This window comes from Dreissena polymorpha, chromosome 11 (assembly GCF_020536995.1).
Source record: "Dreissena polymorpha isolate Duluth1 chromosome 11, UMN_Dpol_1.0, whole genome shotgun sequence".
NCBI lineage: Eukaryota > Metazoa > Mollusca > Bivalvia > Myida > Dreissenidae > Dreissena > Dreissena polymorpha.
This window is the reverse complement of record NC_068365.1, coordinates 38,557,319-38,701,497: the sequence shown is the minus strand read 5'-3', so window position 1 is coordinate 38,701,497 and position 144,179 is coordinate 38,557,319. Positions and strand designations below refer to the sequence as shown.

Genomic DNA, 144,179 nt, shown 5'->3' with positions numbered 1-144,179 from the left:
ATTACGTGTTTCAAAGCACTAAGTAATGCATATCTTTAAAATTTAAAGATAATACAGTAATAGTATCATATAGTAAGTTCAGTACTAACGTTAAAACACAATGATGAAAAACCGGTGCTTGTAAAGCAATGATTTATTTAAAAAGCACGCACTTCCAAGCTATTACGGTATTATTCAATGACGTTAAAACTTTGGTTTAAAAAATGATTTATAAATCTTACTATAGGAGGACAATGCAATCGGTCAATAACAGTGTAATTTCCCAACCTCCAAGAACTGGTTTTCGTCGATGACATCTGGGGCCCATGCACAAATGGCCTTCTCGTATCTAGGGTACACATCTGGAACACCCAGTATTTGCTGCGCACTATAACAGAAAAACGAATAACACTAGATGAGCTGCGTTCTTGGAAAAAAACTACGCGTGACATTTTCGTCCAAGATTAGCCTATACATTCCTCACTTGCTAATCAGGGACTTTTCGCAAAGAACTCACTTCGTTTAGACAAAATACTTAATTTTATTGCAAATTCCATTCAATCGGACAGTGTCGCACACTTTTAACCATTGCGGACTTCAAAGGCTAATCCAAGAAGACGCACAGCAATAAAGCCCCTTTTCCCAAATCGAGGCCCATATAATAAAAATGGATCAGGGAGGGGTGATAATGAAAACCGATGAAGGGTTCCGCTCTATCGAGGATGATCAGCAATTCATTTGCAATGTACATTGTACGTCCTGCAAACTACTTTGTTTCGTATTTCGTAAATGTTACAACGGAAAGTCGGACATGGCACCTCAAAATTATGCAGCGAATATTGTGCTTAAATATTGTTTCAGCATAAATGGCATGAATCAACAAATCACAAACACAACGATATGATATTTCAAATAGCATGCGTTTAAATATTCATAATTGCGTGAACTGCTATATTCGAGACGAGTAATATTATTTTTTAAAAAATATATTAACGAACATATTCTTATTGTATGTGTTAACAATATGTTCAGATGCAGGGCACGATTGGTTCCAATGATAGTTTCATTTAAATACAAATAACTTCAACGGCTTGCACACAATTGCTCAAGTTTATGAATATTCAAACTGCCGATACTTACTTGTCGCTCCCATTCTGCGACGAATACCCAATCACTCCAGAGACCCACTGCTCCTCCTCTGTAATAAAAGTAAAACTGCTACATAAAATAAAGCAGCATATCAATTGTGTTAAATATACAATTTCTAAAGAAAAACACATACGATGGCGTTCTTTGCATATGTCTGGTAGATTTGAGTTAAGTATGTTTATTTATGTCGTGTTAAGTCTTTTTAAACACTTTGTGTTTAAAAAAAATCTGCGAAACTTCACGCGCGAACAAAAACATTGTGACGTCACGTCAAAATCCGCGCTAGCTAGCCGCCATCTTGTTGCGCAACAAAGAAACCCAGTTACGCGTTATTGATTCCATATGCAAAGCAATATAATCAATACAAATGTCTCCCTGTTGTGCAGTGTATGGTTGTTCTAATAGACATGACATAATATCATGAAAGTGTAATCGCGTACTTAAATTTGTCCGACAAGTTGAATAAAAGTTTACATGGCGAAGCTTGCGGTGGGCAACTTATGATTAGCATCATAAAAGTGAGTAACAAATCAACAAACTAATCGAGAATAATTATTTTTAAACGAAGTACATAATTGGGTTAATTAAAATATCGATCACAACTGAAACCGATTTTTTGAATAAGTTGATGACACGTTTTCAGCTTTAACAACAATTATTAAAACAATCTTAATTTAGTATAAACGACACGCTTACCTCAATGACAACTTTAATTAATTTTTTAAAACAAAAAAAGTGAAAACGATATTCACTTCCTTTGTCTATTCTTCTATCCCTTTAACAAAACATATTTTTTTTCACACCATTTTATTGTAATCCTATCGAAGTTTACAATTATGTATGATAAACACTCTAAACGAATAAATAACTTACACGTCCTACATGTCCTTAACATCCAGAGAATTTAACTAAATCGGGTATGTTTCGTCGGAGAAATTACGTCAAAAGAAATACGTCATAAATTGAGCAAGCCGATGCATGAAAAATAAAAGTACGGAAAGCCGGTTTTTAAGAAAATGTTCAGTGGAGGAGCAAAATAGTATTATATGTGATATAATCGATAACAAACGGCAGAGCTGGTCGTTTAAAAATAGCATTAATTGAAATAGTGACAAATATATTTTGAATAATCGTGCATGTCGGCGATGTATTGCTTTTTGTAATGATACCGTTGTTTCTTGCAGGGGTAATAGCTGTGCGATGTGTCAGAGGTGAATTTTGAATTTTTAAATGAACCGATTGGCATAGTATCAGTGCAGAACATAAAACAAACAATTCACTCGCACGATGCTTTTTATCTGAAAGTACATAGCAATCATATATGTCATTAAAATACAGCATTACATCAAGCGCGTACTAAAGCAGAAACATTTCAGTTATTTGTTAACATGACAATTCTCGAACTCACCCTTGGTGCCGTACAGCTTCACAGCGTCTATCTCCACCCAGGTGTCTGCCACGGTGCAGTCGATATCCAGCCGAATGTGGTTCGAGAAACAAGGACGTGTAGACTGAAGATAGAACAACGTTCAATTATGTTTATTGGTGGAGAAGGAATTTTTTGCTAATTCACTTCAAAGCGTTTTAAAAAAGCACCTCAACAATTATTTTGAGAACATCAGATAAACTACACGAATATTTGTATGAGTCGACTTGACTTCATAAAATAGTGCGGTGATACTTCTTTCACGTCAGAGCTGCGTGTTCTTACTACATCCGCCACGTCCACAAAAGACGCGGCGATGACTTACGAAAACGTTTTGCGACCCGACAGATATGTAGAACGGTTATGTTGAAAGGTTTCACAGCGTGCGGAACGCACTGATGTAATCGATGACATTGAAAGAGCGAAGTGAGATAGATATTCTTGCGAATGGCGACTGAATTCGTCGCTCTTACTGTATAGTCGCCTTATGCGTACAGGAACCATTACACTTAATATTTGCCCCATATAATTCAATGTAAAAGCAACACATTTAAGCGAAAAAAAACATGCAACAATTTGTACATAGAGATCCCAATAACCATATCTTTATTTAAAGGGCATTCTAAGCTGAATCGATTGATTAAATAAAAAAAACATAAACATATCATGTACACAAAGAACACAAAAGAAAAAAAAACTTGACACAAATCACATTCAACTGTTTGTGCACCCTTTCTACGGCCGTTTTGTATTGGAGAGTAACTTTTTCAGTCGTACTTTAGTCTCTTACTTTATAATATTTCAGGGATTAATAAGTGAAGACCCATCAATATCTCTATAAGATATAAACAGGAACAACAGTCTGAGTGTAAAACATGCCTTCAAGTTTAATATGATGATTTGTTTAGAAAATATAACCTTGATGACTCGATTATGTAGTAAAATGAAACCAGCGTCCGTTACACGCGAATGTCTTCCACGTGGCGTTCTCACAAGGACGTCACGTACTATTCAGGCCTATTCAATACCCAGGGTGTTCATTAGGAGGCGGCCGGCGGCCAATTTGACCGCCTCAAATGTTATTCAGGCCGGCTCAAATTTGGAAAGAAAATTTAAAAAAACAACATCGGCAAATTTTCACGACAATGACGAGTATTCGTTAATATACTAACTGTCTGAAACGGAAGTAACATCCTTAACCGATATATGTTAACTGCTTTCTCATTGGTCGTATCGATATAATTGTCCAATCGCGGAGCGGGTAACGAGACTGTACGACTTTGATTCAAGGTCACAAACTGTGACAAAGTCAACAATTGGATATGTCAAAAAAAAGAAAAATAAACGACTTTTTCGTTTGTGTTTCGAGTAAGAACGATAGTTCGCTGTTGAAGTTATCTTGTTCCAGTTTTGTTAACGTTTATCATTTACCGGCAACTCCGAATAAATGCACTTTCCTGCTACACTTACATTTCGTTTTTTATTCGATTTTCGAAAGATTTCGTTAATGTTTGGTTTCTCCGCGGAGTTTTGATCCTCCGAGTGGTAAGTGGATTTATTTGTTACCACATTTTACAGGAGGGTGAGTCTTTCATTACGATATATGAAACTCTCGAGCCCCAAACTCTCCTGATTTTTTCATGATTAAGGTCGGACTTGGTTGCCTTAAATGCTAAATATATTGAATGGGCACTGCAATGTTAAGCTATGTCCAAATTTGTATTTGAAAAAAATGGCTCAAAGAAGCTTCTTCAGCAAAATATTTAATTCCTAAGATTACATCAGCTGGGGCAACTATGCGCGATTTTTTTTTCCAAAAAAATGCCTAAGTTAATCAAATAAAAACAATTATTTTCATGTCAACAGGCACACAATCTTTATAAACTGAATAATCAATTATTTCAGAAAAAGACAGTCATTGTGTACTCTTAACACAGTATTACTTATAAATGTTCAGGTATTTGCTCATAAAATGCTTCAGTATTATTGTTTTAATTATTGTGATGTTTATCAGACTTTATTTTTCTTAAGGTAACTTACTCCTTTGGTAATATTATTTGAATTGCTAGTCACATACTCTTGGTAAAATGGGATCGTATTAAGTAGAGGTTAATTATATTGAATGTTATTGTTTGACAGGTGATAAAGATGTTTACAGTTTGTACTGTTTCTTCTTATTTGCAATAACTACTTGTTGACTAGTCATTTAAATTGGTTTAGTTATATATTTTGAAATGTCATTGTCATTATTGGAAGTTACAACTTATTAAAATGTTAAAATTTCCAGTGTTTGTTTAATTCAGATTTTCATTAATACTGTAAAGAATACATGTTATGTATAATGTACTGCACAGAAATTAAGCTAGGGCCCGGGCCCTTCGCCCCCGACAGGGACATTTCACCTCAGACCCATGCATCTAAATGAAAATTTAAAGGAATATATTGTGATATTTGCTAGCCAAAGTATTTTTTTCTGTTTTGAATCTCTTAAAAATACAGGTGTCTTAAAGCTCAGGAGAAGCGATTTTTTTGTTTCAAATAAGCTAAATTGCAGGTGCTTCCGGGGGCCTCTGGCTCCCTGGACCCCTGTCCAGGGTGTGCCCTGAACCCGCCGTGGGCCCTATCGACCCCAGATTTTATTTTCAGGATTTCAAATTTGGGACAATTGACACCCCTGAGAGTTGATGTAACCTGAGGACTTAACAATTCACATTAATATCCTCTATTTTAACTGAGGAAAATCATGTAACATATGTGCCCAAAATCGCTCAGAAGCAACGATTTGGCACCTTTATTTAAAAAAAATTTCAGGGGGCATGCCCCCGGACCCCCCTAGCAGGTTCGCCTCCTCAAATAACTCAAAAGCCTGCTACAAAGAATCCTAATGAAAACCCTGATTATTGGATGAACCAATTTGTTAACACTCCACCTATATTGAATGAAATTATTCACGTTTCTTAATTGGTTCTATTTATAGTTGTCGGTATTGATCGTACGTGTTCGTTTGACGATTTTATTTAGCAGGAAATTAGCTCGTGCATTGCAAGGTTTAGTGGCGTTATAAAGGTGTATAGAGGCATTTAATGTCACTCGAGGTTTTATTGGCAGCAAAGAAAGGTCGTTGTTCATGCCCCCCGCCCTTTACTTGGCTAAATTTGCTATATCATATGTATGATATATGTGCATATTTTGCTTTAGTTTTATTAATTTTTATTTTTTAAATTTACGTCTATGACGGTTTTAAGAGAAGTTTGTATGTACTATTGTTGTTAATATAGTAAATGGAGTTTGTTTCAGATTTTATTATTAGATGCACCCAACGGTATTATTGTTATTGATATTTCAGTATTACTTACTTGTTGACTCCTTTGCTATAACATAATTAAGTATATTTTCAGTTACAAAGATGGCCTTTACATTTTGGGTTTCCGCTTACTTCAAAGAGTTAATCATCAGTATTTCGCGAACACGCCCTGGGTCATTACAGTTGGATGAAGTCCGCTTAATCAAGATTCTACTGAAGTTGTGTTTTGCTGCCAATAACATGCCTTATACCTATATGCTGTGTTGTTGTTCGTTTTTGTTTTTTTAAGCAATTTACCCGGTAGATAAGGGAATAAGTGATTTACTCACAATTAAATAGTGAGTAAGCTGATTTGCAATGGGCAATAATTGGTTCCAAAGAATAAGTCTTGTAAAAATATCCTAAATTCTTTGCTTTTTTTCATTAATACTACTAACAATAGGACTAATGCCTCAGTCACAAATAATCCGGTCGCCGGCCGATGTGCCCGATCTCCAGGCATCGGGAAGACTGGCCACGTCGGAACCGTCCGCCGTCCGATGAGTGACAAAGTTTAAAACCTCAGTCACAAATAGAAACCGATCACCGTCCGATGAGCGGCCGAAGTTTTTTTCCGCTCATCGGGCTGGCGCCGGCCGATGATAGCACGCACATCGGGTCATTTTGTAGCAGCAGGCGGCGTCCGGATTGATTGTTTTATTTCACAGTTTGTTTTACGCGACATCAGGCCCGGAAAAGAAATCGAGTTGAAATCAAAAACAGATCGGACGATCAACGAACGGTTATCGCCCGGCATGCGCCCGACGTCGGATAAATTGTACGTGTTTCATAACGAGCATCGTTCGGCGTCCGTCGGTCATCGTGCGGAGGCCCTCCGGCAATCAGACGGTCGCCGGCCAAAGTATATGCCTCTGGGAAATACCTTTTCTTTTGCCGAAACACGTTGAATGGATCCGATGTCGGGCGATCACCGGGCGATACCCATGCGTAGATCGTCCGATCTTGTTTTGATCTCAACCCGATTCCTTCCCGGGCCCGACGTCGGGTCAAATTTTAAGTGAGACTTAAACTTAATCCGGACGCCGCCCGAGGCTACAAGTTGGCCCGGTTCCCGTGCGATCATCGGCCGGTCGCCAGCCCGTTGAACGGAAAAATACGTCGGCCGCTGGTCGGGCGGTAATCGGTGTCTATTTGTGACTGAAGTATTAGAGATGTACTGAATAACAGTACCTTAACTAATTTCCTTCCAGGTTAAACCAATCTAGTTGGACAGGGACATTAAATTTCAACTCTTTTGTCGTCCAGCTGGACCATAGGGTTGTTTTAGAAGCTTACAAAAAATATATAAAATAATTGCCCACAAAATTGAAAAATATGAGTGTTTGATATTTTTTGCTTTATAGAATTTGTATGAATACTTAAAAAAACAAATTTGAAACACATGATATATGTTAGTTTTACATTTCAGAAAATGTTACCATTTAACATGTTTAAATACCCCTTGACTAAGGCTCTTAATTCATCTAGCATGAACATTTGTACTATATCTTTTTAACACTTATAATATTTAATGTACACATTTAAAATAAACATTGAATGTACAAATTTAATCTACCAATGTGTACAAATACTACTTAGCATATATTTGACTTTTATGAATGTAGGAACTAGCTAAAATATTCAGTAGAATAAAATTCAGGGGGTGAAATATTCTTTGCCCGGAGCTCTGACCCTTGAGCTATGTTTTTATATCTTTAAGCACACTGATTAAAGAAGTAAACCAATACATTGATATAACAAAGGGACAATCATCCCCTCTAAACAACATGATACATAATTATGTATAATAATTTTGGATCTAGATCTGGATCAGGATAGGTACACATCAGGACCTTTCGGTATGCGCGCTGCTGGAGAGAGATGGGAGTAACTTACATTTTGGATTTAATTTAAATCACTGAAATTCATCATTTAAGTTGCAGTATGATCTCATTTGATATAGACGTACACGATTGTATCAAGCAACATATATTAAATAATTATCAGTATAAATTACTGTTATGATTGGCGTATTATTTAAATGATTTCATTCAAGTTTATCATTCATATACATTAATTTTGAAAATATAATCAATATAAGTATACCACTTGGCAAACATATTTAAAATAATACAGTTTGATATACTGTATATAATGTAAGCAAGCAGTCCATCAAACCATTGCAACCGAGCCACCTGGTGTACCAACGCACCAGCAGAAAAAGTCAAATGCCTTCTACATCTACATTAGATACAGATACATGTTTACATTTGTATGTGTTTGAAAAATTTATTTTCTTTAATAACATTATCTGACCATGCATGTCCTAGATTTCAAAATCAATGACCTGGTCGGACTATGCTGTCTAGGGTAAAAATGACAACAGCTAGTATAACAATTAGCCATATCTTTATTAATGTTGATATTCCAATGGCAATGCGGTAAAAGCCTGAAAATATACATAAGTATTGTTTAATCTACTGATGGAATAGTTTTACATAAATAAAGGCATAAAAACAAGTTCAATTTACCTTTAATCTATAATAATTGTTTAGGACGAAAATATTTGGTACGAATACATTGATGGGGGCGAAAAGGTTCGAGAGTAATTTCAGATGCAAAAAGACTACCAATAAATGTTGTACAGCAATAGTTGCATGGCTTATATAAAATACATGAAATACACAACCTGTAACTTACAATATGTGGGGGATAAAGGGTTGAAAATATTGAAAATATCGATGAAAATTAACATGACGCCCATCGCGCGAGGTAAAATCCGTCTTACTACACCAACGACACCAAAGTAACAAAAAAGACACCTAAAAACCACAATGAAGATAAAGCAAGGAGGACGCCGCTCGCCCCTTGGTGAAACAGCATACTCCCCGTCTGATATCTATGCAAGATATCACTCTATCAACTTATAAAAGATATCACTCTATCAACTCTATTAAAGGGCAACAACTTAAAGGCAAACTTATTTATAAGTAATGTAAGTGTTTACAGGATTTGAAAACTATTTCAATAAAAAATCTTGCAAAAATTAATCATATATAAAAAACAAAAACTCACAGTATCTAGAGTTTTGCACCACAAAATTATCTGGGGCACTTCAAACAAAATCCTAATGCAGATCAAAAGATAGAGTTTAACTACCTATAGGCACTAAATTATTTGTTAAAAAACTCTCTTAGTGTTAAACCTTATTACATAAACATTGTGTTTTACCTATAACAAAAACACATAGAAATGCACAATTAAACTCAATAAAGTTCTACAATGACAGTCAATCAAGTTCAAGTGTTTATAACACATTCCATAGTACTTATTACTTTTTCACAAGGAGCACAAGTTCTACCACCGGTCTGGTGTAATAAGTAATTTTATCGTCTTGTGTAATACGTAATTTTATTATCCTTCACAATTTTCACTTCCACTTTGCGTATTTAATTATCCTCACTAGGAAATGTTCTAGACACAATACCAAGTGGCCAACAGTTTCTATGAACTTTTCTGTCTTTTAACAACCCAACATCATCAATCTCTAGAGGAACTTGCTCATAGTTCCATTTTTTGCGTATTCACTCTGCCATTTAGATTAAAATTGTTCAGTCAAGTACTGAACACGACGCCACTGAGCTTTATATAGGTCTTTAGAATCTAAGTTGCCATGGTAACAAATTTCTCATGGGGTTTTAGAGGTAAGTCACACGGAATGGCTTAGTATTTCAGGGTTATCAGGGTCGCTTGATACAGAAACAATGCGTCTTGAATTGACAATGGCTGTAACTTCGGTCATTAGGGTAACCAAAACATCGTGAGTTAGATTCGAGACCAACCGTAACATGGACTCTAGTATCCTGCGAGCAACTCCAATCATTCTCTCCCAAGAACCTCCCATATGGGAGCTTTGTGGAACATTGAAAACCAATTGACATTTATGAGATTGAAAGAAAGACCGAGACATGTTAACCTCAACATTTATCGCCTGGACATTGAGATGATCAGTGGCGCCAACAAAATTGGTGCCACGATCTGAATGAAACTGCTTAAATGAACCCCGAATGGAAATAAACCGTTTCACTGCATTTACAAATGCAGAAGATGACATCTCATCAATTACTTAAATATGAATGGCCCTTACAGTCAAACATGTAAATACGGCTGCCCAACGTTTTGACGAAGCTTGACCACCTCTAGTGCGTCTTGAAACAACAGACCCTGGCCCGAACACATCCACTCCTACATAGGTAAATGGAGCAGCTTGAGTAACTCTATCCTGCGGAAGATCAGACATTTTCTGCACCTGAAATTTCCCACGCAACCTCTTACATGTAACACAATTGAATATAATAGAGGTGATTAACCGCTTGCCACCCGTTAGCCAATAACCTGAATCACGGATGGCGCCCTCAGTAAACTGGCGGCCTTGATGTTGGACAAGACCATGGAAGTGTCTTACAAGGAGTTTGGCTACATGATGTTTACCCGGGACAATAATTGGGTGTTTCTGATTATGATAAAGATCACTCCTACTCAAACGACCACCTACACGCAAAAGACATTCATCTAGAAAGGGATCAAGGGGTAAAATGGACGAATATCTTGAAACCTCACGTTGACCTTTTAAGCAACTGACCTCTTTCTTGTAAAATTTACATTGAACAGCCTTAAAGATCATAATTTCTGATTGCAACTGAAAATCAGGGTTTTTAGTAAGGGAGCAACTATTGTTACCTTGACAATCAGACCGCTGGTTGTCAGTATAAAAGATTATCCTATGCCTAAGGAGTGAGATAGCTGACACTATACTAGACCAAGATAAAAACTTCTCGAACCTTTGGCTACCAAGGGTTTTCTCAGTTTGAACACTGGAGGCAACAACAGTCACAAGAGGACGTATCTCATTGTCCTGTTCGGGACTAACCACAGGCAAGAATTCTGGGATGGGCACAAAAGGATTGCTAAAAATGTCTGGACCAGTGAGCCACGTACTTTTTTGTAACTGCTTAGGGTTAACATCTCTACTACCTACATCTGCAGGGTTCAGACCAGAGAGTACATAATTCCATTGGTTAAACTGACTGAAACATCTTATCTTTTGGACACGATTTGCTACATAGGTGTAAAAACGCCTCGATTGATTATGGATGTAACCTAACACAACCTTACTATCAGTATAAAACTTAATCTCATGAGGGTTCACCTTTAACGGCTCTACAGCAGTTTGAGCAATTTCAACACCAAGTAACGCTCCACAGAGCTCAAGCCTAGGGATGGTGTGACCTTTTTTATGGGCTACCTTGTACTTTTCTATCACAAACCCTGTGTGTATATCACCACTACTAGTTATACCTGCCAAATATGCATTAGCTGAGATTGTTGCTTCAGAAGTGTCGCAAAACACACGAATGGTTAAATGAGTAACTTCTCCAAGAGATACCTTAAAGAAACTCCTAGGCACTTTAAAATAACCTTAATCCCCAAGCGAATTCTCCCATGTCTGCCACTTCATCTCAATTTGGGGGGAAACAGGGTCGTCCCAATCACACTGTTCTAAGACTTTGTCTCTGAGAAGCAATTTGCCTATTATGGTAAAGGGTGCAAGGAAGCCTAGGGGGTCGAACATAGAGTTAACTGTTGAGAGAATACCTCTCCTTGAAGGGAGTTTGCAAGATACATCGACTTTAAACACGAAACTATCCGAGTATAAATCCCATCCTAGACCAAGACTACGCTGTAAAGGTAGCCTTTCACCTAATTCTACGCCTTTCAAATCTTTGCCAAGATCATCTACAGGAAAAGACCTCATAAGCTTAGCAACCCCAGCAGATCTTATCTTATCAGTGGATGATCTAAGAAAATCAGCTAATCTGCATAGTGGTCCCATAATAAGTCATTTTTCTCAAATATCTTTTTAAAAATCAAATAAATATAAATGCAGATTTTAAGAAAAATAAATTTTCTTTTTTATGATGTAAATTTTAATAATCTTTATTTTATATAAGCTGCTTAACAATCGATATAGTATTCAAGTGAACCATCTGTGTCACATTTCCTTTGTGTACTGCTTTTTCGAGTACCTGCGCTGATCCCCGGTTGTTTATAACACATGTGCGACCTACCAAGGTTATTTAAATATTAATGATGTTGATATATTTATGTTGACCAATGTGAAACGGTTCAGGTGATATTTGTGAAATAGCGCTATTTTTATTCTACATGAAGAGAAGTAGTCCGAAATTATATGCAAGTTTTTTCGAAAACGCATGTTATTTCTTTAATTTCTAATCGTAAATCACAAAATATAAGCTCTGATCTTTCTTTTGGTATCCTAATTATAAATCGGAAATGATATTTACTACGTCGCATTTTAAAGCAAAAACCACACTTCGGTGAATTTCCAACGATGCCAGAGGTCGAATTGAGGCGCCATATTGGGAATTGCGAGCTAGCGTATAACTGTATCGATACACGTTGTTTCTTCAACATTTACGGCATATAATCAAAGAAAAACGATAGCAATCAACTGGTAAGATACTTTTGATTGTAAATATATATTTTTTAATGTTGATTTCCCTTTATACATTACAAAACAATTGATTAAAGTTGATTCAAATTGGTCGTGTGAAAATTTGTACCGAGTTTGAACAGTCGGCTGTCAAAGTGCCTCTATTTATTCCATTTGCGTTGCAAAATACGTTAAACTAAATGCAAATTAACACAACCGAAGTATTTTTATGTGTTTCTGAATATATTTCTTACGATTAATGACCAATATTAGTGATGAATGCGTGTCAAATACTTAATTATACTTTGTTTATATCGGACTCAGAAGGTTTCGTACCATTGTATTTATTTTTATTTATTTTGCGTATAGTTTGAATTTTTTACTCGAACGTTTTATTAATTTATTTCTTGCACTCTTGTATCTTATATTAAAAAGAAACAACAACGTAGATTGTTATTTTAAATAATAAAAAATGTCTTCGTACAGCTGAATTTTATCTGAAATATCATGTGTTTGTTTTTAATCCATTTAAATTAACAAACATCACATGTGTTAACTTGAACATACACCAAACAAATAACAAAAAACACATACAAGAATCACTCGTCTCAGTATAGTAATTATTTGTTGTTTGTAATTCAGATGGTAATCTAAAATAGCTGATGCCATGGCATATCCAGATCCTATTCTGCGAAGCCATAGGCATAACCACTGATATGCTGAATGGGAGCAGAGACAAGTTTGAAGCAACGCTTACCAACGAAGCTGTTCTAGAATTGTACGAATATTGCAAAGTCAATAATATCAACAACTCGCAACTTGTGCAGATTTTGTCTGACTTTGATACAAAATTTGTAAACAATAAAACCCAGTCAATAATCATCAAGATTCAGAGACTTATCGAAACAAAGAACAAATTGAAACACAAAAAGAAAGTCCAAGGGGTAAAACATGTTGACACATTATTACAAAAACATTTTGCTTGTGTGAAGAACGCGCCTACATTTATCACCAATGTGAATGATGTGAATGACAATTCGGAGTGCAGTGAAAAAGTAGAGTCGTCAAGTTCAACATGCCATTTCTTCAAGATGTGTTAACAGAAGTAAAACAACATGTATCAGTGCAGACAAACTTTGAAAATGTTGATTTTGAATCTCTAAGCAAATGCACTAATTTGCTGGAGTATGAAAATACAAGATAGATGACTGATAGTGCTACTGCTACTGCTGCTGCTGATTCTGCTGCTGTTGCTACTGCTACTGATACTGCTACTGCTAATGCTACTGCTACTTCTACTGCTACTTCTACTGTTACTGCTGCTGCTACTGCTACTGCTTCTGCTACTGCTACTGTTGCTGCTGCTTCTGCTGCTGCTGCTACTGCTACTGCTACAAATTATAATAATTCTCCTCCTACTTCTATTTCTACTATTGCTAGCGATGCTTCATAATTTATTTTTAAATGTATCATTTTGTTAAAACAGGAAAGAACTGTTATATATATTTTCTTAAAGGTGTAAAGAATCTAAACTTTTCTGCGATTACTGTTTTATTTAACTGGATTAGTATAGGCCACATAACAGACGCTATTGTACTGATTTGTACTAAACAACATTTTGTCATATTCAACAGTTTTAACATGCCGCAGTTTCCTTGGAAGTTAACCTTTGATTGGACTTATGTATAAAACATTAACAATGTAATTGTTGACCGTTTGTCCTGTCACAATATTATATATTAGTTGAGCCAAACGTGTGATAAAGATCCCTTTTGTGGTGGCGATAAATACTATTTATATTGTTCAACAGTGGGTGACTGAGAAAACATATGTTACAATTAATTTGTCTACTTTGCCTGCTTCTTTTTTATATATTTTTCTTGCTAATCGTTTAAGTTTAGTTTTAGTTAAGTAGATATATCAATTAACATTTTTTGATAGATATTTATTTGGATAGTAATATTATGTTTTATTTGACTTGACATCATTGAACCGGTTTATTCATTGATAAGATCGGGATCTCCAAAGGTGTTTAATCTCGATTGTTAGGTGGGGCGAAGGGTCCGAATGATAATGTTGTCGTCGGCTTACGAATCACATTTCACAAGTTTTAGACAAATATGCATACGTTATAACCCTAATTTAAGTTTTACATAGATAATAATTTATCTTTATTTTGATGAACTACGTTTAAGGTATAAAACTATAATTATCTATTTGTTGTGTGCCGCATACATACACACTTGCCTTTTTTAGCTCCACTGACCAAAGGCCAGCGGGGCTTATGTCATGGTCCTGTGTCCGTCGTGTGTGCGTGCGTGCGTCCATGCGTCCGTGCGTTAACATTTTCTTTAAACATCTTCTTCTCCTAAACTACTGGTCCAATTCTGATGAAATTTCTCAGGAAAGTTCCCTTGGTGAATTCAAATTATGCCCCTGGGGTCAAATTTGACTTTGCCCCTGGGGGGTTAAAAAATTGAAAATTTACCATTATAAGGTCTATTTTGTGCAAACTTTATAAATCTTCTTGTCAAGAACCATTGGGCCTAGGGCTACCAAACTTGGTATGTAGTGACATCTTATAGTCCTCTACTAAGTTTGTTCAAATTATGCCCCTGGGGTCAAATTTTACCCTGCCCCGGGGGGTCAAAATATTGAAAATTTGCTTATATAAGGCCTATTTTGTGCAAACTTTAAAAATCTTCTTGTCCATAACCGTATGGCGTAGGGCTACCAAATTTGGTATGTAGTGACATCTTATAGTCCTCTTCCAAGTTTGTTCAAATTATGCCCCTGGGGTCAAATTTGACCCTGTCCTGGGGGGGGTAAAAAATTGAAAATTTGCTATATAAGGCCTTTTTTGTGCAAACTTTAAAAATCTTCTTGTCCATAACCTTTGGGCCTAGGGCTACCAAATTTGCTATGTAGTGACATCTTATAGTGTTCTACCAAGTTTGTTCAAACTATGCCTCTGGGGTCAAATTTGAACCTGCCCCGCGGGGTTAAAAAATTGAAAATTTGCTTTTATAAGGCCTATTTTGTGCAAACTTTGAAAATCTTCTTGTCCATAACCATTGGGCTTAGGGCTACCAAATTTTCTATGTAGTGACATCTTATAGTCCAAGTTTGTTCAAATTATGCCCCTGTGGTCAATTTTGACCCTGCCCCGGGGGGGGGGTTAAAAAATACAAAATTTGCTAATATAAGGCCTACTTTGTGCAAACTTTAAAAATCTTTTTAACCATAACCATTGGGTCTTGGGCTACCAAATTTGCTATAAAGTGACATCTTATAGTCTTCTACCAAGTTTGTTCAAATTATGCCACTGGGGTCACATTTGACCCTTCCCCGGGGGGTCAAACAATTTAACATTTGCTTATATAAGGCCTATTTTTTGAAAACTTTAAAAATCTTCTTGCCAAGAACCATTGGGCCAAGGACTACCAAATTTGGTATGTAGTGATATCTTATTGTCCTCTACCAAGTTTATTCAAATTAAGCCCCTGGGATCAAATTTGACCCTGCCCCGGTGGGTCAAAAAAATGAAAATTTGCTTATATAAGGCCTATTTTGTGAAAACTTTAAAAATCTTCTTGTCCATAACCATTGGGCCTAGGGCTACCAAATTTGGTATGTAGTGACATCTAATAGTCCTCTACCAAGTTTGTTCAAATTATGCCTCTGGGGTCAAATTTGACCCCACCCTGGGGGTCAAAAAATCGAAAATTTGCTTATATAAATCCTATTTTGTGCAAACTTTTAAAATCTTCTAGTCCATAACCGTATGGCATAGGGCTACCAAATTTGGTATGTAATGACATCTTATAGTCCTCTACCAAGTTTGTTCAAATTAAGCCCCTGGGATCAAATTTGACCGGTCCCCAGGGGTCACAAAGTTGAACATATGCTTATATTGGGCCCATTTTGTGCAAACTATAAAAATCTTCTTGTCCATAACCATTGGGCGAATTTCTATCAAATTTGATAATGACATCTTATTGTTCTCTACTTAGTTTTTTTCAAAATATGCCCCTGGGAACAAATTTGACCTTGCCCCAGGGGTCACAAAAATGAACATATGCTTAAATAAGGCCTATTTTGGGCAAACTTCAAAAATCTTCTTGTTCTTAATTATAGAGCCTAGGGCTACTAAATTTGGTATGTTGTGATATCTAATGGTTCTCTACCAAATTTGTTCAAATTATTCCCCACGGCTCAAATTTGACCCTGTCCCGGGAGGTCACAAAATAGATTGGTTACCTCCCCTTATCTTTCGCTACTCTCTATATAGGGATCGGTAAAAGCTTATTTTACCGGTCCAAAATTGGACCGGTTATTTTTAGAAGCATATCAGGGGAAATAATCCGTGTACCATTTCCGGTTTATTTTCCCGACTTTTTGACAGCTGACAGGTAAGAATGAAAGCTCGTTCTAGTCAAATAAGATTCATAATACATATGCAACTAAATGATACAAAATATCCTCGCGTTACTTAAAAGTGGAATTCTTGATTTGTGAGCATGTGAATTTTTGTATTTGATCTAGTTATCAACGGAATGATAGAGATATTAAAAAAATAATCCGGGGAATTCCGAGCGCGAACCATAACATTGTAACGTCACGTCACGAACGGCGCTACCGATTGGTCTTCGCGTTATCCAATTAAAATCGCCGATATATTAGCCTGTACCTGTTGTATATTATAGTCAACGAAGTCAACGGTTATATTCAACGGGAGACCAGTTAAGTCACAAAACTGAACATTTGACGTTTACCAGGGGAGATTACTGCGGCCGTGTGGCTGTGACCAACAACGACAACAACATCTTGTAAACATGAAATAAAACCCTGTCATTTAGTGCCATTATAGATCAGATGGTGACTGCTTACAAAGGAATTGAAGAAAGAAAATGTGTTCTGAATGTTTTTTCTTACAAACTGAAAAAAGTCGGGATTTATGTAAATATGTCGAAAGTGACCATATATTCGGATAAAAGAAAATCGGATGACATGTTTATTTAATGTCTTTTTTGTAGTGTTTAAACCAGTTTAATAATATCTTATTGATTTTAAAACACAACTTCCATGAACATTATTGTTTCCAGAAAAATCAATATATGATACTGCATTGTAAACTCATACAATTGCATTGTCAATTGCTCAACGATCCATATACATTTCTGATCATTTTATAATTTTTTTAATATAAGTTATGAATTGATCTTAGAAGTCAAATGTATTACTTAATTAAATACATTTATAAATATAAGGAATAATCTTTAGATAATCATAATATTCTCAGGCCTGTTGGTCTAAGGGATGTGTGGCTTGTTAATTATATTTATGCCCCTCTTCGAAGAAGAGGGTGTTTATTGTTTTGCACATGTCGGTCCGTCCGTCGTCCGTATGTAACTCAAGCGTGCTTAGACATAGGATCATGACACTTTAAAGGTATATTAATCATGACTCGCAGATGACCCCTGTTGATTTTGAGGTCACTAGGTCAAAGGTCAAGGTCACGGTGACCCGAAATAGTAAAATGTTTTCCGGATGATAACTCAAGAACGCTTATGCCTATGATCATGAAACTTCATAGGTACATTGATCATGACTCGCAGATGACCCCTATTGATTTTCAGGTTACTAGGTCAAAGGTCAAGGTCACGGTGACCGGAAATAGTAAAATGGTTTCCGGATGATAACTCAAGAACGTTTTATGCCTAGGATCATGAAACTTCATAGGTGCATTGATCATGATTCGCAGATGACCCCTATTGATTCTCAGGTGAAAGGTCAAGGTCACTGTGACCCGAAATAGTAAAATGTTTTCTGGATGATAACTCAAGAACGCTTATTCCTAGCCTAGGATCAAACTTCATAGGTACATAAATCATGACTCGCAGAATACCCCTATTGATTTTCAGGTCACTAGGTCAAAGGTCACGGTGACTCAACTTAGAAAAATGGTTTCCGGATTATAACTCAAGAACGCTTACGCCTAGGATCATGAAACTTCATAGGTGCATTTATCATGAGTCGCAGATGACCCCTTTCGACATTCAGGTCACTAGGTCAAATGTCAAGGTCACGGTGACTTCACACAGTTAAATGGTTTTCGGATGATAACTAAAGAAAGCTTACGCCTAGGATCATGAAACTTCATTGGTTCATTAATCATGACTCAAAGATGGACCCCTATTGATTTTCAGGTCACTAGGTCAAAGGTCAAGGTCACAGTGCCAAAAAACGTATTCACTCAATGGCTGCCACTACAACTGACAGCCCATATGGGGGGGGGGCATGCATGTTTTACAAACAGCCCTTGTTTGAGATGATTCTTTACAAAGAAAGATGCTACTATTGTATTTGTTATAAATGTGTGAAAGGCTCTAAGAAGGAACCAGAGATTATTAACCCATTTACCAAACACCAACAGGATTTTACGGGTTTATAGCTGACGACTTTATAAATAATTATGATAAAATAAAAAATTGCTCAAGATGAGCAATTTCTCCTTTTATCACAATTATTTCTACCCTACCTGATTATTTCCTTAATATTCCATTACCATTTAAATGTCATCTGCAACCTTTTTCAAATTGGGAAAGTCCAAAATGTATCGTTTGGTAAAGGCTTAAGGCATTTTGATTCCTACGGGTCTTGTGAATCTGTTTCAAATCAAATGCGTATATTTGATCTTCAGCATCTAAAAATATGTGAAATTGAAAGAACGACAATATCTTTTGGAGAGATAAATGTACCTACGTTATAAGCAATGGGACTGTGCTTCAATGGAACAATTCCCGGGCTTTTTAGTCTGTTCCGTTAACACGGTAGTAACTTTTTCCATATATAAAATGCTCACCCTTCCAACTTTAGGCGCCCAGTGGGACGAGGGATAGACAGAGAAAGTCACATGCTTGAGTACATTTCAACCCATGCGCATTGCGCGTTTTTTTCGAATAAAAAAAAACAGTGGAGCGATACAGGGCCATCATGGCCCTCTTGTTTAATTTGATCACAACGGTCCAAAGTCATAAACATTCATTATGCATGGTTCCTAAAGCACAATGTATACTAACTAACCGATGTTTTTTTGTTGTTTGCTAGGGTTATTATTATTATTTTTATTTTATTTTTTATTGGGGGAGGGCTTTTATAAAAGATTTCAACTAGTCCTTCATTTAACGAAAACAAATTGTATTGGTGTAGGAAATATAAAAGAGTAAAAAACAGCTTTCCTTCATGCCGTTCTATTATGGTGTTTTAACGCATATAATTATGTATGGTTGATAAAGCACATTGTATGCTACCGATGTTTATTGTTGTTTGATGATGATGTTAAGTTGGTGTTGCTGTTGTTGTTGATGAGGAGGAGGAGGAGGAGGAGGAAGAAGAAGAAGAAGAAGAAGAAGAAGAAGAAGAAGAAGAAGAAGATGATGATGATGATGAGGATGATGGTGGTGGTGGTAGTGGTAGTGACGACGACGACGACGATGATGATTTTGATTATGATAATATGATTTGAATTAAATTAATGCGCAAAGATTTTTATTTTTAGCGGCCACGTGCAGATATCTGCGCTCGGCCGCTGTAAGGGTTATGTAATATTTGCAATCTACATAGGAGTCAATAGCAGATACCAAGCACCATATGTTTATGAGAAACAAAAGAAAAATATTGGCAATCGCTGAAATCTCGAATTTGACTTAATCATTTTATAAAATGAAAACCGGTAACTATTTTAAACTGTTATTATATTGCAACAATATAGCGTTGTTTATCCAAAAGACCATTGTTATAATTACAGGCCAAACTATTCAGGAAATATTATTTGAGTCGTCAATGATAGCTTTTGAGATCAATGTACGTCCGATAAGATTTTAAGGGAGTTGGGGGCGTAGGGACAGATTCGTTCGAGTGCGCGATCATTTGAGAACAAATAATGTTGAAGCTTAATCGGAATTCCGGAAATTTGCGATCGGTACCGATTTTTCCTGGTTCTTTTTTTATTTATTCTGATAAGTTAGCGACCGGCACGGACATGAATATTAACTGACGAAAACCTCTTCGCTACTTTCCGAAAATCTTCGACATGCTGCACATATCCGTAATATTCCGCATTGTACTCACCAGAAATTGCAACTAGAAAGACTACACTAAATCAATTAGCTACGGCTCGGGCGGGGATTTACCTTTTATCCCTGTAAGGGACCTAATGCCCCAGACTACCGGTTAATTTTTCCGGAATTCTAACTTGATACACTTGATATCCCTGAATTAAATATTAATATCCGCAATTTTGATCTCTATAGTGCTGACTGTTAGTATTGTATTTGACTGGAATGACTGTCGATTATGTGTTTTTAAGATTAAAATAAGCTTACGAAGAACTTTGTGTTTGCTTTTTTGTACGCTTTCTTTTTAAAAATGTATTGTCCGCCACGGACGCAACAATTGACCAAATGTACCAGATTGTGGTCTCTTTAAAGTGCTATGTTTCTACTGCCGTGATATCTTTAACGAACTACACATTATTGATCGTGGACGTTTTATACTCTTATTGAATCTGATTCCCCAAAATATGCTCTTCGATTAGTAGATGTTTAGGTGACGATGTTCTAATTATAGATCTAACACGGCCAAGAAACACTAGATAGGTCTTTGCAAAGAGAGCTGTTGGATATCGTGAATGCGTTCAATGTGGCCTGTTTATTTCAGAAAGCTATGTGCAATGTTTTATGGGGATTTCTATCAAATTGCCAATTGCAAAATTTGATTTAATTCATTCGGACCTTCTAGCGGGAAACTTCTTCATTAAAAATTCAATGGGCTTTAAAGAAGTTCGCTGAAAGGCCAAATTTGACGTTAAACAGCAACGCCGAAAAAATTGCTACTCAGTCTTATATATCACTTTTTTGTAAGATTTACCAGTAGGCGTTCTTCAGTCAAATTAAGCAAACACACAGTGCCGACATGTATGGAAGGGTATTTAGGTAAAAATTACATCCTTCTTTGTGACTGTGTCATGATTCTTGATGGTACTTTCAATTTGTATGTAGACACCTTTTCATGCTTGATGACACTTACATCTTGCCTGATGTCCAATGTCTATTTACATTCTGCTTAATGGTATCATGCATGTGTACAGATGCAACATGCTTGTTCGTTAATTGCATGCTGCATATGTGTGTGTTGGTTTGTGCAGAGAGACTTGTGCAATAGGCGCAGTGCATAATGGAATCAAATATTGATGCGTTGAATAAATTAACGCGATGGCAAGATGTGAGTTTAACCCAAGCACAAAGCAACATACTATCATGCATGATACAATGATGTCAATTGACAGTCATTCCGAAATGCTACGGAGGACTACGGAAATTTACGGTGTATAACGGAAATTTAATGTTATAGGAGAAATTGCGCCCCTTAGTAAGATATTTGCTACTGAACCGAAATTAACCGCGTGTTTGTAGACGTAACTTTATTTTGGTTAATGACTAACCATAATTTTTGTACAGTAATTTACCTTCAATAACCAAAGAAATTCTATGGATATATTTCAATATATGCTACTAATGCATGTATACAGAGCTCCAGATAAGACGCTTAAAGTCGTAAAAAAATGAATTAAATTAAGTACACAATTAGACTTAAATTCTGTGCGTACGGTTACACATTGGAAAAATAAAATAAGAATTCTAAATGTGTGATCATGCCTAAAACTCAATATCAATGCATATAATGTAAACATTTTATCAATGAGTTCCCACTCGTCTAGGCCCTCATTACAATTATGAAATCAACAGCACTTTAACGTTATTATGAATAACAGACCATCTTTGAAACAGTCGAAAAGCCGAACGTTTTCCATTATCTGGTCCTTTTATCGCAAAAAGTCTGCTGTAACCCGGCAATTGTCATGAGCTCTTCTTAGACTATAAACCTAAATGCGGATGTGCCAAAAGTTATACTTACCTGAAAAAAAAAGAAATTAATAATAGACTTTAAGGCTGGATTTTTTATAGAGTGTAAACCAAGATTTTGCTGAAAAAGTTATCTGGAACTCTGCATGTATGTTGAGAAGAAATCCATTACATAATTTCAAATTTACTAGAGTACTTTTATATTGCACCACATAAAATGCTATAAAACTATAATATTGAAGTGCACATATAAACTTTATTATAGATGGGTAGGTATTTCGTGTCAATCTCTTTCACATATGAAAGAGCTGTTTGTCATGCTGCTTTAAGTACATATAGATGCATGACACAATTTAGATTAAGCAACATAAAACACTAGGTATTTGCCAAGAGTCAAATATATACGAGCAGTAAGAGCGTAATCGTGCGCAGCGAGACTTACTCATGTAGAATTGAAACTCTTATTGCTTTCTTTCGAAATAATTTCATGCGTCCGATCTAACATGCAATATGCCCGGTGTTTTTTTGTTCCGTTTTAGATCCATAATTAACGAATGCCTCAATATTTTCAAAAGTTAACACCGGATTTATGTTCACCGACATTTTTTCATACAGATTGGATATCAATATTATAGAGCTTAACAAAAAAATACATTAAGCCCTGTTCTCCAGGCAAACGCGCTGGACACACAGGTGGTTAGCGTGTGGCTTTGATAATAATTAGTGAAAACATCTTTTTGAATGAAAAATAATCATATTATAACGAAAAATCAACTTTTCTATAAAACAAAATTCACTATCGTTTTATTTATAACAAGGTATCCAACTCGAAATCATCCGAAAACGGGATGCATCGTTTTGAGCAGCCATTACTAAATTAATTTTGCAGCGATTTTCATGCACCCGGTCTTATTCAACGCAGAAATGAATTTCCTTTTAGGAAATGAATATATCTTCTTATATTTCTACACATGCTAGGTCAAATTTTAAGAAATAACGATATACACAATTCGCTTGACCCAGTTGTGATCGATCAGACCGTATTTATGAATGAAATCTCCAGTTGGAAAGACTCACCTCCGCATTGGTGCAATGAAATCACTCGTATGTTTAAAATGTCAGTTAGTTGAAATGTATGTAAACAAAGGTTTCAAAATGCGCTGGACAGTTAGTGTTGATGTATAATGCAACGGTAAGCACTGTAAGAATGTTTTGTCATACGTTTTATTGAATTATGGTATCGAGGCTCGTGAACTTTGCAGGGAAAATGCCCTTTACTCCGTGAAGATTTCAGTCATGAATACTATCTGATCGATCACAACCGGGTCACGCGAGTTGTGTATCGTGTTATTTCTTAAAAGTTGACCCAGTATTTGTAAAAATATTGCAAGACATATACATTTCCAGAAAGGAAATTTATTTCTGCGTTGAATAAGACCAAGATCGTGAAAATCGCTGCAAAATTGATGAAGTAATGGCTGTTTAAAACGATGCATCCCGTTTTCGGATTATTTCGAGTTGGATACCTTGTTATATATATATTTGATAGTGAATTATTTTTTTTTAAGAAAAGTTTATTTTTCGTTATAATATGATTACTTATCATTCCAAAAGATGTTTTCACTAATTATTATCATAGCCCCACGCTAACCACCTATGGCTGGACATACAGTTTAAAAAAACGCTATACAAATTCAAGTACTTATGCACTTAATTGAGCGTAAACAATGACGGTTGAAATCCGTGCGTGGGAATTTTTCTGGTAACCAAGAGCGACGTCAACGTTTTTGAAAAACCTGTTTATATGACATTTACTTATTTTTTTTCCAACTTGATTGAAAATTATGTTTTATGATATTTTAATACATGTAGTAGAAGTAGTTGTTTTCTCAACGAGGAGTACAATAGTTGTACAGTACTAGACACGAGGTCTTGTAACTTTAAGGTTTCTCTTTATACCACAGACATTATATAGTCATAAAATGATAAATATGTGTTTATAGAAATTGTAATTATAGCATGGTAAACAGACTAGAGAAATCTGAAAGTTTCACGCACAGGTCTGTGGCAATGGGGGTTTGGGCTACTTTATAACTATGAGGTCGATATGTAATGCACATCGGTAGATTACGTCTACTGTAATTATTTGGACTAGGGAAGGGCCACACTTCCAACACATCAGCCCGTTATGTCCTGAATTTTAACTCAACTCAACTCAACTGAGTTTATTAAGAAAATAAAGGCCGTTGGCCCAAGATACACAGTATTTGATATAAAATATAACACATGTTTGTAGTTGCAAACACATCATTTTAATACTAAAATATTTCAACATATTACATTGTGTTAATGTTACATTAAATATATATCAGCTTATTCAATTTTGTTCAAAAGATTATACACATCATCTTAATACTAAAATATGTCAACATATTACATTGTGTTTATGTTACTTTAAAAATATATCAGCTATTCAATTTTGTTCAAAAGATGATACACATACAAACACAATTTCAATAGTGTGTCATTATCTGTTTTGCTCATCAGATTATAAAAGTCATGTACAGAATTTCCACCCATATACCAGTTATATAGAAATTCTCTCCGGACAACGTCATATTTACTACATTGAAAAAACGCATGGTATTCACAATCAATAATAGATAAATGTTTCTCGATAAAACAAAACTTACAAATTCTCAAATCATATTCAAGATGCAACTGCCTACCAATTTCAATAGTTAATTTGTGATTGGAGCATCTAAACTTGGCAAAGGCTTTCTGATATTTTAGCGGAATTTCCAACTGCAAATATCTTTCGGTGTTAAGTAGAGATTTATAGTTCTTATAATGGTTTCCTCTAGATGCATTGTTTATGTCACTGTGCCAATTTTGTATGACGCAATCAATTATACGCTGACGAAAATTACGTACTAGTAAGTCTACGTTGCCAATATCTTGAGAGATCCAGACGAATCCGAATTCATATCTAAATATTATAGATTTTACATGTGTTGCCCAGCAAGTACGCCCGGCGTTATCTATTGATATTAACATATTATAGAATTGTTTAGGAAATCTGTTTTATGCATCATTAACAGTTTACACCAATATTTAATGCAATTAACAAAATATGTAACAGATAAGGGTAGTCGGCCACATTTACCAAGGGCGATACATGTATTAGTATTTTTCCTTACATGCAAAATGCGTTTACAATATTTAGTTTGGACAGTTTCAATGGCATTTACATATTCATATCCCCATATCTGTGAACCATAACACAATATTGGCTTTACCATGCTATAAAAAAGTAAAAAGATTCTTTAATAGGGAAGTTTCCAAAAGCCCTCTTATAACTATAAATTGAGAATATTGCTTTTTGAGCTTGTGAACTTAGTTTTTCTTGCGCCGCGTTCCACGATAATTTGGGTGTAAACAATAATCCCATGTATTTATAAGCGGAAGTGGTATTTAATTTCGTACCCCGATATGTCCAGCGCTCGTAATTTCTTAAAGGTCCGCCATTTCTAAAAACAATAACTTCAATTTTATCTAAATTAATCTCCATTCCCGTATTAATGCAAAATTGATCAGCAACGTTTAACTGTTGTTGAAGTTTAAAGGCCGTTTCCGCACAGCTAGCAATATCGTCTGCAAACATGAGACATAAAATGTCAGGTTTTTCATTTGAAATAAAAATTCCTGACCCACATGTTTCACGTAGCATAACTGATAATTCATCTATAAATAGAGCAAATATGGTAGAACTGGTCTTGTCACCCTGACGGGTACCAATATTACATTGAAAAAACTTTGATATAGTAATTGGACAATTGGTTCTATACTTCGCCGCAGAATTAGTGTCGGTTGTATTATGTACTTTAACGCAGGAAAAGAGAGAGCTATACATATTTTTAATACGTCAATGAATTTACCTTTAATTCCCTTTTCGGTAAGTGCTTGAAACATTACATTGTGGTTTATTTTATCGAATGCCTTTCTAAAGTCTATATATAAGCAATAGAATCTACCCCCCTTTTTTGACAAATATTTTTGAGCCATCGCTTGAAGGCAAAAACAATTATCTTTAGCCATCATTGGACGGTGTCGCGCGAAAGAATTACGTCGATATCTCCAAGATCAAGGTCACACTTTGAGTTCAATGATCAATATGGCCATAAATGAGCTTGTCCCGGGCCATAACTATGTCGTTCATTGTGAGATTTTAAAATCATTTGTCACATTTGTTCACCATCATTGGACGGTGTGTCGCGCGAAAGAATTACGTTGATATCTCCACAGTCAAGGTCACACTTAAAGTTCAAGTGTCAAAAATGACCATAAATGAGCTTGTCTTGGCCATAACTATGTCGTTCATTGTGAGATTTTAAAATGATTTGGCACATTTGTTCACTATCATTGGCCGGTGTGTTTCGCGAAAGAATTACGTTGATATCTCCAAGGTCAAGGTCACACGGTGAGTTCAAAGGTCAAAAATGGCAATAAATGACCTTGTCCGGGTCATAACTATGTCATTCATTATGAGATTTTAAAATTACTTAGTACATTTGTTAACAATCATTGGACAATGTGTCATGTGAAAGAATAACGTCGATATGTCCAAGGTCAATATCACACTTGGAGGTCAAAAGTAAAAAATGGCCATAAATGAGCTTGTCCGAGCCATAACTGTCATTCATTGTGAGATTTTAAAATTAAAATTTAAATTAAACTTTGTTCACAGTCATTGGACGGCGTGTCATGCGAAAGAATTCAAGAGTTCAAAAGTCAAAATGGCCATAAATAATAATCGCATAATAATTCTTAAAAATCGCCATAATTTAGATGTTCTTGTTTTGTGAGGACAGCATGCAAAATAGTCTGTGTCAATGCGGCATGTGGGGGTATACATCACGTCTGTGACAAAGCTCTAGTTTAAATTGACATGTATGACAATCGATCGTTTTACACTTCTGGCAAATTCTGTTTTTTCTTAGCCGATGTATTCAAGAACGAAAATATTAAATTTAATATGGACGTTTAAATTGTACGTGTTTATCAAATCTTAGTTTAACAGTATATTGCTAGTTTGATTTTATTCGTTAGAGGATAAGAACTTATTTGATGAATAATCAATAACTGCAACCTTGGCTGAATAATCATTTATTGATACAATTGAACATCTTTTGTTGTACTGACACTTTAACAAAATTCCAGTCAACATTTGCAATACTGAAATTCCCCATTTGTTTAATGCCCCGAAGGAGGGCATTTAGTGATCGAACTGTCCGTCTGTCTGTCTGTCTTTCCGTCACTCTTTCGCGTTTAGGTTTCCAAAAATGCTCATAACTTCTATGTCGCTTCAGATGTAACCTTCATATTTGGTATGCATGTGTATATGGACAAGGCCTTTCCATACGCACAAAAATGTTGACCCCTTTGACCTTGACCTTGAACTTAGGGTCCGTGTTAACGTTCGAAATCAGCGTTTAGGTTTCGAAAAAAGTGTTTTTCGGGGGCATATGTCTTCCGATGGAGACAGCTCTTGTTTCCAGATGTTCTTGCTCCTAAAAGAGAACAAATCAGACATCCCTTACGTGCAGTTCATTTCGAAAAATCGGTTTAAGACCAAATACAATAAACCAGGAACCGTCGGAGACGGGTGATGCTCCCCAAAGGTTTTTTGCCACAATATTGCACTATATATTCAGATAAAAGGAAACGTCTTGAGGGCACAGTAGTTGGGGGAACAATATTTTTTTATAGAAAATTTCAAAGGGACATTACTCTGTGAAAAATTATCCGACCAGAACCCGCTGATAATATGCACATCTCCTCTTAATAGTGAAGCTTCCCATAAAGTTTTATTGAATTCCGGTCATTAGTTGCTGAGAAATAGCCCGGACAAGAATTGCACTATATGTTTAGTTAATGGAAAATTTCAAAAATTTCAAAAGGCCATAACTCTGTGAAAAATCATTCGAACAGAACCCGCTGATAATATGCACATGTCCTCTTGGTAGTGAAGCTTTCCATAAAGTTTCATTGAATTCCGGTCATTAGTTGCTGAGAAATAGCCCGAACAAAAATTGTGCACGGACGGACAGACAGACGCACACACGGACAGACGAAGCGGCGACTATGGGATTTCCAAAATATTGTTTCTATCTAAGATATTAACACAATAATTGCGTATAGCACGTAAAGCTTTCAAACACACACATAATTTATTTCGGATAGTATTAACAACAGAAGAATAGTGTATTCCTGTGTTACAAAAAGTCCCTACATTGAACAGAGATCCGTTTATATTTAAAATAGCTTACAACAAATGTTTGTTTTCATGTTAACTTATTTTAAAAGCGTTTTTTATTTCTTTCATTTGTTAAAGACCTACGACGAAAGAAATTATGTGATCGGCATAATTAATGCTGTTTTAATTTGGAAAAATAAGAAAGAAGAAGTTGTCCATGATATTTTGCTCTATTTTATACAGCGAATCGCACAATTTAAAGCGCTGATGATTGCCTTTCAATTTTTTTTTAGATACAAACTCCGAAGGGAGACATTCTTGATATAACACATACATTCATGTTTGATTGTGTACGGGATATTTCACCTTTCAAAATACGAATTTCTGTTCTTGTTTAAAAAATATTTAAGTTGATAATTAAATATTTTCGACATATAGCCTCAGGGTACCAATTCTCGAAAGATGTTTTGCCGATTTTATTTAATTTGTCAAACTGTTTCATGTTTTTAAAATCAGAGACGTAGATAACAGTTATCTACGTCTCTGTTAAAATTAATTTAAGCAGATATTTCAGGTAAACGACTACTCTTTCTGAAACTATAAAATGTAAAGAATACAAGCGTTAATAACTCGACCTTACCGTGGGTCAAATGAAGTTGGTTCTGTAAACATTTTGCAACCCGTTTGGAACCAATTATCGAACGTTCACTAAAGCAAGCCATCAGACATTTGCAACACACACATAAACTGGTTAAATAAATGTATTTACATAGCAACTGACGTGGATAATCATTACTTATACATTTTGTTCATTTAATCGAAAGATACTTAATGATACTTTGGACAAACATTTTCCTTTTGGCAGTGGCTACAGATACGGATCCGTATCTCTAGAATCTGGTTCTAGAGGTACGGATCCGTACCTCTAGAATCTGGATCTAGAGGTACGGATCCGTACCTCTAGCCAAACCACTGGGGGTTTCCTACAGGTACGGACCTCCCGTTTTCACATATTGTGTGAACTTTTTCATAGTTTAATTGTTCCACACTTATGTTAGATCAATAACAACAAAGTATGTACCTTAATTTTAAATCAAATGCAATTTATCCGCTCGGCGGGACTCGTTTGTTTACATCGTTCAGGTCAGCGATAATCACCGAGGAACACTGGTTTTGGTATATAGTATATTCTAACACTACACGCGACTTGTTTTCTATAGACAAAGAAGGAAATCAAGTGTGGGTTATTCTGCCATAATTATGGGCGGATCTTAATGTTTCGAAAATAGTTTCGAGTAAATAAAGAAAATATTGCAGTAAAATACACGTGTGCTTAAACCCGCTCTAAAAGAAATGAAATAAATGTTGCATGTATATAAATGAAATGAAACAACAACTTGTAAATTTGCTGATAAGTGGCATAACAACGCCTACAAAGAATGTTATTTGTTAGGAAACATAATTAATAAAACATTTATAGCATGTTAGCTTTTCAGTAGCATCGTGACGTCATTTAGTTTCTACGATTTTTTTATTAATCCCAATTAACACAGTTTTTATTTATTTTAATTAACACAATTTTGAGAAGTTATTTTATAATTTTAGAAAAGCTAAATTTTATGTAAGGAATTTTGCAGTTTATTTTTTGATAATATATCAAATGCGTTAAGCCCCGGTTTCCCAAAGCACTACTCATTTTGTAAGCACATTTTCCATTTTGAAGTTCACATCATGCATTTAATTTATGAAGTTATGGGAATATTCAATACATAAAAAGATACTCAATATTTATGTTGTTTTGATATGTTTTACAGAATTGTTCTGATATTTTTTTTACTTTTCTAACTGCTGCTTGTAGAGCACAGACTGAGTATTTATTTGATTTTTTCTTCGTGTCATTTGTCGAAAAGAAATAAAAAGAAAATCCAAATAGATGTATTATATTAATGAATAAAATGATTCTTAATAAATGTGGTTGAATGTTACCAAGTTACGAATTGTAACTTCAGTACGAATTGACAATAAAACAACTTAGTTGTTTGCAACCTAATCCATTAAAATAAAAATAGAAAACAGGGCAAGGTCAAGGATGTAATCGCTTATTTTGACAGTTGTAAACAAAGTGAAAGGTAGTAAAAAGCCTTAAAGGGAAATGAAAACATCGCTCATATTGTTAGAATCTTATAAAACAAAACATGTTGATGTCTTATAATGATCTAACTGAATTAACCACTCATTTGTCTGGTCAAATATTAAAATTTTACTTGTTTCAATGAATCTTCGTCGGCAGTTGCGTTTACGAAGAAGAGGCTGTCAAGTGGGAAGTTTGCCAATAGAATGTATTCATATTGGACATACTTAGAATGGGACCCGATTTCGATTTGAACGATTCCACCAAGAGTAAATTTTATAATTTATAAAAATCGTTCCGTTCAAGAATTGGTAACCTAAGGCTGTGCAAACTCTATAAACATAGAACTATCACAGTAACGTGAACACTACTCAAGGTAATTTGCAATTAATTTCAGCCTGATATTCTAAACCTTTTTAAGAAATATTTTGGCTAGATTGAACTTTACCGGTACGCAGTTGTTTACCACCATCGACAAAGCGGGGGTTTGGGGGCGGTAGCCCTCAATACTAAAGAAATATATAAAATAAAAGGATTATAAGGTGTTGCGTTAGTTGTTATGTGTTAGGTGTTCAGGGTTAGGGTTAGGGTACGCTGTTTGATGTTAAGTGTTGCGTACCGGTAAAGTTCAATCGTCCCAATATTTTATCTAAGAAGTAAGAAATTGTCTTTCTTTTATACCTAATGATAAAATATGACATTTCTGCAATGAAATAACAGCAGTGAAAATAAATTGCTATTTTCACCGATGAAAAGGACATATTTCGGAACTCCTTTTCTATTTTTAGATTATCATAAATAATTATATAGAGATTGTCTATGATCAAGAGTGAATTAAAATCGACATACCACCGAATCCAACACATTTTTTTTTATTTTATCCTTAAATTCACCGTTTATTTACATTGTAAAAGAGATTTAACTGGAAATTCCGCTGGTATAATGACGTCATTTCGTCATACTAATGACGTCATTTTGTGCTTTGAAATGTATTGAGACACGCCACGAGAGAAACTCCGAGAAAGGGTAACTTTTCAGCGAAAGGGAAACAGCTGTTAATTATTTTCTTAAAAAAGGGGCATAAAAGAAACAGAAAATTTCTATGAACAATCGGGAAATAACAATCGATCTTACACTAACATGAACAAATATACTCTATTAAATTTATGGATGAATATCTAAATAGGTAAGAAATTCATAAGTTTAGTGTGAAAAAATGTTTAAATCAAATATTTTGTTGCACTAAAAAAGCTTTAAAAAGACATAGTCTCCTAAGATAAAGAAACTGACATTTCTATAAGTTTTCTCACTGTAACTTAGTTAATTTTTTAATATAGATAGTTTTGATTCGTAAAGAACGAGATTTATTTTACGATAAGGAACAATTGTGATTCGTAAGTCACATGAAAAAGCATATTCAGGATATTTGTGTACATTTTAAACAAAGAAAGACACAAATAATTATAAATCATCATTAATTTTCTACCAAAATTAAAACTTTCAAGACAGCGAAAAAACTGTAAAATATTAAAAGAAAAACAAGATGTTTCTGAAACACTATGTCCCCATACGAGTAAACGCGTGACGTCACACGCACCTGCAAAGTTTAGACTCCGCCCACTGGTTGGCAAAATGAGGTGCAATTCATATAAGCGCATGTAGAGAAGGTTGACAAAATCATCGTTTTTAATAATAGTCATGCACAATATCAAATATAATTTTACTAATTATGTCTGAATAAAACATTAGCATGCAAGAAAATGCATCTTTGGAACGATTATATTGTTGTTATTATTATTTGTTTTTACTAACAACGAACTCGGAGTTCAACACAATCTAAGAGCTCGGTATGTGGTTACACTAAAATCTCTACTTGGCACTTCTTCGCGACCATTTTAGTTAAAAAAAATCTCAGACATTCAAATTCTTTCAGAATAAATTAACGAACGAAAACAAAAAAGGATGAAAACAAACAACCAATAGGTCGATTTTATGTACGCGACATACGGTAACTAATTTGAACCTTTATAAGACTGAAAAAACTTACCTTCTTACATTCTTAAATTCTCTTGTTTAATGTAATTGTTTTATTTAAGTGTTCACACTAATTTTGACACTCTTTGTTGCAGCATTTATATCCCGGTGTTTAACTGCACCTCGTTATCACAAACCGATGACCTCGTTATGATCGGATACTGTCCACACAATTACAAAGAAAACATAGTTGCTTCCTTCAATATTGCAAAAGTGTACATTAAATGAGCGAGTTTGACCCATATAGTTGACCTTGAAGGATGACCTTGACCTTTCACCACTCAAAATGTGCAGCTTCATGAGATACACATGCATGCCAAATATGAAGTTGCTATCTTTAAAATTGCAAAAGTTATGACAAATTTTAAAGTTGGCGCAAACAAACAAAGCAACAAACCAACAGACAGGGCAAAAACAATATGTCCCCACTATATAGTGGTTGGGGACATAAAAAACAATGCCATTTATCTTAAATTATTTCCAAGATATGTTTAAAATTTAAAACGCATTGAAAACTATTTGAGGAAAATATTAAATGCGTAGAGGATGATGCTATTATCATACGAAATCTATGACATTGCACAACGAAATATACTACATATAGAAGACAATGAAACTGCAAAAAATCTATCCAGAGAGATAGAGTGTTGTTGGTTTCTAGTACTCGTATAAAATAACACAAACTATAAATATAGCATGATTAAATCAGGACTAACCGCTTTGGAACGGTCAATGCAAATCGGAGGTTTAAATATGTTGAAAAGCTAGCCGAACCTCACTTACCCCAGAAGAAAGCACAAAGCGAACGCGCGTCTTAAGCGACCTAAATCATGAAAATATGCAGATTCGACACGAAACCATGACTGCCAACATCGCGAAGCTTGATTCATCTACTAAACACAGTTTAAGTGAATAAGTGCCGTAAGAATCGAAAAGCTATTTAAACGATTAGAGTATCGGTTTAAAAATTATCAGGATACATAGTCCATCTGTGATTGGTCGACACTAACGGATCACTTACGGTACATCGAAGAAAACAATGCACAATGTTCAAAATATATTAATATATTGTTATTCACAAAATAATTGTGTGTTTTTTTTTCAAATACAAATATTATTTACAATTATAGTTACAAAATTTCTTTGCAAAATAAAGTTTCAGCATTTTGTACATCGGCCAGGATTTCCCCATTAGCGGACTATTTTCTTCAGTATATAATCACGTGACATTGGAGTGTGGGGCAAAACACCCGAACATGACAGAAATCAGCTGATATATTTGCAATAGACCAGTTTCACAATGCGAACACTGTTGCTATTATTAGATATCACGTGACGAGTCGAATCTCAGAACGAGGCGGAACGTGACAACTTTCTTTTCCTATGTTATGCGAATGGTTGAGAATATCGATCATTATTGAGCAGTTGACTGTAATGTTTTACATTCGGGACGGTTATAACATTATTACAGTATGTGTTAAGTCAATAAATTTATAAATACTTCTTAAATAAACATTATAACAACCATAATAATAATTCAACGACATACTATCTAGTACAAATAGTGAATATTAAAAAAAAAACATCTTTATACAAATACGAATAACCCATTAACACATCAGAGTAAATGTGGTCTGAAGACCTAACATCGATACTTGCGCAAAACAAAGATATATAAAAGCCGCAAAATAAAATAAATAGTATTATATGATTATAATTCTCAAAGGTATGGGTGTGTTGGTGTGCGCTATTTTTCATGAACTGTCGAACGTGTAAGCGGTGTTGAATCAACCATAAGACAAAGCACTATAAACGCGAAGTACATGACACTATTTAAATTGTATGTTAATTTTCTTTTACATTAAATAAAATGTATTTTAGAGTGAATGACAATATTGAAGAATTATTATAACCAAGTGAAACAAACGGACGTGGTGGAAATTGAACTGTCTAAACATATATAATGAAATTTCTTTATAAGAGATTATGAGTGAAAATGTATAGCATTTTATATCAAAATGTTTAACCCCGTTGTGGTTAAACGAAAATGCTTGTTTTAATTATGTTGTTCCGTACGGTATACGGACATTCGTTCACACGGACAATCGTTCCTACGCTAATTTTGACAAGGCGTACATTCGCTCGAATATTGTATTTAACAAACCGGACAATATTATTTTGACAGCCCGGACATTCGTTCCTATGTTTTTGCGTAACTTTCTGTTTTGTGGCAAAAAAAGCATTGTATTGTGCTTATATGCTATAAAGGTTGTTGTTGTAGTTTGTGTTATTTGACAGTCCAGACATTGGTTCCTACAAGTAAATGCAAAACTAAACAAAAAAGCAATATTCCGAGCAAAGCTTATCTTCTTTGATAAGCCTATTCAATTAACCAATCTTTTTTACAGTAAGCCGATTCAGAATAAGCCAGCCAATATGATTTTAATTGATTAGTTGACTTATTAATTAACTGACTGACATTTTGTCGACAATGCATTTAACGCAACTTGTTAGCTCTAAGCCGATTAAAAACAGTTTGTCGATTATATTACTTTAATAAAGCAAACTGTGAAAACAATATGTATGTTGAATAATGGCCCATTCCTTAAAATCCACTTCCAACATATAACTTCTAACGAACAATCGCGGTCGATCTGTGGGTCATTCGTACTCAAAGAAACACATGGGTGTGATACTCGATTTTCTAAACAATTTCTTTATTGCGCAATAGTGCTCCTATTTGAACTCAATATTTTAAATCAATTATTTTAACGATGTTTAAAAAAATAATTAGCAACAGGCTTATCATGTCATATAGAACTGATTTGTACAGAATTGGAACTCTGGTGATTGAATACATGTATATATATATATATATATATATATATATAATTGAATGCTTGTATTGTTGTATTGTATGTAATTGAGACTATTATAAAGAATAAATATATATATATATATATATATATATGGGTTTACATGATTCGAAATGCAAAAGTCTCTGATATTTCTAATTAAGAAAGTTTACCTACAATTGTCTATGTATATATATATATATATATATATATATATATATATATATATATATATATATATATATATATATATATATATATATATATAATTGAATGCTTGTATTGTTGTATTGTATGTAATTGAGACTATTATAAAGAATAAATCTTCATGTCTTACTCTACACTACGATGGTTATTCACCAAAAGCCTCTTCGATGCCTTTCTTAGGCAAACCATCATAATTTTAAGTTTAATAAAGAACAACATATCAACTTCTTATGCGGTTCTTATTGTTTTATTCCGTTCAGTTTTGTTTCACTTATTCTAGTAAATGTAAATAAGGAACGAATGAAATTGCTTACAATAATGAATGAATCATTGTTAGGGCTGTCAATTTAATGCATGAACTAATGTCCGGGCTGTCAAAATAACGTTGGAACGAATGTCCGGATTGGGAAAAAAATGTGGAAACGATTGTCCGGGATGAAAAAAAAAATTTGGAACGAATATCCTTATTGTCAAAATTAGCGTAGGAACGATTGATTGTGGGAACGAATGTCCGGGAATCGTTTCGTACACTACCGTACACTCTTCATAGGACTACGTAATGACGGAGTTTAATTTTACCGGTAACCGTTGAATACGTTAAATGTTAAGCATTAATTTGATAAAATATTAAAAATGTATGGGTATTAAGCACTTCATAATAATGATTTAACTGCTAATACAGTATTTAGTTTCTGACAATCTGTTTGGCAAAAATAACTTTCAATTTTTACAAAATCTTACATATCTAATTAAAGCAACAGTTGAGTATTTGTCTTTCAACAACTCTGAGAAATTACTATGCAATACCACTACCACGAGAAGACACGGGGGTATCATAAATTATGTGGAAATGACCAGACATCCGCAACGTGTGGTTTATGACACCTTGCTGTTATTTAATATATATCGGCACATTATCTGATCATAACGAGATAATGGGTTTGTGCTGAACAAAGGGACGATTAAACAACAGATATAGCAATAAACAAGATTATTGATAGATCTTTGATTAAACACCGCGATAAAAAGGCTCAAACTAACAGTGTCGAAATTTGTGCAAACATGTGAATAAAAACAAGTACTTTAATCAAGAAAATGTATTGACACTTAAAATGGGAAGTATATATTTACTGACGATGTCATCTTGTGTTGACAATATCGTAACGTCAAAAGCGTGATGTGTTGAAATTAGATGCGGCATTGCGTGGTATTATAAACGGCATCACGTTTCGCCTCGTTCTGGATTTCTGCGAGTCACGTGACTTCGCGCTCTTATCGATTTTGGCTTATTGTGAAAAGGGTATATTGCATGGAAATAGACGAAAATAAACATTTAACCTGCGGAAAACACGTTTTTCAAATGGAATATTAAAATCATACCATAAACCTTAATCACAGCATTAGTAATACGAGTTTTCCTTCAATGAACATTAAATTAAGCATTTAAACATAGTGACTAGCTGTTGTTTTTCAGCAATAGGCAATCTGTTGTTTTACAGCAATATGTGTAATACACAAAAACTTAATAAAAGCATAGAATTTAGTTATCCAATAAAAAATAAATATTATTACAAACTTTAAACAAAGCTACACACTGTTGTTGAGCACAGACATTAAATCTACATAGATAAATAAAATGTTACAATAGAGTAAAGAAATGATTCATGTTCCTTCTCAATGTTCATACATGTGCCATTCATGGTATCAAGAAAGACATATCAATATCTGTGAAAACACAATCACATGGCAAAACAAAAATCCACCACCTTCCTGATCTTTAGCTGATGTGCCATAACAGCACGTACATAAATCAACTCGATTGTTAGTTCTTTGCTCTTTATTCAATTGTTAACATAGTTTCCAAGTCCATATAAATCTTTAAATTAGTTGTTAATGCAATATTTCCAAGTCCATGTAATTCTCCAAGTACCTAACAACGTTTCCAAGACATGAAAAAATCCGTCCAAATCCATCCTGATACGACCCCACCCCTAAGGGGTCCCTGAAGATAATCCTCTAGCGTTCCTCCTATGTGTTAAATCCTTATTGTTCCTTTTTTAGTGTCCAAAAACGCATTGCTAATATACAGGTATCGTTACATAAACATGTCAACTTGATGAGTCAAACCAATTTGTTGAAGTGCATACACGGGCGTATTTATTATCTGGTAATTGCACCGACACGAAAACAAATATCATTTAAAGGGACTGAACCCATTTACAAGCGTGCTTCTACTGTCAACAAACTAATTTGTTCCGGCTATACTGACGTAAACCAGGACATGCATTATTGCGAACAACATATATACATCGTTATTGCGACATACCTCATTTGAGGTATGTCGCATAATTGATGTATATATCTTGTTCAGTGTTGCTTCACTTTTTGTCCTTCAAAGATTCTCAGGCGCTGATTTTTCTTCTCGCAATAAAAAACCACGTGTTTCGATTTGAGAGCAAAACACAATGATGTTCCTTTTGCATTTTATGATGATGAAGTACTGTCTTCAATTCGTTGTGGAAGTCGTTGTTTCGCGATGTCGATCTTCAAAAGCGTGATCTTGAAATCTCGATCTTTCATTTGCGTTGTGGTGATACAAGCATTAGTTGTTCAAAATCATGGCAAACATTTATAAATATCCCCTTAGTTATTGTTATACATCGTCATGACAACTTACTGTGACACCTTATTCAAAAGATACATTCTTTACAACGAAAAATATCAGTCAATTCCTCAAAATATACTTCGAATAAGCACATGACAGTTTGACATCTGACAAGTCATTTACTTGATATGACCTGTGTATTTGTGTCATTTTTTTATGTTTCATGTCATAAACGCCAAATAGCACCATTTTGAATGAAATGACATCAAGTACTTCAATAAGTATCAAATGACGTCTTAATTCAATAAGTATCAGTACATGTTATGTTGATCAGTTCGTGTTGATAACAACTCCAATATTCGCATATTTCGATGTACATAATAGATTACAAAATACAGAATTAATTTTAGTATTATAAATCATAAATACTCGTGGTTGCCAAGGAAACAAACATGTTCTTTATTGTATTTATTACCATTTTAAAGAATTTAAGACAACATCATAACAGCAAAATAAAATAATGCCATAGACAGATATGGAACATCATAAATATGTTAATTATTAAAAAAAATGTTTGCACATTTTCTTGAAATAGGCGTGTATTCAGAAATTGAACAGTTTGTATAGCTACAAATTTGAAACTAAAATGAATAACTGCTCATGATACAATTTGTGTTTTGCATCTATACTGCCAGACATGTTTTTATTTCGCAATTCTATTTTATTAAACAATTGATAAAATTAATTAGACAAATTTAATTAAGTTACTTTACAGTTGCTATGGAAACAGTGCATTTTCAATTGCATATACATGCTATGTTTAATCAACAATATATGTATAGTTAATATATTATTCAACTAAGCATAAGTGTAGATAGAAAACAAAATTTACTTATTTCATATGTAGAGGTTCAAAAACATGATTTTTAACTTAAACAAAATTATAGCAATCAGCAAGACATTTAATGGCACACATCATCATAGATTGAACGTTACACTCCACAATGTTTGTTTACCGGTAAAAATGATATACATGTATAGATAACATGATTACATGTGTTTACATCACATATCTTGATGTCAGTATGAACTACAACAGTATTTGTGATTTTATTTTTAGAACCCATACCAGGCATACAATACAATATATTTATCATACTGTACAGAATATTTTATAGTTAGATCACTATGAGTGAGTTTTTCATTATTAATCATAAAACAGATTTTCAAGTATCTGAATTAGTTTGCAGAAACAACAAAACTGTATACATTACTAAAGTCATTACATTCCCTAAACATACTTAACATGCTTAATATGCTCACTTATGGATGACAGACAGTTAAAAACAACATAAGATACACATTGCTGATATTGCGTACTACAAATTCATGCATATCAATCAAATTGTATTTTTGTTATTCCTTGATAAAAAAAATGATGTGTTAAGTCTGGAATAAAACACTGTATCTGTTAAAAAAAGTCAATCACAACACAATATATTGTCCATATTATCATCTACACAATGTCCAAACTGTCAGTAAGATGTAAACTTGGTAAGCTAAGGTTGCACCAGGATTGGCAACATGCATTTTCGAAGATCTGCAATGATAAAAAATACATAAATAACTGATTACATATAAGCAACCTTCTACGAACACATCAATAATACATCACAGAATGGAGACCACAAACTTGTCCACAATTTATTGAAATTATATTCAATATAAAATGCAATATTTGTCAGTCTTCATCGTTATTTTTCTTTTTAAAACTAATCTTTGCAAAAATAGCATAACAAATTATAAATAAATGTATATCATCAAGATGAAAACATTATTGTTTGGTACATAACTCTCTCTGAAATATGTCTTAAATACATCATTAAAATTCAATTGTGTATGCTTAAATGTGACTGTGTAAATACTTTTCCCAAACTGAAAAAACACATTTATTTCTTCAAATCCGGCTGTTCACACTATTTTTACCTTTTCATAAATCAACCACATGTTAACATTCCCTTTTTGAATTTACTATGCAATGTCCCTCCAGGATAAAACACTTAAAATTGAGGCATGTGAAAATAACAACTGGCCTGTAAATTATTTCTCCTCATAGGCCAGTCTGTGAATTGTGACGGTTTTTCGCCATGTTTGCCAGACAAGCACAGAGAACAGAAAATAGTCAATGTTCTAAATTAAAAAAAGAATACAAAGTATAATATTTATTAATTACTTTATCATACATGTATTAATTGTTGTCACCATAGTGTTGAATACAAGGATGAACTTTACTGGTTACATGCTAATCTCTTCCTTGTCATGACTGCTTTATCAAAAGCTGCTTTATCAAAAGCGTAAACTGTTGTCCATCCTGTAACAAATTCATTTTTCTTTAAACACATAATTCTCTGTTTTAAACAAAACATCCTATGCATAAGATAATCTTTTTTTTATTACACAGGAAAAAACTGTTTAAAGCTTAACACATATAAGTTAAAAAATGCAGTTTGTAAGTCTTCTTTTACTTCCAATCCATCACTCCTCCTGAATAGAAGATGTGCTGGCGCTTATAGGTTATGGGTTGAAAAATGTACAAAGGTGCTCAGTTTGATGTTAATTTACATGGTCATATCATACCTGATAATAATGAGCACATCTTTTGGTGTTCGCACTTTGTCTTTTCGCTCAATCTGTATTTTTAGCTGAAATAAATGAATGAAGAGTTGAGGTTTAAGACAATAATTTATATATTTTCGAATTGATCACGAACACAGCCATATATATGGACATAAGCAACTAGAACATATAACAAGAAAAGAAACATAAAAAATATACTAACAATTATCATCAAATAGAATTAATAATATTGCTGACACATTGATTGTGTAGTCACTTCGAATAAATTTGTTATTGCTTACATGCTATTTTGTGATTGCACAAAGCTTTGCAAAGGAAATTTGAATGTTGATTATACAACCCTATTCAGGTCACAATTTGTCTGTTGTCAACTGATCAACTGTTAAATAATTATCTTAAAGTTTATAAAGTGATAGAAAAATACGGAAAGGGTAATATATGGACAAGACTTTTAAACGAAATGTCATTGCTTTCATTATAGAAAAGTTCAACAACAAATGTTAAATTGAGAAGTGTTTTAGATTTTGACAACTTTCAGGGAAAAACACACACACTTGACATAGCAATATCGTCTAAAATCTTCTGTAGTGAAATAAGGTCACTTCCAACAGCCTTGCTGTTGGGCTAGCTATTTAGCGACGTGGTTACAGTGTCGGACTACCACTCTGGAGGTCGTGTGTTCAATCCCCGGCTTGAGCTCAGTATTTTCACATTAATGGCGACGAGGCAAAAAAGAACTGTGAATGCGGAATGGGTCTGAGCTGTTTAATGGTTTCTGGGAGGGCCATGCGGATGCAAGACATGCTGTAGCGGGCGTGTCTGGGCCTTGAAACATTAAAAGGCAGAGGAGTGTAGTGAAATAAGGTCACTTTCAACAGCCTTGCTGTTGGGCTAGCTCTTTAGCGACGTGGTTAAAGTGTCGGACTACCACTCTGGAGGTCGTGGGTTCAATCCCCGGCATGAGCTCAGTATTTTCACATTACTTAATTGTGACACCCACAAGGCCACAACGGCTCATACACACACCATGATTGATGGAAGAGATTCAGTTTACAAACAAAGTTGCAATTTGTTGAAGAAAAACAACTCAAAAAGTAAGAAAAACTCACCTTGAAAAAAGCAGGAAGTTTATCAGAAAATGAACAATGTCGAACTGTGCCCTACTGTATTGATTAAATGTTAAATAAGCTGAGGTTAATTTAAACCATATAAAATCCAAAACAAAATACGGAAAAGTATTGTTCCCTTAACTTAATAATCTTGGTTTAGGTTTTTCTTCAAACTAAAACTTTTGTTTTATCACAAGAAGTTGGATGACAAAGTACGCGAAACGGTTATCACAAGTTTAAGTCATTTTTCTCGGAAACGACGTCAGCGCCAAAAGGGTCAAAATCTCATGCCCTAGCTCTTTCGACTTTTCGTCTTCATCAGGGCCTTGTCAACACAGCTATGGTTGTACGTGCAATATTGGACATGACAGCGAAATGTTCTAAAAAAAAGATAATTCATAATTGATTGATCGTAACTCACCGATAAAAACGTGCACTCGCCTAGAGCCGTGTCCGTATTGTGTTAGGCTAATTGAATGTTCGTAGTGGTTTACAATAGACTGGCTCCAGACTCATTTTAGCAATGAATCACGCAGAAAACATTTGACATCTGCCAAATATTTTTTCTCAACCATATATATATATATATATATATATATATAATAAAAATAAGGTGCCTTAGGCGGTACACAGGTCATATCAAGTAAATGACTTGTCAGATATTAGAACCGTTATATATGTAATAGGGTATTTACTCTGACACTAATCCTTTTAACAATACTTACCCAATCAAGACTGAGAGAAGTTCAGTGTGAGAGATACTTTGTGATGTATGAGTGAGTTTAATTACCAATAGTGCATGCTTTTATTATGAGATGATTTCATAGTCATATATATAATTTTAAATCATAACTCAACATTGGGTCACTTGTTTGTAAAACCTTGTAAGAGGTAGTAGGCTTTTCCAATTGCCACTTTCTACAATAAGTCTTGAGGTCACTGGTGAGTGCATTATTCTATGTTTATATAATTGTATTTTCTTGAATTACATTGTATTGCATATTATTTTATATAATTGTAATTTCTTGAATTGTAATTGTATTGTATTGCATATTATTATGTATTACAATGATTATTTAAATTGTTATTATAATTGTCATTTGTTAATTATAACATGATTTTTATTCATGTTTCAGGCCATCATTTACATCATTTATACTTTATAGTATTAAAAGCTTCTTCTTCTTCCAAGTAATGGCCACCTTCAACTGATTGAAGATTATTGCCATGGTGCGCGTTAAGGATAAAGAAAAGAGAAAGTGAGAGTAAAAAAAGTGAAGTATATACAGTGTGAGATAAAAGCGGAGGGGAAGTTAGATAAAGTGTTTGGCTAGTTGAGATCTGAAGACCTCAACTGAGCCAGCTGACAGTATATCTGGTGGAAGGTTGTTCCATTCCCTGATGGTTCTCTGGAAGAATGATTGTTGGCGATAGAGCGTTCTGCAGAATGGGATGTGGAAGTAGAATAAGTTGTTTGTTGGTTCGGACTTGTTCAGATTTGGTTTGAGACGATTTTCGGATGGTATGTGTACGAGATTGTTTACAATTTTATAAAACATTATGAGTCGTGCTTCTTTGCGTCGGTCTTCTAGTGATTTCCACTGGAGGTCTTTCAGCATGTATGTAACGCTTGAGCGATTATGGTATCTGTTTTTGACGTATCTGATGTTCAGGTTTCTTCGGATGAAGCTTAGGTTTCTGCTGGCTTTACTACTGATGTTGTTAATGTGTTCGCCCCAGTCTAGCTTTTCATTTAATGTACATCCAAGGTATTTGGTTGATTTGACATGTTCTAAAATGTAGTTATGGAGTTAATATTGATGGATGATGGTTTTGCGCTTGCGGGTTATTGAGATGACTCGGCATTTTTCTGGGTGAAATTCCATTTTCCATTTATTTTCCCACGATGCTAGTTTGTTTAGGTCTTCTTGTAATTTTATGCAGTCTGTGTCTCCTGATATGGTGAGGTATGCAATAGTGTCATCAGCAAATAGTCGGACAGTAGATTTAAGGCCGTCTGGGATGTCATTTATGTAGAAGAGGAAGAGGGATAGGCCGAGGACAGATCCTTGAGGGACGCCAGAGTCGACTTGTTCGATGTTGTTATATTTTCAGCCTTCAGAGGCTGGTTGCGGTATTGTGTTTTTATTATTTTTTAAGCAACCTTGTTTAAGACCTTTCTTATACTTAGATTCTTATACATTCTCTGTACTTATAAAGTAAACGTGTATGTTCATCAATTGAGAGTTCTGCAGGTTATACTGAATTTTACAGACCATTATCTGACAAGCTGCCTCTTACTCTTTTATGTATGTTGACTTGGCAATGTGTATTAATGTGATTATAAGATTGGTGGTTTCGCCAAATAAATAACTTATGGACAGATTGATTACAAAAAACCCGAAAGTTGTTCTCTCACCATTGAGAATTCCGATTACACGTAGTATTCATTTGCCGTTAAATTATAGACAATTACTTTTTTCTAAACCTACAGTTAAATTAAGTTTACTTCGAACATCTTTCATTGGAGGTACAATGCGGCTGGGTTCTAGTTCGCAGCGTAATTTAGCTCCGTGTAATCGGTATCCTACAATAAATAAGTGCAACTCCAGGAAGTGTTTATGTTGCAAGTATTTAAATATGTCCTCTTTTATTCTTTCATCGGTTAATAACCGCAAATTTTCAGTTAATATTAAATCCGATGTCTCATGAAATTCTATGCATGTGGTTTATGTTATTACTTGAAATGTACCCTGTTGTGGTGCGCAATACGTTGGGCAGACGGGTAGATCACTTAAAACACGTTTTAGGGAACTTTTTTTTTTAATGAAAAATAACAATAAATTTTATAACTTCATTTACCAGCACTTTAATAAAACAGGTCATAGCGTAACAAATATTTCAATTCAACCTGTGGAGCAACTTATTTTTAATAATAGTACTTCAAGTCAGTGCCAATTAAAAGCAAGGTGCATGTAAGAATTTGAATGGATTAAACGTTTGCAATCAGCTACCCACTTGGATTAAATGAAAATATTCTAAATGTTGGAACAATTTCTAAAAATAAATCGATTAATTCATTTTCTCTGTTAAGTAAACTTCTAAGAAATAAACGTTCACATGGCATTAGGAAAAATGGTAACTTACGGCGTAAAATTAAACGTCTGCTTTCTTTAAATGATTGCTATACAGTATTACAAAATGGGGGTAAACATAAATTACTAAGTGCACTTTGCTCTCTTTCTGTTTCTTCGTTGGCGCATATTGATAAGGAATGTAAACTGATTTTACTTCAATCTGACCCTCTATATGAATGTGCTTGTATTATCGAATCTTTCACTGACTACTATCTTAAACCTTTTATTGAAAATGTACTTAACAAAACTAGAAATCGTATCAAAATTGAGTTTTGTAACAAAGGTCTTGATTTTATTGACCTTCCTAAAATATTCAATGATAAAAATGTACGTCGGTTGATTCCCCCTTATTTCCGCAATACTGAATCACCACTTATTTGCTACAAATATAGTAAACCTGTAAGAAGTATCGTTTTTAATTATAATTCTATTTCCACATATATAAATGTAATAAGAAATTGTCCTACAATATGTGACTGTGCTAGTTCTAAATATATATATGGTCTAGTTGGACATGTTATTACTGGGGACCTTAATTTCATTCAAAATAAAAACCTTAGAAATTTGCTACGCAGAGGCCCTAAGTACAGACTGCCTATTCCTGTTGATTTTGATGACTGCATTAAGAATATCGTAACATCCTTACATGATTATTGCACTAAATGGTGCAGGAAGGAAAATGCTGAAATTACTGGACTCAATGATTGGAAAACAAAAATATTTAGTATGGCCATGAATAAAATATGTTTTTATGATACACATCCTTTGGCCCTACCACATTCACCTACATTTAATAAAAAAAATCTCTGTAATTTGCTTGAAGACTTAAAATCTAAATTCGTCTTAGTTCCTGCTGATAAGGCTGCTAATAATGTAATCTTAATATGACGAGTGTTTTATGTTCAAACTATTTCACAAGAACTTTCACAAACTACATCATATTGTGAGTACAACAAACAACCTAATGCAATTATTACCGACCATGTTGCCCAATGCGTAAAGTTAAATGTAATAGTCAATATTACTGACAGGAAATGGCCATCACTTTACTGGATACCTAAATTACATAAGACGCCATATAAAAGTCGTTTTATCGCTAATTCAGTGTCTTGTACCACCAAACAATTATCAGTGTATCTTACATCTGCATTGAGTGCTATTAGATATCATATAGCTAAATTTTGGAATAAAGTTTATGAAAATAGTAATATTAACCTATTTTGGTCAATAAAAAACACCTTAGAAGTTATTGATAAAATTGAAAATAAAAAATATAAGGTGTCACAGGTAAGTACTTATGATTTTTCTACACTATATACAACGCTTCCTCACGCTTTAATAAAATCCAAACTTGTTTCTTTGATTGAAAAAACTTTTGCTAGAGAGAAGTGTTTGTATCTAGCTTTAAACACTAAAGCAGCTTTTTTTACTAATCAGATATTAGATAATTACATCATTTGGACTGGTCTTGACTTTTGTGCAGCACTTACTTTTCTTTTGGATAACTTGTTTGTTGAATTTAATGGTAAAATATTTAAACAAATTATTGGCGTTCCTATGGGTACTAATTGTGCGCCACTTATAGCTGACCTTTTTTATATTGTTATGAAAGCGAATTTATGTTAGAATTATTTAAAACTAAGCAAGTAGATTTGATTAATTGTTTTACCTTACTAGTAGGTACATTGATGACATACTTAATTTAGATAATCCATTATTTGAACAATATATTCACAAAATCTACCCAAAAGAACTAGTCTTAAATAGATCGTGTATATCCAATACAGACGCTGCGTATTTAGACTTACATTTAACTATTAATAATAATTTGATCAAAACTAGTTTATACGACAAACGGGACGATTTTAACTTTGAAATTGTGAATTTTCCGTTTCTAGATGGCAACATCCCTAAAGGACGTTCATATAGTATTTACATTTCGCAGTTGGTACGTTATGTAAGATCATGTTCGTGTATTAAAGATTTTAATGATCGTAATCTAATATTAACTAAAAAATTGCTAAAACAAGGCTTTTCGTATCATAACCTAAGAAATAAATTTGCTAGATTTTACTCTAAGTATGATGATTTAATTTCAAAATATAATGTTTCTTTGAAATGGCATTTAAATAATGGAATCTCCCATCCATCATTTTACGGAGATGTTTTGAAGCGTGTCCGCAAATTAAAATATGTTAAACCAAATGTTCATATTAAACTTTTCAATTTTATTAATTTGTTTTTATCAAAAGGATACGATGCTTATGTACTTAAAAACACGTGTTTGATGGTTTTCGATTCACTATATCTTTCTTCCCTTAAAATTTGGAATCATTAGTGATATTATAGGCATTTTTCACTGTTGAATAAATTTGTGTCATTGTGTGTATCAACAAATCTGCATGAATACTACATTATAGGCATTTTTCACTGTTGAATAAAATTATGTCATTGTGTCGTATGAACAAATCTGCATGTAAACTACATTTGGACTCAAATCGTACATCAAATCATTTCTGTCTTCAGTTGTCAAAACACCTATATACTGTTTAATCCAATAATGTCGCTTTAATGGAATTACCATTTTTATTCATTTGCTTCTTAATATTAAATCACCTAAACTAGTTTTATTAGTAGCACAGCCCCATTAATATTTTTATTTAGTAATGCCCCTGGAATTTGTTCACGTCATTATGTCATTATGGATTTTTGTGACGTCATACGACCGACTTTCCCAGTTGTAATCTACATGCATAGGTCATTGGGTTTAAACGTTCCATTTTATTTATATTTTCTCTCTAATAGGCGTTTCTTGTTTGATTTAATTATTATTTTTTAGTATTATTATTTTTTTAGCAGTCACATAAACAACGAAGCTATGTAATATGGAATTTTTACACCCATTATTGCTGCTTCTTCCTGTATTCGCGCGATGATTATCTGAGATATAAACTCCATGATTCTATATTCTCAAATCTTTTCTATAAAGAAGGAATGTAGTTGACAATTGTTAATAGTTTTATTTGATCGTTCGTCAAAAAGTTTTAATTCTGTTACTCTTGTATCTTCAATGCAATTGAGTAATTAAATAGTAATTAAATTGAATGCGTTTTAATTCCCTTTTATTATTGTTTAATTTGAGTTACAATGCTATGACGTTAAAATTTATTTACACTTAAATGTATTATGAATATTGCTGCGCCAAGTGTGAGGTTGAGCGCTCTATAATCAGGTCTAAACCCCTAATGCTTTGCATTGACCGTTCCAAGGCGGTGACCCCAGCTTAATTCATATTTTGTGTTTATGTTGGTTTGTATTGTGCTGTATTGTGCTGTTTTGTACTGTTTGGGCAATCGGTCACTTGCCTTAAATAAAGGACCAACTAATTGTTTTTAATGAAAATTCAATACTGCTCCAGCAGCTGAAGTTTCACTTCTTTATATTGTACTGTGTCTGAGGATTCGCCTTCTAGCACGACCTTCTGCGTTCTGTTTGTAATGAATGCTTGGATCCAAGCTAGGGTCTTTCCTTGTATGCCACAGTGTTCGAGCTTGTGATGGAGGAGGTTGTGGTGTACCTTGTCGAACGCTTTCGAGAAGTCCATTACAAGGACATCAGTTTGGTGGCCATTCTCCATGTTTTGGGTCACGTCATCGGTGAACTCCAGGAGCTGGGTTTCGCAAGATCTGCCCTTTCGAAATCCGTGTTGTAGTGGGTAGAGTAATTTGTTTGTTTCTGCATGTTTCGTGATGTTGCTGGTAACAATGTGTTCTAGGAGTTTGCAGCAGGTGCAAGTTAGAGATATTGGCCTGTAGTTAGCTGGGTCATTTTTGTTTCCTTTTTTGAAGACTGGAGTTACGTTCGCCTTTCGCCAGTCGTCTGGGATGGTGCTGGTGTCTATAGAGTTGGAATATGCTTGTAAGGATAGGTGATATTTCTTTTGAAAGTTGTTTTAGGACTCGCGGGTTGATGTTATCTGGACCTGCAGCTTTGAAGGGGTTGAGTGAGTTGAGAAGTTTTTCTATTCCGACGGTAGATATAGTGATTTCAGGAGCAGGTTGAGATTTCATGCTGGTCATGTATTTGTTGGTCTTGAATTCTTCAGCGGATATATTGGGACTTTTGGTGAATACTGATTGGAACTGCTTGTTGAGAATGTTGGCTTTTGGTTTTGCTTCGGAGTAGAGTTGGCCCTTTTCACGAAGTCCTGTGATAGAGGAGTTGTCTTTTTTCTAATGTTTTATAAATGTCCAGAGTCGTTTGCTGGAAGAGCGGTCTCCGGTGTCTAATTCTTCTGGAGTTACTATGTTGTCTATGTAGGCCCAGTAGGACTGTCTTAGTTTCTTCTGCAGGTGTTGTTTATGTTTCTTGTAATTGGCGATATGTGTTGGATCTTTCGATTTTTTCATCTTTTTATAGTGCTTGTCTCTCCTTCGCATTAGTTTCTTAATTTCAGTGGTTATCCATGGCATTGAGTCTCTTGGTCTAGCGGTTTTATGTGGAATATGGGTAGCAATACTGGATTGAATAGTTGAGCTGAATTTGTCCCAGATGGTATTGTTGTTACATTTGCTGCTTAAAATAGATGTTATGGTGGAATGTAGATCTATCATGTCAGATTTCAGTGCTTCCCATCTTGCTTTTCTGTATAGAGGTATTTGTCGGGGCTTCTGCTTCAGTTTGACTTGCTCTATGGAGAATTCAGCAAATACGGCATGGTGGTCTGAGATGACTGGGATTGAATTTACCCGCTGAACTTTGTTTGGAAGATTGGTGATGATAAGGTCCAGGGTGCTGGTATTTCTTGTTGGCTCCTCGACTATCTGTGTGAGTCCATTGTCGTCTAGGCAGTCTGAGAGGATATAGTGCATTCGTGCATGCTGAGTGTTTGGTGTTAGACATTTTTTCTTCCAGTCCCATCCAGGCAGGTTGAAGTCGCCTCCAATGATGATTATTGGTTCACCAGAGGAGCTTGCTCGATTAACAGAGTCCCTGAATTGACAAAGGCTTGGTTTATGTGAAGTTTTCGGATTATAGTATGAGCAGAGTAATAATGTCTTGGATCCCGCTAGTTGGATTTTAGCCCAAACTATCTCGCAGTCAGTTTGAAGTTCTGGGATGTCTGTGCTAAGGTATGTGTCCTTGATAGCAATAAGGACACCACCACCTGGTCCTGATTTCCGGTCATTACGCCATAGTTTGTAGTTTGATGGAAATATTTCATTGTCATTGATGGATGGGTCTAGCCAGGTTTCTGTGGCAAGGATTACATCGGACTTTATGCTTTCTATCACGTGTTCAATGCGTTCTTGCTTTTTCTTAATAGATTGACAGTTGATGTTCAATATTCTTAATGGAGGCTTCTTAGTGGATTGCCGAGCATGTTTTCTGTCAGGTGTTGATGCATGTATGGGTTTCAATGTTTTTGAAGGCTCTGGACTTTGTAGACTGGTGGAGCTGATTGATAGGGCACTATAATAGTTTTCTGTTGACAGTGAGTTGAGGCTAAAGCAAAGTGAGCTGTAGTTTGGGTTGTTACATACCATACAGTCCCACCTTATGGCGCTGTCCTCATTAAGTATGCTGTAGGTGCCAGTGTGTACTTTTTGGCAGTCGATGTGGTACCATTGGTCACAGGTGTCGCAGACAATCGCACGATGGTCCCAGGTTACAAGGGCTTCGCAGGTTCCACAGAGATACTCTGTACTGTCGCTTGATCTGGGGCCAGGATTCAGTTGGACGTCTCCTGCATTTGCGATAAGTAGAAGGGATATGTATATCAAGCAAGAATAGTGGTCTGATGCCTTCTCGAGTAAGGCATTTTTTTCAGGAGGTTGTATAGGAAGTAGGTTTGCTGATAGTTTTCAATGTTATGATTATGAGCATCGGTTTTTATGCTTTGTAGGGCAGGTGCGAGTTCGGACACTCTGAGAGCTTTCCCTTTCAGGCAGATTAGGATGAACACAGTGAGCAAAAATGACCACAGTACATGGAACTTCATGGTTAAGTGTTTACTAATAATCAGCTTGCAATTACATGATTTTGTATGCAGATTCCAAGCGAAGGTGGAAAGACACAACAGTTAGGTATGGATCGATGTTACACTGATACAGGCTTTCAGAAGGCTGTAGTTTGATAGTATTCTTTCAATTGAAGATATTGAAGATATTTGCAAAATTTTACCGGATGTTTACGTCTTTACCGGAAGTTGGCAACCAAGTTGATACTTCAGTTGAAAAAGTGTCAAATCGTCGAAATCTGGTCAAATTTCGGGTCTTCCTCGCATGGGACTGTGGAATTGGTTTGGTTTACGATGGAGAATGTCAGCAAGATTAGAAATCAAAGCGAGAGAATAGTGAAAAAACGGACCGGGAGAAAATAGTAAGCCGATAGATCGCGCATGCGCACACTCTTTCCTTTGAACGTAAAACCCAGGTTGCGTTATAAACTCAAACCCCGGCTACAAATGGCGCCCAACGTGTTTTCCAAGTGATGTCCAACGTGATTTCCAACGTGAATTCCAACGTGATTTCCAACCTGAATTCCAACGTTATTTCCAACGTGAATTCCAACGTGAATCCCACCTTGATTTCCGACGTGAAATTCGGAGGGTCAGGACCTAAGAAGCTAAGGCAAGTGTTCGTCTTAGCGAGGACATTTTCCCATTGTCCAATAGAAGGTGGAAACGGCAGATTCCTTGCTATATTGTAACGGCAGATTCCTTTCTGCTCTACCATGATCTAAACCTAGATCCAGGTTTCCAGGAAACTCGGGAGTTTCCACAAGAAAACCAGGAGTTCCTGTAGGGTGGTAGACGTCCTCCTGAGTGTCAGATTATACAGTTTGACTCCCAATACTCCAATACATTACGTGTTTGTATACATGAAAGTATGGACTTACTTTAACGTATAGAACTTTTTACGTTCGCACCAGGACGAGTAGTTACTTCCAGTGACATTAAGCGCGACGATACAGGATCGAGAACCGCTTAAGACGAATTCCCGCGTACATGTTACACTACAGTGACCCTGACGTGAACTGTGCAGATCATTTTAGTTTGTGATATTTCATAATGTTTTAAATGTGTTTAAAAGGGTATATGGAACAGCAATTCATGTACCAAATTGTATCAAATTTTTGAGTAATTACATTTATCGTCTAGTCATATTGCTGATTTTCATCGATTTTTGAAACTCGCAACACTTTGAACAGATTAGAGATTAATTCTAAGTAATCGCTATTTGGATACATAATATTAATCTTTTTATTAATATTAATAGTCATTTCAGAAATATTGTATTATAATTGAACAATATTGCATTTGACAGAATTCAAATTCTGTGTTTGTAAGTATTTTTTTAGATTTTGTATTAAATGAAATTGTGAGACAAACACATTTCCTATTTGTTTACGATACGTCGATAGCTAACTGGAGATAGTGTGCTTGATTTTGAACTTTTATTATAAAGCAGATTTTCTATGCTTTATTGATTTAAATCGATTTAGGACTTTAATCGTAATACTATTTAATTAAATCTCAATTGTGGAGTAGATCTATTCCGATACAGTTTGTAGGTTGGAATTTAAATAGTGTATTGACCTTTGACGTCACTAGTTTTTGTGTAGTACACATTGTAAACATTAGTAAAATTTGAAGGTAAAGATTTTATCAGTTTATAGGAAATAATATATCTTCACAATTTAAAAGAGTATGCTTGTTTAATGTTGCTTGAATATTGTATGCATAACTGTGATAATTCTTTTTCAAATAATAGTGTAATACTGTTAATTGTCATAACAGAATATTAACATATCTGTATTGAGCTTGCTAACCAGTTGACATTACTTTAATTATAATTTCAATTCTTTTGAAATTTACTTGTGATGATTTTACATCAATAGACATTTTTCTGTAATATTCTTGTGTCAAACATGTAGTACTTCATTGTGTCACACCGGTCCCCCCCACAATAAATTTATAATGGTTTGGTTGAAGTATAATCTTGATTTATTATCAAAATGATAATTTTGCTTATGTAATCTTATGTAATTAACTTTGTATATGAAGCAGCTTGTTTGTTGTTTTCTTTGGATTAATCATTCATTATTTTTGTTAAACTGTTTAAGGAGTGCATGTAAATCATTAGTAAGACGTGCATGTTGGTGTACTAGAGGAATACTAGAGGAATACATGGGATATTCTCAAAATCATACACATGTTGTTTTTAATATAATTAAATAGGATCAATTGATGAATTAATTCAGTTTGAGTCAGATTGGGCTGGGTTGTGGAACTATAGTTAGTTGTTGTTTTTAATCCAATTAAATAGGGTACTAAGTAACTGTCAAAGAAAATATGCATTCATACGCATATAATCCAAGTATTGGATGTCACCGATATTTTCAATTTTACTAGTAGCTAATTAAGACTAATTAAAACAGAATTTGACTTTCCTTGCAAAGTATTTCATTATTAATAATATAATAATATTATAAGCTAATGTAATCAAAACATATTGATATTTTAATAATTTAACTCAAAGATATTAATAATATTTAAATTTGCCCCAAAAAACTAGGGCAGGTGGATAGGAAGGATTTTTTTTTTGGAAAACCAGCAGTGTTGTCAGTGTAAAATATTTGTAAAGCTTCTTCAATTTCAGTTTAACATTTTATTTCCTGCAACATATTCTATGCTACTTTATTTTACTATGGTAAGTCATTAAAGTGTTATTTATTTTTCAACTATATAATGTGCTAATCTCATATAATGAATTACTACCCCATTTAAAGATAACACCTAATCTAAATTAATTAATACAATAGTTATTATTGTTTTATTGTAACATACTATTCCACTAAAAATGACCATCATAGAACATCAATGCTGTGCTTTATCTAAATTTTTCATTGATCTCAATTATTTAAAGAAAAAAATCTATCAGGCACTTATAAAAAAATATATAATTAGGGTGTCAAAATTTAACAAACTGAACAAGTCAATTTTAACTTCTCTTGCAATACAAATGGAGCCACTTGAAATATCAACTTGTTCCCATACTAGTCGGCAATATAGCTATGACATTGTGTCTATTCAAAACATGCATCAGACACACCTTCTGAAACTTTTTAAGCGGTTTTGAAAACGCTATTTCATTGCAAACTTTCGTCAATAAAGGATACATGGTGTTATACAACCGAAAGTGAAAGTACAGTTAAAAAAATGAATAAAAAGCGAAATTGTTGAAAACTAACGAAAATTTTAATTGATACTAACATAAGACCGTAAGACTGAACAAAATAATACTTAACTTTTAAATCATAACATGAATGTTTACTTATAAAGCAAAGTCTTCATTCATCCGCGGACTTCTTTGTGTAGTAGTCATAAATTCCTCCAAATGGAGGTGCGTAATGCGTCTAAGTATAGAGGTGACAATAACGTAGTGACGTCACCATCTATGTATAGAATGTGTAGTACTTAACTTATATAGGTTAAATTATACTAACAACTGCTAACTATTTAAGCACTATCAAGGTGAGAGAGTATTTTGCACATACCCATTACCCTGTTATTTTTATTTTTGTAAAGTCTGTATATTGATTGATTTTATTGATTAAAGTCTGAAAAATGTCAGACACTGAAGAGGTAGAAGGTGCTAAAAGTGCCAATTTCATTGCTGTTGAAATGTCTGAACAAGATATGATTAATAAATTGATTGCTTCAGGTTATAAGGTACTTATGCCGGAAACAAATCCAGACATTGCTAAGGGTACTCATGTTTCTTCAACTCCCTTTGATAAGGTTGCGTTATAAACTCAAATCCCGGCTACATATATATATATATATATATATATATATATATATATATATATATATATATATATATATATATATATATATATATATGCATTCATAATATTAGAACCGTTATCGGCAAATCTCAAAAGTGGGTCTTGTTCTCTAAACAAACTATTCTCCTAAATCTTATGCAACAGCATCTTCCATCATGCGTACAAGCAATTGGCGGGATCTTATAAACTTTTATGTACCCTATATAGTTTATTATATAACAGCAATTTAATGCGCACATATCGTTAGATTTTTAAACGGCGCTACATGCGACAGAAACACATTAAATTCTGACTTCATATTACTCAATACCTTCAATATTGCCGATACACTACATACATTTGCCATTAACGCAACAAAGTATATACATATTTACATTATTTTTGTGTGTGTGTGTGTCTGCCCTATTCATATTCGGAATTAACATTACATTTATTATTTATGTGCTTACATTCCGAATGTCTTTATTCTATTAATGCACGAAACCATATGAAATTAGTCAAGTATACTGATTTTGTGTATGTCTCTAAATTCTCAATTATGTGCAGGTTCCTAGTTCATAGCATACATAAAATGACGAAAAATTCGGTTACTTTCTAATTCATATGCCAACCTTCCAATTTCCTATATTATTATATATATATAAACTATTAAGAATTCTTTAAAAAATCCTTAATTATTCCTCTAATATCTGTATTCTTATAATGTCACAATTTATTCTTGAATATTTTTATTTCCTCGAACATGCTAATTTAATAAAAATTTACAAAAATACCATTTATTAAAAATGTATTTATTTTATGCAGAAAAATGCGTCCGTATATAATTCTGTACATATTCTTACAATACAATATATAATTATATATATAATTATTTAAATACTCTCTATTATTTGTTCGCCTCTAATTTCATTATTTCCATAACTCATAAATAATGTAAAACTCAAATGCTTGCTTATTTAGTTATTTTATTCTCAGTTCACCGGAATTTTAGAAAAATTTACCGATCAATGCAAAATTTTATTTTTTTTAATACTTGCACAATTCCTCCGTACATAATTTATTATTATTTTTTTAATACCTAACAACGTTAAATTCCTTAAAACATTTCTTAAAATTTCGTTGTCATGACGCCTTTTACTTTTTTATTTATAACTTTATACATTTTGAAATAACCTCCCCGTTTGCCACAAATTTTTAAACAACTAACAGGAATTCATGTCGCGTTGTGGTTGTTCTGTTGGTCCGTGATATTCGTACAGTGATTATTTTTACTTCTCGATTCGAATCCTGATTATCACGTGCACCAAAACCAACATGTGTGCCGTAGCAACAACACATACATAAATAAACTCGATGAATATTTTTTTGCTCTTTTTTTTCAGTTGTGAACATCAAGTTTCCAAGTCCATATAATTCTTTAAATTAGTTGTTAATGCAATATTAATAAGTTCGTGTAATTCTCCGAGTAACTAATAACGTTTCCAAGACATGGCAAAATCCGTGTAAATCCACTCAGACAGGACCCCGCCCCACCCCAGGTTGGGCCCTGAAGATAAACCTCTAGCGTCTCTCCTTTGGGTTAAATCCTTTCTTTTTTGTGTCCAAAAAAAGGATTGCTTATATACATGTCGTTACATAAACATGTCAACTTGATGTGTCCAACCATTTTGTTGAACTACATATACGGGCGAATTTATTATCTGGTAATTGCACCGACACGAAAACAAACATCATTTAAACGGACTGAACCCATTTACAAGCGTGCTTCTACTGTCAACAAACTAATGAGTCCCGGCCATACTGACGTAAACACAGGGTATGCATTATTGCGAACAAGATATATACATCAATTATGCGACAATGGCCACGGTAAAAAACTGGCCACTGGAGTTTCGTGTTATTTTGGAAAATATCTTGCCACCATTAACCATTATGTAACAAAAAAGTCATTGGTACATTTGTGTGACATTGCCAACAGGTAATCCTGCAACACTACTTAACATTAGTTATCTTGTTATGCCTTTAGAGAAGATGTGATATATTGTTTTGCTGGATTTCAGTAGGTCTGTCTGTCTTCTGTCTGTCTGTCTGTCTGTCTTTCTGTCTGTCTGTTTGTCTGTCTGTCTGCCTGCCTGCCTGCCTGCCTGCCTGCCTGTCTGTCTGTCTGTCTGTCTGTCTGTCTGTCTGTCTGTCTGTCTGTCTGTCTGTCTGTCTGTCTGTCTGTCTGTCTGTCTGTCTGTCTGTCTGTTTTTCTGCCTGTCTGTCTGTGTGTCTGTCTGTCTGTCTGTCTGTCTGTCTGTCTGTCTGTCTGTCTGTCTGTCTGTCTGTCTGTCTGTCTGTCTGTCTGTCTGTCTGTCTGTCTGTCTGTCTGTCTGTCTGTCTGTCTGTAGACCTGTTTGTTTAACTCGTCAACGAATTGACTCATTGGCTTGATACTTCACATTTGACAGTATATGACCTCTATTGAAAATGGGGTCACTAGGTCAAAGGTCACTGTCAGATTAAGTGTGAAAATAGTTTCCGATCAATAACTCGTCAACGAGTTGACCGATTGGCTTGAAACATCATATGTGCTTTGACCTTGGGCAGTAAATGAACCCTATCGAAGATGGGGTCAACAGGTTAATAGTTAAGATCACTGTCACAATAAGTGTGAAAATCGTTTCCAATTAATAACTCGTCAACGATTGACCGATTAGCCTGATACTTCCCGTGTGCTTTGGCCTTGGACAGAAGATGACCCCTATGAAATTGGAGTTACTAGGTCAATTGTCAAGGTAACTGTAACGCTTAGTGTGAAATCAGATTCTAATGGTGCGATCCACACAAGACAAGCTAGGTCATCATGTGTATTTGTGTACTCCCAAATTAATTGTTGAACTGCGTAAGAGGGAATGTTTGGATGAGACGCACAGTTTTTCAGCAGAAGTTCAGATGCAGGAGTTGTCTTCTCAGAAGAAAAACTACTGGTCTTAGCCTCATCTTGGATGACTGTAAGCCAAAAAGTATTACAATACCTAGTTCTTTATTAAAGCATATAACATTACATTGTAAAATAATTTCCATTATTATTTTTATTTTATTTTCATTATTGTTTATCATTTAAGTTTATATTTGTGTAATTTAGTTTTAAATATGTTTTATTTTATTATGTAAATGAATTGAATAATGATTGACGAATAAATAACTTGCACAATTGTACCAGTTTTGTTAACGTATTTTAACGTATTTCCTGAAAATTAAAAATGATGAGATGTAAATTGAGTTGAATGAATTTATAAAATAATTATTAGTTAATATGCTCAGTAAATCAAGATAACTTAATAAATTAATAATTTGCCAAATTTTCTAAACCTTTATTTAAAATTTGATAAGAACTGGGCAATGTGTAGCATTCAAAATTGAAACCGTAAAAACATATCGTAAAAACACAAATTTGACATCTTAAACGAAGTTTGAGATGACCCCCTCATTAATCAACTTTTCCCGCCATATTGCCGAACGTGATTCGTTACTGGCGACTTCACTTGGGTTTCTAAAAGTGAATGTTAAAACCGTTAAACAGCAGCTTTTGTGATACATTTTATGTTAATGTATTCTTTCATAACTTACCATTCTAATGACATTAGGATTTTGATGGAAAAGTTCAAATGAAATTAATATTAAGCGTTTCTTCAAATGTTCATTTCCCAGAACGAGGCTCGCTTTGTAATCACGGTGCGTACATGTTGATATACAATCCACGATATAAAAATAACTAGGTCATCACTGAGAAAAGAAAGTATACATTTCAAGAGAAAAATATTATTCTCGTTGCAAATACAGTTTGATCAGTATTTTTATAGGAGTTAGAGCAATAGAATGATCGTTTCCGAAAAATGATCCGCTACTGGGGAAGATCCGTTACTGGCGACCAAACTGCGTTAAGGGTCATACATTTTATATCTTTCAAAAACATAAAATATCAATGTGCTGCAGATCTCGTACGGAAACGCCGCAAAATCTGTATTTTCGAAAATAAAGCGCACTAAACCATGCATGAGTCATTTAAGGATTGTATATCATTATATATATATATATATATATATATATATATATATATATATATATATATATATATATATATATATATGTGTGTGTGTGTGTGTGTTGTGATGTTATTTTTATATACAAATTTAATAAAGAACTTAAAAATATTAATTTAGAATATACACTTTATCGCTCCTAATTAAAGGTATATACATTTTTAAAGCGTGTATTCGTAGAAATATTTAGAATGCAACCCCTTTCTGAATTAACTCGCTTATTATTGCACACAAACATATGACGCATGGTTTAGTGCGCTGTATTTAAAGCCTTTGAATATAATGCGCAATCTCCACGCAGAGTTGTCGTTCCTTGCACTCACAGCTATGCGTCATATCTCTGCGCGGAGGTTGGATAATGCGGCGTTTCTGCACGCAATCTGGAGCACGAAGCATACTAGATGCCACAGATTTCTATTAACCAGGTCAAACGGTTGAATTGCAATCTAGAATTGCTATCCAGATCATGAATTCGGTTAGAATCCGCTTAACATTGAAACCGAGTTCTGCTGCCAACGTCGTAGCAAGGTTGAGGTACGACTAAACTTATTACCGTTCTATACATGTAAATCATGTTCTTTAAGTCTGGTACACCAAATCGTGCGTTTTATTCTTTTCGATAGAGATGCTGCAAGAAATGTCGTATAAATGTAAACAATTGTCTCTTCAATTAATGCCATTTTTGCATCCTGTGCGTTTTACCACGATTTACAGCTGATTGCAACTGACAAAGAACGGTCTTTACGCACAGCGTGAGCTTACGAGAAAGAAGAAAAGACATACGCCGTACACCGAACTAAGGCAATTAATATTGAATCTACCCATGATGTTAATCGGCCGTAAGCGATAAGCTTTTGAAAATAAATGCGTTCACGAAGTAAAAACGACATATGAATTATATGAAAAATTTCTGATAAGTAACACAACACTAAGGCTTGAGTGTCTCTTTGGCGTTTCTTTACGTCTCTAACGCGTTGTCTGTTTATAAGGCGTACTGTACAGAAAGCATTGCGTCTGTATTTACTTCAAGTGGTTCTCAAAAAGTCATTTTCTGTTCTTGTGTAGTCTTTCTGCATTTACACGATGACCCAATGGTTTGCGTAAAGGTAATTATACCGCGTCAAAAGTCGAAATCAGTAGTTTAACAAAATATTTCCGCGGTGGCATAGACGCAAATTAGCAAGACTAAGGTGTGCTTATTGCTACACCCCTGGTTGTCTAGAAACTGTATCCGGCTACAAATTTTCATATTTTTATTTAATGATAACTATTGCTTGATGTTTCACTGATTTTTTAAACGAATGACACATTGAATGTAACAACGTATATATATGGCGATCAAATAAAGTGACGCTGAAGTCGGATAATACAACAGGGGTGTACATTACTGCAATAATTTGATACTTATCTGGAACAATGTGGAACAGTATTTTTATAAGTTTAATCGTTTCAATATTTTTCTTCCATGAAGCATATGCCGGTAGAAAAATATGCTGGAGCGCTTGTGATTGGAATTCGTGGGGATCTTGGTCATCGTGTTCTACGAAATGTGGAAGAGGTGACCAGAGCAGAGCAAGGTCACTGTGCTGCTGGGCTGCTCAAACATATAACGAATGCATGCGGAGTTGTAAGAAAAGCGAGAGTTCAACATATGAGTCACGGAAATGTAACACGCAATGCTATAATAACGGAAACGTCAATTCTTATAGCTATGAGTGCAACTGTCAGAATGGCTATTATGGCTCCTGTTGCGAGAAATGTAAGTTATATAATTTAAATATTACATATTGGCAAATATCCAAACATTATAGGAAGCGTAATTATTATGTAAATTAAAATATTCATTATGCGAAATAGTCTAATAACTATGCTAGAGTGATACCATTCGTACTATTACAGTAACTTAACACTTTGTGTCTCTTGTTAAGAAATTGCAAAAAGAATGTTCAAAGCAACATTCATTTCCAAAAGTGCTAATAATACTATTACATATTTTAATAAATATTTATTATATTAATAGAACACATTAACCGAAATAATAACTTAATACCGGTATAACTTAGAAAATGGCACTGCAATTAAGTATAAAAAGTACTTTTAATAGTATAAATTATTAATCTTAAAAACACAATCACTGAAATGATGCCGTAGACTTTAAAAAAAAAATAATATTGAGCATTTATATCGATTAAAAGAAATGATAAAATACAACTATTTTGAGCAGATGTTACAGTAATTGGATATCGCAGTCCGTTTGGTTCATGTTCAACCCGATTAAATGTTTATTTCACTTGGCATGTAGGTTAGATATTCGGGAATTGAGGCACAGTTGTGAAATGCGGTTAGATATAAATCGTTTCTGTTATCGCAACTAAGCATGTTAAACTATTTTTTTAACCATGTGTTTCATTTTCACTTCTGTTATTATCTGTTCGTATTCTATCTCTCGATTAAGTCATTGATAGACGTTCGCATTTTGTTACACTGCAAACATTGATAATCACAGAAACGGGTAGACTTAATGTAATCAATGATATACCAATTATTCACGATATAAAGAAGCTATTAAACTATTTACATACATCTGATAATTAAATTCCCAGTTCGCGGAATAGATCGTTGTTTTGCATATAAATCGTATAGCGAAAAATAAACTTTACATAAATTAATTGAAATATATTTTTATCGAGGTTGACATAGAAAACCTGGTCAAAATCGGTTTTGAATCGATAAAATAATATATAAATGATCATAAATACATGCAATAGGCGCAAATCATTGCAGCGTCGCGAGTTATGCAAATTATATCTATATTTAGCTTTCGCTAAACGTAATCAGCATATGGACGATAAATACATTGCTTTCACAAAAATTTAGCGTTGCAACTCAGTTTCCGCCTGTAACAGATGTATTTGCATTTGTTCTTAACTTTCTCACCAGTAAATTCGCCCGTATCCGCAATTTTGTTTGTTTAGGTTTGAATTAACGTTTCGAATCATGAATATTAATTATGTCGTTTTCGTACTCTCCAATACTCGACCCCAAAATAAAAATCGCTATATTGTACGTTTTCAACCGATTTCAACCGGATTTTCAGTGATATCATCAATAAAAACACGTTTTCTTACGATTCTGCCCACATTTATAGCTCTGAACGGTGACTTTAATGACTTTGGGATTAAATTTTCCAATGCAAAATAATTATTTCATTTTCCTGAAGTTATTCATATCATCCTTATTAACCATTTAATGCCAAAATAAAAGACTTACACCATTGTTTGGAAACTCGTCATTACTCAAAACAGCTTATTGAACACGAAACATTTGAAAAGCTGTAACAATAAATGCCGAATTAATAAACAACAAAACTTTATTTAGTTGAGTCAGTTAGTTTGTTCTTATGCTTTTCAACTTCCTGATGGATAAAAAATCGTTAATTTAATTAATTAAACATAATAATTTAAATCACTATTTAAACATATTTCCTGGAAATAATATCTTCAACAGAACAAAACATTGAGTATCGGCAATGCATTGATTCAAAATAGCCGGAAATCATCTTAATAGTTATATTTTGCTTATCATGTTGAAAACAGGTGTTCATTTAAAATTTCAATTTAATATGGCATAAATAAGTCTGGCATTTTCAAATTGTGTTTTTATTAAAGTGCTTTTTTACAATTTTTAGCTTCTGCCATCTTTTGTCTATTTTAAGGAACCATTCGTGTATATATTTGACATAAAGTGTGAGTCATACTAAAGCATACATAGTTCATTTCAAAGACACACACACACAAAGGAAAACATAAATACACGTGCTTAAGAATAACACTCAAAGGAAATGTAAAAAATAAACACATGCAATTAGATTTTATTTATTTTATTTAAACAAACATATTACCTTTCGGCGCTCCAGGATTGTTTGCGAAGCGAGCTCGGTTTTAACAAATATTAGTGAATGTTTATTAAGGGTGTCACGATACGCTCACCTTACGATACGATACGTATCGCGGTACAGTGTGAACGATACAATGCGTATCGCGATACGTATTGTCAGATGGAAACAACATACACACCATTTTAAACCATTTTTCAATTTTATTTAAAGACCTCTACATACATCATTTCTTTAATTTGTAAAAAATGTAATTTTATTTTAAATTCATGATTACAAAATTTGTCATTTAAAAATGTGATATGAGATTATATTGAGGAATTTCCGTTAACATTGATCCAATTACTGCGCCATATATTTTATTGATTGCGCCAATGGAATCTTTCTTGCCGCGTATTGTTACAACATCCAAACATTGAGACCGTACGGACTCGGAGGCGTATCGTGCGCCGTACCGAGGGGAGGCTATTACGATATACCGTCCCAAAGAGTACCGTGACACCCTTAATGTTTAGTATCCGCAATCAATTGACAAGATGGTATGCAGTAAGATATAGAGAATAATAGGTTGGTGACGTGGATGGAGAATGGTTATCTGGCAAGTCGGAGGAATTTATCGAGACGAAGGCGAACCCGATACGAGCCTCCGACTTGCCAGATATCCATTCTCCATCCACGTCACCAACCTATTATTCTATTCATAATGTCATTCCACCAAATCCAACAAATATTCTTTTTATTTAAAGCCACACACCTTGAAATGAAATACATGTTGATCAATACATATAGATGCAATTTGAAAGTGTGCAAAATTGTAATTAAATCTATAGCCTAGTTAGTATTTTTTTATTATTATTTTAAAACCGAAAGTAGGATTTCTATACGTATACGTCCATTTCGACAAACGCGATTATTTTTAAGTTTTAAAGCGCAAAAAGACGGATTTCTACCTTGTAACCACCATATATATTCTAATTGGCATAAATAAAATTAAATATATAGAATAGTTAGCAAGTTATTTATTATTTTTCAAACGGTACCGCTTTAAAACCGAAAGTAGGATTTCTGTTCGTATACGTCCATTTCGACAAACGCGATTATTTTTAAGATTTAAAGCGCAAAAAAGACGGATTTCTAAATTGTAACCACCAGATATATTCTAATTTCATAGATAAAATATGTTTCTTATTTATGCTTAAATTTACTATGCCAAATAAGGTGTGTGGCTTTAATGCCTATGTTCACGCTTATATGACGTTCAATCAATTATTGAAGGACCAATACCGAACTGCGCGTCACTTAAAATTGCATGAATAGTAGCCCACTTTTGTAAGCATTCGGTTAGGATACTTCGGAGAACAACTCACACGGGCTGTGGTCAATTATGTTGGGGTATTGGCGGATCGCCTTTTTTATAAACGAGAATAATCAGGCCTGTCGAAGAATACACTTAAGTAACAGTTCTTATCACATGCAAACATTATTTAAAATTATTCGCAAACAATATTGTCCGAAAAGCGCGCCTTATTATTAAATATTCGTTTCGTTTAAAAATTGAATTCAGTGCGTCTGTATCGGAGTAACTTCCCATCCTTAAGACTTAATAGATGGTTCGCAATATCGCTCGCTAAATTATAAATAAAAGCTTCAAGTGAGTGGAATCCCGTTTTATAAATGTATAGCGTCCTCCGGTATTATTTTGCTAGTTGTCCGTTTTAAAATTACATTTAAAAAAACTTGATTAGACAATTCATTAAAATGAAGCATTGCAAAGTGCACAATTTATTATTTTCAAAATTTGACGACTGCGTTACTAGATAGTCAACTAAACTTTGACCATTTCGAATAACACACGTCGTTCTACCAATACTTCTATCGTAATGTAATCGACCGTTAACAACACGAACATGTGTAGACAAACGAAAATCTAATAATCTGTCCCCAAAGCGGTTTGTATTCAAACCACAAGCGACCCTAAACATAGGATGGTCAATGTCTAAGATTTAGATTACTCAAACTACAATCACACGCATTATAATTTTGCCTTCGTCTGATTCATGAACTCATTCGTATTAAAAAATAATGAAAAATATCTCTATGAAATCGAGAGTGAACTGGTGAATTTTCGGTTGCTATATATGACACCACAATATACATTTCACCGTCATAATTAAAATATTATTTATCAAGTTTTATCCATATTAGACAATCTCTCTCAACCGATACTCATTTGCAAACACTATCTCTGATAATTTTTTATTACATCCAATACTTATACCAATTGCCGTTTAGCTCGCCTACTTTGATATCTTCTATACGAATGTATTGGATCACTTATTCCATGAGGTTTCGTATTGGTTTTGGGTTTGTCGATTGTTCCGTTTGACAGATAATCTAATATTGTGATAGTAATTGCACGAATAGCGGTGATGAACGCTCGTCCGCTGTGAGCCTCTAAACGTTCCAGGTTTCACATTTTACAATATTCATACATCCCTCCTAGGCATTCAGCTTGTACTCTTTGTCGTTGAGATAATGTTTTTCCATCCTGAGGAATGCCCCCTTATTCTTCATGACTGGTATAAACCCATGTCTCGTCTTCATCGCCTTCCAGGAGGATTGTTCCAAGATATCATACGGTCCATTTGAGCTCTTTGGACGACGTCTGCAATCTATCCAAATAGTATGCGTATTATGCAACTATAGATCATAGTTCAATCTCTTGCACGACGGTTACATTACATTCACCTCTGTGATGGGCTCAAAACGGACTAATTTTATGAAAGCGTCTCATTTATGTCATCATCATTCCAAGCGTTCATCGTGGAGGTAACAGTATACTAAACAATCTCTTGCATGACGGTTACATTACATTCACTGCATTGAAGAAAACCATCTCATACCATAGTATCTTATATCAGTCTTAATATATTATTACAAAATTAATATGGTTTTCTTGATGTAACAAACCTACATACATACATACGTCGAAGCAATGCCTAACGTAACTCAATAAAAATTATGTTTAATTGTTTATATCTGTGAAGTGCGTGGAATGATTCCATCTGCGTAAATGGGCAATACAATAGTTCCAAAGAGTTGCATTAAAACTCGCAAGTTTTTGCACGATGTTTCGTAAATTTAAAATTCCTATTTCATTATTTTACGCCTCTGATCCTAAAAAATCCAAATCAAAGATACTTTGAATGCGTTTGTTCGGTTTTACCAAGTTTCTGGGCAACATGGCATGCTGAGCCTTTCGCAGAGGTGTATGTGAGAACAAGGAACGACAACTCTGCAGGAGATTGCATATTTTATTGCTGAAATATTTACCTGTTCTAGGGACAGAGTGTAATGTCACGTCTCTGGATGCGTTTTTAATAATTAAATTGAACACAATAAAAATCCAGAATTCTCAACTTGCACTGCTTACCTTTCAAATATTTTATGTACCGTATATTACTAATACATAATTTAATTTCATTCCAACTGTAAATTTTTTAAACTACCGAGGTGACGCATGCGCATGACTCTTAGAAAATATGAATCTCTATAAAGATAATTATTAGAGAACTTCCGCTAGACTTTTATAAAAGGAAAATGAATTAATAAATCATTCGCAAAACATGCAAGCTTCAATACACATTAACACACAATAATTCGCAATAGCAGATTTTAATTATTTACAGAATCTTGGTAAAAAGCATTATTTTAATGGACGAAACATTAAATTTGGATAGGTTGAATAGCTTATCTTTCCAACGAAAAACAAAAACTGATTCGATAAATTGTTTCTTAATAATGTTAGTCTCATCAATATTAACAGAAAGTGTTTCAAATGAGTCTTATAAGTTGTATGCATTGATAAACATATTTGTTATTTCATTATTTCATATATATGTCTGTATGGCAATATATAAATACCATTGACTGAGTAACTATAAGTTTTAGTCATCGCATATTCTCACCCATTCAAGCCAGGAATACATAAAGTTTTACATTTAAGGCTAAAAAAAATCCACAATAAACTATAAGGATCTAATATTTCGAGCGTTTGGATATGGGGATCTTACCTATTAATCGGATTGTACGTTTGGATCTTCATTTAATTATATGAATGATGAAACACACAGTTCACCATTGTGCTGACTTCGTATAGTTCGGAGCGGTTCTACACCTCTTTAAAATATTTATTCTTCTTGTTAAATGATTGATGTATCACATTCATTTTTACCATTACCATTGGTATAAATATGAATTTCTTTTGGATAATTTATACCTACTAAGTAATTAAGCATTTTTATGATTCTAGTATTTTACTATTAATTCTTAAGTAAATGAGCTGAATTGTTTGAATCATCACACAGACCAAAGTTGTGGGAGCTGGGGAAGTTGTACGCGGTCATGTGGTGGCGGTAAACAAACGAAAACTTGCCGCAGATACGACAATGGTTGGAATGAATGGACCGAGTCAATGAACTGTAACGAGTTCTGCTACAACGGCGCTTCATACAGATATGGCTCGTGTTCGTGCCCCTCTTGGAGGAGCGGCGCATGTTGCGAAAGTAAGAACTATATCCCCTTTACGCTACAATAACATGAACATCCAACGCCCACGAAGGTTTATACCAGCGTCACCATGTTTGCTTAATTGTTGGTTGGCGTATTAACATCTCTAGTTTTTATGTCCACCGTAGGGTGGCATATAGCAGTTGAACTGTCCGTCAGTCAGTCCGTCCGTCCGTCCGAAAACTTTAACATGGCCCGTAACTTTTGCAATATTGAAGATAGCAACTTGATAGTTGGCATGCATATGTATCTCATGGAGCTGCACATTTTGAGTGGTGAGAGGTCAAGATCATCCTTCAAGGTCAAATGTCATATACTAGTATATGGCTTCAAAGCGGCACAGTAGGGGGCATTATGTTTCTGACAAACACATCTCTTGTTCGATCTGCTTCGGCACTTTTTCATCGACTAACATGATGTTTCTTACGGAATAGCTGAGGCAATACATTGCAATACAATACCTTTACCTGTTTTAAAGGGGCCTTTTCCACGCTATGGTAAATTGACAAAATTGAAAAAAACTGTTTCAGATTCGAAAATTTGCCTTAAATTTATGATATTTGTGAGGAAACAGTAATATTGAACCTTTACCATGCTCTAAAATATCCATTATGTGCATCTTTTGACGATTTAAAAACCTGAAAATTATAAAGCGTTGCAACACGAAATGATTGAATAATTTGGAGAATTCTGTTTTTGTCGTTGTATTTTTTTATATTACGAGGATTGCATATATTAAGTAAAAACTACATTCGTCATGTTATGAGAGCGAATGGTCTAGTGGATAGAGCAGTAGGCTTTTGCTCCATGGCTCCAGGGGTCAGTGGTTCGATCCCCTGTTGAGGGTTACTTTTTTTAATTCTTTAATTTTATTCTTGTTTTTTTTACTGGATATTTTTAGACCCAATTTTAACATTTATCAATATAAATCATTTAATGACTAACTTCAATACATGCCAAAATCTGTGAAAAGGCCCCTTTAATACCATTTCAATCACACAATTGTTGACCTAGTCAGCCATTTTCCAAGAAATTTGTATTTGTCGATTACTTTATTGCAACATTGTTCATAAAAGTGTATACAAATGGTATAATAACCTGTAAGAACATGTGATGTGATTGGCGTCCATCTCGCATTCAAATATGGCTTTTGAATAATGTTTTAAATTGCATTACATTCACACGAAATTTTCGAAAGCAACACAAGTGTTTCTATAATATTTGTGTTCGTCAGATTTAAGCCAGTAGAAGGGAAGCACTTTTTTGACACCAAACTGTCATTTTTAAAATAAATCATCGTTTAGAAATGTACTGCCATATGTGGAATATATGTTAACGAAGCGTGTGAGCGCAAACCACATGGTTACCTTAAGGGTCATAATCTGACATCGAATATCAGAGTACGTTAGTACAACATGTACAACTATCAAATGCATAGTCTACCTTCAACCAAAGGTTTCGCAAAGCCAGGCAATCGTTATTAAAAAATGAAATCAACGTTTCTTCTATTTGAGATTGTCGAGAAATTTCGATTTCCCACTGTATGCCTGGACGTCAGGAATGCGGCGGAAGTCCGGACGGTATCCGATGTACCCAGTGTTATCTTCCGTACAAACCTGCCGGCTATAATCAAGGATGTGGTATGTACAGGAAGTATAGTGTGTCGTTTAAATACTTAGGTAAATGTGTGTAACCATCTTCTACATGCAAGCCCACAAAGCGAAAATTGCCTTGATATTGTTCCCATTGCACTTATTACAAACATCAGTCAAATTGCTGTTAATGCTATTTCCCAAACTAAACTTAAAGGCGAAATTCAGACTCTAAAGTTACGCTTGGAACCAAAAGAATTGCTGTGATTAATTTGTAATACATGTGTATAAATATACTTTAAACCTTTAACGTATGTTTGTTTACATCGATCAGATGAGTCCTTGTAATATTGTACAGTTCGAATCCCGTGCAATGACAGGAACGGTATGTGCGACCACAACTGTATGACGCAATGGGGTACGCCGACATGCAGTTGCAGATCCGGATATCAACTCTCTTCAAATGGCTATTCCTGCAATGGTAACTGAAACGCCTTGTTTTGAAACGGTATGTTGTTCTCGTATTGTTAGAATTCGTTTGCCTGAAATTAACCAAAAGTATTTATTATATTATATATATTGTAATTTTAGATATCAACGAGTGTCAAGTAGGATCTTCCAAATGTGAACATATCTGTACAAACACAGAAGGATCATTCAGTTGCTCGTGTAGGACAGGCTATCAACTGAATTATGATGCTCGTACTTGTAGTGGTAATATGCCTTTGATTACACTTAGATATACATGAAACACAACAAAGACCCTTAAAATTAAAATGTCACAAACACAGTCTCGGAGTGTTTTACTTCCAATATAACATAATACAAATGTATATATGATACAAATGCCACGTACATTTACACCAAGGTTACATATTGTATGCTCCGTCCGTGGTTATACCAATTCCGTAACATCAAGAGCAATCACATGTGTGTAATGTTTGTTTTAGATATTGATGAATGTGTGTCCGCGGACCTTAAATGTTCTCAGGTGTGTTTAAACAAAGGTGGATCGTATGCTTGTTCCTGCGACCCAGGGTTTGTTCTCCTGGACGATAAACGTTCATGCGAAGGTATAAACACACAATTACTTTAAATTTGTGATATTAACAAAGAAACTGTATTATAAAGCATTGTTCTATAATTGTTTGTATTCATTGATTTTTCTCCGTATGATAATAAAAATATCTTATCCTGCAATATAAATAGGCCAGACGCACTCAAAAGATCAGTTTTAGTGTTTTGTTCAACTTGTTTAAATCGGTATCTCATCAGCACGTACTTGAATTGCATAAAAAAATAACTGCGTACGTTATTTGTGTTCATGAGTCAGTCAATTCTTTTCAGATATTGATGAGTGTTCTATTTCAAATGGAAATTGTTCCCATCGTTGCCAGAACATTCCGGGTTCTTACCAATGCAATTGTCCATCCGGATTTCAACTTCAAACACAGAGCACAGTATGCATAGGTGAGGAGATAGACGTATCAATAATTAAATCTAAAATTAATAGGAATTTGAAGAAACTATGTCAGTTAAAATGGCCCAAAGGGACAACGTCTTACAAAAACCTTTGAACAATTAAAAGTGACGTATAATAACGAATGCAACAATATGTATACAAGTGGAAATACTGTATGCTTTTCGGAATAAAAATCATGCTATAAAATGTGTCTGTTTGTTTTGCCCTTTTAATGCCTTTATTTTGAAGTCCTTATTGTAAGGATTTTATATATTAATAGACTTGACAATATTGTTTACCTAGAATGATAGCGCAGCTGATTAAAGCGATGTATTCTTCCCTTTCTTCGAATGCAATAATGAGTTCATTACCCACTCGGGTTTGTTTATGACTGTTTGCCACTTTTTTATTTCGCATTTTTTCATATATTCGAATAGCTTAATGAATATCTTGAAGTTAAGTGAATTTTTGTAAATAAAAAAATAAGTTGCAATAGGAATCCAATTTTTTCTTGCCTTATTCACTTTAAACTGCGAGTGCAATAAATATATATTTTAAAGATTCTTGCTTTCTTAACGCATGTGATTACATTCAAAACCTTAATTATAGTATTTTAATTTTGCATGAATTAAATAACATTGCGATATAGTCGATTTTGAATTTATTATTATAATGTTATTTCATAGAACAATATATAATGTAATATTAAAACAAAACGAGATTAACTACTCATATTTTGCTTTCGGAAGTCTTTCTTTTTTAATCATAATGGCATATTTTCAAGACTACAGATTTTACCCCAAGTGGTGTTTATGATGTTAACGTTGTTTATAACAAGAATGTGTTTTTTTTTTCGTAATTTAGACATCGACGAGTGTAAGCTGGGGACATCGTCTTGCTCACAAGAGTGCAACAACACCGATGGAAGCTTCGTGTGCGGTTGTAGAGATGGATTTGTCTTGGCATACTGATGGCGAGACGTGTACAGGTCGACATTATGTTTATTATCGGAATTGGCATTTTAATGTACATTTCGGACCACCCTTAAACATGGGTAGTTTTTGCACACAAATAATCTCAATAATGACAATATCACAGAAGTGAATCACAACAAGTATCGCTAAAACGAGGTATTATCTAATACTGTATTACATCGCAACGTATTGAAATAAAAACTGTTGAACAATTAACACAAGTTGAGAACGAATTTTAAATCGAGATATAACTAATTGGTACGCGCTGTGATAAGGAATGTCAATTCAATCATCACTATGTAGTATTTGAATCTGTGATTATAAACAAAAGATATGAAGTCTGGTAATGATCCTCGGAATGCAAACAAAAAGAATAATAGCAATAATGAGAACAGTATGGGTACATACGTGACAAGTATTACGAAAGAACAGGTTTGCATATAATTGTTCACGCCGTTTCGGTTTCTATAAAATCAGCATATTCATCATTTCACATACGAATCTCAAATTGGCAAAATTGATATGTATTTAAACCAACCATTCATATTGAATTTTTGTTTCAGATATAGACGACTGTGCAAACGTGACCTGTCACCATGGCGGAGTATGCACTGACAATCTAGGATCGTACACGTGTTCATGTGATTCAGGGTTTAGTGGGCAACACTGTGAGCTGGGTAAGCAAATCAAGCATGTTTTTACAGGTTAGGGCTCTGATTCAATTATACCGAAGTGTATATCATTAAAGCATTATAGTAGTATACGCTTCATAAAAATAAGTAGACAATTTATTTGCAGAACTTGTTTTCTGAATAACAACAAAAACAACAAAACAAATTCAAATGTCTGCTACACAAGCAGGGGAGCAATCCTTATAGAATGTGATACGTAATATGTCAATGAACTTGTTTCCAAAGAGACACATACTTAATGTAACAAACCCATTGGAATGAAACCGGATTCAAGGTTTTGGAACTGAAAATCAAAGCATTGCATTTTACCCGTTTTTAAGAACTCTTAACCTTACACTAAGACCAGAGTTATTCGCAACACATCTAAGTCTATATATTAACATCAAACTAATTTCAAATGTGATAGCAGCAATAAGATGTAGTTAATGACGTATGTTATTTAAATTGTATATATATATATATATATATATATATATAGGTATATATATATATATTTAACGGTTTTTACGCATGTTTTGTGCCTAAAATGTTTGCGATTGGTTCCTCGCCATAAATAAAGCATCGCATGCTATAATACGTTTCCGTTCTTGCGCTTGCAGCACAGAATAAAGATTGATTTTGTTTTTTTAAATCTTTTCTCAGATATCGACGAATGTGTAGGCTTCTTAAACGCTGGATGCGAGGACTTGTGTATCAACACCGAAGGATCATTTCGATGCGCATGTACCGGAAACAAGACAATTCAAGACGATGGGTTCACGTGTTCAGGTAAGAGAAAAAGCGTTAAATTACAAATCACAGATCAATAATATACAGTTTTATTGACAAGTTATCTTAAGTTAGTTATATTTAAAAATAAGCGTAAGTAACATCTGGCAAACATTTCCTGACGAAAATCCATTGTGAAAACCAAATCCAGTGTGATATCTTTCAACTCTGTGTTAAACCATGATAGTTTTATGTTATGGTTCTTTTCTTGATTTTTGCAAAGGTCATGCCCGAAAAAGTATTAAAAGCGCATCACTTCTATAAACCGAAAGGACGGTATAACAGTATCGTACTTCCTTCAAAGAAACATACACCAAAAGCTTATACAAACATCACTAAACAGCATTTTCATTCAAACAACCACAAAAGCATCTCATATTCCTGGGCTTGTCGATAACATGTGGTTTTAGCTTGTCCCATGGAAATTTTAGATCAAATAATATCACTTTCATAAATGCCGAACGTTTATTATAAAAGCTGCAATTCGATGTCTATTTTGCTACATTTGACGATCATTAATCCTTGTAGTGCATCGTCTTATAACAACACTGGCTAGCTACTTGTTATTGTTGAAACTTTATCAGCGATAAAGACCTATTGGTTTAGTGTTTTTGCACATCCAATGGTTTTATGACTGCGTCAGGGATAAGAGACAACAACTCAGCTTGATCTGTGTGCTTACTTTTCGCACCTTTAAACGATTGACTCTTGACCGCAATTCACAGGTCAAACGTTGCTTTAAGATAAATATACTGACTTTTATCGTAAAAGACAGGAGACCGTTATTCTCAGGTGTAATAAAGATGGTTTTTCGTCGGGGAGGGAATCCAGATTGACCACTAAAGGCAGATGACCGCTGTTCTCAGGTGGCCGCTAAGTAAAAATACCAACAATAAAACAAACAAACAATGGCAGCTTGACTATACACGGAAAAAGTGTGAATCAAATTTAACATTGATGTGGATTTAAAGACATAAGGAAGATCCGATCTGTAATTTATAACTTATTATGTAGTCAAGCAATAAGTTTTTAGGCAGGAAATGTCCATCATATTGTTAACGCAACTCTGAACTCTCCAACTATTAAACAATTAATGTAGTATAAGTTCGTTGAATGGTTTTAAATACTTGATTGAAATAACAGTAAAATAAAGTCATCTATATTGTTCATCACATTGACTAAGGTTTAGGTGTTTCACCATCACTTCTTTTGTTTGAACTTCAAACTGTAATGTTTAATACTTGTAGTTTTTTAGATTATAACGAACTTATGTTAATTAAAATGTGAATTTGATAAAATGTACTGTATTTAAACCAAAACCCATCTTAAGAACACTTTCTTAACATGTTGTCCAATAGGGAATTCATGTTAAAACAGAAAAAAATTACTCAACAGGACCACTCATTAAAACAAATATTGTTCGGAAAATAGAAGCATCGGTGTGATTAAAGCTGTCAACCATTTACAGTATTAAATACAACTGCAGCCACATCAAATAAGGGTTTAGCGTAACTCCATCTTCAAGTATTCATATCTTTAAACGGCACTATTAAATTAAACTTTATGTTAATTAATGGTTCTTGATCTATACTAAAATGTTCATTATTGTGTCATTCTTTCCATACATAAACATGGGAGTACAACAATATCCCTTATCAGAATGTATAATGCAGTCTAAAGATTCCAACAGTGTTGGCCCTGTAGAGCCAACACCCATGAATAATAAAACTACACTTTGGAACATGTTAGCAACGCCTTTAATTATTTGCTTTTTGTTATGACCTAAACGAAAGTATTTTCATTTCAGGATTAAACAATCAGTCTTCAAACTTCTTTGCAAGAAATGAGATGAGTAATGATACGTTACCGAAAGGTTGTTCTTACATAACATTTACACAATGTAACATTATTTTGTCATCCACCTCACGGTGGTATAGACTTAAGAACAACCAGAACGTTGCTTATACATTTGGAATAGTGTTTGCAGAGGTAGAGACGTTGTGTCTTCCAGTATCAATATCGGGCTTGCAAGTAGATCAAACTACTATGCGTATATTAAGCGGATCGCTTCAATATTCGCCGAAAGATGGTGAAGTGACTGGAATGGAACGAAGCTATAACTGCTTGAGTTTTGAAATCACACCAAGAGACATGCATGACATTTTGCAGTCCTCTGCATTTCTAAAAACGTTCTTTCACAATATTCATTCTGTTCTACCAACGTGGATTCAATTAAGTAAAACTGGGCGTCAGATACTTAGCATGAGTGAAGCGAAAATCGAAATAAAAACAGGAGAGGAAATCAACACGGGTATTTGCAAGGGTGCACCGTTGGTTGCAAGTCGAGTGTATTCTCTATTGAAGCTACGTGAAAGGTTTTCTGTAGAAATTTATGGGCAAGAATTATACCTTCCGGACCCTTTTAGAAACGAATCATATTGTATCGTAACCGACTTATGTCAAGATAACGGACATACAATTTTCATTATCCTTCCGACGGAATCGAGAGATATTTTAAACAATATAAGTATGTTTGAATCGTTGATAAATTCAACAGGATTATACATTCGTCCTATCGGAATCGGTTTATCATTAGAGCGAAGCATGGTCGTCAACTTTAAAACATCAGAGACGGACTTTTGGCAAGGTGGCGAAACAACGGTTACTTACCCGTATGATGTTTTGTTTTTTTCTATGAATATTTCATTAATATTAAATTATTGAAGGAGTTTATTTCTAACCTGAAAATATTTTCTAAACACAGTTTTGCTGTGTTGTAAAAGATGCATACTACATGAAGTAGAGCTATATAAGTATTTACGAATCAAGAAAACCGACTAACAAACTCAAACAGAACATCGAAAAGTATAGCATCAAATTAGTGAGACACTTATAAAAGTTGTATTGACCTCCGTTTGTAGTGTTGCATCTAAGAATGTAATATTGCATGCAATAATGTCTACATCCAAGCCATGTTCCGTAAGTGAGCCGAAGCAAAGTGACTCTGACGTAAGATAGTCCGGGGTCAGTTGGACAGAGGTCAGTATGTAAAAATTACATCATCTTGTGACGCACAAAAAAAAGATAATTTAAGTCCTTATAGTTTCGTATATTGCAAAAACGTACTTAAACCATCTATTTGTATAAGAATGATATTCTACGATCGAAAAGTATTACGCATCGCGACAGATAGACAACGTTATGCAGGTGATTCACATTCTCAAAGCTAGCATTTGAGCCAGCCAGCCGTCATGCGTCAATACCCTGCCTCATTAACAAAACAGCAAAACGTATTATCATCATATCACTTGACGGATTCAAAAATGAAACAATATAATTACAAATTATACACACGGTCATTCCTAACCCCGTAAGCACATTTTATTATATTTACTCGTAAATTAAGATAATATGTTAAGTATAGTAGTACAATCTATTGCAGCAAATATTTTTTCACAGGCTTATGCAGTCGGCAAATGTCTGGGTAGGCGGAGAGACAGATCTACACTACAACGGTTTGAGCTTATCAGGAAGAGCAGAGGCGTTTGTTGCTGCTCCAAATATTCGAAGTGTATGTGAATGAAAATATTAGTTTGCAGTCATTTGTATTAACGTTTTATTTGTATTGTGTGCATTCTGTTTATTGATGTTTAGTTTAGCAAACAATATCGGTAAACTAAATGAAGAACTCAAACCTGGCATTTTAACTATAATCGTCTTTCTAGTTCGGATTTATTTTGTAATATCTATATAGCCATTTGTAAACTGGACATCATAATTCGTACATTTTTAAGCCATTTTTTAGTATGAACATTATCCTTGACTTTTAAGTATGGATCAAATATAAACCAGTTATTGATTTTTTTCAAAGCTAATTGAAATCTGACAGTTCATGCCAATCGAAAGAAGCAATCAGCTAATAAATGTGATCTTGATCCTATATGCCATTTGTTCATTTTACTGTTTCATAAGAGATACCATACGTGTAAATTCTTGGCGGTTTAATATATGGAATGCTGCTTCATTTGACCTTTGATATGTCATTGGCCTTGACCTAGATAACTATGTTCGAGTGGTCCAAACAGGTTAAGGATTATTAAAACTACAGACTTATATAAACCCAGGCCGAACATCAAATTTTACCCAGAATGAATCACAAGACCGTCCATTTATCTATGAAAACATAACTCGAATCAGCGTTTTAATGCTGGAAGAGAATCTTATACTAATATTTATTAAAACAATTTGTAATGTGTTTCAAGCGGTTTCTATATAAAAACAAACTGTTATGGTGCCCGCTGCAAATCATAGTAAAACTCATCTAACTGTGTACAGTTTTAAAAAAAGGATAGGTTTAAGGTTTTAAGTAAAACCTTTTAAAACTATAGGGCATTACAGTTTTGAATGCCTAAACGATAATACACGAAATATCATTTAAAGTCATTACAGGATTGACAAATTCTTATCCAAGGTAAGATGTTTTAAGTAAACATTTATTTACCATATATAACACATGTGTTCAAAAACGGGTATTGAAGATAAGACAGTGCATTCCATCTTTAAACAAGTTGTGAATAGACCCCTAATAGAACAGAACAGAAAGTTTATTCATATAACTTGAACATTTCCAGTTCATCGTTACATATACAAAACTGACAATATATAAGCAATAAGAGATGCTGTGTATCAAATGTCGATGGATTTGAGAAAAACGTTCCTGTGTTCTTTACTTTTGTTTATAAATGTGAAGAGCTGATCGGACAATTTAATGGTAGATAAATCACCGATGACACATTTTTACTATAAAACTCACAACAAACATTTATAGGATATGCACGGCTTAACACATTATTCGTTTTAATAACTTAGTTTTTAGCTAACCCGATTTTTCAGGTGAGCTTTGGGGATCGGTCTTTGTCCGTCGTACGTCCGTCCGTCCTTCGTCCGTCCGTCCACATTTGTTGTAAACACTCTAGAGGCCACATATCTTGTGCGATCTTCATGAAACTTGGTCAGAAGATTTGTCTTAATGATATTTTGATCAGGTTTAAAACTGGGTCATGCTGGGTCAAAAACTAGGTCATTAGGTCAAAATAAAGAAAAAAACTTGTAAATACTGTAGAGTCACATTTCATGTCCAATCTTCATGTAACTTTGTCAAAATGTTTGTCTTAACGATATGTTGGTTGAGTTAAAAAGTGGTTCTGGTCCGTTCAAAAACATGGCCGCCAGTGGGCGGGGCAGTTGTCCTTATTTGGCTATATAGAAACCTTGTAAACACTCTAGAAGTCACAATTTTTGCCCAATCATCATGAAACTTGGTCAAAACATTGGTGTTATTGATATCTCGGACGAGATCGAAAATGATCTAGATCGGTGAAAAAACATGGCCGCCAGTGGGTGGAGCAGTTTTCTCTATATGTATATATTGAAAAGATGTGAACACTCTAGAAGTCACATTATTGGCCCAATTTTCATGAAAATTGGTCAGAACATTTGTTTTCCAGATACGAGAGTTGAGTTCGAAAATGGTTATCGGTCCGTTGAATAACATGGCTGCCAGGGGGGGGGGCAGTTTTCTTATAATTATATAGTAAAACAGCTTGTGAACACTCTAGTGTTCTAAGTCACATGTTTTGCCCGAGTCATCATGAAACTTGGTGATTGGTTTTATTTATATCTCAGATGAGTTTGAAAATAGTCCCCGATCGGTCAAAGAAACATGGCCGCCAGGAGGGGGATGGCAGTTTTCCTTATATGACTATAGAGAAACCTTGTGAACACTCTAGAAGTCATATTTTCTTGCTTAATCATCGTGAGTCAATACATTGGTTTTATTGATATCTCGGATAAGTTGGAAAATGGCTCAGATAGGTGAAAAAAACACAATTTTTATGTTGTATGGTTGGTCTATGTCCGCCGTCCGTCCGTCCGTCTACATTTGGTTAGTAAACACTATAGCATTCACATTTCTCAAGCATTCTTCATCAAAGTGGCTGAGAAGCTATATGGCTACAAGATCTCAGTCAAGTTTGATAATTAGCAAAATCGCATAATAAATGACACAATGATTGCCCTTAGATTGTCAAAAAATTTCATTGTACATAAAAAATTCCCAGAAAATACTCTAGAGGTCACAATTTTGTTTCAGAATTTATGAATCTTGGTCATAATATTTATTTTTGTAAGCAAAGTTTGATGTTTGGTCATGAGGGGTCACAATATAGGTCACCAGGTCAAATCTTACAAACACCTCGTAAACACTCCATACGCCAGAGTTTTGACTCAATAATGAAACTTGACCAAGATGTTTGTCTGGACAATATCTTGGTCAAGTTTGACGTTTGGTAAAGATTGAATAAACCGACTCCTCTCAGGTGAGCGAACTAGGGCCATCTCGGCCCGCTTGTTTCAAAGTAAATACAATATTCATAGTTATCGAGAAATAACTTCCCAAGCAGTCATGCCGCTGGAAATATGCATTACGTAAGGATATTGATTCTAGTTCTTTCTATAGAATCAGTCCTTTTTTAACGCTCGTGTGGGAACAAAATACCAAAAACAAACATGAACTATGATATGAAAAAATTAAACCAAGAAACGTTATAACTGTTCCATTCCCTATATTTTTGAAGCATATAATCGTATTAATGTGAATTATTTTGCCTTTTCAATATTAATCACAATGTTTGTATGCAGTAATAATGCACATTTTCACGACCTTAACATGTGTTTTATATGTTTCATATAGATGCTCAAGAGTATGTTTATGGATGAATGGCATCTTGGAGCAAATATTACGGTGACATCATTAAAATACGAGTTGCAAATATCTGGCAAAAGTGAAACGATAGATTTTAGACCACAAGGTGATGTCATCCTGTATGGATCATTGGGAGGTATAGAGTGTTTTTCTAACAAATGCATATTTATTTAGTGCTTTCCGTTGGTTTATATAGAAATATTAAAACTGATATTTCACTGTTTCAAACAGTGAAAAATAACAGTGAAAAATAACAGTGAAAAATATCGATATGCCGTCATTTTTTTGACGAAATGACGTCATAAATCCAGCGAAATTATCAGGTGAAACTATTTGACAATGCCCATAAACGATGAAATAAGCATAAAATAAAAAGAAAATTTGTTGGATTCGATAGAATATCGATTTTAATTCACTCGTGATCATAACAATATACATTTTCACGAGTGGCTGAAAATATTATTTTATATGATCACTCGTGAAATAAAATCGATATTCCATTGAATCTATGTATCTATTAATAATACGTATTGTTTGATCGTTAAAAATAAACAAGTGTCATTATTTTATTTAAAATACAATAAACCAAATTCGTATCACGTTTTTTTAGGTACGATGGAGCGGAAGTGGTGTGGAAAACGGGCTAACCCATCTGGATTTTTTTTGAAATTTATCCAAAGTTCAAATCCTTTCTGGAGCATTCCCATTCTGAACTTTTTAGGTATTAACGCTAACACATTGGTTAATGCATTCGTGTTCAGAAAAACCACCACCCTTGTTTCGAATAGCGACAAAGTCAAAATAATAAATGACATTCTGGCGTTGAAACAAGCAACCGAACGTTATGTTACTGACACAATAACATCTGTATTTAAATATGTATCTCTGCTGTCAGACCAGTCAGTATCACTCTTGAACAAAATTGAACCAAACAGCCAATAGAATGATGAATTCATTTGAAAACCTGTCAAAAGTTCTTCAAACAAGTACCGATCCTAAAGTCTTACTAGATGCTGCTAAGGGTGTGAGTGATATATGGAATGACGAAATAGACATACTTAGAAAAGAAACACACACATTTATACAATCAATAAGAAGAAATAATTTAAAATACAACTTTCTGGTATGGTTTTGAAAAGCTTCAATGACATCGAAACGGACATTGGAAGAATCGTGGATCAAATGGTATGTGATGTGGGAAAAGTGCTAAATTCAAAACATGGATTTGGTCTAAAATTGTATGCTGACATTGGTTTTTTTGGAATGCAGTTTGTAGGAATGGATGTTGATATGGTATTTGGAACAAGCAGGGAATTGGAACAATGCAATAAGTATGAATTTGTGCACACTTTTACTTCTGACGAAAACGTGGTTCGAATACTGGGAGTCGGTAAAGTAATGGTAAAGCTCGGTCGGTTTCTATTAGCCCATGGTGGCCTAGGTGTAGGTGTTTCATTAAGTCTCGACAATACCTTAAAATTTTATATAATTTTTAGAGCAGAAGCTTCCCTGCTTGGCCTTAAATCATCGGTCGAGGTACATATTGGAACAAGCGGATTACATTTTTTTATGGAGGGTAATATATGGAATATTTATAAAGCCAAACTGCGGGTGTCTAAAGAACTGTTTCTTAATCTGAAAAACTGTCGGGAAATTTCACTAGAAGGTATGGCACTGAAAGTAAAAGGTCAATTTGTTGCGGATGCTGACGGAGATGGCGATTTCTCTGACGGTTACGTACATGCCTTAATTCGATTTACAGAACGCTTTAGAGATGAGACGATTGATCGGCTTAGTGATGTACAAAACGCATTTACCGAAGCACAACGAGGTTTGACTTCAGCGCAGAACTGGCTTGAATCTCAAAAGGCTGTTGTACGATCAGCTCACAAAGACTTTGATGATGCAGTAAGATCAATGGAAGTCGCAAAAGTAAAACTTGAAGAAGCTAAAAAACCTTTCCAAAATGCAATTGATAGGCTTAATGAGGCGCAACGCAAAGTTGACAGGCTGTGTAGGATAAAAACATGCCAAAATATTTGTATCCCTGGAATAGAATGCAGAATTCGTAATTACAACGTTTTAGGAGCACAATTTCGGTTTCCATGTTGTTCCCCTACAAATTGCATGTTTACAATTCCAGACATAATATGTGAACTGGCAAACGTCGGATGTTATATCGTTCGAGGACTAGCTTACGCTGTTCTGGAAATAGCTAAAATTGCGGTGCGTATTCCAATGCTCATACTTGATGCTGCGAAGGTCATCGTATCGGCTGCTCAGGTATTTGTGGACAAATCTCGAGTCGTTCTTGATATTGCCGAGGGTGCCATTAGTTTTGCGCAGTTGGGTTTGGAAGGGGCAAAATGGGTTCTAGAAGGGGCTAAATATGCTCTGGAAGCGGTAAAAGTCGTGGTTAAGCTTGGTGTTATGGATCGTTAATTTCGTAATTAAATATGGCTTACAGATGTTGATAGATGTGAGGAATTGTGGTTTTGAAATTGAGCTTTCAACTCGTGATTTGCCTATCTTTGGTGTTGGTTGTGAGATTAATTTATTTATGGCAGGATTTCATAAAGTGGGCATATACATCAATTTTAATGACCCTGTCCAGAGTTTATGGCGTGCTGCGAAAGGTTCCGTTGAGATGACCCTGCAAGCAATTGACGAAGAAAAAACTAATATGAAAAAACGTGATATACGAAATACAGCTCTAAACGGCATGTACAAAGCCATGAGAATGCCACGCGATGCAGAAATGCATGACGGAGATTTGGATATGCTTGTGAATTTCACCTTTCAATACATTGAAGATAATGCGTTTGATAATCATACAGATGGCAATATGGACGAGTACACCTATTGGAAACAAATATATGCTGAAAAGTGTCTTCAATTTACTAGATGCCATACTTTCTTGCTTGATACTACAGTGATACTATCCCAATTGGTGAATGATACAGCCGCAACCATACGAAACATTTCGTCTATTCAAGACAACATGCAATCATTTAATATTGAATCCATTTCGAACAATCTCTCCTTTGCAAGCATTGGTATTGACCCGACAGTTGCACAGGATGAATTTAATATAAGTATGGCGACACTTGAAGACACAATAGAAGGCGCAAGGGGCAACCTGTCCTACGATCCCCTGTTGACAAACATCGTTGCCTTTGCAGACGAATCTCGCAAGTTTTTGGAAGACAAGGTCGGTAGCGTTAATAACATAATGAGTCTCAATCTGTGGATAGCTGCAATGAATGATGTAACAAAAGAGTATTTTCATAACGACACATGTGTTTCATTTCTGGATTGCGCTCACTACGCGGTGGCCGTTCTATACCAACAGTTTGTTGCCGTGAATGTCATCAACCAGTCAGAAAGTACTGATACGATTTCTGAATTTGAAGATACATTCTTACTTCTAGTAGGAAACAATTCTCACACAATACAGGACCTTGATTCGATGGCAACGTCTTTAATATTGACCTTGCAGCGTATGCGAGAACACGACGTGTTTTGTTCCAAACCACCGGAAATGGTCGAACCACTACGAAACCAAACCGCAAAGTCTGGGACCGATATTTCACTTATTTGTAACGCGACGGGTGATCCTGACCCCGACTTCTGGTGGTATAAGGACGGGAAACTTATGCCGAATCATCATAAGATGATATTGACGATGTCCAACGCGTCGGAAGAAGATGCCGCAACGTACTATTGTGTGGCCGGAAATCTCGTAGCCAACTACTCGTTTGAAGAAGTACACGTGTTTGTTCAGAGTATGTTATACTTTGAATCGTTATACATTTTAGCTTACATTAAAGTCATTTTTGTCTGCTTAACACGTTATAAATAGCGTGGTTATAGCTATCGCGTTGATGAATCTATTTCCATCTTTGTTTCAGAGGAGATACTGCATGACAATGGTTTCTACAAGAAGGGTAAATATTATATGCCTTCATTTAGCGCATCTTAACTCATTATTAGATTACTGTGACTATTTAACACTATTGTATTGAATTATTGTCAATGGAAATGTTATTTATTAAACACCGGAACATACATTGTGAATACTCACATTTTAGTCTCATTTATAATCTGAACTTTTAAATAATTATATACGTATTTGAAAATAACTGAGATTTCAATATTAACCAAAAGATGAAATACTATGAATGCAGTCCAATACCTTAAAAAGAAGCACAATACTTCAAGTACCGAAAACTAGGTGCAGCCATTTATTTTTTTTTATTGAAGATGATGGCCCTAACCTTCCGCTCGAAAGAATCCTTGCCCCAATATTGGGAATAGCAACTTGCGCGATAGTCATTGGACTTGTTGTCTGGAAATTCCGCAAAAGGTAAAACTGGCATTCGTGTCAATAAGAACATGTCATGTGTTGTGCACCATGAAGGAAACCTATATGATAACAATTTTACATGACATAATGACATATATATAAATATATATATATATATATATATATATATATATATATATATATATATTGGTATTTTCCTCTTTTTTTGCAGAACGGTTGTCAGTAAAGGTAGTTCTGCTTCGAATACACAGGTATGGTAAGAAATAAAAGAGTATGTAAACTCACATGCATTATGCCTCAATGATGTATTAATTTTAATTCGGATTTAACCTGTTTTTACCTGTTGACATAACATGCTTGTTTCGTTTACAGGCTGTTTGCGAGGAATGATATCTTTTAACAAAGTTCGATGCTTTCGAAGTTGGAGGCTAGGTGTTACTTGGAAGTGGTAAAAGAGGGACGAAAAGAACATTTTATAGAAAGACGCGTATTTAAGGCACATAACACACACTGACAATTGAATCGTAAATGTTTCATTGTATCAGATACCTATCGGTTTCGTTTGCTTGTGAGTAAATAAACTCACTGAATATTATTTCAAGTTAAATATGCTTTTACTTGTCATAATTCAAATTCGATAAAACATTATGGTTATTTTTTTTTCTGAAAACAAATATAAGACTTATTCAAAGTATGTAATCCAATTTTTCAAATAAGTACGTTACATGGACAATATATTTAAAGACAACCGCAGACTGTGTTGTAGTGTGCCTTAAATATTAAAATATTCATTTTATTCATTTAGGGTTACTTTTTTATTTTCTGTAGAATAAATTTCGTCTCCATTATTGCCTTAATATCTTAGTTATTAAAATGGAAATGCTTATTCTTGTATTTGAAGTTTATATTTTAGTCAAAGTTTAACTGCGTTTATAGTGGGATTATATGGTGAAAAGATTGTTCACTTTTTGATAAAAGCAACAAACTTGGCACATTTGTAGATTAAAGTATTTAATTCAATTTTAGCTATGGACCCATCTCCAATTTTCAAAATGGCCACCATTTTCAAGATGGCCGCCAACATTTAGGAAATTACATGTTACTGCCCTTTTTGATTAAAATATTCTGTTTTTGGCATTGAAATTAGCTGTTGTATGTTGTTAATTAATTAATATATGTTTCTACATGAAAACAAAGGAATTAAATATTGCATATAAGTCAAACTGACTTCCAAAATGGCCGCCTAAAGTACAAAATATAGGATTTTCCTACTCAAATCTATAATTTCGATATTAATTGAAAGTATGTTATATAAGCAAGTGTTGTTTTTTGTATTTACAGATACCTTCATTTGTATAATAATCTAAACATATTGTTTTAGTCCTTAGTATGTGACCGCGGATAGATTTTAAGGCAGCTTTAAGGTTTGGAAGTATGAACTCGTGGAATGCAGTTATTTCTTTATTTAAGGACTTTCACCAATATGATCCCACTTTAAATAACGAAAAACGTTGAAAAAACTGTACAGGAAGTGATTGTCTGCTTCACATACAAATGGGGTATACCAAACAAAGGGAAGTAACTGTGCTGGTTATTTTTTTGTTATTTCATGAATAGCATGAAGAAAATAGTTGTGAAAAAAGATGCACACATATAGGGCAGCATTTAAATGTGTTATGATCATATTTCAACTTTAGAGTTTGTTAATTGATTTCAAAAAGTGTACATGTGGCGCTATAAAGTTAGACTTTATAAATAACACATTTGCATGCACACCGTCAGCCCCAAACTTTGTAATGCATACAATATACACACATTTAAATAAAAAATACCATTTTCAAACTCGGAGACTTTAATGGGGTTTTTTATTATTAAAGTAAATGAATATTTGCCAAAAAAGCATAATTTCCTATTTAAAAAAGACCTTTGACCTTACAAAAAGTACAAAATTAACAAAATACTTAAAATAAATGTGTTTTTTTGCAAAGAATTTCGATAATCAGCATAATTAGTAATAAAGTATTGTAATATTTCATTTGATTTGTAAAATATTGCAACAAACGATCATCACCTCGATATTTTCTCCTTTTTATGATAGGTTGGCGGCCATTTTGAACATGGCGGCGATTTTGAAAAGTATGAATTGGGTCCATAGCCTATTTTGCCTTAAATACTTTAAACTACCAATGAGCAAAGTGTGTTGCTTTTATCAAAAAGTGAACAATTCAACTGAATACAAGCACCATATGAACCCGCTATTATTGATATTAGAATTTTGTGCTTTATTGTTTCTATATTGCGTTTTAGATGTCCTTTTATTGCATCATATGTTTATGTTATTGAATGCCGTTATATCGGTTTATGTATATTTATGTAGGCGCTTGATATAAAATTTAACATGATTCATAAATTTAAAAACACTAAATTTATCCTCAATTGTTTTTGGAAATAAGACAATAGCAATAAATAATCGTTTTAATTATATATGAATGGTTTGCTTTATGTTTGATACATATATATTTACTCTATTCTAAAGGGGGGAGGGTGTAGGAATGTGTATACGGGAGCTTATCGCGTTTAAGTGAAGATTGTTGGAACTAGCTTCCAAGATGGCATCGTTGTTCTGTTTTTCGCGAAGGAGTAGCGGCTATATTCACCCGGTAAGCCACTTTATTCTAAAACTTCTTTTAAATGATTACGCCCTTTTGGCTCTGAAGTGTTTGCGCTTCCATTTTTTTTTCAAGATCGTAGATGTCGGGATACAAAAGTTATTGAAAGAAAACCGTCCAAACATCTGTTGTCTACTTTCGTGACGTTCGGGAAATTTGATGAACAAATATCATTTTCCTTTATAATACACATTATTGATGCATGTGTACAGTACAATATAAATAAAATCACGATTATATCATTTTCCCGAAGCCGTTTAATCTCATATAACTAATGTATTCCCACAAAAAATGGTTTAACCCCACTAAGCGGACTTAAACCCGGTAAGTTCCCGTATACGCGTGCCCCCCCCCCCCCCCGAATTCTATTAGTAATATACAATTTTGAATTTAAGTTATGAATATTTTATATGTGAATTTGCTCAATGGGAAGGTACATTTAATGAACATCATGTAAATCTATGATGAAATTTAATCTGAAGATTAAAGATTTGGTTGAATAGATTTATTTCCATATGTTTGTATTGTAAACACCCAGAAAGAAATGGGACGGGAACATTTCACCGTTTGCCATTTTTTTCTTTATATCAGTCCAGCCATCTCCGAATATTTTATCCGTCAACACTTGTAACTGGCAAGAATACATAGCATATTTCCGAATTTAAGGTATGCTTACGTCACCCCATATGCTCTCATTCATACTTTTAATTACATCACAGCCATAGTAAAGAAATTTGAGAAAGTGGGTCAGCTAATTCTTTTTAATTAAACCTACTTCTGATGACGTTGTGTAGGCAAATCGTACAGAATGTGTCTTTCAGTATGAAATATTTGTTGTTTGTTAAAACTTGAAATGCACGCCTAAAGGCTAAACACTTACTAGATGTTTTCAAAGTATGGAATTAAAACAAACGTTTGGACACAAATGCATGCTATTATTTACAATATATCACATAGTGCTATTGTGTTATATATATATGTCATACTTCACATTTATGACAGCAAAGAGCTTAATGTCGCAGTTAAATGTTCTCGTTTAACACTGCATTATACACAGCTCCCACTTCTCACTTTATAGTATATATTTACCATGCACTCTGTACTTCTCATACTAAACAGTTTACCATATATAGTTTATATTTCATACATCTGAATTCCAATTTCATTTTCACAGTTTATAAATTCGAACTTTACGATGTATTTATATTTCACAAAGTGAACTTAAACTTTTTTATAACATGAATCGTAATATGAGAACGGAACACTTATGAAGGTTTTCGTACCGTTCCTGTCTATACTTAACACATTTACGCAGCTCGCATTAGGCATCTACATGTCCTGTAGTTTAAAACTCATGGTATATACAATGTAGGTTAATTGTAGCTCGACAAACATACCTCATACATCAATAAAATCATTTTATTATTTTAAGAGATTAACGTTTTAGGACAAAGTGCAGCTTATTAAAATAATAGTAGTACGATGTATATAAAAGTTTACCTTTAAATGCAAAAGAGAACCATAATTTATTAAATGAACGATTTACAAAATCGCAAATAAAATTGTTCTAACATTATATATATATATATATACATACATGCACATCAACTTATCAAGCTTTGTTTTAACGCCAAATCGGCCGCTAAACGAATCATAATCGTACCGTACCCTTTCAATGTTTAGCTAGTTTCAAACACGTGAACATATGTTCTCATGAAATTGTATATTATGTTGATTGAAAGTTACATTTAAACCAATAATTCATGTTTATGTTTTGTTACTTGTTATCCGCCATGCAATTGACCTTCATTACACGCATACACAGTGGAACACCTGAATTACAAGGTCAACAAGAGCTGCGCTTGTGAAACACAATTCCCCCCTACTGCGCGTGGAATTCCCACAGCAACTTTTTAAGAGAAAACAATGCCCACAACTTAGCCAAAAATCAATAGACAACAAGAAACCGTCGGAGACGGGTGATGCTCCTCAAAGTGTTTTTTGTCACAATATTGCACTATATATTCAGAAAAAAGGAAACGTCTTGAGGGGCATAACTTTGGACAAAATAATACGATGGATGGTTTAGCAACTTAAAAATTTCAAAGGGCCATAACTCTTTAAATAAATCATCTAACCAGAACCCACAAATAACATGCGCATTTCTTCAAGGAAGTTAAGCTTCCCATAAAGCTTCATTGAATTCCAGTCAGTAGTTTGGGAGAAATAGCCCGGACAAGAATTGCACTATATGTACAGTTTATAGAAAATTTCAAAGGGCCATAACTCTGTTAAAAATCATCCGACCATAACCGGCTGATAATATGCACATCTCCTGTTGGTAGTGAAGCTTCTCATAAAGTTAATTGAATTCCCGTAATAAGTTGCTGAGAAATAGCTCGGACAAGAATTGCACTATATGTACAATGGAAAATTTCAAAGGGCCATAAGTATGTGAAAAATCATCCGACCAGAACCGGCTGATAATATGCACATGCACTTCTTGGTAGTGAAGCTTCCCATAAAGTTTCATTGAATTCCGGTCATAAGTTGCTGAGAAATAGCCCGGACAAGAATTGCACTATATGTACAGTTAATGGAAAATTTCAAAGGGCCATAACTCTGTGAAAAATCATCCGACCAGAACCGGCTGATAATATACACATCTCCTCTTGGCAGTGAAGCTTCCCATAAAGTTTATTGAATTCCGGTCATTATTTGCTGAGAAATAGCCCGGACAACAATTGTGCACGGACAGACACACGAACGGACAGACGAAGCGGCGACTATATGCTCCCCCCAAAAACTTTGAGGGAGCATAAAAACGAAACTCACACTTCATCTGTAAGTCATGCTGGCAGACTAAAAAATCAGCTCAATATCTAAAAGCGTTGCGTAATAAACCTCTGGGGAAATGTTATAAAACAGATTATTTCAAATTCCAAGGCCCATAACTTCGCTAAAAATCAATGGACAGGAACCAATTTCACACTTCATCTGTAGAGCACGTACGTAGACTCACAAACCATAAATCAGCTCAATATCAGAAAGCATTTCGTAAAACCTCCAGATTCTTAGTCCAAAAAAAAACATAACTTCCTCATAAATCAACGGACTGAAACGAATTTTAAACTTGATTTGTACGTAATGTAGCACGAATAACATACACGAAAATCAGCTCAATGTCGACGGTTGGACAGATGGACAGAAAGTGCGACTGCTATATGCCACCCTACCAAAGCATAAAAAGCTCAAAACGCCACATAATTTGTTTTAATGGTCGACTAAGTACATAACCACATTATTACAACAGAGTAGAAATATCAAGTCAAGCTATACCTTCGTCTGCATGTGAAATAGGTGTTAAGTTATACCCGCTTACAATACGGCAAAATCAAATGTACAATTATTGCATTAATAACAGTATTTTGAGAAGAACAATTAACCATATTAAAAGAGGAAGTTTTTAAAATTGTAGAAGAAATTTAAATTTCTTGATTTAAGAGAATGCTATGATTAAATTATCAACGTTGAAGTTCAAAATAAACTTAAGACTAGATTTGAGAAGTAAACTTTAAAAAAACAAATTTGAAAGTACATGTATAAGGTAACATTTTAATTTATGTTGTCTGATGCATAGTAGCTATACTCTCAAGTTTATTTGTTAAGCCTCATAATGGTACACATAATGATGAGTGGCAGTCAAAGGCATATATACCACTTTGTATAATGAAAATGCGTATGTTATTTAAAAGTAGTGTTTTCGTTATGCAATATTTGTAAACTTTACAACAGAGGATCGTACATAAAATCATCTAAACCACAATAAAAGTGTCGAAAAGGCGTTGCTTAAGAATACAAAATTGTTACGTGTATAGCTTACAACCATACATTCTAGACTACAACTAGATTGTAAATAAAAATAATAATGGCATTTGTACATATTTCATACATACAGTTATGTAAGTTGCAATTCCCAAGTTTCATGTCGTGGAACTTATATAAATGTTTAATATGTTATAAAACATAAACACTACTCAAATATAATTATGCTCTTACAACTTACAGATCATTTGCCATTGTAAGTAATAGCGTTTCCGTTAATGTTGATGTGTGCATGTTGCATCTGATAAAACAATACTGATTCTTGTTTTTTGATTTCGCAGTTTTCAATCTTTATTTAATATAGCAAATATTGAAACTCTGGAAACTCTTTCAGGAAAGAAATTCTTGGTCTTAGCCACGACCACTGTAACAAGAGCACCGCCTTGCGGGTGCAGACCGCTCATCTATTTTCTTTTTAAAGGTGAAGGGACTCTCAATTTCAATCACAAAGGAGGGAGGGGTGGAGTGAAGAGGGGTGTATAGTGTGGGGTGTGGACATTTATTACATTATCTTCCAAAAATGCGAAAAAAATGGGAAAAAAAAACGAGGGGTGGGGGAGGGGATTCTTGGGTGCGATGGTTGGACGGTATTATTTCAAAAATAAAATAATAGAAATAAATATTGGTGTTTTTTAACCGTTTCAAATAAAAAAAATGGGGGTGGGTGGGGGGGGGGGGGGTAAAGTGTGAGGGTGTGGTGGTCATTTGTGAGATGATCTTAAAAAAAAATTAGGGTGGGAGGATTGGGGGGGGGGAGGGCACGGGGGATGGTTTGGGTGGAGTCTATTGTGGTATGTCAGGTAAGAGTAGTTTTGTCAAAGTATCAATCAAATCTAATCATAAATAAAGAAGTTGTGGCAATTTTAGAAAAATTTAATAATTTGACCTTGAGAGTCAAGGTCATTCAAAGGTCAGGGTAAAATTCAACTTGCCAGGTACAGTAACCTCATGATAGCATGAAAGTATTTGAAGTTTGAAAGCAATAGCCTTGATACTTTAGAAGTAAAGTGGATCGAAACACAAAATTTAACCATATATTCAAAGTTACTAAGTCAAAAAAGGGCCATAATTCCGTAACAATGACAACCTTATGATAGTTTGCGAGTGTTCCAAGTATGAAAGCAATATCTATGATAATTTAGGGGTAAAGTGGACCAAAACACAAAACTTAACCAAAGTTTCAATTTTCTATGTATTAAGGGCCCATAATTCCGTCCAAATGCCAGTCAGAGTTACATAACTTTGCCTGCACAGTCCCCTAATGATAGTTAATAAGTGTTGCAAGTATGAAAGCAATAGCTTTGATACTGTAGGAATAAAGTGGACCTAAACACAAAACTTAACCAAATTTTCAATTTTCTAAGTATAAAAAGGGCACATAATATTGTCAAAATGCCAGTCAGAGTTACATAACTTTGCCTGCACAGTCCCCTTATGATAGTTAGTGTTGCAAGTATGAAAGCAATAGCTTTGATACTTAAGGAAAAAAATGGACCTAAACACAAAACTTAACCAAATTTTCTAATTTTCTAATTTTTTTAAGTATAAAAAGGGCACATAATTCTGTCAAAATGCACACGAGTTATCTTACTTTGCCTGCCCAGTCCCCTTATGAAAGTAAGTAAGTGTACCAAGTTTGAATGCAATAGCATTGATACTTTCTGAGAAAAGTGGACCTAAACGCAAAACTTAACCGGACGCCGACGCCAAGGTGATGACAATTGCTCATATTTTTTTTTCAAAAATAGATGAGCTAAAAATACACCAATAATTAACATAAAATAATCAAAACTTGAATGTTCAATACAAATCATTGAGGTTTAAGGAGCAAATTGTCACAGATGAGTAAACCCTTGGACTTGCAGAAAACCTTTTTTTTTATCGTTATACCAAACAATAATGCACAATTATATATATTATTTATTATATTATGTTGTATCATGTCTAAACTAACAATTTAACAAGGCCTTAAAGATGAGGGTTCATATCATAATTACACATTCTAGCAGGATATGATTTATCTTTTTTAAGTGTATTTAAGTAAATAAATGCTGTTAAATATCGAATGATAAGTGATGTAAAAATTATTATTTCCTTCGTATGCCCGTGTATTGTAATAATTTGAGTCAACATTTATTTCCTAAATAACATCAGTCAATTAAACACATATTTAAGCAAACAGTACACATTTATTGAGAGAGTGTAAGCTTTCGTTTGAAATGAAATATGATAAGTTAGTATTGGCTAAGGTAAATGTTTGCTCTTTTATTGATGTTCAGTAAAGATTGCAGATTTATCAATACTGAATGGGACTTGTTCACAGTTGGAATCAAAGCGCCGTAGGCGCTGAAGGCCTGGGGCTTGATTTAGTGTGCTTGGGAAGAAGTTTAGTTCTTTAAAAAAAAGATAGTTCGACTATGTATATAGATGTCAATATATACATAGTCAAACTATCTTTTTTTAAGAAGACGTTTTGTCGGAAGTTTTATATCGATTTAGTATGTGTATGGATTATTCTAAACAGGTTTATAAAAATCAAGGCTGCAGCTGCATTTTTCAAAAAGTCACAATGGATAGTCGATCATTAAGTCATGGCCATCCTACATAGGCGATGAAGATATGTGGCTGGGAACGAGATTATGACCCATCTGGGTCTGACACTTTTTGTGTGTCATAAATGCTGAATGCCCGTTTTCGATGAAATGACGTCCTTATTCAACCAGTATCGGTACATGTTATGCTGATCAATTTGTGTTGATAATATCTCCATTGATCGCGTATCTGGATGAACATAATTAATTTCAAAGTACGGAATTAATTGTACTAATATTAATCCGTAAATACTCATGGTTGCCATGGGAACAAAAAATGTTATGTTTTCATATTTATTACTATTTTGAAGAATTTAAGAAAAAAAAAGCACAGAAAATCAACAAAATATGTTCTGGACAGATATGGAACATCATTAACATGTTTAATATATACATAATTATATGCACATTTTCTGGAAAAAGGTGTGTATTCAGAAATTGAACATTTTGTACAGCTATGAACTTAAAACTAAAACGAATAACTCCTCATGTTACAATTTGTGTTGTGTGTCTGTACTGCCAGACATTATTTTGTTTATTTAGCAATTCAATTTTGTTTCATGATTGATAAAATTAAGTAGACAAAAAACATTAAGTTAACAGTTGCTATGGAAACAGTAATTTGTGGATTGCATATACATGCTGTTTGTGATCAACAATGTATTTGAAGTTAATATATTATTAATCTTCGCATAAGTGTCAAACCAAATTCACTAGTGCATTTCATACGTAGAGATTCAAAAACATGATTTTCAACTAAAACAAAATTAAAGCAATATTATAAAGCACTACATATTTAATGGCACACGTCACTTATTAACTCACTATAGATTGAACTTTAAACACCAAAATATTCATTTACATGTAAAAATAAATCAAATACAAACATAACATGAACACATACATTAACATCACATATCTTGATGTTTAAATGAACTACAACAGTATTAGTGATATTATTTTAAGACCACAATATTAGCAGGCATACAATACAATGTATTTCTTATCTTGTAAAGAATATTTTATAGTTAGATCACTATGAATGATTTGTTTATCATTAATCAAACAAATGTGTTTACACGACACGGATGCCCCCAACTGTAACTTTGTCACTACATAAAAGCATAAGTGTGTAAATGTTTTTGAGATATACATCGCCTTTATTTTATTTAACTATTAGTTTGCTACATAACAGGTGTTCAATATTTAAATTTTGTTTGTTACATATGTCATCTGTTGCAGTTTGTAGATGTTTTTCTTCTGCCAATTCTTTGCATGCATGTGCGAACTTGGCCTAGAGACCATCTAGATACAACTTGTGAACAAGTTTGGTGAAGATCAGATAAAAACTACTTAAATTAGAGAGCGGACACCAAGCTGAATGTTTAAAACGCACTAAGTGACCCAGTGAACTAGTTTTATGCCCGGCATGCCCCATGTTCACACTTGGCGTAGACATAATGTAGATACAACTTCTGACAGAGTTTGGGAAAGATCGGATGAAAACTACTTGAATTAGAGAGCGGACACCATGCTGAATGTTTGAAACGCACTAAGTGACCCTATGAAACAGTTTTTTGCCCGGCATGACCCATGTTCGTCTTGACCTAGACGTTATCCGGATGCAACTTCTGACCAAGTTTGGAGATCGGATTAGAACTTCTTGAATTAGAGAGTGAACACGAAAAGTGTTACGGAAGGCAGACAGACTGACAGACGGACAGTGCAAAAACTATATACCGCTTGTTGGGGGCATAAATATATTTTCATGTATCTGACATGGTGTGCAGAAACAACAAAAAAAATTATTCCCTTCTCATACTTAATATATTACCTATGGATGACAGACTGATTGGAAAAACAACACAAGATACACATTGTTGATATTTTGTACTAAAATTCATGCACATCAATAAAAAAGTATTGTATTTATTCTTTGAAGAAAAATCACCTGTTAAGTCTGGATTAAAAAATCTTATCTGTTAAAAAATGTCAATCACAACACAACATGAACACAATATATTGTCCATATTATCATCCACACAGAGTCCAAACTGTCAGTAAACTTGGTAAGCTCAGGTTGCATCAGGATTTGCCAAATTCACTTGTAAAGATCTGCAATAATTAAAATAAAAATGACTGATTAGAAACCTTAAACAAACACATAAAAATACATATCGCCAGTAGATACCATAGGCTTGTCAACAATTTATTGAAATTGAAAACCATGTCATGTTTTAGTTTTGCCTTGACGCTTGTTTAACTTACTCTATGTGAAAATAACACAAGAAATATTATTAAAATTATATAATCAAGACGAAAAAAAGATTATTGCTGGGTACATTATACAATCTGAATCCTCAAGATATGCATAGTGAATAGTATATTGTCAATGTTTAATATTAAAAAATAGTATCCATACTTAACACCATAAAGGTAAACGTTCTGTGTTGGGAGAATAAAGCGCACCACAGTTAACATTTTCACGGATTTCTTTTTCAATATTTCACTATTTTAAATGGGATAAAGTCGAGAGCCGGCTGATTCGTGAGAGTTTTCTATAGGTATCATGATTTTTTGTAAACAAATCAGTATTTTTCAGTAATGTGCAATGACGCGTTTGAACGGTTAGAAAAATGTCGTATCAGTGTTGGGACTTCATATTACAAACGCGCGATTGCACTTTACTGAAAATTACTTATTTGTTAAAAAAAAAATCATAATATCTATAGAACACTCTCACGAATGAGCGAGCTCTCGACTTTATTCCATTACAAATGGTGAAATAATTCAAAAAGACATCCTTAAAAATGTTATCTGGGTCGCGCCTCATTCTCCCAACACAGATCTTAAAGTCACATGGTATACATGAAGGTGCAGTGTAAACAATGCAAGGTGTAAATCATATCAAACCTGCTATTTAGTAGAACATCATTTAGTGTTCGCACTCCACTTGTGCCCAATCTGTTTTTCATGAGGTGGATTTGGCACAAAGATTTGCAACATTAATTTGATTAGTTTTTACTACAACCTTGCCCAGTTCACAGTCTGTTAAATGTAATACAATACTTTTAAGTACATAAAATGAAAGTAGAATACGTCTAAGGGAATATATGCCCGTAAATTGTTCAACGAAATGTTAATATTGTCATTATAGAAAAGTTCAACAACAAATGATAAATTGAGAAGTGTTTAAGATTTTGACAACTACCTAAGCAAACAGACACATAAACAGCGTCTAAAATCGTCGTTATGACCGCCAAAACGGCTCATTCAAACATCATGATTGGTGTAATAGATTCATTAAACATGAAATTCCATCCTTTAAGACCAACTTTGATTTTTTTAATGAGAAAAACAAATGAAAAACTTATTTTAATTTACCTTTGACAAAAACCAGGAAGTTTATCCGAAAATGGTCACTGTAGACTGTGCCCTACTCACTGTATTCATTGTTATTTAAGCTGAGGTTAATTTAAACCATGTAAAAATCGAGAGAAAATAATGAAAATTTAAGTTCCACTGACTTATTTTTATTAGTTTAGATTATAGTTCAAAGTTAATGGCAAACAAGTTGTTATTGTTTTGACAAAGTCCGCGAAACGGTAGTTAGAGACCGTCAAGTGAGCAACTTATTCTCGCATGAATATGTAAACAATAAAAACTATGTCGTAGCCAATGCTTAACAAATTTGATTCAATAATTTTTTTACATGTATTACAGTAAAACTATTATTAATGGCAAACAAGTTGTTCTTGTTTTGACAAACTCCGCGAAACGGTAGTTTGAGACCGTACAGTGAGGAACTTATTCTCGCATGAATATGTAAACAACAAGCAAATTCATTGAATTGATATCCCCCGCCTATATACTTCTGGACAGAAAAGTGTTATATTTGACACTAAAAAAGCATTTTTTGAAGATACAAAGGGCCATAACTTTGTTAGTATCAAATGGTGTACAATGCCATTTGGCGTGCATCATCCTATTATCAATATATATACTCATACCAAGTTATGTGCTCCGAACACATAAGTGCCTATAGTAAAAAGCAATTTTTCAAGATACAAAGGGCCATAACTCTGTTTTAACAGATAATGTACAATGCCATTTGGCGTGCATCATCCTCCTATGCATATATATACTCATACCAAGTTTCAATGAAATCCGCCAAAGCACTTCCAAGATATGGCTCCGGACACAAAAGTGCCTATAGTAAAAAGCATTTTTTCAAGATACAAAGGGCCATAACTCTGTTTTTAACCGATGGTGTACAATGCCATTTGGCGTGCATCATCCTCTTATGCAAATATACATTCATACCAAGTTTCAATGAAATCCGCCAAAGCACTTCCAAGATATGGCTCAGGACACAAAAGTGCCTATAGTAAAAAGCATTTTTTCAAGATACAAAGGGCCATAACTCTGTTTTTAACAGATGGTGTACAATGCCATTTGGCGTGCATCATCCTCTTATGCATATATATACTCATACGAAGTTTCAATGAAATCCGCCAAAGCACTTCCAAGATATGGCTCCGGACACAAAAGTGCCGGACGGACGGACAGCCGGACGGACGGACAACGCCAAAACAATATCCCTCCGCCTCTGGCGGGGGATAATTAAAACTATGTTGTAGCCAATGCTTAACATTTTTGATTCAATAATATTTTTTTTACACTTTGTATGACACTGTCATGTTATATAGTGATGTTCTGTATTTACATGTACAAGCCGGGTTATTGTGATCTGCAAAGAACTAATTTTATTGCGCACGCACTTATTATAATTTGGTTTTGGCAGCCAGCCAAGTCAGCTTATCTCAGAAATCGGTATCAGTACACTACTATAGCCGAGGGGCTTTGCCCCAAGCCAAAAATGACAATTAAAACAAAAACAATAGGTTAAAGAATTATCCTATATATTCCAAAAAGCTTAATAACACTCCTGACTAAGAAGAATGTTAAATATATATATATATATATATATGTTCCTTTACCGACAAGCATCAAAGAAATTAGAAAACAAAATGGATTGTAAAGGCTTTTAAATGATAATGAAGCAAACCCACGTATTGCCCACAGAACATGAAAACTACCATCCAAATTCAAAAGACTGTGTAGCGTTGTGGTAACGGTATAGCTTTTGTTTCTATAGGTCCCGATTTCAAACCCTAGGGCAGGCAAATTTATATAAACAAATAAAAAATAAAATATTATTTTTTATTTTAAGTATTATAGTTGTGTTAGTAAACTCACTGAATGATCTGTTTTAAAATACAAAATCCGACTACACGGTTTTTTTTAAAGAAGACTGTGAAGCTATCAACAGTGGATGTACATTTTCGCTGTATATCTAATTTAAAGAGTTGTACCAAAGATTGGTCAAGTGCAATTTAATCAAGCGATGTGTTTGTGAAACACTATGTCCCCACATCTTTGACCTTTAACCTAAAGTGATGACCTTGACCTTTCACCACTCAAAATGTGCAGCTCCATGAGATACACATGTATGCCAAATATCAAGTTGCTATCTTTCATATTGCAAAAGTGTTCATTAAATGAGGGATTTTGACCCATATATTTGAACTTTGACCTTGAAGAATGACCTTGACCGTTCACCACTCAAAATGTGCAGCTTCATGAGATACACATGCATGCCAAATATGAAGTAGCTATCTTCAATATTGCAAAAGTTATGGCAAATGTTAAAGTTTGCACAAACAAACCAACAGACAGGGCAAAAACAATATGTCCCCCACTATAGTGGTGGGGGACATACAAATATTAATTATCTTATTTGATTAAATACCAACATTTTTTTAGTAATAACATGTATTTTTTGGACAATATAACATCGGCGATAGGCACTTTCAAGACTCATGTGTAATTATAATAGTGTTTTTGATAAAATTGGTTGAGAATCGAGAATTATGAAATATTTGATAGCATTAAATTAATACACCACTAGAGAATATGATACTGCATGAATATACACACAAGGAAAGTTAATATACAAACTACTTTCATGATGTCTCACTTTTTATGAGAAATCTATCCACATGTGTAAAGTATCCATATGAATGCCAAAAAATTTAAATAATTACTTTATAAATCTAGAACTTTATTGTCGCCATTTGTTTAGGATATATACATGTACCTGTTTTGAGGTGTACAAGGTGAGCATTTAATAACTGTCAACAACATTTTTAGACTTTCGGAAATGCATATGGCTGGGAACGAAATTTGAACCATCTGGTAAAAAAGTGACTTTCCTGCTCAGCTCATTTAATGAAAGTGCAATACCTGACAAATCAAAATCTGAAATTTGAATTCCTAATATTGACGAAGTTCTGATATGTTTTTATGTTTTGTCAAAAAAGCACTATAATTGATGTTTTTTAATACATGTAGTGACCTATTTCTTTTATGTTATGCTTACCAAACATTCATTTGTAAGTTGTCAAACACATAAAGATACATTAGGGAGCAAAATATAAACCAGACAAAGTAAATAGAGAATAATAGGTTGGTGACGTGAATGGAGAATGGTTATCTGGCAAGTCGGAGGAATTTATAAGATCCTCCGACTTGCCAGATAACCATTCTCCATCCACGTCACCAACCTATTATTCTATTTATCCTGTCACATTTCCAACATTCCTTGAAATGTTTCTAAAATATCTAATTTCGAGTACTTTGTGTTTAAATATTTAATATGGTAAACATCACGCGCGAAAAAAAACATGGTGACGACACGTCAGGCAAAGCGCTTAGGCTAGCTTCCATCTTGTACAGACACACAGAAATCGAGTTATTAATTCAATACACAAAGACGAAATTATGCTGATTAAATAATAATGTTTAAACAAACAGTTCTTTACATGTATTTTATTAATAAAAAAAAGTATATTTTATTAATAGAAAATAGTAAATGCATGCGCATGCGCGGATAGCAACCGACGGATATTCGAGGTCACATGGTCATGAGTATGAGTATGAGCGTGTTCGCAAATATCCAGTTATAACCATGTCCTTCAAAGTGATTTTGGAAGTTGAAAGTTGGAAAGTATCAAATGCGTGGACAGTTTTCGGACTAGAAGCAGAACCAAGTCTCATTGTTCAAAACGTGGTTTGTTTAATTCTAAAAACAATTACCGGTAACATTATCAACAATTATCAATATATCAACAACCAATGTGTGTTCCTTCCATGTCTAACATACATAAAACAAGTTTTCCCAAACAAAATTACAATGGTTGATTCAAATGTTTAACCTCTTAAAATCCTTAACAATTAAGACAAGAGCTCTGCGGTTGGAGACAGATGCTCTCCCCCTCCCCCCCCCCCCTGTTCGTTATAGTAAATGGCTTGAGAATATTGTCTGTCTACTATCTACGGTTCAAGGAATATACATATGTGAAGTATCAAGGCAATCAATCAATTCGTTGCCCTTATTGTGACAGTGACCTTGACCTTAAACCTTGTGACCCTAATTTCAATAGGAGTCATCAACTGTCCATGGCCAATGCAAATGGGAAGTATCAAGCCAATCCCTGAATCAGTTGACAACTTACTGATTGGGATCCATTTCACACTTAGTGTGACAGTGACCTTTACCTTTGATCTAGTGACCCCATTTTCAATAGGGGCCATGTACTGTCCAGCGCCAATGCACATGGGAAGTATCAATCTAATCAGTCTCCCAATTCACAAGTTATTGATCGGAAACAATTTTCACTCTTAGTGTGACATGTGACAGTGACTTTGACCTATGACCTAGTGACCCCAATTGAAATAGGGATCATCTGCTGGCAAAGGCCAATGCACATGGGAAGTATTAAGCTAATTGGTAAATCCATTCACAAGTTATTGATCAGAAACCAACTAGTCTACTAGCAGACCCACTGACAGACATCCAGTAAAACAATGTATCCCCTCTCTGAAGGGGGGCATAAAACATTGAAACAGAACAACCAAATATTGCACAATAAATTAGTTTGCATGAGATGATAGAAAAACCTATATGCATAAACATACTTTTATTTAAATCATTACATTTGTACAAAGATCTCTCAATAAATACTGTCACTATATACTTCGATCTATAGCATAGAAAGATACTTAAAATACCAACTCAAACATTTAACACAACAACAACAAGGCTTGTCAAAGGACAAGACATATGACACTGTAAAATATGCTTGGCAGAGGGAGTGGAATAAACTAATTACTTAGCAAGGAACTGGACATATATCTTCGATAAGGGTTAATTTACCTCATAAAACAAGAGATAAAACTACAACGGAAGTACACACAACATTCACATTGTTATAAGTAATATGACTTTGTATGCTAAAAAGCATTAGAGGAAAAAGAGCATGAAAAATGAACATTTAAAGAACATGTTTTTTAATAACAAATTGATGAACCTTTCACTTTTGTCTCTGATTAATAAACAAATATTTTGGGCGCATATTACAATTACTAATATAATGTCATTATTACTCCCTTTTGACAAGCTATATATAGATGTGATTTAGACAAATATTCTTAGTGGCTATATCGATAAATGAATTAGGCACTATTGGTGCCATTTCATTCAAAGACATAGTAGTACTATAAAGCCTGGTAGAGAGCCTTTGGCGCCTGATATAATAGCTAATGATCTCAATATGTTTGTGGGCTTTGTATAATGAACATTGTAACATGCATTTTTGACATGTTATATGTACTCTCCCGATGTATATAAACAAAGCAGTTATTTAATGGTAATACTTTTATCATGAAATTTCTTATTATATCTTGATGCATGTTTCTATGATAAACATCATGTGTATTCATATCTAGCTATACCCCATACACTTTATATTGGATAAAATCTATTAAATATCTAGCTATTCTCCCCACTCATTTACTACATGTACATAGTGCATAAAATCCATAAAACTATTATATACCTTATAAATATTACATACATACAAACATGTACAAACCGGTATCCATTCACTATCTATCACAAGCTGACAACAGACAAGAGTCCTGACAGACAAGCTGACAACAGACAAGAGTCCTGACAGACAGAAATGAATTACGCCATGTTCCATATTCATCACAATTTTAACCCTTTGAGCGCTGGAACCGGATTTTGAAGGCCTTTGCAAACAGTTTGGATCCAGATGAGACGCCACAGAACGTGGCGTCTCATCAGAATCCAAACTGTTTGCTATTCTGATAGTATTCTTTGAAAAAAATCGAAGAAAATGCAAATTTTATAAATTTGGCAGACGACATTTTAGCAGACGACAAATTTCCCAGCATGCAAAGGGTTAAGCAGAATATGTTAGCTCAGTTTAAAGCCTGAGGCTTATTGAAGCATTCTCAAGTCTGTTTCCTGGGTAGAACCACTACCTAGTGTCTTTGAGGGAGATCTAAAGAACAATCCTACATTGGGGTTCGAACCCATGACCTCCTTCTTGCAAGGCAGCCACCATATCCAATATCCCAGTGACTTTTTTTAACGTTTTGTGTTCTTTTGTCAGTGGACCCTTCCAACAAGTCTGAACTGCTCCAGCAGGGTCTCTAGAGAAGGCCTCTCTGCAGGCACCTCCTACAATGAATGGATGAACCCTTAACCACTCAGAAACTCATGTTAACACATTTGTTGTTGCTTAGATAATCTAAGGAAATTTAAGACCTTTCTTACTAGATTCAAGTTTTGTTTGTTTTTTGTACTGATGAGCAGCAAACAGCAATAAACCTGAACAGACTGTGAGTTACTTGCAGGCTATTCTGTTTTAATGCTGGTTGCAATTAGCCATTTTTTGTTTTGCTTCTAAGCAAGAAAGGTTTATAGCCAGCATTGACAACATGACACTCTTGGGGATAATACCAGATGTATTTATAATGTGTGGAATATAGCAAAAATGCACAGTAAAATCACGCCATTGTGTTGTTGATTGTCCTGTTGTTTTATTTAAGCTATTTCGTGTTATTATCGCCTTCTTTGAGACAGAGACACTTACTGATGAGACAATTAGAATACCAGGTATCTGTAAATTAAACATAATTAATATTTATTACCTCACAACGAAAACAGTTTTTTTTTAAACAAAATCACACATTAATAAGTTCTCATTGTAATGTACATAAGAATCACTCGAAATTATAGAGAGAACTTTGTTGATGTTATAATTCCCACGTTGGGATAGGACATAAAAAAAAAGACAAATTAAGGCCAAAAGTCAGGAAAGTCTGAAGGCAATTTGGTTACAATATAATGAGGTTGTAATCATAAGGTATGTATAAGTCTATGGAAAGACAATGAAAGAAAGACAATAAAATAGTGGCATTACAAAAGCAATGTTTAACGAAAGATAAGTATTCACATTAAAAACTTTAATGAAAGGAACGATGCATGCTTATTTGAATGTTCTAGACTGTTGAAGAGTAATAGTGTAAGACCACCTTGTGTGAACAGTCAGACAGACATGATCATTGCTTGTGTGAACAGTCCAGACAGACATGTTCATTGTAGTTTCAATGTTTACCTCTACCTGGTGCAGAGGTATTAAGGTTGCACATGACCTTTACCCTGCTTAGTTACTTACTTCACTTGTAAACTTTTGTACACATTTTGATTTTAATTAAATATTTATAAGATTCCACATATACTCCCCCACCCCAACCCAAAAAACAACAGGCCTATCTATATAAGAAAACAAATATTCCATGCCATTTCTGAAAGACGATGGGGAGGGCAGGGGGACCAAAACGAACAAATCACTGAGAAGTGAGCCAACGTGTCTTGTAAATCAAACTCACCTTCCAGCAGCCCCTGATCACATGAGCTGGTCCCTCCTGCAGCCCCTGCAGCTCCCTGCTGAAACCCTTTTGACAATTTTTCAACACTGAATTGTGGACTTTGTCTCTGCCCAGGTGCCTGTGCTTGTCCAACATGGGAGAGCCAGTAACCATTTCATAGAGCAGAAGGCCTGCTCCCCAGCTGTCACTCTCCAGGCATACAGCGTTGTTTCTGATCAACTGCAATACATGAAGAATGAACTGCATGTGGCTTCTACAGTGATAACAAGATATTTTTTTAATATGACACTAAATTTTGTCATCATGTGACTAACTTTTGAACTGGGCCAAGAAGTCATCAAGACAAATTTTCTAAACAAGTTTCATGAAGATTTAACAATAAATGTGGCCAGTAGCCATATAGGGAAAACTAAACTGCCCCCTGACAACCATGTTTTTAAACGAGCCATACCCATTTTCAATCTTTGCCATATCAACAGAACAATTTTCAGACCAAGTTTCATGAAGATTTGGACTAAAAATGTGACAGAGTGGTAACAGGGTTTCACAAAAGACATTAAAGGAAAAATGCCCTGCCCCTTTGTGGCCAGGTTTTTCAACAGTACCTAGAAAGTTGACATACAATTACTGTTAAGTATCTAGACTCTTCAGAAGACCTTACCTCAGGAGGGGCCAGGTGTGGTGCTAGACACTGCTTCACAGCCCCGATGTCAATCTGGCAGTCCGTAGTCTGCCCGTTGAGTGGACACGACAGACCCAGGTTTGATACCTTAACACACTTGCATCGTGAGTCGGTGAACACCATGTTCTTGCCTAAAACAGTTAAAGTAAAGAAAAAATATAAGGCAAACACAAGATTTTTGGTTGTCAATTACGGCCCAATCGCCCAAAATGTTCAATCTAAAATGTATAGATATTGTTTACATTAACCCTTTCAGTGCGGGAACCGAATTTTGAAGGCCTGTGCAAACAGTTTGGATCCAGATGAGACGCCACAGAACGTGGCGTCTCATCTGGATCCAAACTGTTTGCTATTCTGATAGTATTCTTTGAAAAAAAAAGAGAAGAAAATGCTTATTTTACAAATTCAGCAGACGACATTTTAGCAGACGACAAATTTCCCAGCATGCAAAGGGCTAAGTCCCTTCTTTAAGGCTTACTCGCTTTTTAAACATTTGTTCAGGTTAAATAGAGGTAATAATTATAAGTTTATTTAACACTTTGTGTCCAATACGTGTTATTATTGGATGAGTATGCAGCTGACATACCACAATGAACAACGATCAGCTGGTACAATGTGAGCTGTGAACAAGTACACAGGACCCTTTCTCTGAACTGTTTTTGTTGTTGTTATATGTTTAAAATTCATTTAAAAAAATATTATTTTAAAATAGCATTTTAATGAATGCAATAACTTAATGTTTTAACATTCCAAAATCTAAACATTTTAATACTGAATCAAAAAATAGTTTGAAACCCTCACTGTAAAACATAGATTTCTATGAAATTTAATGTTTTCTATAGAGAGTGACTTACTCTGCCAGTTCAGGTACACAATGTTGTTGCTATGGAGAAAGGTCACACCCTGGAGTATCTGGGTCAGGTAGAAGGCTGCTAGTTCCCATGACAACCTACGCTTCCCTAGCAACAGCTCCTGCAAACTGCCGCCTAAAAAAAGTATAAGAATGGTAAAAATAATTATGCAAGTTACTGCAACACTTAAAGCGGGTCACAAATGTAAACATGTATGTATTGTTTTCATATTTAAAAGGGCAATTTCTCCAGTTGTGTTAACACCTGAGAACCAAAAAGGTGCTAAAGTTTACATGCTGGTAAATATGCATGAGCCCTCTAACAGAAATACTTTTGAGTTACGCCCCAAAACAAGTTAAACAAGAGATGTGTTTGTCAGAAACACAATGCCCCCCAAATGTGCCGCTTTGAATTAAATTTTTTACCTTTGACATTGAAGGATGACCTTGACCTTTCACCGCTCAAAATGTGCAGCTCCATGAGATACACATGCATGCCAAATATCAAGTTGCTACATTCAATATTGCAAAAGTTATGAAGAAGGTTAAAGAATAGGTTAAAGTTTTTTTTATTTATTTTTTTGACCTTTGACCTTGAAGGATGACCTTGACCTTGACCTTTCACCACTCAGAATGTGCAGCTCCATGAGATACACATGAATAAGTGTTTTCAATATTTAATTTACTAAGAAGTAACATATAGAGCTGGATAGGAGATGAACTAAATGTTAAGATCTAAACAATTTTTTATTATTTTTTTGGAAGCCAATTGATAATTTTTTGGTTTGATTTGACCACTCTTTTTTTCATTGGGAATGGGATCGAATACTGGCCCCGATTTTGAACGAAAACAAGGATGTGTTTGTCAGACACACAATGCCCCCTTATGCGCCGCTTTGATTTTTTGTTTTACCTTTGAACTTGAAGGATGACCTTGACCTTTCACCACTTAAAATGTGCAGCTCCATGAGATACACATGCATGCCAAATATAAAGTTGCTACGTTCAATATTGCAAAAGTTATGAAGAAGCTTAAAGTTTTGGTTAAAGGTTTTGATTATTTTTTTTATCTTTGACCTTGAAGGATGACCTTGACCTTTCACCACTTAAAATGTACAGCTCCATGAGATACACATGCATGCCAAATATCAAGTTGCTACGTTCAATATTGCAAAAGTTATGAAGAAGGTTAAAGTTTTGGTTAAAGTTTTGGGACACATACAATAACAGACAGGCCAAAAACAATATACCCCCGATCTTTCAACCCGGGGGCATAAAAACACACATTCAAATCCTCTAATGTTAGGAAGGCTGGACCAACATCCCAAAGCTGGACTGCTTTCAGTGGGGCATAGGGAAGGTTCCTAAATGTAAGAATTTCCTTGAAATGAAAACTTCCAGAAAAGAGTTAAGTGTAGTTAATGATTAGCTCGCGTGGACTGCACAGGCTTAACATGGACTACACTTTATGCACAGGTATTAAGATCGTATTCTCAGAGCCAGACGCATATTATATAGGAAATGGATCACTTGCCCTAAATTACGGAGCAGCCAATTGTAACAAAAATGCCTCACATCATTTACCACTCACCTTGCAGGAACTCTGTGCACACCTGTGTGAGTGTGTCATACTCCAGCATCCAGTAGTGACGTATCAGGTGTCTGTCTGTCTGTCCCTTCAGGCATTTGTACAGGGACACGTGGTGGCTGTAGTCCATGGGGGGATTCTGCAGATACCAGATCGAATGAACATTATGAAGCAGTACACATGAACATCAGCTGTCTACAAATAACGTAACTGCCAATAAATGAGCCTAGTTCTGGTTAAACAGGGCTTATCGCATGAGAGTAAAGTGTGATCCCAGATTAGTCTGTGATGTCTAACTGGATTTTTGTTTGGAAGACACTTACTTTAAACAAAAGAAAAATTTCATAAAAGCTGAAAGTGCTGTCCCTGATTAGCCTGTGCGGTTAGATTAGACTGTACAGTTTAATCTGGGACAACACTTAAAACACAAGCATTAAACCCGTTTTTACAGAGAAAGTATCAATTCTATTGATCAACAAAGAGAATTCATCAAAACATCTTGAAGAAGTCTGCAGACGTTTACTGAACGTGAGATCATTGTGTGTTGAACACATTTGAAACATAAGAATAGACACTTTATTTAAAACGCCTGTTGCCCTACTCACAGTTTTCATGAGGCACAGTCTGTCCCTGTCTGTCTCCAAGCACACCACGGCGGTACCAAACCTCCCCAGGGCGTACAGCGGCACGTGAGTCTCAAACTGCCTCGGCTCCTTCACCAGCGAGTCAGCACACAACTGGGAACAGCAAGAGCATTAATGAGCCTCGCTCTGCGAAAACGGGGCTTAATGCATTTGCGTAATGTCGTCCCATATTAGCCTGTGCAGTCCACAGTCTTATCAGTTGTGACACTTTCTGTCTAAACTGGCTTTTCAGTTTATAAAAGATTTACTTTAAATGATAAATTCAATAAAGCAGAAAGTGTCGTCCCTGATAAGCCTGTGCGGACTTCACAGGCTAATATGGGACGATATTACGCAAATGCATTAAGCCCCGTTTTCGCAGTGCGGACTGCTCAGGCTAATCTGGGAAACACGAAATAAACCTCTTTTTACCTGCGCAAGGCTCATTTATCTGAATTCTTCATTTTGAAAAATATAAATCTGGCATACAAAAACTAGAGGGTCTGAAAGGCCCAAAATCGCTCACCTGAGATAACAAGATATTATTAGGACAAATCTTCCGACCAAGTTTCATGAAGATTGGAAAATTAATGTGGCCTCAAGAGTGTTAACAAAGTTTTACTATAGCCATATAAGAAAAAATGCCCCGCCCCAGAGCCATGTTTTTCAAGCAAACATAATTATTTTCGAACTCATCCAAGATATCATTGAGACCAATTTTCTGACCACATTTCATGAAGATTGGACAATAAATGTGGCCTTGAGAGTGTTAACAAGGTGTTAACAAGGTTTTACTACAGCCATATCTAACCATATAAGGAAAAATGTCCCACCCCTGGTGGCCATGTTTTTAAAGCAACCCAAACCATTTTCGAACTCATACAAGATATCATTGGGACAAATCTTCTAACCAACTTTCATGATGATCGGAAAATAAATGTGACCTCTAGAGTGTTAACAAGATTTTACTATAGCCATATATATGATATAAGGAAAAATGCCAAGTGGTGGCCATGTTTTTCAACCAACCAGCATCATTTTTGAACTCGTCCAAGATATTATTAGGATGAATCTTCTGACAGAGTTTCATGAAGATCTGAATATAAATGTGGTCTCTAGAGTGTTAACAAGATTTTACCATAGCCATATATAGCCATAGAAGGAAAAATGCCCCGCCCCTTGGCAGCCATGTTTTTCAAGCAAATGTAACCATTTTCGAACTCATCCAAGATATCAATAAGACAAATCTTCTGACTGTGTTTCATGAAGATTGGACAATAAATGTGGCCTCTAGAGTGTTAACAAGGTTTTACAAAAGCGATATATAGCCACATATGGAAAAATGCCCCGCCCCCTGGCAGCCATGTTTTTCAACCAACCGGCATCATTTTCAAACGCGTCCAAGATATTATTGGGATGAATCTTCTGAACAAGTTTCATGAAGATTGGACAATAAATGTGGTCTCTTGAGTGTTAACAAGATTTTACTATAACCATATAAGGAAAAATTCCCCGCCTCTTGGCAGCCATGTTTTTCAAGCAAACGTTACCAATTTCCAACTCATCCAAGATATCATTGAGACCAATCTTCTGACCAAATTTCATGAAGATTGGACAATAAATGTGGCCTCTAGAGAGTTAATAAGGCAAATGTTGACAGCGCACAACGCTTAACTGACAAAAGGCAATCACAAAAGCTCACCATGAGCACGTTGTGCTCAGGTGAGCTAAAAACACAATATAAATGGTACTGGTGCTTATTATCATTCTTTCCCAACAGAATCATGAGAGCACTGCATGGTGTTTTTGTCAGCACTTAATACTCTGTTACCGTGAACAAAAAGCATGTATATATTAAAAATAATATTTAAATAAATAAATAAATAGACAAGAGAAGTGAACACAATGCCCCCTACTGCGTCCCTTCGATTAAAAAAATAAATCATTTGGCATGTACTGATAATTATCTCCCTTTAAAGCTTATTACTTCCCTTGGATTAGTTTTTTGACCTCTGACCTTAAAGGATGACCATGACATTGACCTTTCACCACTAAAAATGTGCAGCTCAACGAGATACACATGCATGCCAAATATCAAGTTACTATCTGAAGAGACATAGAAGTTATGAGCATTTTTTGAAACCCAAACGCAAAGTGTGATAGACAGACGGACGGAGGGACAGTCCGATCACTATATGCCCTCCTTCGAGGCATAAAAAATATGAACCATCTTCTGAAAACACTGGACAATATCCATGTGCGTAAAGTGTCGTCCCATATTAGCCTATGCACTTCACACATGCTGATCAGGGACAACACTTTCTGTTTTTATTGAAGTTCTTGTATAAAAAAAGGTCTCTTAAAAACAAAAATCATATGATGGCTGAAAGTGTTGGCCCTGATAAGCCTGTTCAACCGTGCAGATTAATATGGGATGAAACTTTACGCACATGCATTAAGTTTTAATTTCCCAGAATGAGTCTCATATATATATGGGTTAGTAAAGCCATTGCTAAGCACAAACTCACTCTGTGAAATGTGAATTCTTTGTCGTGGAGAAATTGCAGCACAGGCCTGGACATCTGCTCCTTGATCCACGACACAATCTGATTGGTTGGCACCTCGTTACTCTCTGCAGACAGCTGCCTGCCATGACAGACAAACAAGTGATCATAAATGTACATTATCCAAAACCGAACATTCCACACGAACACTACAACAAATGTCTTAAGTAATATATATGCATCACGTTCTGAGAAAAACTGGGCATAATGCATGTGCCTAAAGTGTCGTCCCAGATTAGCCTGTGCAGTCTGCAAAGGCTAATCAGGGACGACACCTTCCGCTTTTATGGTATTTTTAGTTTCAAGGAATGCCCTCCTTACCGGAAATCAAGTTTAGGCGGAAAGTGTCGTCCCTGATTAGCCTGTGCGGACTGCACAAGCTAATCTGGGACGACACTTTACGCACATGCATTACACACTGTTTTCTCAGAACACGACTCATTTCTAACTGACCTGCTAATAGACAGCCACTGTGATGCAATGCTGTTGATGGTACATTTGTAGGAGGTCTCATTACATAGTGCTAATAGTACCGACTTTTTTTCCACACAAATGTTACGTGTGTCTTATACTATGCATCTTACGAACTGACTTAATCAATTGTGTAGTCAGAATTGCAAAGTGATAACCATTACCTGTAATATGTTTTGATTTTTTCTTTAAAAAATAATTATTTTACACACATTTGGTTACTAATAACACACTGCTAAATGAATAGTATTGCAGTACAGTCACTAATGTTATTTATTAATTTAAAATCCTACAAAACAAACAAACTAAAGACAAAAAAAAGTTGTCTGATTAATTTATTTTACAATTTTACTTCATGATTTTTCAAAAAAATTACCATTGAAAAACCAATAATAAAATAGTACAAGAAACACACAATATCAACCAATAATAAAATAGTACAAGAAACACACAATATCAATCAGTTGAAAAAGATGGATTGAATTTAGTGGCTTTAGGTCCAACAATTTTTCTTAAATTCTACTGTCACTACAAAAAATCTATGTTATACCCCGAATTGTTTACTTTTTTATGGCCTATGGGCTCAGCAGTTGTAGACATATGCCCCTCCCCCAAACAGGGCTTTGAACTGGTGACCATAATTTTATTAGTCGTCATCTACTGTCCAAGGCCAATTTACATGGAAACAAGGGCTGTTTGTAAAACATGCATGCCCCCATATGGGCTGTCAGTTGTAGTGGAAGCCATTGTGTGAATACGTTTTTTGTCACTGTGACCTTGACCTTTGACCTAGTGACCTGAAAATCAATAGGGGTCATCTGCCAGTCATGATCAATGTACCTATGAAGTTTCATGATCCAGGCCTAATTATTCTTAAGTTATCATCAGGAAACCATTTTACTGTTTCAAGTCATTGTGACCTTGACCTTTGACCTAGTGACCTGAAAATCAATAGGGGTCATCTGCCAGTCATGATCAATGTTCCTATGAAGTTTCATGATCCTAGGCGTAAGCATTCTTGAGTTATCAACCGGGAACCATTTTACTGTTTCGAGTCACTGTGACCTTCACCTTTGACCTAGTGACCTGAAAATAAATAGGGGTCATCTGCCAGTCATGATCAATGTACCTATGAAGTTTCATGATCCTAGGCGTAAGCATTCTTGAGTTATCATCCGGAAACCATTTTTCTATTTCGAGTCACTGTGACCTTGACCTTTGACCTAGTGACCTGAAAATCAATAGGGGTCACCTGCCAGTCATGATCAATGTACCAATGAAGTTTCATGATCCTAGGCCTAAGTGTTCTTAAGTTATCATCCGGAAACCATCTGGTGGACGGACCGACCGACTGAGGGACCAACCGACATGTGCAAAACAATATACCCCCTCTTCTTTGAAGGGGGGCATAAATATCAAGCCAATCGGTTGATGACGAGATATCGGAAACCATTTTCACACTTATTGTGACAGTGACCTTTGATCTAGTGACCCTAATTACAAAAGGGGTCACTTAATGTCCAAGGCACATGCAAATGGGTAGTATCAAGCCAATCGTTGAATCAGTTGACGAGCTCTTGATCAGAAACGATTTCACACATAGCGTGACAGTGACCTATACCTTTGACCTATTGACCCCAATCTCCTTAGAGACAATCTACTGTCCAATGCTAATACACATGGGAAATACCAAGCTGATTGATCCCTCCTTTCACAAGTTATTGATTGGAAACAATTTTCAATCTTAGTGTGACAAAGAATAAGAATAATATCAGAATCATATCCTTACTCTACTTTCAAAGAATGTGAATCAGATTCTTACTCTTCACTTAAAGAATGTGAATCAGATTCTTACTCTTCACTTAAAGAATGTGAATCAGATTCTTACTCTTCACTTAAAGAATGTGAATCAGATTCTTAACTCTTCACTTAAAGAATGTGAATCAGATTCTTACTCTTCTCTTTAAGAATGTGAATCAGATTCTTACTCTTCTTTCAAAGAATGTGAATCAGATTCTTACTCTACTTTCAAAGAATGTGAATCAGATTCTTACTCTTCTTTCAAAGAATGTGAATCAGATTCTTACTCTACTTTCAAAGAATGTGAATCAGATTCTATCTCTTCTCTTTAAGAATGTGAATCAGATTCTTACTCTTCTCTTTAAGAATGTGAATCAGATTCTTACTCTTCACTTAAAGAATGTGAATCAGATTCTTACTCTTCGCTTAAAGAATGTGAATCAGATTCTTACTCTTCACTTAAAGAATGTGAATCAGATTCTTACTCTTCACTTAAAGAATGTGAATCAGATTCTTACTCTTCACTTTAAGAATGTGAATCAGATTCTTACTCTTCTTTCAAAGAATGTGAATCAGATTCTTACTCTACTTTCAAAGAATGTGAATCAGATTCTTACTCTTCTCTTTAAGAATGTGAATCAGATTCTTACTCTTCACTTAAAGAATGTGAATCAGATTCTTACTCTTCACTTAAAGAATGTGAATCAGATTCTTACTCTTCACTTAAAGAATGTGAATCAGATTCTTACTCTTCACTTAAAGAATGTGAATCAGATTCTTACTCTTCACTTAAAGAATGTGAATCAGATTCTTACTCTTTAACTTAAAGAATGTGAATCAGATTCTTACTCTTCACTTAAAGAATGTGAATCAGATTCTTACTCTTCACTTTAAGAATGTGAATCAGATTCTTACTCTTCTTTCAAAGAATGTGAATCAGATTCTTACTCTACTTTCAAAGAATGTGAATCAGATTCTTACTCTTCTTTCAAAGAATGTGAATCAGATTCTTACTCTACTTTCAAAGAATGTGAATCAATTCTTACTCTTCTTTCAAAGAATGTGAATCAGATTCTTACTCTTTTTTCAAATAATGTGAATCAGATTCTTACTCTTCTTTCAAAGAATGTGAATCAGATTCTTACTCTACTTTCAAAGAATGTGAATCAATTCTTACTCTTCTTTCAAAGAATGTTAATCAGATTCTTACTCTTCTTTCAAAGAATGTGAATCAGATTCTTACTCTACTTTCAAAGAATGTGAATCAGATTCTTACTCTTCTCTTTAAGAATGTGAATCAGATTCTTACTCTTCTCTTTAAGAATGTGAATCAGATTCTTACTCTTCACTTAAAGAATGTGAATCAGATTCTATCTCTTCTCTTTAAGAATGTGAATCAGATTCTTACTTTTCACTTAAAGAATGTGAATCAGATTCTTACTCTTCACTTAAAGAATGTGAATCAGATTCTTACTCTTCTTTCAAAGAATGTGAATCAGATCCTTACTCTACTTTCAAAGAATGTTTATCAGTTTGTCTGACAGAGTGCAATATAGCCTACCAAATGCCCTCACAGCACATGATCCGACACTTGGTCTGACAGAGTGAATGTAACCTGCAAAATGCCCTTACAGCAGAGTGCAATGTAGCCTACCAAATGCCCTTGCAGTACATGACCCGACACTTGATCTCGTCACATCCCTCGGCGTGTTGCCATAGTAACCCACAGTAGTCTTTCACGAAGGGGAAGTAGACGTGTAAGGAGGGGTGGTCACAGCTGATCACTAGCTGGATTTTGGTCATCTACGGAACAGTTATATACATTACACGAAATATAAGCCCTATTCTGGAAAAACTGGGCTTAATGCATATGCGTAAAGAGTCTTTCAACATTATCATGCGCAGTCCTCACAGGCTTATCAAAGACGAAACTTTCAGCTTAAGGTAGTGCTACTGTAATGGGCACCTTTCCAAATATAATCTAATGTATTATTTTCTTAATCAGCATCATTTCACTCAACTACATGCAAAGTTTTAGGTGGGCTTTCCATGCTTAAAACAAGGGCTGTTTGTAAAACATGCATGCCCCCCATATGGGCTCTCAGTTGTAGTGACAGCCATTTTGTAAATATGTTTTTTGTAACTGTGACCTTGACCTTTGACCTAGTGACCTGAAAATCAATAGGATTCATCTGCCAGTCATGATCAATGTACCTATGAAGTTTCATGATCCTAGGCATAAGCGTTCTTGAGTTATCATCCGGAAACCATTTTACTATTTCGGGTCACCGTGACCTTGACCTTTGACCTAGTGACCTGAAAATCAATAGGGGTCATCTGCCAGTCATGATCAAACTACCTATCAAGTTTCATGATCCTAGGCATAAGCGTACTTGAGTTATCATCCGGAAACCATTTTACTATTTCAGGTCACCGTGACCTTGACCTTTGACCTTGTGACCTGAAAATCAATAGGGGTCATCTGCGAGTCATGATCAATCTACCTATCTAGTTTCATGATCCTAGGCATAAGCGTTCTTGAGTCATCATCCGGAAACCATTTTAATATTTCGGGTCACCGTGACCTTGACCTTTTACCTAGTTACCTCAAAATCAATAGGGGTCATCTGCGAGTCATGGTTAATCTACCTATCAAGTTTCATGATCCTAGGCATAAGCGTTCTTGAGTTATCATTCGGAAACAATTTTACTATTTCGGGTCACCGTGACCTTGACCTTTGACCTTGTGACCTGAAAATCAATAGGGGTCATCTGCGAGTCATGATCAATCTACCTATCAAGTTTCATGATCCTAGGCATAAGCATTCTCGAGTTATCATCCGGAAACCATTTTAATATTTCGGGTCACCGTGACCTTGACCATTGACCTAGTGACCTCAAAATCAATAGGGTCATCTGCGAGTCATGGTCAATCTACCTATCAAGTTTCATGATCCTAGGCCTAAGCGTTCTTGAGTTATCATCCGGAAACCACCTGGTGGACGGACCGACCGACAGACCGACCGACCAACATGTGCAAAGCAATATACCCCCTCTTCTTCGAAGGGGGGCATAAAAAAACTGATTTTTTCAAAACCAACCCACGCTCAGCTTTTGTCCAGTTCATTTTCACCCCTGGGGTATATGAAAGTTCCATAATTCATCCAGATTTCCAAATATGGGCATGCAGTTGGTGTGTAAAGATGCAGTAAAGGTGTTTAAAGTTTAAACAAGATGAAATAAGTATTCTTTTAAAGACATTTATTTTTTATAACTTGTTATTTAGATATGTAAGAGCGCCATGAAATGTAAGTGGTTTCAGCCAAGTTGGGTTGGTTAAAAACAAAGTGTCATACAATTCAAAATAGTATCATTTAAGTAATATTTTGAACTTAGTTCTTATAGATACACTATATACAGCAAAAATACCAAGAAATGGACAGATTTACCGTTTACTTTTTGAGATAAAAATGCAACATGTATGATTTGTATTTTCAGCAGTAAATCACCCAATTTAGCCATAACATTGTTTTAATTTTAACAAGAGATGTGTTTGTCAGAAACACAATGCCCCCTAATGTACCGCTTTGAAGCCATATATTTGACCTTTGACCTTGAATGATGACCTTGACCTTTCACCACTCAAAATGTGCAGCTCCATGAAATACACATGCATGCCAAATATCAAGTTGCTATCTTCAATAATGCAAAAGTTATGACTGAGGTTAAAGTTTTGGGACAGAGAGACAGAGTGACAGACAAACAGGCCAAAAACAAAATAACCCTGATCATTTGATCCGGGGGCATAAAAATTGAAGAATGTGCATAAAAATTGCAACATATTATCAATAAACATAGCTTATATGCTATATTAAATCAAATTATGTTAGAAAAAAAAAACGTGTCACAAAAAGTATGCGTTGTCGGCAGGATTCGAACCTTGGCAGGAAGATCCCAAAAGATTTCTAACCTAACGCCTTAACCACTTGGCCACAACAACTTCACATTGGTACCTGCTTAAATTAGATATCCATAAGTAAACAGGTAAAAAGGCTCTTCGATCTTTGAAGAAATCGCGGGAAATCCTTTAAGTGGCGCTACCTTAAACTGGACACTTACCGCTATTATGGAATTTTTCGTAATACCGAAGTTTCTTCTAAACGAATATCCAGTCTACCAGAATGCACATGCTAATCCTTGACAATATTAAATATTGGCACAACCAGATTTTTAGAAATTATTGTCAAATTGCAAGGCTCAAAACATGCATTTCTTTTACAAGGAAATGCCTACATAATATGTTTAACTGAGCAAAATGTCAAGGTTTTAGCAGGACGCGGACAGCAGACGTCGGATGACACAACGAGCTGGCTATGACAATACCTCGGGTTTTCTCCCAAACCAGCCGGGCTAAAAATGAGGTTTCCTATTCCTCCAAGGAACCAACACACTAATAAGGATGATGATAGGTCACAGACATTCTCAAGTTATTGTGTGGCCTTCCAACATTTGACCTGTTGACCTGAAATTCAATAATAACTTCCTTAGCTCCCAAGACATCACCATACCAATGTGCATGATCCACAGTCAAAAGGCTCTCCAGATATCATTCAGAAATAAACCTGTCTCCAGATTGACCATCACACTGACCCACGGATGGAAAGATGCAAAGCAATTCACTAGCAACTCATTAAAGGGCGGGCATAATCATTGTAGCCTCGCTATAGGAAAACAGGGCATATGCATTCATTCAAGTGTCTTCCCACATAAGTCCATGCAAGCAAATCAGGGACAACACCTAAACTTTGCTATAAAAAAGCCCTCCTTTTAATGAATATGGAAAAATACCAAAAAGCAGAAAGTATTGTTCCCTATTAGCTTGTGCAGACTGCACATGCTCATCTGGGACGACACTTAACACACATGCATTAAGCCCAGTTTTCCCACAGCATGGCTAATATAATCAATACAGTGATGTCAGCCAGCAAGTACTCACCATGCTGTCCTCACATTGTGGCTGCTACCAAGTACTCACCATGCGACAGGAGCTGTCCTCACATTGTGGCTGCCACCATGTACTCACCATGCGACAGGAGCTGTCCTCACATTGCGGCTGCTACCAAGTACTCACCATGCGACAGGAGCTGTCCTCACATTGTGGCTGCCACCAAGTACTCACCATGCGACAGGAGCTGTCCTCACATTGCGGCTGCTACCAAGTACTCACCATGTGACAGGAGCTGTCCTCACATTGTGGCTGCCACCAAGTTCTCACCATGCGACAGGAGCTGTCCTCACATTGTGGCTGCCACCAAGTACTCACCATGCGACAGGAGCTGTCCTCACATTGCGGCTGCTACCAAATACTCACCATGCGACAGGAGCTGTCCTCACATTGTGGCTGCTACCAAGTACTCACCATGCGACAGGAGCTGTCCTCACATTGTGGCTGCCACCAAGTACTCACCATGCGACAGGAGCTGTCCTCACATTGTGGCTGCCCACACCAAGACGCCCTCTCCAGATCTGTCTGTGAGAACACCTGACAATACACCTCACATGGGAATAACTGATAATCTTTGAGTTAAACTCTTTCCCGCTCAAAAACACATTTGACACTTTGTATTTCCTTATAAAATGAAATTAAATTATAGAGATCTTTCTTAACACGTACAAGTTTAAAAGGCTTCATTTCCAACTGTAAAATACTGATGAGTAGTAACCAGCATTAAACCTTAACAGACTGCCAGTTACTTGCAGGCTGTTCTCGTTTTATGCTGATTGGATATATCCATTTTCACTTTGCTTCTGAGCAGGTAGGGTTAAACAGGGTTAAGTCTTTTATCTGGGTAGAACCAGTGCTTGATGCCTTATAACAAGATTTTGAGAGAAAGCTCCAAGTGTGGGGATCAAACTTGCAACCCCCTGATCTCTAGGCAAACACCTTAGTCCCATCAACATTGTGACATTGTATATTACAGTCTGACAATTATAACATACATATACTTTGACAGCTTTAAATTATAATTCAGCATTAAATAATGTTAAGTCTGATATACTGTAGCAGTCTGTTAATGAATGAAAACCAGGAGTTTATCAACACATAAATTACTATTGTGTTGTTTTTATTTCACAAAATTGTACCCACTATACTAGCAACATTTATTACATTCCCACACCTATTGACACATTGATACAAACCATGTCCTTTTGGTGTAACGGCAATTCTGAAAAGTAATATTGAGAATAGACTTAACATATGGATTAAATAAGAGTAAACAAGACTATTGCCCAGCAATATATGTCCCCTACCGCCTCCACCATTGTCAGAATTTTTTTTCTATTTGTTGCCATGGCAACCAGATTTTTTTTACGTGGGAACAAAATAAAATGTTACATGAAAAAATATTAAGAACTTTAAAAGTTAAAAGTTATCGCAGGATCCATAAAAGTGTGACAGACTCACAGACTGACGGATACACGGACTGACAGACACACACAGCGCAAACCATAAGTCCCTTCCGGTGAAACCGGTAGGGGACAATAACTAAACATAGTCCGCATCTGAGTTTCAAGTACAGCAATTGGCTAAGGCTTGACTTGGTGACAAAGTATTTGACCACACTTGACAACGATTCAAACATGGCCTTGATATTGTCCAGAAAAACATAAAGTTTCATTAAAATTGAGTCATAAATGTGACCACTTGAGTAGTGACCTAGTTTGAGGACGCATGTGACCCAGATTTAAACTCGATTTAGATATTATAAACATGAACATTCTGACCAAGTCTCACCAAGATTGAGTAATAAATGTGGGCTCTAGTGTGCTTACAAGGTTTTTCTATCTTTTGACCAGGTTCCTAGTTTATACTGACACATGTGACTCAGTTTCGAACTCGACCTAGATATTGTCAAGATTAGCATTGTGATCAAGTTTTGTCAAGATGAAAAATGTAGCCTATGGAGTCGAAAGGAGCTGGAACAACATGTGAAACTGAACACAGACTGACCATAACAACTCACCATGAGTACTTCTTGCTTACTTGAGATAAAAACAAGCCTTTTAGAATATAGCATACAAATGAAGAGTCCCATACAGGTGAATACCTGTATCAAATATAGATTTTGCGTGACCTAGCTATACACAGTCAGAAGGCCTATCTACAGAACCCACTGGTATAAATAGTACAAGACATTCAAGAAGTATTTGGAAAATACTTGATCAAAAAGAGTATTAAATACTTATCGTGTAACATATATATCTACCCCAATCAAGTACACCAGTATGACAACAGTTCACAAGAGCACTACATAACGGGTGCCACGCTCGGCTATGGGTGCAGTTTTGAATAAATGAAAGCTTGTCAGAATCATATGAAGTTTCAAAGTTGTAGGTGGAAGCACTTTGATTTTAGAGCCAATGTTAAGGTTTTAGCACGACTCGGACGTCGGACGACACGGGGCGCTGGCTATACATGTGTAGCTAACAATTAATCTCTGTTTCTAAGAAAACAGTTCAAAATGAATTTCTGTTTCTAAGACAACAATTCAAAATTAATCTCGGTTTCTAAGACAACAGTTAAAAATTAATCTGTTTCTAGCTTTGTCATCTTTTTCAATGAATAACAATATAATGTATACCAATTTACATGATACAAACAACACATTACAAAACCAATTCTTTGTTGGTCAGTGTTTCATCATGATTAGCGGAACAAGTTTGTAATGTTAACCCTTTCAGTGCGGGAACCAAATTTTGAAGGCCTTTGCAAACAGTTTGGATCCAGATGAGACACCACAGAACGTGGCGTCTCATCAGGATCCAAACTGTTTGCTATTCTGATAGTATTCTTTGAAAAAAAAATCGAAGAAAATGCTAATTTTAGAAATTCAGCAGACGACATTTTAGCAGAAGACAAATTACCCAGCATGCAAAGGGTTCAACCTTTACATCTCAGAGCCGCACTTTGACACATTCACAGTCCCTTAGTAAATCGAATTAAATTTAAAACCTGTCTTATTAATTAGATTCAAGTTATAAAGGCTTTATTTCAAACCCTAAGATACTGATGAGCAGCAAACAACATAAAACTGAACAGACTGTGAGTCACTCGCAGGCAGATCTGGTTTTATGCTGGTTGCATATAGCAATTTTCTTCTAAGCAGGAAAGGTTCAATCTATAAGTTGTTCTCATTTTCTCACCCCCGTTTGCTCGGTTGGACGGCATACGGTAGCTCCACAACTTTCTGAGAGATTCGAACTGGGACTCCGACATGTTTGGACTCAATTCTAAAATCCTTGTGTTGAAAATGTTCTCTCTGAATTCTTCTGAATTTTGCTGAAACAGAGGAATTAACAAAGTCAACGGGTGGCTACAACACACAAATGTTTTTATCAAATGTTTTATGTTACCTTTTTCACTATGGATTTGGAAAAAATAGATTGGGACATCTAGACAATTTAAATCTAATAATAACCCCGATTATACATGTTTGATATTCAAACTATATATATATAATACAATTATGGTCCAAGGTTAAATTGTATTATACATATTTGCAGTCTGAAGTGATTGTCCAAAAACAACTTCAATCAAAAGTTCATAATTATACGCAAGAGGTTCATGTATCATAACAACTTCTTCACCAATTAACATTGTTAATAAGAATATTAGTATAAGCAGTACATTTATGGGCCTATTTGGGGCTAAAATCAGCCCAATTACCCTGATAAAAAGTATACATTTTCGACTGTAATGACTTTTAAATTCCCCTCTTAATGTAAGCTTGTTTAGGAAAAATAAATCGACTAAACTTTGACAAAAATGACAAAGTAAGATCCATCTGTGTCAGTTTGCATCCATGTATATTTTCCCAGATTGTTTTCTTAAACCAAGTTTACCAGTAAAAGTATTGAAGTATATGCTGCAGCTTAGTTGGTTTTTTTTCATAAAAAAGCAGATCATAAAGAAAATCAAGCTTATTAACAATAATATAATTCCCCTTTCATCTTGGTATTCCCCATCTTAAGGACCCCACCACCTTTCCCCAAAAGGTTTAAACAAGAGGGCAATGGGCCGAAAGTTGCTCAACTGAGATCCGGAGGAACTGAACTATTCTGAGAGTGTGGAGGTCAGAGTAATAAAAGTACTTTATGTAACATTTTTTTTTTTTTTTTTTCAAACTCAGCTGAGATATCATTAGAACAAATGATCAGACGAAATTATATGAAGATCTGCCTTGAAATGTGACTTCTAAAGGGTTTTCAAGCTGTAGCTTGAATGTCAATGTATTTACTCTAATTTATATGAACAAGAGAAGTCTCTCAATGATTTACAACTATTTCTTTTATTTTTCTATTAAAATATTTTCTAACGCTAATTATGGATGCACGAAATAATCTTATAAGATAAGAATTCCTGTATCAATACTTTTGACCATACTATCAACTGGGATACCTTGTTAAATATAAATCGCATAGTAACAAACTTATTTTGTCTAGAGAATCTTATCTTTGACCTTTCAAATTGTTAATCTAGTCTACTTTACAATGACTGTAAAGATATGTCAGGTTTTTACTTGCAAGAGATCTTAATTCAAGTTCTATTTTATGTATACTCTTATATTATCTATAATTTAACAAATAATAATTTTCAAATCCTATAATCATGGCCAATATATCACAAAGATTTATTATTAAATTTCCAACTTCATTTATGTTATTCTTATTTCTAACATTCAACTATTTTCTGTATAGAAGCCTTATTATTATGATATAAGATGTAGCATAAATTACCAAGTTATTTTATTTATAAATATTTTTTTTTCATTTTCTTATATTATTAAAACATCTATTTAATTTCTGAAATGCATACATGATTTTGTATTATTAAAACATACAGTTATAATCACACAATTTATATTATCTGTAATTCAATTTCTGTCATATTGTCATATTGTATAACATAATATTTATGTTATATGATTAAACTCTATGCATATGCTGTTTCGTTACAAAGCTTTTTCTTAAATTTATACTATTTACCGAGTTTTTAACCTCACATGATCCATTTTCAAACTCAGCAAAGTCATTATTAGGACAAATGTTCTGACAAATAACGACTGGGCTAAAAATGTGACTTCTTGACTGTTAGGTTTAATAATAGCCTAAAAGAAAAATTGCCCCGCCCAATGGTGGATATGTTTTAAACAATTTGGAACCATTTTTTTAACTCCGCAAAAACATTGTTAGAATAAATGTTCTGACAAAGTTTCATGAAGATTGACTATAAATGTGACTTTAAGAGTCTTAACAAGATGTGTTTGTGAAACACAATGTCCCCCTATATGATGTTTGACATTGTAGGATGACCTTGACCTTGTGAAGGATGACCTTGACCTTTCACCACTCAAAATGTGCAGCTCCATGAGATACACATGCATGCCAAATATCTAGTTGCTATCTTCAATATTGCAAAAGTATTCATAAAATAAGCGATTTGGGCCACATATATTTGACCTCTGACCTTGAAGGATGACCTTGACCTTGACCTTTCACCACTCAAAATGAGCAGCTCCATGAGATGCACATGCATGCCAAATATCAAGTTGCTATCTTCAATATTGCAAAAGTATTCATAAAATGAGCGATTTTGGCCACATATAATTGACCTCTGACCTTGAAGGATGACCTTGACCTTGACCTTTCACCACTCAAAATGTGCAGCTCCATGAGATACACATGCATGCCAAATATCAAGTTGCTATCTTCAATATTGCAAAAGTATTCATAAAATGAGCAATTTTGGCCACATATAATTGACCTCTGACCTTGAAGGATGACCTTGACCTTGACCTTTCACCACTCAAAATGTGCAGCTTCATGAGATACACATGCATGCCAAATATGAAGTTGCTATCTTCAATATAGCAAAAGTTATTGCAAAATGTTAAAGTTGGCGCAAACAGACAGACCAACAGACCAACAGACAGACAGGGCAAAAACAATATGTCCCCCACTACTATAGTGGGGGACATAAAAAGCTTTTTCTTTAATTTTATGTAATGACATAGTTTTCGACCTCATGTGACCCAGTTTCAAACTCTGCCAAGATATCATTGGAACAACAGTTCCCACCAAGTATCATGAAGATTTGACAATAAGAGTGGCCTGTAGAAAGTTAACAAGATAAAGGTTGACAAAGGATAATTACAAGAGGGCCATGATGGCCCTGAATCGCTCACCTGACTAACCAAATACAATCCCAACCCAGATTTCATCAAGATAAACATTCTGACCAAATTTCATAAAGATTGGATGAAAACTATGACCTCTATTGTCTACACAAGGTTTTTCTAATATTTGACCTATCGACCTAGTTTTTGACCCCAGGTGACCCAAAAACAATCCCAATCCAGATTTTATCAAGATCATCATTCTGATCAAATTTTATAAAGATTGGATGAAAACTGTGACCTCTATTGCCTACACAAGGTTTTTCTATTATTTGACATAGTGACCTAGTTTTTGACCCCAGATGACTCAAATACAATCTCAACCCAGATTTCTTCAAGACAAACATTCTGACCCAATTTCATTAAGGTTGGATGAAAACTGTGACCTCTATTGTCTACAGAAGGTTTTTCTATTATTTGACCTAGTGACCTAGTTTTTGACCCAAGATGACCCAAAAAATCCCATACCAGATTTCATCAAGATAAACATTCTGACCAAATTTCATAAAGATTGGATGAAAACAGCGACCCCTATTGTCTATACAAGGTTTTTCTATTATTTGACCTAGTGACCTAGTTTTTGACCCCAGATGACCGAATTACAATCCCAACCCAGTTTTTATCAAGATAAACATTCGGACCAAATTTCATAAAGATTGAATGAAAACTGTGACCTCTACTGTCTACACAAACAAATTGTTGATGGTTTTTCTATTATTTGACCTAGTGACTTAGTTTTTGACCTCAGATGACCCAAATACAATCCAAACCCAGATTATATCAAGATAAACAATCTGACCAAATTTCATAAAGATTGGATGAAAACTGCGACCTCTATTGTCTACACAAGGTTTTTCTATTATTTGACCTAGTTTTTGACCTTGTGACCTAGTTTTTGACCCCAAATGACCCAAATACAATCCCAACCCAGATTTATCAAGATAAACATTCTGACTAAATTTCATAAAGATTGGATGAAAACTGCGACCTCTATAGTCTACACAAGGTTTTTCTACTATTTGACCTAGTTTTTTTACCTAGTGACTTAGTTTTTGACCTCAGATGACCCAAATACAATCCCAACCCAGATTTCATCAAGATAAACATTCTGACCAAATTTCTTAAAGATTGGATGAAAACTGCGACCTCTATAGTCTACACAAGGTTTTTCAATTATTTGACCTAGTTTTTGACCTAGTGACCTAGTTTTTGACCCCAGATGACCCAAAAACAATCCCAACCCAGATTTCATCAAGATGACATTCTGACAAAATTTCATAAAGATTGGATGAAAACTGCGACCTCTATAGTCTACACAAGGTTTTTCAATTATTTGACCTAGTTTTTGACCTAGTGACCTAGTTTTTGACCCCAGATGACCCAAATACAATCCCAACCCAGATTTCATCAAGATGACATTCTGACAAAATTTCATAAAGATTGGATGAAAACTGTGACCTCTACTGTCTACATAAACAAATTGTTGACGGACACACGCACGCACATACAGACGCCGGACATCACACGGTCAAATAAGCTCACCATGTCACTTCGTGACAGGTGAGCTAAAAAACAGAAAAAATGCTATTACAAACGCTCAACAGGAGCACATTCTGCTCAGATGAGCGACAAACCTGATTTATAGTGTAATTTTTCGGTGTAGCTGTCTAAGCCAGCTTTTCCCCTTACGTGACCTTTGTTAGCGTCCAACAGAATTCAAATAAAACTTCCCACAGCTAAATCCAAATGAATACACTTCATTGACTGCATTTGCTGATTTGAGCATAATTACCTAGAACATTGGCAACATAACCGCGTTCTTGTAGTATAGCATGTAACACTGATCACTGAAGGGGATGCGGACTTCTAGTTGGAGAGAAAATTTTGGAATTTTTGCCATGATTTTCCTTTGTTTACGAAGCATTATAGCATTAATCACACATCTTTAAAATTATAAAAAGCTGATGTTTACATGCCGTAAAGGGGCGGATACTACAACGTATACGTAAAAACGCAGACGATCAAGATAAGTTTTGAGGTTATATTAAGCTAATTCCGATCTGGGTCAAAATCTCTTTCCGAGCCACGTTTTCAACAAAACATCGATATTTAAGAATCAATTATTTATTTTCAACATCAAACATTAAAATTCAAACAACCAAACAATAACAAACACCATAATAACGAACTCCAATCACCGTCTGCATGTTCCTTCTTTGTTCATATCGTATGCATTTTCAATGTTACCAATCGTTATAATGTAAATTGTCTGCGTTTCCGGTATGCGTTTTATAGCCCGTAAAGGTCACACTTAACACTACAAAAACACACAAAGTGTAGCAAAGTTACACAAAGTCATACACATGCACTTAAAGTCCAATAAACCCACTGTAACTCTTGAAATGCCTTTCTTCGTCTTCTTCTTCGTTTATTGTACTATATCCCTCTCTGGGGCATTGTCGTACAAGAAAAATGCTTTAAAAGATCGCGATGTGGCGCAGTTAAAATAATTTTTTAAACTATTTACAGATTTATTGTAGCTTATTTCGATGCCATCCCTTCCTTGAACGCTTCCAAACTGGGGGCCGTCACAAGGTGGTTGGGCAGTTGGTTCCACAGTCTTGTTGCTGACGGAAAGAAGGAGTGACGGAGGTTAGTCAGTTCTGCAGTATGGTACGATGTATCTAATACTGCTGTCTCTTGAGGATGATATAGCAGGGCGGAGGTAGGGGTCGGACGGAATATCAATAAGGTTATTGATTATACGGTACATCATGGTAACCTTAGATGTTTGACGTCTCGCTTGAAGGGGCTGCCATCCAATGTCTGCTATCATCTGTGAACTACTGCTTGTGGTTCGGTAATCCCCTTTCACAAAGCGAGCAGCGCGTCTCTGGACTGCTTCAAGTTGGTCGATATATGTTTGGGTATAAGGGTCCCATGCGGTAGCAGCGTACTCCAGTATTGGACACACTAAGGTGGAGTATGTACGTTCTTTGACACTTAGTGGGCAGCTGGACAGGTTGCCCCTCAGGAAGCCTAGGCTGTTGTTTGCCTTCCGAGTGACTGCAGCTATGTGTGGTTTCCAGGACAAGTTCTCTGAGATAGTCACACCAAGGTATCTGCCTTCCTTTACAGGTACTTCTTTGACACTTAGTGGGCAGCTGGACAGGTTGCCCCTCAGGAAGCCTAGGCTGTTGTTTGCCTTCCGAGTGACTGCAGCTATGTGTGGTTTCCAGGACAAGTTCTCAGAGATAGTCACACCAAGGTATTTGCCTTCCTTTACAGGTACTTCTTTGACACTTAGTGGGCAGCTGGACAGGTTGCCCCTCAGGAAGCCAAGGCTGTGTTTTGCCTTCCGAGTGACTGCAGCTATGTGTGGTTTCCAGGACAAGTTCTCCGAGATAGTCACACCAAGGTATTTGCCTTCCTTTACAGGTGCGAGCTTCTGACCATGAATAAGGTACTCTGACTTTATGGGATGCCGCTTTTTGGAGATGTGTATGACTTCACACTTTGACGGGTTGAAGGACAACTGCCAGTCTTTTTCCCATTTCTGTAAGGAATCCAGATCAGACTGGAGTGTTACTGCGTCTTGTGCTGTCTTGATCCTTCTGTATAAGAGAGTGTCATCAGCAAAGAGACCTGTTTTTGATGCCTGGGAGGTCATTGATGTAGACCGGAAAGAGCAGAGGTCCAAGTACAGAGCCCTGAGGGACGCCTGATGTGAAGTTGTCTGTGTTGGAGAACTGTCCTTCAACTAGACCCCGTTGGCTTCGACCAGATAGAAAACTTTCTATCCAGGTTAGGACTGAGACGCTGATTCCGTAATGACTTAGTTTCATGAGGAGTTGTTGATGCGGAACAACATCGAAGGCTTTCGAGAAGTTGAGTAGAATCGCATCAATCTGTTCGCCACATCAAGGGATGCAGCAAGGTCCTGTAGGGTGAGGATAAGTTGCGATTAATATAACTGCGTCTTCGCCGAAAGCCGTGTTCTTGGTCAGCCAAGATGTTATGTGTGTCTTGGCTGTGGATGATGTGTTCCATGAGTTTGCAGCATACAGATGTCAGAGAGATTGGGTAATAGTTAGCCGGGTTGCTTTTGTCCCCTTTCTTGAAAACTGGGGTTACATGTGCTGACTTCCATTGATCTTGGGAGCGTCCTTGCTGTAGGGAAGCAGCAAAGACAAGCCTAAGCGCTGGGGCAATTTCAGCTGCAATCTCCCTCAGGAACCGTGTTGGTATCGTGTCAGGTCCAGTGGCCTTGTGGGGGTCAAGTGTCTCTAAGAGCCGTTTAACTCCCTCAAGTCCAATAGAGAAGTTGTGGATTGTTGCAGATGGGTCACCAATCATGTTGGGCAGTAGCTGTGGTCCTCAGTGGTGAACACACTACTTAACTGCTGGCTTAGTATGGTGGCCTTTATTTTGAGATCACTGTGTGCTACGCCATCTCTCTTCAGTGAGGAGACACGAGAACTGTCACAGCGCTTGCTCTTTATGAATGAGTATAGTTTCTTGCCATGATCGTCAGTTGTCAAGTTGTTTACATAGGAGTTGTAAGCTCTACTTGGAGCTTATACGCAGCTGGTTGTAGTGCTCTTTGTCTTGGGTGTCATTGGATTTACAGGCTTTCCTGTATGCACGTTTTTTCTTGTTCGAGAGACGTCTGATCTTTTTATTTGCCCAAGGTTGACTGCATCTTGGTGAAGTCATTTTTTATGGTACATTGCTGTCGATGGCGGTCATGCAGAATTCTTTGAAGTTGGACAAATGCGTGGCAATGTTTGTCCTCTCGCTGAGTTTTGAGGTGAAATCAGATAAGAACAGTCTAGCCATTTGCTTGAGGCCTTCGATATTGGCTTGTTTCCAGAGGAGGATTTTGTGGCTGATTGGTTGTTGTTTGTGTACGCTATCAGTTGTTTGGATAAGGATGATGTCATGATAACTTATTCCAGGAAGGGGTTTTGACTTTTTCATGGGGGATGGTCTCTTTGTAATGAAGAGGTCAAGTGTATTGTTGTTTCTTGTTGGGAATGTTACTATTTGCTCAGAGCATGTATTAAAGATGGTGTCAATTAACAGCTGGTTAGTGCCGACCAGGTTCAAGTTTCAATCTATAGTGGAGCTGGCCCAGTTAATATCGAGGAGATTCATGTCTAGATAGTGGACTTGGTGTAGTTGGAATGTAAATCCCTAATCTTAACCCTTAAAGCGCTGGAGCCGAATTTTAAAGGCCTTTGCAAACAGTTTGGATCCAGATGAGACGCCACAGAACGTGGCGTCTCATCAGGATCCAAACTGTTTGCTATTCTGATAGTATTCTTTGAAAAAAATCATAGAAAATGCTAATTTTAGAAATTCAGCAGACGACATTTTAGCAGATGACAAATTTCCCATCATGCAAAGGGTTAAGGCACATTTCTTCCATGTAAGCTTGGTCTGTGCATGGTGGACGGTACCCTGCTCAACTATAAGGGGTTGGCTCCCTTGTCTTTCAATTGAGGCTGCACAGATCTCAGTGTTGGTTGTTATGTTTATTTCCATGCTAACGATACTGTCCTTGGCTGCTATCATAACCCCACCATGGTGGCTATAGGTTCTGTCCCTTCTAGCTATAAAGTGATAGCCAGGAGGGATTATTTCCCTTTGTTATAACTTGCCTGGAATTATATGAACACCACTGTAGACGAAATAAAAACAGTTATTTATGTTAAAATCTTTGTTCCTCCTAAATATATTAAATAGTCTTAAATTTATTGAATAAAGGATCCACTGGTTATTAACTTATTTGTGTTTTAATTTGACTTTGCTTGATATTGTGGCCTTTGGTAGACTTTGGGTGACTCTGCATAGTTTAGTTATTTGTAAACAGCATAGTAATACAGGTCAACGTCTCAAGTAAAACAAGAGCACCGCCTTGCGGGTGCAGACCGCTTATCTATTTTCTTTTTAAAGGTGAAGGTACTCTCATTTTCAATCACAAAGGAGGGAGGGGTGGATTAAAGAGGGGTGTATAGTGTGGGGGCGTGGACATTTATTACATTATCTTCCAAAAACGCGTAAAAAAAATGCGAAAAAAATATTTAAAAAATCGGGGGGGAGTGGGGTGGGGGAGGGGTATAGTGTGAGGGTGTGGTGGTCATTTTCGAGATGATCTTAAAAAAAATATAAAAAAATTTAGGGGGGGGGATTCGGGGGGGGGGGGGGGTATAGTATAGTGTGAGGGTGTGGTGGTCATTTGTGAGATGATCTTAAAAAAACAAAAAAACAAAAAAAATAGGGGGAGGGAGTCGGGGGAGGGGGGATTCGGGCACAAGGGATGGTTTGAGTGGAGTCTATTGTGGTATGTCAGGTAAGAGTAGTTTTGTCAAAGTATCAATCAAATCTAATCATAAATAAAGAAGCTATGGCATTTTTAGCAAAATTTAATAATTTGACCTTGAGAGTCAAGGTCATTCAAAGGTCAAGGTAAAATTCAACTTGCCAGGTACAGGAATCTCATGATAGCATGAAAGTATTTGAAGTATTTGAAGTTTGAAAGCAATAGCCTTGATACTTTAGAAGTAAAGTGGATCGAAACACAAAATTTAACCATATATTCAAAGTTACTAAGTCAAAAAAGGGCCATAATTCCGTAAAAATGACAACCAGAGTTATGCAACTTGTCCTTTTACTGTCCCCTTATGATAATTTGCAAGTGTTCCAAGTATGAAAGCAATATCTATGATACTTTAGGGGTAAAGTGGACCAAAACACAAAACTTAACAAAATTTTCAATTTTCTACGTATAAAGGGCCCATAATTCCGTCCAAATGCCAGTCAGAGTTACATTACTTTGCCTGCACAGTTCCCTTATGATAGTTAGTAAGTGTTGCAAGTATGAAAGCAATAGCTTTGATACTTAAGGAATAAAATGGACCTAAACACAAAACTTAACCAAAATTTTCAATTTTCTAAGTATAAAAAGGGCACATTATTACGTCAAAATGCACGCCAGAGTTATCTAACTTTGCCTGCCCAGTACCCTCATGATAGTAAGTAAGTGTACCAAGTTTAAATGCAATAGCATTGATACTTTCTGAGAAAAGTGGACCTAAACGCAAAACTTAACCGGAAGCCGACGCCGACGCCAAGGTGATGACAATAGCTCATAATTGTTTTTCAAAAAATAGATGAGCTAAAAACTATAAAGGCAAGACTTTATTTGCGCATGCATATCTACAACTACCAGGACAGCGTACCTTATAGTTGATGGCCCCTGAGCTCATGGGTGATGCACTGCTGCCACTGGAGGAATGCTGGGATACGGCCGAAAGCCCACCAGGGGTCAGGTGGTCTTGCCCTGGCGTCAGATGGTCCCGCTGTACCCGCTCCAGGTGCCTGGCGTCCTCCTCCTCCACACACCCTATATTTGCTGTGATGCTGAAGCTGGCATCATCCCCCGCCTGCTTGTCATACTCATCACTGGAACTTCCTGCAGGCTCACACACCCACTTACTGTCTGTTGTCATGGTCACTGAGGGTAAACTGTTTGGTTGTTTTGCTGTTAATTTTTCATTCTCATTCAAATCTTCAACAGAAATGCTGCTATTGTCAAGCAAACTTAAAAACGGGAGGCCATTGTTCTCTGATTGTTCATTGGCTACCTCAGACCGTACATTTAGCCTGCTAACCAGATGAGTCTTAAAGCTTATGACAGTCTGGAAACTCTGATCACTATTCGTAGCGTAAGACTGGAGATCACCGGCTGTACCAGACAGGGTCTGGCTGCTGGCGTCAGACAACAATGCTGAACATGGCAACATGGCCGCAAGTTTACAACCCTCTGCCACGCTATCAACATGTGTGTGCTCTACCTTGTCAGGAGCTATTTGAGCACCTAAATCAGCAGTAGTGACCTGTCTCTGCTCCTGTCCTGTGTTGTGCGCAGTGAGCCCCAGGTCCGTGTCAGCCCCGCCCTTCTCCCCCTCCGTGCTGTCACATGACCTCCATACGCCACTCGAGCTGCGGGAAAACTCACTTTCCTGACTCCCGCTTTGTTCTGAAATTTCAAATAAAACAAGGGTACCAACTTGTCACAAAATACATCCCTTTTAACTCATGACAAATATTGAGTCTAGTTCTGGAAAAACTGGTCTAAATGCATGTGCAAAAACCTGCACAGGCTAATCACAGACGACACTCTCTGCCTAGACTGGATTTTGGTTTGAACAAACTTCCTTTAAACAACAAGAGCTGTCTCCATCGGATGACATATGCTCCCAAAAAACGCTTTGATAGTTATGTAAGACAGCTTAATAACAGAACAAATTTTCAAAACCTAAATGCCGACCCTAACTTCAAGGTCATGGCCACAGGGGTCAAGATTTGTGTGCATATGGAAAGGCCTTGTTCATATACACATGCATACCAAATATGAAGGTTACATCATGAAGTTTGGTGACGATCCGCTGACAATTACTTGAGTAATTGAGAGGAAACACAATTTTTTGATGATTCGTGGGCCATAACTCAGAAGTGGCTGGGTAAATTTGGCTGATTATTAAACTTAACCTAGATTATATTGCCTTTCACATTTTTATGAAGTTTGGTGAAAATCCGATGACAATAGCTTGAGTTATTGAGCAAAAAACAAGAAAAAACTCAATTTTTCGATGATTCAAGGGCTGTAACTAGGGAGTGTCTTGGTCATTTTGGCTAATTATTGAACTTGACCTAGATGTTATGTCCTTACATATTTTCATGAAGTGTGGCGAAGATCCTATGACATTTGTTCGAGTTATTGAGCGGAAACGCGAAAAAACACAATTTTTCCCTGATTCAAGGGCCGTAACTCAAAAGTGTCTGGGTCAATTTGGCTGATTATCAAACTTAACCTGGACGTTATTGCCTTTCACATTTTCATGAAGTGTGGCGAAGATCCTATGACATTTGCTCGAGTTATTGAGCGAAAACCGGAAAAACCCAATTTTACGATGCTTTAAGGGCCCTAACTCAGGAGTGTCTGGGTCAATTTGGCCCAATATCGAACTTGAAGAGGGCCATGATGGCCCTGAATCTCTCACCTGACTAACGAAATACAATCCCAACCCAGATTTCATCAAGATAAACATTCTGACCAAATTTCATAAAGTTTGGATGAAAACTTAACTGTGACCTCTAATGTCTACACAATGTTTTTCTAATATTTGACCTATTGACCTCGTTTTTACCCGAGGTGACCCAAATACAATCCCAACCCAGATTTCACCAAGATAAACATTCTGATCAAATTTTATTAAGATTGGATGAAAACTGTGACCTCTATTGCCTACACAAGGTTTTTCTATTATTTGACCTTGTGACCTAGTTTTTGACCCCAGATGATCCAAATACAATTCCAACACAGATTTCTTCAAGACAAACATTTTGACCAAATTTCATGAAGATTGGATGAAAACTGTGACCTCTATTGTCTACACAAGGTTTTTCTATTATATGACCTAGTGACCCAAGATGACACAAATACAATCCAAACCCAGATTTCATCAAGATAAACATTCTGACTAAATTTCATAAAGATTGGATGAAAACTGCCACCTCTATTGTCTATAACGTTTTTCTATTATTTGACCTAGTTACCTAGTTTTTTACCTAGTGACCCAGTTTGTGACCCCAGATGACCCAAATTCAATCCCAACCCAGTTTTTATCAAGATAAACATTTGACCAAATTTCATAAAGATTGGATGAAAACTGTGACCTCTACTGTCTACACAAACAAATTGTTGACGTTTTTTCTATTATTTGACCTAGTGACCTAGCTTTTGACCTCAGATGACCCAAATACAATCCCAAGCCAGAAATCATGAAGATAAACAATCTGACCAAATTTCATAAAGATTGGACGAAAACTGCGACCTCTTTTGTCTACACAAGGTTTTTCTATTGTTTGACCTAGTTTTTGACCTAGTGACCTTGTTTTTGACCTCAGATGACCCAAATAAATCCCAACCCAGATTTCATCAAGATAAACATTCTGACCAAATTTGATAAAGATTGGATGAAAACTGTGACCTCTACTGTCTACACACGCAAATTGTTGACGGACACACACACGCAAGCACACACATACGGACGCCGGACATCACACCAGGGTTTTTTTTTCACTTTTTGGGAAGATAGCCCATGGCTTTGGAATTGGGAATTTTATTGGCATTTTCATGAATAAATTCATTAGCCTTTTTTTCCACATGAAAAGTCCACTGAGTAGGGAAATACTAAATTTGATATAACTCTTTATAATCATTCAAATTAAAAGAACAAAATCATATAATACTTTGTTAGATGTAATTGAATTGAAATTGAGATAAAATACGCATTAGACTTCTTTCTAAAAAAAAAAAAAAATAATAATTTTTTTTTCTTTTTTTGGGGGGGAAAATGGGAATTTATTGCCACATTTTGGGAAAAAAGTATACTTTTTGGGATTGGGAACATAGCCGAATTTCGGCTATAAAATCGGGCCAAAAAAAAACCTGCACACGGTCACATAAGCTCACCATGTCACTTCGTAATAGGTGAGCTAAAAATCCCAATTTTACAATGATTCAAGGGCCGTAACTCAAGAGTGTCTGATTCAATTTAGCCGATTATCGAACTTGACCTAAATGTTATTGCCTTACACATTTTAATGAAGTTTGGTGAAGATCTGATGACAATTGCTTGACTTATTGAGCGGAAACTCATCAAGACAGACGGACAAACGGACGGACAAACTATCTTATTTACGGACGGTGTGATTTTTATATGCCCCCAGAACCTATGTTTTGGGGACATAAAAAAGCAGACAGCGTCATCCCTGATTAGCCAGTGCGGACAAGATATAATTCGAACACATTTTTTTTACCAATTCAGGGGACATAAATTCCACTCATCCGTGCATATTGACAAATGAAATCTTGAAAGGATCAAGTGAATTTCCCAAATGCTCTTGTCCTACAGAACCAGTGAACTTATCTGATTTTAAAATATGTATTTTTTGACAACTTAGACTCTTTTTCAGTGAATTGGATGCCTTCTGTAAAATCTATTCCGAAAGTAGAACTCAAATTAACCTGTGGTTGTCAGTGAAAATTTCATACTGCAGGTGCCCATTGTTATGAGAGGATGTATCCTGGGAAATATAGTTGTTTTTGGTATAAACTTTGTGCTTGTAATATGAAAGCCGATCCTTGCTATACATCGTAAAACGCAGTGTATAACGCACACTTTTTTACCCAAAAATTTCATTTAAAAAACTTGATGCGCATTATACACCTCTACAGCCATGCCAAGAGATTTAGGGGTTTTTTTTGGCCCAATTTTATAGCCAAAATTCAGCTACTGTGAAACCATTATTATTCGTCCGACATTAATTTTCGCCTTTTTCGTCCTTCGACCGATGGTCGAATTCAAGATCCTAACGAACAATCATGTCCCGTATTTGAAACAAATAAGACTGAATTACCGTAGGCATGAGGCATTTAAATCCAGCGTAATCCACGCATATACACAGGGCTCGAAATTAACACTCGCATACTCGCAAAATGCGAGAAAAAAAGATTGCAAGGTAAGTTATAAGCCACTAGTATTTTTTGCAAATAAAGAAATAGTGAAAAAAACTAGTTATATTGCTTAATGCGTTCGACAGCGTGAACGCTAAACCGTAGGTCAATTTTTTGAACGTCCGAATACCCATATGCGGAAGCGCGCACCTTGTTTGTTGCCTGGTATACTTATAATACAGATACACAGATGGTATTGTTACAAAGAACATGAAACAGTCGACTATTCACACTCAAGTTAAATCCGGTTTTGACACAAAGGGGTGTTCATTATACAGTGTACTGACAACTGACATTTCCTGTAAAACGCGAATGCAATAAGGCTGTATCGAATGCGTCGACTTCGTTTAGGTATAATAGTGTTGATTAGCGCTAATTGTTAACAACTTTATTACCCATTGTGTGTATTGTGTTTTTCAGGGGTGTTGCAGATTATACAGCCTACACGCGGCGAATCCGGATTAAAGACAATACTATTAAACGTAATATAAATATGACGATGTATGATCAACACCTGACATCATAACAAAGAATGTGTCAATGACATAAAATAATAAGGGACAGTTACTATCACCTAAAATAACAGACTTGTTAATTGGCATATGCCAAACAAGGCCCACCTCCTGCAAGTGACTACCAAGTGTCACCTCTCTTTCCCCAGCACGATTTTTTCGCATTCGCGTATTACATGTATTACAAACAAATCGGACGTTGTTTTTTTCAAAACCAGAAATGGACGAATTTAAGAGCGAACGAAAAAGTCATTTTTATGAAAAGGGCGAAATTTTGTGCCGACGAAAATAAATGGTTTCACAGTATGTTTCAAATCCCAAAAAGAATACTTTTTTCCCAAAATGTGGCAAAAAATTCCCATTTAAAAAAAAACAAAAAACACAAGAAAAATGTGTTTGTCAGAAACACTATGTCCCCTTCTTTGATTTTTTTTTATACCTTTGACCTTGAAAGATGACCTTGACCTTTCACCAATCAAAATGTGCGGCTCAATGAGATACACATGCATGGCAAATATCAAGTTGGTATCTTCAATATTGCCAAAGTATTCATAAAATGAGCGATTTTGGCCATATATACTTGACCTCTGACCTTGAAGGATGACCTTGACCTTTCACCACTCAAAATGTGCGGCTCCATGAGATACACATGCATGGCAAATATCAAGTTGCTATCTTCAATATTGCAAAAGTATTCATAAGATGAGCGATTTTGGCCACATATATTTGACCTCTGACCTTGACCTTTCACCACTCAAAATGTGCAGCTCCATGAGATACACATGCATGCCAAATATCAAGTTGCTATCTTGAATATTGAAAAAGTTATTGCAAATGTTAAAGTTGGAGCAAACAGACCAACAAAACAACGTACAGACCAACAGACAGGGCAAAAAGAATTATGTCCCCCACTATAGTGGGTGGGGGACATAACAAATTTTTATTATTTATTTTTTTTAGTGTCTAATGTGTATTTTATCTCAATTTTAATTCAATTACATCTAACAAAGTATTAAATGATTTTGTTCTTTTAATTTGAATGATTATAAAGAGTTATGTAAAACTTAGTATTTCCCTAATCAGTGGACTTTTCGTGTGGAAAAAAGGCTAATGAATTTATTTTCCCAGTTTCATGAAAATGCCGAGAAAATTCCCAATTCCAAAGCCATTGGCTATCTTCCCAAAAAGTGGAAAAAAAAACTGAGATTTTTTCCTTGTCAGTTACCGAGTTACAGTTACTCGTACCATTCTGCTCCCTGTTGTTTTAACTGTAACTATGTTAATAATTGTGTTATATTTATGATCTGAATATAGATGGACAAACGTTATAGAGTTAACATTAATATTTGCCATCTTTTTCAGGTACATGTAGCAGGGTTCGGTATAAGGAGAACTTATACTGCCTTGCTATATAAGCTAGCTTTTATAGCGACGCGGTAGAGTGTCTGCCTGATTTGGAGCCGGGAGGTCCCGGGTTCGATTACCAATATGGTCTGGGATTTTTCTGGCTGGGTTACATTGGCGCCCAACGTAAAAAAACCACCAGGTGTGTCAGACGTCCCACAGATGTCATGGCAATAGGAAATTCGTGGAAGAATTTCAGAATTGGAGGGGGTGTATGTAGCAGGGTTCGGTATAAGGAGAACTTATACTGCCTTGCTATATGAGCTAGCTTTTATAGCGACGCGGTAGAGTGTCTGCCTGATTTGGAGCCGGGAGGTCACAGGTTCGATCCCCAGTATGGTCGGGGATTTTTCTAGCTGGGTTACATACATACACAACATTTAAATCCAATAAATTTGAAGAAGAAAATGAAAAAACAAGGAAGCCATTTTTATTTGAATGTAATTGTTTTTTTCCGATTTTTTTGCTTCAAAAACTTTTTCCCGATTTTTTGGCTTCAATGAGTAGATGCGTGTTATACATAAATGTGCGTTATACACAGCGTTTAACGGTAAACAGTTTAACCCTTTCCCCCATATGAAGCAAAGTAAAAATGGTTTTGTAACCAGCATAAAACCAGAACAGCCTGTGAGTACCGGTAACTCTCAGTCTGTTCAGGTTTTATGCTGTTTGCTGCTCATCAGTATCTAGAGGTTGGAAATAAGCCTTTAAAATTTAAATATAGTAAGAAAGGTCTTCAATTAAATTTAATTTTCTGAGGGACGACAAAGATGTGAAAATACGTATCTAAGTGGTAAGGGGATCATTAACCCATTTATGCCCAGTGGACTCTCCCATCCTTCTAAATTGGATCAATTTATTTCCAAAATAAGGGATGTCAAGTATATTTATTTCTATATTTAGAATATTTCATAAAGAAATTCCTTTTACGCAAACAGCGCAGACCCAGATGAGACGCCGCATTATGCGGCGTCTCATCTGGGTCTACGCTGTTTGCAATGTCCTTTTTTAAGGACGCTAGGCATAAATGGGTTAAGCCTTCATAATCAAGGAAAGTTTAAGATTGGATCATGTTGAGTCATGTTCTATAAAGTGTAAGTTACTTGTTAAATGTTTTGTAAAGTACACAACATGCAGTTAGCAAAATATTTGTCTGCATTTGTTGGTTTATCATATTTATAGTAACTAATTTATCTGCTTAAAATGGAGATTACACAATGATTAACAAACAAATCAATCAACTGGATGTTTTCCCCTTAAGATGAATATGACATATTTGTGATCAGCTGGCGTTAATAATCTTAAAAAACAGCACTTCAGCACTTTAGCCCCTTGCAATATTTGAAAGAAGAGTGAATTTGCTTGCAGGACGAGTGAACATTTTAAGGCCCTCATGCTGTCTTCAGGGGTGTAAAATTTTGCTAAAAGCATGGGCCATCAGAGTACAAAATTAGGTTGTCCATACTTGGTTTGTGGTTGCCCCGAATTTTTTACAGTAAAATGATAATGATTCTATGTTTTAAGCAACCAGTTGTTTACTTAACTACACTGCAGATCCATGGATCATGATCGTGATATAGCTTGTGATGTACATGTATAGCACATCATTTGTTTAATATAATTTATTAAAACAACTCTATTGGCTTACCCATATAAATGAATTACATCTACGTTAAATTATCAATCTAATTTAATTAAATAAATTTCAAATGGCAATTATGGGTTATACGAACAGGTAACAATGTTAAGTCCCAACAGCGTATCCAATTTTTTCTACACACAAGACACACTGTGACGTAAAAATAGCTGAAGTGAAAGCTCAAACAACGCATGTATTTCGTGTGAAAGGAAAAAAGTACATAACTTGATTCCTAATGCCACAGTGGAAAGACGTTTCCATGGGAAGCACGTACTATAAGCTAATGACGTGAGACTGTTACAATTCCAGGGTGTTGAGCATTCGGGCATTATGCTTGTTGCTCTATGATTGAAGACACCAAGAAGGTGCGAAAAATGGGATTGAACAGGATTTATTCATAGAAAGAGATTTTATGTTGATGAAATGCGGTCATCCGATCGGGCGAGTGTTTCAGAATTTAATTCGCCTGAGGCTAATAGTCTAAAGTCGCCAATGCCAGTCGGCGACCATAATTTACACCCCTGCTCTTGCAATATTTATGTTCCCTGCAAGTTTCATGAAGATTGGACAATACATGTGACTTCTAGAGTGTTAAAAAGATTTCATGAGAGCAATATATGAAAACTTCCAGAGTATTTACTAGATTTTTCTTGACTGTGATCAAGTCAGCTACTTTTTTACCTCACCTAACCCAGTTGTGAACTAGGTCATAAGGATGTATGTTCTGACCAAGTTTCATGAAAGTTGGACAATAAATGACGGGCTTTAGAGTGTTAACAAGGTAAATGTTGACGTTTCATGATCCATGACGGACAAAAGGCGATCACAAAAGCTCACCATGAGCAATTTGTGCTCAGGTGACCTGAAAAACACATAGTAATTAGTTCATTTGAATTTCTTTATTCGGATCCATCTCTACTTCAAACTAAAATTTTGGTTACAAAAAAAATTGAACACTTTAAATTTAACATACTTTATATCAAATGTGTATTTTGAGGTCGTACCTACCGGTAACTCCAAGCTGCTTATGGAAGGTGAGGTGACATGGCAGTCATTGCCCCTAAATGTTTTTGAGTTTTTTATTTTTTTCAAGCTGTATTTTTTTTTCCTATCTCAATTTTTGGATACAAATTTTTTGTATTACGGTTAAGTGTAAGAAGGCTAAAATAGTAATTACTGTATATGATTCAGAAAATTTACCTTAGGCAAATCACCAGAAGCCATTAAAGAAAGTGTTGATGACTTACGGGAGTGATATCCACTGGACTTGGATACGAGAGGATTGCGGTTCTCTGTAGTACTTCCAGTGGGCGATGTTTCCTCTCCTGTCCCAGACAGCCGTCCCTGGCGCCGCCTCAACTCAGAAGGACAGTCGTCCTCATTGAAGATGCACTCCTCAGGGGTTTCCTGTATGCTCACACTACGACGCAGCTGCCTAGGCTTGTTACATGAGGGCCCTTCAAAGTTTCTCTTAACACTATACAATGCTGGTTCCTGGTTGAGATCTGTGCTATGTGTAACCGCGCCAGGGAGGGATGTGATTACTAGATCTGGCAGGCTGTTGGAAAGGTCTGGCATACTGTTGGACTTCCGAAATGGAACTGGAACCATTTGGTCAGGTTCAGGAATATCCTCAGCAAACAGGTCACGACTTTTCCGAAACACCTCCCGTCTGGTCTCCGACGAAACGCTACGTTGTGGTGGCTTCCGATTGAACAGCGAGAATAACGTCTCATTGCTCAACTCATCGCCAGAGAAAGGGTCACCACTGGCGGAACTATCCGACAAAATCTTTTTCATCGAAGCATCTTTTAAACTGTCTGAATCACCTACTATTAGGGAAAAGTTTGGAATTAATGCATGTTCACTAGCCTGAGGCTGTGGATCTTCTATCTCAAACGACTGATCAGAGCCATACATGTCGGACTGATTGGTCGATGGCTGTTCTAGTAGCTGCATGGCCATATCTGGGCCAAACAAGTCGTCATCCGAAACAGAGGCTGCTGACCGATTGCGACCATAGAACACTCCTCTGCCGTTGTACTCACGGAACACAACTGCCTTGCCTTCCTCGGTGGCCATGTCTAATAGAGGCCCATGTCATTTAAATTTATTGTATGGGTATACGATACTTCAGAATGCACTGTCACTATTACACAATAAATTTTCAGTTGCCAGTAAAAAAAATAAAGTCTGGAAGTTGTTAGTTCTGTCAGCCATCACACACTCTGAAAAAAAACAATGTACACTCTTATGTTTTGCTATTCAAATCATAATTAGGAGACACTTTGTCATAGTGATGAGGACCTCCTAATTATGGCAGTCTCCAACAAATCCAAAGAAAGGTAAAATCACTTTTATTTTGTAATTGGAATAGTGACTTATTTTTCACCAATTGAGGATTTGGCAAATCCATCTATCTATCTCATAGTACTGCCTCACGCCTCTCGCGAGTATTGTGGGCAGAAATCCTCATTTTGGGTGACAAGCATTTATTGGTATTTTGCCTTTTGGCAGAATTTTTCACAAGTGTGTGTGGTGGGAGGGGTGCACTTGTATCTAGCATGCGACTTACTGATATTATTATGGAACATGGGATCGATAATTAGTTTTTTGGGGAAAATGGAATCAATGATAAATTACAAGCAATTATCTAATTCATTTTATGTAACGCATTATTAAAAACTTACACGAAATCATAGCTCAGCACGTCACCTTAAACTTTCAGTCAAAATTGCAGGATGAAAGTGAAACTCTACTTTGTCTTTGACGACATTCGTGTTTTTCCCTTTTTGTTTCTAAAAATAGCACGTCTCAAAACCACAACAAACCTTTTCAATCAATGAACGCCATTTACTTTGACATCTGAGATACAACATGATCCGCAGCTGAAGAAAGCAAACTCAAAGATATTCATCTTCGGCCAGCCAGGTCCAGCTTAATACAACGTGATTTCTTTTTTAATTAACTTCCGTGAAATTAAACTTTCCGTGAAGTTCACCTGGTTTTCTTTCGCGGAAAAATATTGCACTCGGATGCTTTCGGCTGTTTCTGTCAGCATTGAATTCGCGGCAAATTCAAATACTTAGTTTTGCACTCTAATGCACTTCGCTCTTCAACGTAATATGCTGTAAATTCCAGTCAACTTTCTTTATAATATTACCAAAATGCATTTGTAACACCTGAAATAAACTTCAAATTATTGCAAAACCCACTGTAACAAAAAGTAAATTTTCACTAACCGAACCGAACGTTCATAGATCTAGTACATCAGCTAACATGGCTATGATAATATGGCACGGACTTGAAAAGGCGCCAAAGTGTTCTATGTTGATACATTTTAGAACTTATGCTACACATTTTTAGAACTTATGATACAGTAAATAATATCTTACCATAACATATTGAAGTTTGGTCATAAATATCCCGTATAACAGATATAAAGGTCACACACTGATCCCTTACCCCAAAATTTTCTAGATTTGGGACCAATCACAAAAATCTGGGAGTTAACCCCCTTTGTAAGTTTTTTTTTTAAAAAAAAAATCTATTTTTAGTGGTGGCGACCTTGACATTGGAGATATTGACGTGATTCTTTCGTGCGACACACCATCCCATGATGGTGAACAAATGTGCCAAATGATTTTAAAATCTCACAATGAATGACATAGTTATGGCCAGGAAAAGCTCATTTATGGCCATGTTTGACCTTTGAACTCAAAGTGTGACCTTGACCTTGGAGATATCGACGTAATTATTTCGCGCGACACACCGTCCAATGATGGTGAACAAATGTGCCAAATGATTTTAAAATCTGACAATGAACGACATATTTATGGCCCGGACAAGCTTGTTCCGCCCGCTCGCCAGCCAGCCCGCCAGCCAGCCAGCCCGCATTCGCCAATCTAATAACCAGTTTTTTCCTTCGGAAAACCTGGTTAAAAACCTTTGAAAATCACACACTTCTACTTGTATTATAATATGGAATCTGCCACTGGTAGATTAATCGGTAAGATTATGTTTCTCTACTTAAGAGTGTTCCAAAATGTGGATGTGCCAATAACATTTATTGGCTTCATTTTGTCTCACGGAAACTATTGATTGTAGAGCTTTAACATGGTGATAAGTCTTTATGAAGACAAGACACTTATTGATAATAAATTCAAAAGGTCAAGGTTGATGGAGTTCACTTACGTAAACATTGGTTTCTTCTCTGCTCAGACTCTTGAGAACCCTTCAGATTATAATCAATTATTATTTTGTATAAGGATCCCTAGAATCTACATATTTTTGTGTTTTTGTGATGAGAATGGAATGTGTCAAGGTCACATGAGTTAGTAATGTATAACAGGCTATGGACACATCAACAGTACCACCGTGTACACAGCCTAAGAAGCCTATTGACTAACTGATGATTGACCAGTAGGTGCATACATTCTTGTTAATAGACCAGAAGGTTCACACATTCTTGCTGATTGACCAGAAGGTGCACACATTCTTTTTAATTGACCAGTAGATCACACAGTCTTGTTGATCGACCAGACAGTATACACAGTCTTGTTGCTTGACCAGTAGGTGCACACATTCATCTTAATTGACCAGTAGGTGTGCACATTCTTGTTGATTGACCATTAGGTGTGTTCATTCTTAATGGTTGAGCAGAAGGTGCACACATTCATGTTGATTGACCAGTAGATGTGCAAATTCTTGTTGACCGACCAGTAGGTGCACACATTCTTGCTGATTGACCAGTAGGTGCACACATTCTTCTTGGTTGACCAGTAGAGCACACATTCATGTTGATTGACCGGTAAGTGCACACATTTTTGTTGATTGACCAGTAGGTACACACATCCTTGTTGACAGACCAGCAAGTGCGCACATTCTTGTTGATTAACCAGTATGTGCACACAATCTTTTTGATTGACCAGCAGGTGCACACATTCTTTTTGATTGAATAGCA

General features: G+C 35.4%; 4 protein-coding genes and 3 long non-coding RNA genes across 9 annotated transcripts in view; 2 read left to right on the top strand and 5 right to left on the bottom strand.

Annotated features, from left to right (window-relative positions):
- The window catches only part of LOC127851803 (uncharacterized), a 220,335-nt gene extending 219,558 nt beyond the window's left edge, over positions 1-777 (bottom strand). Inside the window, exon 1 of the long non-coding RNA XR_008035961.1 lies at positions 268-777. This is a non-coding gene — a long non-coding RNA (uncharacterized LOC127851803). The remainder of the gene's footprint in view (positions 1-267) is intronic.
- A 38,103-nt stretch (positions 778-38,880) lies between these two features.
- On the bottom strand, positions 38,881-42,220 carry LOC127851334 (uncharacterized). The gene is made up of 4 exons (XR_008035736.1): positions 42,172-42,220; positions 41,063-41,127; positions 40,669-40,796; positions 38,881-40,025 (listed from the first exon to the last, which is right to left on the bottom strand). It is a non-coding gene; the product is annotated as an uncharacterized LOC127851334 (long non-coding RNA).
- An 18,307-nt stretch (positions 42,221-60,527) lies between these two features.
- LOC127851356 (signal peptide, CUB and EGF-like domain-containing protein 3) lies at positions 60,528-81,064 on the top strand. The gene is made up of 14 exons (XM_052385082.1): positions 60,528-61,007; positions 67,511-67,708; positions 69,227-69,352; positions 69,663-69,785; positions 69,896-70,018; positions 70,255-70,377; positions 70,652-70,774; positions 71,631-71,754; positions 72,304-72,417; positions 73,075-73,200; positions 75,008-75,872; positions 76,660-76,771; positions 79,952-80,099; positions 80,574-81,064. The coding sequence occupies exons 1-8, from the start codon at positions 60,665-60,667 to the stop codon at positions 71,735-71,737; spliced, it is 1,266 nt and encodes a 421-aa protein (XP_052241042.1). The 5' UTR covers positions 60,528-60,664; the 3' UTR covers positions 71,738-71,754; positions 72,304-72,417; positions 73,075-73,200; positions 75,008-75,872; positions 76,660-76,771; positions 79,952-80,099; positions 80,574-81,064.
- A 22-nt stretch (positions 81,065-81,086) lies between these two features.
- LOC127851355 (uncharacterized) lies at positions 81,087-86,774 on the top strand. The gene is made up of 5 exons (XM_052385081.1): positions 81,087-83,748; positions 83,875-83,910; positions 84,227-84,329; positions 84,502-84,541; positions 84,663-86,774. The coding sequence occupies exons 1-5, from the start codon at positions 82,431-82,433 to the stop codon at positions 84,678-84,680; spliced, it is 1,515 nt and encodes a 504-aa protein (XP_052241041.1). The 5' UTR covers positions 81,087-82,430; the 3' UTR covers positions 84,681-86,774.
- A 6,941-nt stretch (positions 86,775-93,715) lies between these two features.
- Positions 93,716-98,358, bottom strand: LOC127851482 (uncharacterized). Its single transcript, XR_008035789.1, has 3 exons — positions 96,820-98,358; positions 96,349-96,483; positions 93,716-95,550 (listed from the first exon to the last, which is right to left on the bottom strand). It is a non-coding gene; the product is annotated as an uncharacterized LOC127851482 (long non-coding RNA).
- Positions 98,359-100,311: 1,953 nt separating this feature from the next.
- On the bottom strand, positions 100,312-142,248 carry LOC127850355 (uncharacterized). Of its 2 annotated transcripts, none has more exons than XM_052383329.1 (14): positions 142,048-142,248; positions 140,464-141,444; positions 131,319-132,118; positions 121,043-121,178; positions 119,039-119,064; positions 118,305-118,379; positions 114,492-114,640; positions 110,531-110,648; positions 107,985-108,116; positions 107,383-107,518; positions 105,796-105,927; positions 104,921-105,072; positions 104,260-104,478; positions 100,312-103,045 (listed from the first exon to the last, which is right to left on the bottom strand). In XM_052383329.1, the coding sequence occupies exons 2-14, from the start codon at positions 141,296-141,298 to the stop codon at positions 102,974-102,976; spliced, it is 2,982 nt and encodes a 993-aa protein (XP_052239289.1). In that variant the 5' UTR covers positions 141,299-141,444; positions 142,048-142,248; the 3' UTR covers positions 100,312-102,973. The 2 variants fall into 2 exon arrangements, with proteins under 2 accessions (XP_052239289.1, XP_052239290.1); XM_052383330.1 differs by having other exon boundaries at positions 141,907-142,052.
- LOC127850356 (uncharacterized) lies at positions 122,773-129,978 on the bottom strand. Of its 2 annotated transcripts, none has more exons than XM_052383331.1 (2): positions 123,537-129,978; positions 122,773-123,238 (listed from the first exon to the last, which is right to left on the bottom strand). In XM_052383331.1, the coding sequence occupies exon 1, from the start codon at positions 127,742-127,744 to the stop codon at positions 126,728-126,730; it is 1,017 nt and encodes a 338-aa protein (XP_052239291.1). In that variant the 5' UTR covers positions 127,745-129,978; the 3' UTR covers positions 122,773-123,238; positions 123,537-126,727. The 2 variants fall into 2 exon arrangements, with proteins under 2 accessions (XP_052239291.1, XP_052239292.1); XM_052383332.1 differs by having other exon boundaries at positions 122,773-123,542; positions 123,695-129,978.
- Positions 142,249-144,179: the final 1,931 nt, after the last annotated feature.

Coding starts and splice junctions, on each gene's coding strand:
- LOC127851356 (XM_052385082.1), top strand. CDS start 60,665: ATGTGGAACAGTATTTTTATAAGTTTAATCGTTTCAATATTTTTCTTC. Junction 67,709..69,226: donor GAGCGGCGCATGTTGCGAAA/GTAAGAACTATA, acceptor CTTCTATTTGAG/ATTGTCGAGAAATTTCGATT. Junction 69,786..69,895: donor AAATGGCTATTCCTGCAATG/GTAACTGAAACG, acceptor TTGTAATTTTAG/ATATCAACGAGTGTCAAGTA.
- LOC127851355 (XM_052385081.1), top strand. CDS start 82,431: ATGTTGATAGATGTGAGGAATTGTGGTTTTGAAATTGAGCTTTCAACT. Junction 83,749..83,874: donor AGTACACGTGTTTGTTCAGA/GTATGTTATACT, acceptor TCTTTGTTTCAG/AGGAGATACTGCATGACAAT. Junction 83,911..84,226: donor CAATGGTTTCTACAAGAAGG/GTAAATATTATA, acceptor TTTTTATTGAAG/ATGATGGCCCTAACCTTCCG.
- LOC127850356 (XM_052383331.1), bottom strand. CDS start 127,744: ATGACCTCCCAGGCATCAAAAACAGGTCTCTTTGCTGATGACACTCTC.
- LOC127850355 (XM_052383329.1), bottom strand. CDS start 141,298: ATGGCCACCGAGGAAGGCAAGGCAGTTGTGTTCCGTGAGTACAACGGC. Junction 118,380..119,038: donor CGTTACACCAAAAGGACATG/GTTTGTATCAAT, acceptor GTGTATTGTCAG/GTGTTCTCACAGACAGATCT. Junction 105,928..107,382: donor GTGCACAGAGTTCCTGCAAG/GTGAGTGGTAAA, acceptor TACTTTTTTTAG/GCGGCAGTTTGCAGGAGCTG.